Below are 143418 nucleotides of genomic sequence, written 5' to 3'. Positions count from 1 at the left end.
ATTATTTTTGAGAATTTCAGTTTCGCCCTATTCACCCCCCCTCTAGGCGACTTTCAATTGGTATCAGAACCCGATGCTTCATTAGAGCCTAACCGCTCGAAGTGATGTCGGGAGATCACACCAAGAGGGAGATGGAGACCAGCGACAAGCCCACTACGAGTCACGGGAGCACTTCATCGGAAGAGTCCCGCACCAAGAGGAAGGAGAAGAAGAAGGACTCCTCCAAACGGAAGGAGAAAAGATCCTCTTCTTCACACCACAAAGAGAAGAAGGAGAAATCTTCTTCCCACAACTCGCATCGGAAAGGCGACAAGCACAAGAGGATGAGGAAGGTGGTCTACTACGAGACCGACACTTCATCAACATCGACCTCCGACTCCGATGCGCCATTCGTAACTTCTAAGCGCCAAGAGCGCAAGAAGTTTAGTAAGATTCCCTTACACTATCCTCGTACATCTAGACATACTCCATTACTTTCCGTTCCATTAGGCAAACCGCCAACCTTTGATGGAGAAGATTATGCTAGGTGGAGTGATTTAATGAAATTTCATCTAACCTCACTCCACAAAAGTATATGGAATGTTGTTGAGTTTGGAACACAGGTACTTTCCATAGGGGATGAGGATTATGATACGGACGAAGTGGCCCAAATCAAGCACTTCAACTCTCAAGCCACAACCATACTCCTCGCCTCTCTAAGTAAGGAGGAATACAACAAGGTGCAAGGGTTGAAGAATGCCAAGGAGATTTGGGACCTACTCAAGACCGCGCACGAGGGTGATGAACTCACCAAGATCACCAAGCGGGAAACGATCGAGGGGGAGCTCGGTCGCTTCCGTCTTCGCCAAGGGGAGGAGCCACAAGATATGTACAACCGGCTCAAAACCTTGGTGAACCAAGTGCGCAACCTCGGGAGCAAGAAATGGGATGACCACGAGGTGGTTAAGATTATTTTAAGATCACTTATTTTCCTTAACCCTACTCAAGTACAATTAATTCGTGGTAATCCAAGATATACACTAATGACTCCCGAGGAAGTAATCGGGAATTTTGTGAGCTTTGAATGTATGATTAAAGGCTCAAAGAAGATCAACGAGCTTGATGAACCCTCCACGTCCGAAGCACAACCGGTGGCGTTTAAGGCGACGGAGGAGAAAAAGGAGGAGTCTACACCGAGTAGACAACCAATTGACGCCTCCAAGCTCGACAACGAGGAGATGGCTTTAATCATCAAAAGCTTTCGCCAAATCCTCAAGCAACGGAAGGGGAAGGACTACAAACCCCGCTCCAAGAAAGTGTGCTACAAATGTGGTAAGCCCGGTCATTTTATTGCAAAATGTCCCATATCTAGTGACAGTGACAGGGGCGACGACAAGAAGGGAAAGAGGAGAGAAAAGAAGAGGTACTACAAGAAGAAGGGCGGCGATGCCCATGTTTGCCGGGAGTGGGACTCCGACGAGAGCTCCACCGAGTCCTCCTCCGACGAGGACGCCACCAACATCGCCGTCACCAAGGGACTTCTCTTCCCCAACGTCGGCCACAAGTGCCTCATGGCAAAGGACGGCAAAAGGAAGAAGGTTAAATCTAAATCCTCCACTAAATATGAGTCCTCTAGTGATGATAATGCTAGTGATGAGGAAAATAATTTGCGTACCCTTTTTGCCGACCTAAACATGCAACAAAAGGAAAAATTAAATGAGTTGATTAGTGCTATTCATGAGAAGGATGATCTCTTGGACTCTCAAGAGGACTTCCTTATTAAGGAAAACAAAAAGCATGTTAAGGTTAAAAATGCTTATGCTCTACAAGTTGAAAAATGTGAAAAATTGTCTAGTGAGCTAAGCACTTGCCATGAGACCATAGACAACCTTAGAAATGAAAATGCTAAATTAATTGCTAAGGTTGATTCCCATGTTTGTATTGATTCAATTTCCAATCCTTGAAATGATAATGTTGATTTGCTTGCCAGGATTGATGAATTGAATATTTCTCTTGATAGCCTTAGGATTGAAAATGAAAAGTTAATTGCTAAGGCTAAAGATTTTGATGTTTGCAATACTACTATTTCCGACCTTAGAACTAAGAATGATATGTTGCATGCTAAGGTTGTAGAATTAAAATCTTGCAAACCCTCTACATCTACCGTTGAGCACACTTCTATTTGTACTAGATGTAGAGATGTTGATATCAATGGTATTCATGATCACATGGCTTTAATTAAACAACAAAATGATCATATAGCAATACTAGATGCTAAAATTGCCGAGCATAACTTAGAAAATGAAAAGTTTAAATTTGCTAGAAGTATGCTCTATAATGGGAGACGCCCTGGCATCAAGGATGGCATTGGCTTCCAAAGGGGAGACAATGTCAAACTTAACGCCCCTCCTAAAAATTTGTCTAACTTTGTTAAGGGCAAGGCTCCCATGCCTCAGGATAACGAGGGTTACATTTTGTACCCTGTCGGTTATCCCGAGAGCAAAATTAGGAGAACTCATTCTAGGAAGTCTCACTCTGGCCCTAATCATGCTTTTATGTATAAGGGTGAGACATCTAGCTCTAGGCAACCAACCCGTGCCAAGTTGCCTAAGAAAAAAACTCCTAATGCATCAAATGATCATAGCATTTCATTTAGGACTTTTGATGCATCTTATGTTTTGACTAACAAATCTGGCAAGGTAGTTGCCAAGTTTGTTGGGGGTAAACACAAGGGCTCCAAGACTTGTGTTTGGGTACCCAAAGTTCTTGTTTCTAATGCCAAAGGACCCAAAACCATTTGGGTACCTAAAGTCAAGAACTAAAATTGTTTTGTAGGTTTATGCATCCGGGGGCTCAAGTTGGATACTCGACAGCGGGTGCACAAACCACATGACAGGGGAGAAGAAGATGTTCTCCTCATATGAGAAAAACCAAGATCCCCAACGAGCTATCACATTCGGGGATGGAAATCAAGGTTTGGTCAAAGGATTGGGTAAAATTGCTATATCACCTGACCATACTATTTCAAATGTTTTTCTTGTTGATTCACTGGATTACAATTTGCTTTCCGTATCCCAATTATGTCAAATGGGCTACAACTGTCTATTTACTGATGTAGGTGTCACTGTCTTTAGAAGAAGTGATGATTCAATAGCTTTTAAGGGAGTGTTAGAGGGTCAGCTATACTTGGTAGATTTTGATAGAGCTGAACTCGACACTTGCTTAATTGCTAAGACTAACATGGGTTGGCTCTGGCACCGCCGACTAGCCCACGTTGGGATGAAGAATCTTCATAAGCTTCTAAAGGGAGAACACGTTTTAGGACTAACAAATGTTCATTTTGAGAAAGACAGGATTTGTAGCGCATGCCAAGCCGGGAAGCAAGTTGGCACTCACCATCCACACAAGAACATCATGACAAGTGACAGGCCACTGGAGCTCCTTCACATGGATTTATTCGGCCCGATCGCTTACATAAGCATCGGCGGGAGTAAGTACTGTCTAGTTATTGTGGATGATTATTCTCGCTTCACTTGGGTGTTCTTTTTGCAGGAAAAATCTCATACCCAAGAGACCTTAAAGGGATTCTTGAGACGAGCTCAAAATGAGTTCGGCTTAAGGATCAAGAAAATTAGAAGCGACAACGGGACGGAGTTCAAGAACTCACAAATAGAAAGCTTCCTTGAGGAGGAGGGCATCAAGCATGAGTTCTCTTCTCCCTACACCCCACAACAAAATGGTGTAGTGGAGAGGAAGAATCGAACTCTTTTGGACATGGCAAGAACCATGCTTGATGAGTACAAGACTCCGGATCGGTTTTGGGCCGAGGCGGTCAACACCGCCTGCTACGCCATCAACCGGTTATATCTACACCAAATCCTCAAGAAAACATCCTATGAACTCCTAACCGGTAAAAAGCCCAACATTTCATATTTTAGAGTTTTTGGTAGCAAATGTTTTATTCTTGTTAAAGAGGTAGAAAATCTAAATTTGCTCCTAAAACTGTAGAAGGCTTTTTACTAGGATATGATTCAAACACAAGGGCATATAGAGTCTTTAACAAGTCCTCAGGACTAGTTGAAGTTTCTTGTGACGTTGTGTTTGATGAGACTAACGGCTCTCAAGTAGAGCATGTTGATCTTGATGAGATAGGTGAAGAACAGGCTCCGTGCATCGCGCTAAGGAACATGTCCATTGGGGATGTGTGTCCTAAGGAATCCGAAGAGCCTCCACATACACAAGATCAACCATCCTCCTCCACGCAAGCATCTCCACCAACTCAAAATGAGGTCGAGGCTCAAGTTGATGAAGGAGAAGATCAAAGAGATGAGCCACCTCAAGATGACGACAATGATCAAGGGGGAGATGCAAATGATCAAGACAAGGAGGATGAACAACCAAGGCCGCCACATCCAAGAGTCCACCAAGCAATACAACGAGATCACCCCATCGACACCATCCTCGGCGACATACATAAGGGGGTAACCACTTGATCTCGTGTTGCACATTTTTGTGAGCATTACTCTTTTGTTTCCTCTATTGAGCCACACAGGGTAGAGGAAGCACTCCAAGATTCGGATTGGGTGATGGCGATGCAAGAGGAGCTCAACAACTTCACTAGGAATGAGGTATGGCATTTAGTTCCACGTCCTAACCAAAATGTTGTAGGAACCAAGTGGGTATTCCGCAACAAGCAAGATGAGCATGGTGTGGTGACAAGGAACAAAGCTCGACTCGTGGCCAAGGGGTATTCACAAGTCGAAGGTTTGGATTTTGGTGAAACCTATGCACCCGTAGCTAGGCTTGAGTCAATTCGTATATTATTGGCCTATGCTACTTACCATGGCTTCAAGCTTTATCAAATGGACGTGAAGAGTGCCTTCCTCAATGGACCAATCAAGGAGGAGGTCTATGTTGAGCAACCTCCCGGCTTTGAAGACAGTGAGTACCCTAACCATGTCTATAGGCTTTCTAAGGCGCTTTATGGGCTCAAGCAAGCCCCAAGAGCATGGTATGAATGCCTTAGAGATTTCCTTATTGCTAATGGCTTCAAAGTCGGCAAGGCCGATCCTACTTTATTCACTAAAACTCTTGACAATGATTTGTTTGTATGCCAAATTTATGTTGATGATATTATATTTGGGTCTACTAACGAATCTACATGTGAAGAATTTAGTAGGATCATGACACAGAAATTCAAGATGTTCATGATGGGGGAGTTGAAGTATTTTCTAGGATTCCAAGTCAAGCAACTCCAAGAGGGCACCTTCATTTGCCAAACGAAGTACACTCAAGACATTCTAACCAAGTTTGGAATGAAGGATGCCAAGCCCATCAAGACACCCATGGGAACAAATGGGCATCTCGACCTCGACACGGGAGGTAAATCCGTCGATCAAAAGGTATACTGGTCGATGATTGGTTCATTGCTTTATTTATGTGCATCTCGACCGAACATTATGCTTTCTGTATGCATGTGTGCAAGATTCCAAGCCGACCCTAAGGAATCACACCTTACGGCCGTAAAACGAATCTTGAGATATTTGGCTTACACTCCTAAGTTTGGGCTTTGGTACCCTCGGGGATCCACATTTGATTTGATTGGTTATTCGGATGCCGATTGGGCGGGGTGCAAAATTAATAGAAAGAGCACATCGGGGACTTGCCAGTTCTTGGGAAGGTCCTTGGTGTCTTGGGCTTCAAAGAAGCAAAATTCGGTCGCTCTTTCTACCGCCGAAGCCGAGTATATTGCCGCAGGCCATTGTTGCGCGCAATTGCTTTGGATGAGGCAAACCCTGCGGGACTATGGTTACAAATTAACCAAAGTTCCTCTTCTATGTGATAATGAGAGTGCAATCCGCATCGCGGATAATCCCGTCGAGCACAGCCGCACCAAACACATAGCCATTCGGTATCATTTTCTAAGGGATCACCAACAAAAGGGGGATATCGAGATTTCATACATTAACACTAAAGATCAATTAGCCGATATCTTTACCAAGCCTCTTGATGAACAAACTTTTACCAAACTTAGGCATGAGCTCAATATTCTTGATTCTAGAAACTTCTTTTGCTAACTTACACACATAGCTCTTAAATATACCTTTGATCATGTCTCTTTTATATATGCTATGACTAATGTGTTTTCAAGTGTATTTCAAACCAAGTCATAGGTATATTGAAAGGGAATTGGAGTCTTCGGTGAAGACAAAGGCTTCCACTCCACTCTACTACTCATCCTTCGCCGTCGCTCCGCTTCACTCTCCATCTTTGGTATAATCTTCACTTATATGTTTTATTTGCCAAAGGGGAGAAAGTAGCTAGAAAGGGCTTATATCTCACTCAAAGTATCCGTTTTTGGCGATTCATGCCAAAGGGGGAGAAAGTATGAGCCCAAAGCAAAAGGACCGCACCACCACCCCCTAATTTTTAAAATTAATGATTTTCAATTGGTAAATTTCAAATTGGTATCTCTTTGTGTTCTAAAGGGGGAGCAAGTAGTATTTTCAAAACTTGATATCCTAAAACCCTCTTGAACACTAAGAGGAGAATTTATTGAGGGGGAGTTTTGTTTAGTCAAAGGAAAAGCATTTGAAAAAAGGGGAGAAAATTTCAAAACTTGAAAATGCTTAGCAAAATCTTATTCATTTACCTTTGACTATTTGCAAAAGGACTTTGAAAAGGATTTACAAAAAGAATTTGCAAAAACAAAACATGTGGTGCAAGCGTGGTCCAAAATGTTAATAATAAAGAAACAATCCATGCATATCTAGTAAGTAACATTTATTGGCTCAATTCCAAGCAACCTTTGCACTTACATTATGCAAACTAGTTCAATTATGCACTTTTATATTTGCTTTGGTTTGTGTTGGCATCAATCACCAAAAAGGGGGAGATTGAAAGGGATTAGGCTTACACCTAGTCCCTAATTAATTTTGGTGGTTGAATTGCCCAACACAAATAAATGGACTAACTAGTTTGCTCTAGTGTATAAGTTATACAGGTGCCAAAGGTTCACACTTAGCCAATAAAAAGACCAAGTATTGGGTTCGACAAAAGAGCAAAGGGACAACCGAAGGCACCTCTGGTCTGGCGCACCGGACTGTTGAGAGCACCTAGAGGGGGGGGGGTGAATAGGTGATCCTATGAAAACTTAAACTTATAGCCACAAAAACTTGTTAAGTGTTAGCACAATAATTGCCAAGTGACTAGAGAGGAGTCACAACAAAACACAATACCACAAGAGATCAAACACAGCGATGACACAGTGGTTTATCCCGTGGTTCGGCCAAGACCAACGCTTGCCTACTCCACGTTGTGGCGTCCCAACGGACGAGGGTTGCAATCAACCCCTCTCAAGCGGTCCAAAGACCAACTTGAATACCACGGTGTTTTGCTTTGCCTTTCAATATCCCGGTTGCGAGGAATCTCCACAACTTGGAGCCTCTCGCCCTTACACTTAAGATTCACAAAGAAATACGAAGTAAGGGAGAACTAGCAACGCACACAAGACTCAAAATCAGAGCAACACCACTCACACAAGTCGCAACAAGAGCTCGCAACACGACTCAATGAGTTCACAACTCAACAAGAGCTCTAGATGCTATCACAATGAACCAAATGCGTGGAATCGATGTCTTGGTGCTTAGGGATGTTGTAGGAATGCTTGGTGTACTCCTCCATGCGCCTAGGGGTCCCTTTTATAGCCCCAAGGCAGCTAGGAGCCGTTGAGAACAAATCCAGAAGGCCATCCTTGCCTTCTGTCGTCGGGCGCACCGGACAGTCTGGTGCACACCGGACACTATCCGGTGCCCGATTTCCTTCCTTAAACAACGCAGTCGACCGTTGGAGATCTGGGAGCCGTTGGCGCACCGGACATGTCCGGTGCACACCGGACAGTCCGGTGCCCCCTTCCGACCGTTGGCTTGGCCACGTGTCGCGCGCAGAATCCGCGGCCGACCGTTGGCCCGGCCGACCGTTGGCTCACCGGACAGTCCGGTGCACACCGGACAGTCCGGTGCACACCGGACAGTCCGGTGAATTTTAGCCGTACACCGTCAGCAAATTCCCGAGAGCGGCCTCTTCGGTCGAGGCAGCCTGGCGCATCGGACACTGTCCGGTGCACCACCGGACAGTCCGGTGCCCCAGACCGAAGCAGCCTTCTGGCTGTACACAGCCAACTTTTTCTTTTCTTTTTCCTCCTGTTTCCAATACTTAGACAAGTATATTAGTACACAAAACCAATGTACTAAGACTTAGAAACATACCTTTGCTCTAGATTTGCACTTTGTTCATCCATGGGCATTGATTCACATTTAAGCACTTGAGTTGGCACTCAATCACCAAAATACTTAGAAATGGCCCAAGGGCACATTTCCCTTTCAATCTCCCCCTTTTTGGTGATTTATGCCAACACAACATAAAGGAACTAGAACAAGTGCAATATCACTTCAAATAAAAACTCAAATTTATTTTGATTCAATTTGGCATATATGGATCATCCTTTGCCACCACTTGGTTTGTTTTTACAAATCAAACTCAAAATCCTATCTCTAAGTCAAATCCACTTGTAGAGATATAAAGAGAGGTTTTCCAAAGAATTTTGATTCAAGAATCCAAAAACTCCCCCTTTTTCCCACAATCAACACTTCTCCCCACAAAAAGCCAACTTTTGACAAGAGAGACAATAAAAGAGTTTTGTCAAAACAAAAAGCTTTATTCTACTATTTTCAAAATCTCTCAAGTGGCAGCTGATCCATTTATCGCTTTGGCCTTTATTTTCTCCCCCTTTGGCATCAAGCACCAAAACGGGATCACTCTTGGCCCTATAACCCCATTGCCTCACCAAAGTCTTCAATTAAGATCAAATGGCAATAAGAGTTCATGAGATGAACTTGGAATAAGTTACCCTCTCATCGGAGTGCAGTGGAAGTCTTTCATGGTCCAAGTCCACCTTTTCCCTTTCAATCCTTCTTTGAGACTAAATCATCAAACTCAAGCTCATGGTTAGTCTCAAAGGGTCAAGTTGTAACACATCTCCCCCTAAACATGTGCATCACTTTGCAACGGACTTGTGAGGTCCAGGGAGTGTTTGTACAAATTGAGCATCATAATAAGCAACAAAATGCAGAAAGGAACATGATCAAAAGCATAAATACAAGTATGCTACAATTCAATCCAAGTTCCGCGAATCTAAGACATTTAGCTCACTACGCAACCTGCAAAAGGTCTTCTCATCTAGAGGCTTAGTGAAGATATCGGCTAGCTGGTTCTCGGTGCTAACATGAAACACTTCGATATCTCCCTTTTGCTGGTGGTCTCTCAAAAAGTGATGCCGAATGTCTATGTGCTTTGTGCGGCTGTGTTCAACAGGATTCTCCGCCATGCGGATAGCACTCTCATTATCACATAGGAGTGGGACTTTGCTCAGATTGTAGCCAAAGTCCCGGAGGGTTTGCCTCATCCAAAGCAGTTGCGCGCAACACTGTCCTGCGGCAACGTACTCGGCCTCAGCGGTGGATAGGGCAACGGAAGTTTGTTTCTTAGAGTTCCATGACACCAGGGACCTTCCTAAGAATTGGCACGTCCCCGATGTACTCTTCCTATCGACCTTACATCCAGCATAATCGGAGTCTGAGTATCCAACCAAGTCAAAGGTAGACCCCTTTGGATACCAGAGCCCGAAGCAAGGTGTAGCAACCAAATATCTAAGAATTCGCTTCACCGCCACTAAGTGACACTCCTTAGGATCGGATTGGAATCTAGCACACATGCATACGCTAAGCATAATATCCGGTCTACTAGCACATAAATAAAGTAAAGACCCTATCATTGACCGGTATGCTTTTTGATCAACGGACTTACCTCCTTTGTTGAGGTCGGTGTGTCCGTCGGTCCCCATCGGAGTCTTTGCGGGCTTGGCGTCCTTCATCCCAAACCGCTTCAGCAAGTCTTGCGTGTACTTTGTTTGGGAGATAAAGGTGCCGTCCTTGAGTTGCTTCACTTGAAACCCAAGGAAGTAGTTCAACTCGCCCATCATCGACATCTCGAATTTCTGCGTCATCACCCTGCTAAACTCTTCACAAGACTTTTGGTTAGTCGAACCAAATATTATGTCATCGACATAAATTTGGCACACAAACAAATCACCATCACATGTCTTAGTGAACAGAGTTGGATCGGCTTTCCCAACCTTGAAAGCATTAGCAAGTAAAAAGTCTCTAAGGCATTCATACCATGCTCTTGGGGCTTGCTTAAGTCCATAGAGCGCCTTAGAGAGCTTACACACGTGGTCGGGATACCGTTCATCCTCGAAGCCAGGGGGTTGCTCCACGTACACCTCCTCCTTGATTGGCCCGTTGAGGAAGGCGCTCTTCACATCCATTTGGAACAGCCTGAAAGAATGGTGAGCGGCATATGCTAGCAAGATACGAATTGATTCTAGCCTAGCCACAGGAGCAAAAGTCTCCTCAAAGTCCAAACCTGCGACTTGGGCATAACCTTTTGCCACAAGTCGAGCCTTGTTTCTCGTCACCACCCCATGCTCGTCCTGTTTGTTGCAGAACACCCACTTGGTTCCCACAACATTTTGCTTGGGACGAGGCACCAGTGTCCAAACTTCATTGCGCTTGAAGTTGTTGAGCTCCTCCTGCATGGCCAACACCCAGTCCGGATCTAGCAAGGCCTCTTCTACCCTGAAAGGCTCAATAGAAGAGACAAAGGAGTAATGCTCACAAAAATTAACTAATCGAGATCGAGTAGTTACTCCCTTGCTAATATCACCCAGAATTTGGTCGACGGGATGATCCCTTTGAATCATCGCTCGAACTTGGGTTGGAGGTGCCGGTTGTGCTTCTTCCTCCATCACATGATCATCTTGTGCTCCCCCTTGATCACACTCCTCTTGATGAACCTGTTCATCGTTTTGAGTTGGGGGATGCACCATTGATGAGGAAGAAGGTTGTTCTTGCTCTAATAGTTCCTGTGGTCGCACATCACCAATCGCCATGGTGCGCATAGCGGCCGTTGGAACGTCTTCTTCATCTACATCATCACAATCAACAATTTGCTCTCTTGGAGAGCCATTAGTCTCATCAAATACAACGTCGCTAGATACTTCAACCAAACCCGATGATTTGTTGAAGACTCTATACGCCTTTGTATTTGAGTCATAACCTAACAAAAACCCTTCTACAGCTTTGGGAGCAAACTTAGAATTTCTACCCTTCTTTACTAGAATGTAGCACTTGCTCCCAAATACACGAAAGTAAGATACATTGGGTTTGTTACCGGTTAGCAGCTCATATGAAGTCTTCTTGAGGAGGCGATGAAGGTAGACCCTGTTGATGGCGTGGCAAGCCGTGTTCACGGCTTCCGACCAAAAACGCTCGGGGGTCTTGAATTCTCCAAGCATAGTCCTCGCCATGTCTATTAGCGTCCTGTTCTTCCTCTCTACCACACCATTTTGCTGTGGTGTGTAGGGAGCGGACAACTCGTGCTTGATCCCTTCCTCCTCAAGAAACTCCTCCACTTGAAGGTTCTTGAACTCGGACCCGTTGTCGCTCCTTATCTTCTTCACCTTGAGCTCAAACTCATTTTGAGCTCTCCTGAGGAAGCGCTTGAGGGTCCCTTGGGTTTCAGACTTATCTTCCTCCTATGCTCAGATAGGCGACAGGTCCGAAGAGGTCCATATGCAGCAGCTCCAGGGGTCTTGAAGTGGTCATCACATTCTTGCTGTGATGCGCTCCTCCCACCTGTTTACCTGCTTGACAAGCTGCACAAGGTCTATCTTTTTCGAATTGAACGTTAGTCAAACCTATCACGTGTTCTCCCTTTAGAAGCTTGTGAAGGTTCTTCATCCCTACATGTGCTAAGCGGCGATGCCACAGCCAGCCCATGCTAGTCTTAGCTATTAAGCATGCATCTAGACCGGCCTCCTCTTTTGCAAAATCAACTAAGTAGAGCTTGCCGTCTAATACACCCTTAAAAGCTAGTGAACCATCACTTCTTCTAAAGACAGACACATCTACATTTGTAAATAGACAGTTATATCCCATATGACATAATTGACTAACAGATAGCAAATTATATCCAAGACTCTCCACTAAAAACACATTAGAGATAGAATGCTCATTGGAGATTGCAATTTTACCTAGCCCTTTTACCTTGCCTTGATTCCCATCACCGAATATAATTGAATCTTGGGAATCCTTATTCTTGACGTAGGAGGTGAACATCTTCTTCTCCCCCGTCATATGGTTTGTGCATCCGCTGTCGATAATCCAGCTTGAACCCCCGGATGCATAAACCTGCAAGGCAAATTTAGGCTTGGGACTTAGGTACCCAACTCTTGTTGGGTCCTACAAGGTTAGTCACAATTGTCTTAGGGACCCAAATGCAAGTTTTATCACCCTTGCATTTTGCCCCTAACTTCCTAGCAATTACCTTTCTATCCTTTCTACAGATTGCAAAGGAAGCATTCAAAGCATGATATATTGTAGAAGACTCATTAACTTTCCTTGGAATATTAACAACATTTCTCCTAGGCATATTATGAACAACATTCCTTCTACCAACATTTTTATCATGCACATATGTAGAACTAGAGGCAAACATAGCATGAGAAAAATCATCGTAAGCATTATAACTCCTATAAGCATTTCTAGTTTGTCTCCTATCATTATACAAAAAGGCATGATTCTTTTTAGCACTAGTATCCATAGGGGCCTTCCCTTTCTCCTTAGCGGGAATGGGAGCCTTATGGCTTGTTAAGTTCTTGGCTTCCCTTTTGAAGCCAAGTCCATCCTTAATTGAGGGATGTCTACCAATCGTATAGGCATCCCTTGCAAATTTTAATTTATCAAATTCGCTTTTGCTAGTATTAAGTTGGGCATTAAGACTAGCCACTTCATCATTCAAATTAGAAATTGAGACTAGGTGTTCACTACAAGTATCAACATCGAAATCTTTACACCTAGTGCAAATCTCAACATGTTCTACACAAGAATTTTTACTAGCTACTTCTAGTTTAGCATTTAAGTCATCATTAGCACTCTTTAAAGTAGTAATGGTTTCATGGCAAGAAGATAATTCACTAGAAAGCACTTCATTCCTTTTAACTTCTAAAACATAAAAATTTTGTGCACTAACAAATTTATCATGCTCATCATACAACAAATCCTCTTGCTTTTCTAAAAGCCTATCCTTTTCATTCAAGGCATCAATTAATTCATTGATTTTATCAATTTTATTTCTATCCAATCCCTTGAACAAACTAGAGTAATCTATTTCATCATCACTAGACTCATCATCACTAGAAGAATCATAAGTGACATCATTACGAGTGATTACCTTCTTCTCTCTTGCCATGAGGCAAGTGTGACGCTCGTTGGGGAAGAGGGATGACTTGTTGAATGCAGTGGTGGCGAGTTCCTCATTGTTGGAGTCAGACGAGGAGCAGTCCGAGTCCCACTCCTTGCCAAGATGAACCTCGCCCTTTGCCTTCTTATAATTCTTCTTCTTTTCCCTCTTGTTCCCTTGGTCCTGATCACTATCATTGTCGGGACAGTTAGCAATAAAATGACCAAGCTTACCGCATTTGAAGCACGAACGCTTCCCCTTGGCTTTGGTCTTGCTTGGCTGTCCCTTGCGACCTTTAAGCGCCGTCTTGAATCTTTTGATGATGAGGGCCATCTCTTCATCATTAAGTCCGGCTGCCTCAATTTGTGACACCCTGCTAGGTAGCGCCTCCTTGCTTCTTGTTGCCTTGAGAGCAAGGGGTTGAGGCTCGTTGATTGGTCCATTCAAGGCGTCGTCCACGTATCTTGCCTTCTTGATCATCATCCTCCCGCTTACGAATTTTCCGAGTACCTCCTCGGGCGTCATCTTCGTGTACCTGGGATTCTCACGAATATTGTTCACGAGATGAGGATCAAGAACGGTAAATGACCTTAGCATTAGGCGGACGACGTCGTGATCCATCCATCGCGTGCTTCCGTAGCTCCTTATTTTGTTGATAAGGATCTTGAGCCGATTGTATGTTTGCGTCGGCTCCTCGCCCCTTATCATTGCGAATCGTCCGAGCTCGCCCTCCACCAACTCCATCTTGGTGAGTAAGGTGACATCATTCCCCTCGTGAGAGATCTTGAGGGTGTCCCAAATCTGCTTGGCATTGTCCAAGCCGCTCACCTTGTGATACTCGTCCCTGCACAAAGAGGCTAGCAACACAGTAGTAGCTTGTGCATTTTTATGGATCTGTTCATTAATAAACGAAGGACTATCCGAGCTATCAAATTTCATTCCACTTTCCACAATCTCCCAAATGCTTGGATGGAGAGAAAATAGGTGTGTACGCATTTTGTGACTCCAAAATCCGTAGTCCTCTCCATCAAAGTGAGGAGGCTTGCCAAGTGGAATGGGGAGCAAATGAGCATTTGAGCTGTGCGGAATGCGCGAATAATCAAAAGAAAAGTTTGAGTTAACCGTCTTTTGTTTGTCGTAGTCGTCGCCCTTGTGGGAAGAAGTAGACTCGTCGCTGTCGTAGTAGACGATCTCCTTGATACGTCTTGTCTTCTTCTTCTTCCCATCTTTACGTCTGTGGCCCGAGCCAGAGTCGTTGGATTTGTCATCTTTTGGCTCGTTGACGAAGGACTCCTTTTCCTTGTCGTTGATCACGATTCCCTTCCCCTTAGGATCCATCTCTTCGGGCGGTTAGTCCCTTTCTTGAAGAGAACGGCTCTGATACCAATTGAGAGCACCTAGAGGGGGGGGGGGTGAATAGGTGATCCTGTGAAAACTTAAACTTATAGCCACAAAAACTTGTTAAGTGTTAGCATAATAATTGCCAAGTGACTAGAGAGGAGTCACAACAAAACACAATACCACAAGAGATCAAACACAGCGATGACACAGTGGTTTATCCCGTGGTTCGGCCAAGACCAACGCTTGCCTACTCCACGTTGTGGCGTCCCAACGGACGAGGGTTGCAATCAACCCCTCTCAAGCGATCCAAAGACCAACTTGAATACCACGGTGTTTTGCTTTGCCTTTCAATATCCCGGTTGCGAGGAATCTCCACAACTTGGAGCCTCTCGCCCTTACACTTAAGATTCACAAAGAAATACGAAGTAAGGGAGAACTAGCAACGCACACAAGACTCAAAATCAGAGCAACACCACTCACACAAGTCGCAACAAGAGCTCGCAACACGACTCAATGAGTTCACAACTCAACAAGAGCTCTAGATGCTATCACAATGAACCAAATGCGTGGAATCGATGTCTTGGTGCTTAGGGATGTTGTAGGAATGCTTGGTGTACTCCTCCATGCGCCTAGGGGTCCCTTTTATAGCCCCAAGGCAGCTAGGAGCCGTTGAGAACAAATCCAGAAGGCCATCCTTGCCTTCTGTCGTCGGGCGCACCGGACAGTCCGGTGCACACCGGACACTGTCCGGTGCCCGATTTCCTTCCTTAAACAGCGCAGTCGACCGTTGGAGATCTGGGAGCCGTTGGCGCACCGGACATGTCCGGTGCACACCGGACAGTCCGGTGCCCCCTTCCGACCGTTGGCTTGGCCACGTGTCGCGCGCAGAATCCGCGGCCGACCGTTGGCTCACCGGACAGTCCAGTGCACACCGGACAGTCCGGTGAATTTTAGCCGTACACCGTCAGCAAATTCCCGAGAGCGGCCTCTTCGGTCGAGGCAGCCTGGCGCACCGGACACTGTCCGGTGCACCACCGGACACTGTCCGGTGCACCACCGGACAGTCCGGTGCCCCAGACCGAAGCAGCCTTCTGGCTGTACACAGCCAACTTTTTCTTTTCTTTTTCCTCCTGTTTCCAATACTTAGACAAGTATATTAGTACACAAAACCAATGTACTAAGACTTAAAACATACCTTTGCTCTAGATTTGCACTTTGTTCATCCATGGGCATTGATTCACATTTAAGCACTTGAGTTGGCACTCAATCACCAAAATACTTAGAAATGGCCCAAGGGCACATTTCCCTTTCAACTGTCCGGTGCACCAGAGGAATCCAACTCAAACTCGTCACCTTCGGGAAATTCCAGAGGCAACTCCACTATAATTCACCGGACTGTCCGGTGTACACCGGACAATGTCCGGTGCTCCAAGGAAGAGCGGCCTCAGGAACTCGCCAGCCTCGGGAATTCATTTCGGCTGCTCCGCTATAATTCACCGGACATGTCCGGTGTGCACCGGACTGTCCGGTGTAACAGCGGGGCAACGGCTACTTCCGGCGCCAACGGCTACCTGCAGTGCATTTATTGCGCGCCAGCGCGCGCAGAGGTCAGGCACGCCCATGCTGGCGCACCGGACACTCTACAGTACATGTCCGGTGCGCCACCGGACATCCAGGCGGGCCCAGAAGTCAGAGCTCCAATGGTCGGAACCCAACGGCTTTGGTGACGTGGCTGTCGCACCGGACATGTTCGGTGTGCACCGGACTGTCCGGTGCACCATTCGACAGACAGCCTCACCAAACGGCTAGTTTGGTGGTTGGGGCTATAAATACCCCCAACCACCCCACATTCAAGTCATCCAAGTTTTCCCACTTCAACTACTTACAAGAGCTCTAGCATTCAATTCTAGACACACCAAAGTGATCAAATCCTCTCCAAACTCCACACAAAGCCCTAGTGATTAGAGAGAGAGATTTGCTTGTGTTCTTTCGAGCTCTTGCGCTTGGATTGCTTTCTTTCTTCTTTGGTTCTTCATTGCGATCAAACTCACTTGTAATTGAGGCAAGAGACACCAATCTTGTGGTGGTCCTTGTGGGAACTTTGTGTTCCAAGTGATTGAGAAGAGAAAGCTCACTCGGTCCGAGGGACCATTTGAGAGAGGGTAAGGGTTGAAAGAGACCCGGCCTTTGTGGCCTCCTCAATGGGGAGTAGGTTTGAGAGAACCGAACCTCGGTAAAACAAATCCGTGCGTCTCACTTCATTATCCGCTTGCGATTTGTTTTGCACCCTCTCTCGCGGACTCTATTATATTTCTAACGCTAACCCGGCTTGTAGTTGTGATTATTTTTGAGAATTTCAGTTTCGCCCTATTCACCCCCCCCCTCTAGGCGACTTTCAGTACCTACAACATTTTGATTAGGACGTGGAACCAAATGTCATACCTCATTCCTCGTGAAGTTGTTGAGCTCCTCTTGCATTGCCACCACCCAATCCGGATCTCTTAGTGCATCCTCTATCCTGTATGGCTCAATAGAGGACACAAAAGAGTAATGTTCACAAAAATGTGCAACTCGAGATCTAGTGGTTACCCCCTTATGAATGTCACCAAGAATGGTGTTGACGTGGTGATCTCTTTGAATTGTTTGGTGGACTCTTGGGTGTGGCAGTCTTTGATCCCTAATTTCTGGTTCATCTTTCTTGTCTTCATTATCATCATCTCCCCCTTGATAAATGTCCTCCTCTTGAGGTGGCTCATCGTCTTGATCTTCATCCTCTTCTTCTTGAGCCTTGTCCTGATCCTAAGTTGGTGGGGATGCTTGCATGGAAGATGATGGTTGATCTTGTGCTTGTGGAGGCTCTTCGGATTCTTTTGGACACACATACACAATGGACATGTTCCTTAGCGCGATGCACAGAGCCTCTTTATCATCTAGTTCATCAAGATCAACTTACTCTACTTGGGAGCCATTAGTTTCATCAAACACAATGTCACAAGAAACTTCAACTAGTCCAGTGGATTTGTTGAAGACTCTATATGCCCTTGTGTTTGAGTCATAACCTAGTAAAAATCCTTCTACTGCTTTAGGAGCAAATTTAGAACTTCTACCTCTGTTAATAAGAATAAAGCATTTGCTCCCAAAGACTCTAAAATAAGAAACATTGGGCTTTTTATCAGTAAGGAGTTCATACGATGTTTTCTTGAGGATTTGGTGAAGATATAACCGGTTGATGGAGTAGCAGGCGGTGTTAATCGTCTCCGCCCAAAACCTGTCCGGAGTCTTGTACTCATCAAGCATGGTTCTTGCCATGTCCAATAGAGTTCTATTCTTACTCTCCACTACACCATTTTGTTGAGGTGTGTAGGGAGAAGAAAACTCATGCTTGATACCCTCCTCCTCAAGAAATCCTTCGATTTGAGAGTTCTTGAACTCCTTTCCATTATCACTTCTAATCTTTTTTATTCTCAATTCGAACTCATTTTGAGCCTGTCTTAAGAATCTCTTTTAGAGTCTCTTAGGTTTGAGATTTTTCCTGCAAAAAGAATACCCAAGTGAAGCGACAATAATCATCCACAATAACTAGACAGTACTTACTCCCGCTGATGCTTATGTAAGCGATCGGACTGAATAGATCTATGTGGAGTAGCTCAAGCGTCCTATCAGTCGTCATATGTTCTTGTCTAGATGATGGACTCCAACTTGCTTCCCTGCTTGGCATGCGCTATAACTTCTGTCTTTCTCAAAATGAACATTGGTTAGTCCAAAAATGTGTTCTCCCTTCAGAAGTTTGTGAAGATTCTTCATCCCAACATGGGCAAGTCGGCGATGCCAGAGCCAGCCCATATTAGTCTTAGCAATTAAGCAAGTGTCTAGTTCAGCTTTGTTATCATTAAAGTCAACTAAATATAGCTGACCATCTAACACTCCCTTAAATGCTATGATCATCACTTCTTCTAAAGACAGTAACACCTACATTGGTAAAAAGACAATTGTAGCCCATTTTGCATAAATGAGAAACAGAAAGCAAATTGTAATCTAAAGAATCTACGAGAAAAACATCGAAAATTGAATGGTCAGGAGATATAGCAATTTTACCCAAACCTTTGACCAAACCTTGATTTTCATCCCCGAATGTAATAGCTCTTTGGGGATCTTCATTTTTCTCGTATGAGGAGAACATCCTTTTCTCCCCTGTCATGTGGTTTGTGCACCCGCTATCGATTATCCAATTTGAACCACCAGATGCATAAACCTACAAAACAAATTTAGGCCTTGTTCTTAGGTATCCAAACGGTTTTGGGTCCTTTGACATTAGAAACAAGCACCTTGGGTACCCAAATATAATTATTTGGACTCCTATGTTTGCCCCCAACATATTTAACAACTACTTTGCCTGATTTGTTAGTTAGCACATAGGAAGCATCAAAAGTTTTAGATGAAATATTATGCTCATTTGATGCATTAGGAATTTTCTTCTTAGGCATTTTTACATGAGTGGTATGCCTAGAACTAGAAGCCTCATTTTTATACATAAAAGCATGATGAAAAACATTGTGAGGCTTTCTAGCATGAATCCTCCTAATTTTATGCTCATGATAGTTTGCAGGATATAAAATGTAGCCTTTTCTATCCTGAACCATGGGAGCCTTGCCCTTAACAAAAGTAGACAATTTCTTGGGGGCTTTAAGCTTGACATTGCTATGGCTCCCTTGTTAGAAGCCAATGCCATCCTTAATGTCAGGACGTCTCCCATTATATAGCATGCTTCTAGCAAATTTAAACTTTTCATTTTCTAGCTCATGCTCGGCAATTTTAGCATTTAATTTAGCTATGTAATCATTTTGTTCTTTAATTATAGCAATGTGATCATCAATAGCTTCAACATTAATATCTCTACATCTAGTACAAATAGTAACATGCTCAACAGAAGATGTAGAGGGTTTGCAAACATTTAATTCATCAATCTTAGCATTTAAACTAGCATTCTTATTTCTAAGACATGAAATTGAATCATTGCACATGCTAAGCTCCCTAGACAAATTTCACATTTTTCTACTTCTAGAGCATAAGCATTTTTCAATTTAACAAATTTTTTGTTTTCCTTAACGAGCAAGTCCTCTTGGCATTCCAAGAGATCATCCTTCTCGTTAATGGTTTCTATTAATTCATTTAATTTTTTCTTTTGGTCCATGTTAAGGTTGGCAAAGAGAGAAATTAAATCATCTTCATTATCACTAGGGCTACCCTCATCATCGGATGTGGTGTATTTAGGGGTGGATCTAGAGTGTACCTTCTTCTTTTTGCCGTCCTTAGCCATGAGACACTTGTGGTCGACGTTGGGGAAGAGAAGTCCCTTGTTGACGGTGATGTTGGCGGCGTCCTCGTCGGAGGAGGAGCCGGTACAGCTCTCGTCGAAGTCCCATTCCCGCCCCATGTGCGCCTCGCCACCCTTCTTCTTGTAGTACTTCTTATTTTCCATTTTCTTCTTCCCTTTCTTGTCTTCGTCCATGTCACTTTCACTAGAATATGAACATTTAGCTATAAAGTGACCGGACTTACCACACCAGTAGCACACCCTTTTGGAGCAGGGCTTGTAGTCCTTCCCCCTCCTTTGCTTGAGAATTTGGCGAAAGCTCTTAATGATGAGAGACATTTCCTCATTGTCGAGCTTGGAGGCATCGATTGGAAGCCTACTTGGTGTAGACTCCTTCTTTTCTTCTGTTGCTTTGAATGCAACGGGTTGCACCTCGGGTGTTGAGGTGGCACCTTGCTCCAAGTTGACAATGTGTTTGGAGTCTTTGATCATAAGTTCAAAGCTCACATACTTGTTAATCACCTCCTCGGGAGACATCTGTTTATATCTAAGATCCCCACGTATTAATTGTACTTAAGTAGGATTAAAAAAATGAGGGATCTTAGAATAACCTTGACCATTTCATGGTCATCCCATTTGGTGCTCCCGAGGTTGTGCACTTGGTTGACCATCGTCTTGAGCCAATTGTACATGGCTTGCGGCTCTTCTCCTTTGTTGAGGACGAATCGACCGAGTTCTCCCTCGATCATCTCCAGCTTGGTGATCTCGGTCACCTCGTCCCCTTCATGCGCCGTTTTGATGACGTCCCAAATTTCTTTGGCATTCTTTAACCCTTGCACCTTGTTATACTCCTCTCTACATAAAGAGGCAAGGAGTATAGAAGTTGCTTGGGAGTTAAAGTGCCTAATTTGGACGGCCTCGTCTGAGTCATAGTCCTCGTCGCCCACTTGTGGTGCCTGTCGTTTGGGAGCAAACTCAAATCAATACTAGCAAGAAAACATTAGAGAGAGGAAAAAGGGAAAACAAACCAAATGGAAATCAACATAAGTGAACATGGTAATTTGTTTTACCGAGGTTCGGTTCCAAAGAACCTAGTCCCCGTTGAGGATGCCACAAAGGTCGGGTCTATTTCAACCATTTCCCTCTTTCAAACGGTCACTTAGACCGGATGAGCCTTTTCTTTAATCACACGGGTCACTAAGACCCCGCAAGGACCACCACACACTTAGGTGTCTCTTGCTAGCTTTACAAAGCACTTAAGAATTAGAATGAGAAAGGAAGAAGGCAATCCAAGCAACAAGAGCGCAAATGAACACAAATGATCCTCTCTCAAGTCTCTAAGCACTAGAGTTGATTTTGGAAACTTGGAGTGGATTAAATGCTTTGAATGTGTCTTTGAGTGGTTGGCTTTGCTCTTGTAATGAATGGGAAGTTCAGAATACTTGGATGTTTTGAATGGAGGTGGTTGGGGGGTATTTATAGCCTCCAATCACTTCCTAGTCGTTGACTGACTTTGCTGGCGATGGGCACACCGGACAGTCCGGTGGCGCATCGGACAACCACTGTTCACTGTCCGGTGCGCGCCACGTTAGCGCGCCCGTTGGGGTTTGGAGCGATTTGACCGTTGGAGTCGTTGTCCTGTACCTGCACCAGACAGTCCGGTGCCACACCGGACATGTCCGGTGACCTCTGACTTCTACGGTCTGACTTTTGTGCGACACTGTTCATCACTGTTCCTTTTTGTAGTCGACCGTTGGCGCGTAGTGACCGTTGCTCCGTTGGCTCACCGGACATGTTCGATAAATTATAGCAGAGCACGCCTAGCGAATTCCCGAGAGTGGCTAGTTCTTTTGCACCTGGGCCTGGTGCACCGGACTGTGTCCGGTGCGCCACTTGGCAGCACACTCTTATGTCTTGCTCCAAATTTTGTTTGTATCCTCAACTGAATTTCTTTCTTGGTTTGTGTTGAACCTTATGCACCTGAGATAAATAACATCTAGCCAAACTAGTTAGTCCACGTGGTTTGTGTTGGACGTCAACCACCATAATCGATTATAGGAAATGATTTAAGTCCATTTCCTTTTCACATAGTATTTTGCTAGGATTGTTAGATTTAATATGTACATGGCTCATATTCATTTAATTATATCAAATTAATTCTAGGTACATATTAAATGTATTTGGGGGACCTTAGGGTACTTTAGGGGCCCTTTGGATGTCCGAGGCCCGCGAAGGCTATCCAAAGTTGTCGAGGTTGTCATGGTGTACAGTGGTATTGCCCATGATCGTATTGAATGGGTGGGCTTATTTTACCACTTGGAACGATTAATGGAGAAGTTAATGGCTAGATCAATAAAGGTGTAATGAATCTACAACATACGAAATAATGGACATGCATTATGGTGATTATTCAATCTTTTAATATTGCTACAACTGATTTTACATCTAGCTATCATGGTACGAGCAAAAGAGAGTAAACAATAGCACAAGTCGCCTCTCACTTCTTAGTTGAGTTGCATCTAAATTTCTTGGTCCCAATCCAGCAATCCTCGATGTGCACGAAGTGTTGGGCGAGCATGGCCTTAGAACCACTGTCTGTGCCAACGATACCTACTTGGATAAGAGGGCAATCATCCTTTTGGGAGCATCTTGGTGACTGCTTGTTGATTGTCTCTTCTTCCTAATGTTGTCTCGGATCATCTTGTTCATCATCATCTTGGTGGACGATTGAGAGATGACATTGCAAATGTTTACCTGCATCGACTGTAATCCACTATTTCGAGCAACACACGATACCAACTTGTGCGAATGGAGCCACCTGTGCCTTGAGTATGAGTCACTTTGATGGGTCTAATTCATAATCTAAATCTGGTAGATTATTTCGATTATAGTTGGTATGGTTTGCATATGCGTTTTAGCTACTATTAGAACATTTTCAACAACTCCCAAGTAGTACACCTAAAAACTTAATTAGGCTACAGGATGGATGGGGCGTTCAAGCTGTTGGTGGCGCAAGCCACGGGTATCAGAATCTTGGAAAAGAGGGGTCTAGGTAGACTATTTTGGGGACAAAAGAAAGAACTGTTGGATTTGAGTATTTTTATTAGGCCTTTAGGCTTCTGGAAAGAGCCTAATATAGAAATACTAGTCTAATACTCGTACGTTGCGATAGTATCCAACCATATTTGATGATATTAATTAGGTAACCAAGCGATACTTGAGAGTCTTAATGTCCCTCCACATAAAAGTACCTATAATAAATTAATTTAATGTCAAAGTGAACATATTGTTCATATACCAGATATTGAACTGGTGAAACAAATATTACACTTGATCTTAGCCAAAAGACCAAAAAATGAGTTGAAAAGAAGCCCCTATACTCGAATTAAATTATAGCCAATGTTTTGGCTTAGGACTTGGGAGCGATAAGATGGTGTAGATCTGATGCCCTAACCAAAATTATCATTGAGATTCCATAGGTAACACATGCAAATTTATATATGCTGAAGGCTGAACAATTTTCTCCAAGTTTAGCAAGATATATGGTGTGTTTGGTTTGGCTTTCGCCCCCCTAAAAGCCAAAAGCCAAACCAAAGGGATGGATGTAGGAAGCAGCTTTTCCTAAAAGTCGACTTTCTCGCAGTGCAAAACTGAAAGCACCCCTGGACCTGCTTTTAGTGGCTTTCAGATGGAACTGTGAAAATATATATCGAAGAACTTTTAACGACTTTTAGTGGTTTCCACCAAACGATTTTTAGCTTTTTAATAGCTCACAGCCCACAACAGCTTTTTACATAGCTCACAACCCACAACAGCTTTTTTCACAGCCACAGCCCAACCAAACAGACCCATAGAAAAGTACAAGTATGCCAACAAGATCATTCCTAAAATACCAAATACAACTGAAAGTTGCCTAGAGGGGGGTGAATAGGCAAGTGGAAGCTTTTTCAACAAAAACTAGAAACGAACTGGGTAAAACCTGTTCAGCCAGTTTGCACGAGCTCAACTAAAGAATGAGATATAAACTGAATTGATCTCAAAATTCACCTAGTTAACTTTGGAAATGAGATGTTCTAGTTGATCCATAGGGTTCAAAGTAGTAGATCTGAGAAGGGCACTTCTCAAAATCCAAACACCAAAAAGATATAAACAAATCTTCCACGGAATGGTGAGAGAACGAAGAACACGAACAAACACAATGAGCAAGAACACAAGAGACACAAGATTTATCCCGAGGTTCGATCACACCACAAAAGGTGCCCTACTTCCTCGTTGAGGCGCCCACAAAGAGCCGGGTCTCTTTCAACCCTAATCCTCCCTTCGCCGACCACAAAGGTCAAGCCCACACGATAATCTTTGCTCAAACGAGCGGGTAATACAAACTTTCTTGTGGTCTTCCACAAGATTTGGAGACTCACAAGAGACACCTAGTTGTCTAGGAGCTAGAACCTCCAAGAGTAATGAATCCACAAAGAACTCGATGTAGTACCAAAGCTCAAATGAAGAAGAGCAAGAGAGATTTCGAGATGAAGCACAAAAAACACAGCTCTCAAACTCACTCAAAGATTTCTCTCCAAAGATTTGAAATTGGAGAGGCAAGAGATGTGTGTGAGAGAGAGAGTGGGAGGTGTTCTTCAAGTTAGAAATGGGGTTTGGGTCGTGCTCTGGTGTGGGGAGAGAGGTAGGAGTGAGTATATATAGGTGGGGCTTCAAAACTAGTCGTTGAACTGATTTTGGCTGTGGAGGCCCGGTTGAACTACCCCTAGGGCTGGTTCAACCGCCTGGGGCAGGTTGACAGTTAGTCTGCCAGTCAAACTGGCAGACTGCAGGTCAGACTGCAAAAACAGGTCCTGACACCGGTTGAACCGCCTCTAGGGCCGGTTCAACTGCCTGGTGGTCAGACTGGCAGTCAGTCTGCCAGTCAGGAGGTCAGACCGGTCAGGTGACCCTGACACCGGTTGAACCGCCCCTAGGACCGGTTCAACCGGTTTTGACCAGTGAGGTCTAGGGAAAAAACCAGGTTGAACTTTCCCTGGACCCCAGTTGAACCTCTCTAGACCCCGGTTGAACTTGCCTGGACCCCGGTTGAACCTCTCTGGACCACGATTGAACTTGCCCTAGACCCCAGTTGAACCTACCAGGACCCAGGTTGAACTTGCCTGGACCCCAGTCGAAGTTGAAGTTCAACTGGAGTTGAGAAAGTGAGAGCACCTAGAGGGGGAGGTGAATAGGTGATCCTGCAATATCAAACACTAAATAGCCACAAACTTGATTATATAAAAGTTAGTGTGAGTTAATCAAGTTGCTATGAAGCGATCTCTTGCGAACAAAACAATCACAAAAGAGCAACACAAGAGACACGTGATTTTTATCCCGTGGTTTGGCCAAGTAACACTTGCCTACTTCCACATTGTGGCGTCCCAATTGGACGAGGGTTGCACTCAACCCCTTTCAAGTAATCCAATGATCAACTTGAATACCACGGTCTTTTCTCTTTTGAGTATTCTTCCCGTTTGCAAGGAATCTCCGCAAGTTGGAGCCTCTCGCGCTTACAATATAGATCACAAAGAAAGCACGAGAGTAAGGATGGGAGAGCAACACACGCAAGACCCAAATCCGCAGCACACCCACGCACACAAGTCAAGACTTGAGCTCGAAACACAGCACAGAGAGTTTGCAACTCAAACGGAGCTCAAATCACTAACACAATCAATCAAATACGTGGAGACGGAGTCTGGGAGTCTTAGAATGCTTAGAGAAGGCTTGGTGTATGTCGATGTTTTGGGTCCGACCGCACACCCGAGGTTGCCCCTCAAGGTGTTTTTAGGAGCAGGACGGTGTCGACGACTGTAGCAAAATGGTTCGTGCCAGATGCACGAGGGACAATGGACAATGTTTACAGGTTTGGGCCGCTTAGAGATGCGTAACACCCTACGTCCTGGTGAGTATGCTTGGTGAATGAGGTTACAGGAGAGCTCTCTGAATTGAGAATGCAGAGAGTTCGAGTGGGTGGCTAAGTAATAGGGTCGATCGTTCTGAAGGGGTGCCCCCTAGGCCTTATATATTCGACCGTGGGGCAATACATGTGGATATGATAACAACGTGTAGCTAAAAGATAGTGAACTGTTTGAGTTTACCTCCCTGTAGTTCTGCCGACTTATCCTCGCATGGCTCCGTTGCATGGGGGCTCCAGCGCAGGAAAGTCGGATCTCTGTTGTGGTTGCTCGCTCAGCGTTGTGGGCTGTCTGGGTTTGCACTAATCCGGCCCTATGTCGATCTGCTTTGCTGGTTGTCCTTTCCCAGGCCCACGAAAGAATGACCTTACGATTTATTGGGCCCTTGGGCCTTTCGTGAGGTCTTTTACTCTTTTAGTGGACCTGGGGGATATCTATCCCCCACAAGCCCCCGATCTTTGGGTTAATTTAGAGGTAATCAGCCCAAAGATCCCAGGTCCAGCTTACGGGTGATTTGAAGAAAACGACTTCTTACTGTCTCCTCCTGCTTTGATCACTCGTAAACCGAAGCTTTGTTTCGTGCTTGTGCCTTAGAGGTCGGCATTTCAATTTTTTGGACCCTGAACTTCATTGGGTGCACCAGAGGTGCACCCAATGGGTGTAGCCCCCGAGCTTCGAGTAGATTTTAGAAAATAATATACTCGAAGGTCTTCACCAGAAATTATTTCTATTTGTACTCCTGCGTTCTGGTTGAGGGCCAGCCTTGTCTTTAACCTTGTCCCATGCCTTAGAAGTCGGCACTATCTTGGCTTGGAATGATAATCCATGGGGTGCACCTCCGGTGCACCCAATGGGTGTAGCCCCCGACCTTCAAGTGGATTTTTGAGGATAATCCATTCGAAGGTCTTCCTTTTGTGTCTTTTTGCTGAAGATTATCCTTTCTGTTTGTAAAAATTGGCATGAAGTTATCCGCATTATGCTTTGGAAGTCAGCATTATGTCATCAATATTATGCTTCAGAGGTCAGCATGTATTTTGTCCTTTGCAGCCGAGTTCGCAATCCATCCATATCTTGCTGGGTAGTGTAATTTATTTGCTCTGTGACTGATTGGACATTTGATGGACGTTCTCTGTCTAGTCTTCACGTCGCTTCTATCGGCCGTATTTTGTACTTCGCTGGCTATATTTGGCTTTCCTCTGATCCTTGCTGATATCTCATTTTTGTCTTGAGGTATTCATTGCGTGCCCTGCACAGATGTGATCGTTCTAAAAAATATACTGATAATTCCTGGGCGTCCCCCCCAATGGGTGTGGGCAAGGGACGGCTTGGTACGCTGAGTATTTTTAGCCGGCTGCTTCTGAGTAGTAATGCGATGTGACGGTTGGTGTAATCATATCTTCCGTGCTGTTGACTGAAGTCCCAATGGGTGTTGTGTTGCGTGAAACGGCGTCAGCCGCCTGATGTGTCTTCAGACGGGTTGGAGTGCTTATTGAATGCTTTGCGACTATTCAGTGACCGCGGTTGGAGGTGAGCGGTTGCCTTCTCCTTCTATAAATAATGTCGTCGTCTCTCCGGCTTTTTCACATCTCCTGTTGTTCTCTGTTGCTTGCCTTTCTTCTCTCCCTTTTGCTTCCACCATGGGCAAGAACAACAAGCGCAAGCGTGAACCAACTCCTCCATCGGAGGAGTTTGGTGACTCGGAGTACTCAGAGGAGGAGTTCTCCTCTGAGTCTGAGGGGTCTCCGGCTCCCATACCCTTGCGTGAGTCGTCTGACGACTCAGACGACTCCCAGGGGCTTGCGGCGGAGGTCTGGACGTACATCCGGGCCGTCGAGCGCTCCGGGCTCGAGGGCTCGGATGAGTCGGAGTACTCCTCGGATGAGGAGGACTCAGACGGCGACGGCGAGGACGAGGATGACGACGACGACGACGACGAAGGCGGTGGCGGCGGTGACGGTGACGGCGGCGGCAGGGGCGGCGGTAGCGGCAGCAAGGGCGGTGACGGCGGTGGCAGCAGGGGCGGCGGCAGCGGTGGCGGCAGCAGCAGAGGCAGCACCAGGGGCGGCAGCGGCGGCGGCAGCAACAGGGCCAGTGGCTAGATGCCACTGACCTTTTAGATATTAGTATAGTATAGTTAGAATAATGTAGTAGTAATTACTAGTGTAGAGTAGTATAGTGTAGTGTAGTAGTAGTAGCAGTAATGTAATGTAATGTAGTAGTAGTAATAGGGAAGTATCAACTCATAAAGAGTTGATTTGTAAGCATGATATCTTCTCTTTAATGAAGTAATGGTGTTGGTTTCTCTGTGGTGATTATCCTGCTCATTTGTGAAGCTGATTTCCTTGGAGTTTGCACGTAAATAACTCTGGCATCGCTTTGACGCTTTTAGAGGTAGCCGCCGAGTGACTGATCACGACGTCGGAGTTTTAGAGTCAACTGCCAAGCGACTTGAGGGCGACGTCAGCATTTTAGAGGTAATGCCGAGCGACTTGACACGATGTCAGAGTTTTAGAGTCAACTGCCAAGCGACTTGAGGGCGATGTCAGCATTTTAGAGGTAATGCCGGGCGACTGAACACGATATCAGCGTTTTAGAGGCAACGCCGAGTGACTAGAGGGCGACGTCAGCATTTTAGAGGTAATGCTGAGTGACTTGACACGATGTCGGAGTTTTAGAGTCAACTGCCAAGCGTCTTGAGGGCGACGTCAGTATTTTAGAGGTAATGCCGAGCGATTGAACACGATATCAGCGTTTTAGAGGCAACGCCGAGTGATTAGAGGGCAACGTCGGCGTTTTAGAGGTAACGCCGAGCGACTGAACATGATATCAGCGTTTTAGAGGTACTGCCGAGTGACTGGAAGGCGACGTCAGCGTTTTAGAGGTAACGCCGAGCGACTTGACACGATGTCGGAGTTTTAGAGTCAACTGCCAAGCGACTTGAGGGCGACGTCAGCATTTTAGAGGTAATGCCGAGCGACTGAACACGATATCAGCGTTTTAGAGGCAACGCCGAGTGACTAGAGGGCAACGTCGGTGTTTTAGAGGTAACGCCGAGCGACTGAACACGATATCAGCATTTTAGAGGTAACGTCGAGTGACTGGAAGGCGACGTCAGCGTTTTAGAGGTAACGCCGAGCGACTGAACACGATGTCAGCGTTTTAGAGGTAACGCCGAGTGATAGCAGGCTGCATGGGCCACTTTGAGGATGATAGCTGAGTGATGAGGTGGCGTACGGGTGTTCTGGAAATAACTACCGGGTGATCACGTGGCACGCCAGTGTTTTGGAAATAACCGCCGGGTGCTGACTGGGCACTTTTTGAAACGGTATCTGGCTCGAGAATATCCCATAAGTGCTGCGCTTTTAGCCGCCTCTGCTTTTCGTGCCCTAGTTCTTGCTTTCTCGCTTCCGAATCCTCTCTGCAATTCGCCTCCCACTCTGCTCGCCGGTAGAATCGAGATGGCGCCCAAGAGGAAAGCCTCGAGTTCGTCTGCTGTGGTGATTCCTCCAATCGACCCCAACAGCCAACTGCCTTTCGCAGGTAACCACATGTCCGCCTTTCGCGGGTAACCACATGTCCGTCATCTCTGAGCCCGAGCTCCTCCATCTCGTGTCCATCGGGGTTCTTCCTCCGCGAGAGCTCTGCTCTTGGCGGATTTGCCATGGGGTTACTGTCCCAACTGAGGATACCCATGAGTCCGTTGTTTATGCTCCTTTCCTTCTCCACGGTCTTAGCCTTCCCATTTCTCCTTTTTTCCGCGGCCTCCTTGATTTCTACCATCTCAACTTGACCCATCTGAATCCCAATTCTATCCTGCAAATCTCCATTTTCGTTCATTTATGTGAGGCCTTTCTTGGCGTGCTGCCGCATTTCGGTCTGTGGAAGTACTTGTATCACTGTCGCCCTGGGATGGCCGGGGGACAACATCAATTGGTTGGGGGTGCCAGCTTGGAGATGCGCCGCGGGAGGAAGACTGAGTATCTCGAGATCCCTCTCAAAGACAGTATCAAGGGATGGCGCTTGGAGTGGTTCATAGTTGAGAATTACGGGAATTCTCTCCCCTCCCGGTCGGGAAGACAGCCGGATGTTCGCACCCCAAGCTGGACCGAGTCTCCCACAGATCAGGAGGTAGCTGAGGCAGGTGCGTTGTTAGCTGAGGTTGGATTGCTGAAAGAGAGGGGTCTGACTGCTGAAGCTGTGGTTGCTGATTTTGTCTTCAAGAATATTCAGCCATTGAAAGACAGGGCATACCCAGCTTATCTGTATCGAGGGCTAGCCGACTCAACTCGGGTTACCAACAGAAGAATTCCATCTGCCGACTTGGTGAGCCGACTTGAGATGATCCTTAGGGGCAAAGTGTCAAATGTTGGTGCTCCAGTGGCATACTCGGCCTGGAACCTACCTCCTCCCAAAGCCTTTACCCTTTTTGTGTCGAATCCGCCTGTCACTGATGGCAGTTTGGGCCTTAGAGTGCGACCCTCTGCTGAAGAAGTTAGTGCCTTGGTTGCCTCGCTTGGGGAGATTCCTGATGATGAACGGCAGGTCCATTTTGAGGTGCCCCTGAACCCTAGTGATGCAGAGATAAGCGCTATGCTTGATTTGCTGGCTGAGGATTCTTCCGACGCTGCTCCCGCTAGGGCGTTGGTAGTGGCACCCCTCCCAGAGGCTGATACAACTTTGGATACTCAGAAGCCTGTCAGTACTCGCCCGAGGCGCCCCTGCCGAGCAAGTCAACCTGATCCTTCTGCTGATGAGCAGAAAAAGAAAAAGAGACGCCTTCGGCGAGTATCCAGTTTGGATCGGGATGTTGGTACCTCGGTTCCTGCTGCTGAAGAAATGCCTGTGACTGAATTTGCTGATGTTGATCCCAATGGGTGTACCCAATCCGCTGTTGATCCCAATGTGGGTGCTCCTTCTGTTGCTGATCCCAATGGGTGTGCTGCTTGTGTTGCCAATGTGGACGATGAGGAGAAGGAAGATGAAGTTCCTTTGACTCGGAAAAATAGTCGACAGTTCATCGTCAGCGGTGAAAGTAGTGGAGTTCCCTCTCCTTCTTTGTCTGCTCTCATTGGCCTGCAAGAACTGTCCCTGGCCAATTTTGATCAGGCTCTTGAGGATATGGTTCCAGAGGATTTGTTATCGGAGCCAGTGGATGATGGTGTGACGGAAGTTTGTGTTGATGTGCCAGATGCTGGGTTGAGGTCATCCCGTGCCTCGTCGACCTTGGAGTGCGATCTCGAGGGTCGGGAGACTGAATTGGATCGTTCTGGTCCCATGGAAGTAGCTGAGGGCCCATCAGCCTTAGAGGTGGCTACCGCAGAGAACCTGGACCCCCAGGGTGGTGTTGACACATGCCCAGCCCCCGAGGATGTTGCCGGGGATGACTTGGTTCGGGTGGGAAGTGTAAGCCACTGCCCAGCCCCCGAGGGTGCTGCCGGGGATGATCCGGCTCAAGTGGGCAGTGCAGACTATGACCCAGCCCCCGAGGGTGCCCGAGCGGGGTCTCCCTCCTGTACTTCCATGGACGTTCATGCGGGATCGCCTTCTCACTCTGGCTGTATGGTGGTAGCTCAAACCTTGGACCAGGAGGTCGCTTTAGAGGGCAACGTCCCCGCTGACCGAGTGTTGGGCTCTGTTGATGGCGCCAAGTTGATTCCTGCTGATTCGTTGCAAGCTGCTTCGGGTAGTGGCCTTACGCCCGGTTATCAATTGATCTCTCCTGATTTGGGGATCCCTTCGTTCTTTTCCAACCTCCAGGTACTGTGATGTATTTTAGCTTGGTTTTTACATTGCACATGCTGCTGTCATTACGCTTATCTGTTCTCCTCATCAGGCTTTGGTGGACGGAATGGCTAGCCAGCTGAGGTTACAGGGTGCTTCTATCCCAGGAGTAGCTTCGTCGCTGGCATGTTGGAATCCAGTGTCACTTCAGCATCGTGTCTCTGAATTGGAGGCGACCAATGCTGGTTAGTGCTTTTCTTGCTTCTCTTTGTCTTCACTGTAGACTGCTTTACATTCTGACCCCTCCTTGTTTGATTGTCTTTTGCTAGGTATGACTCGGCAGATTTCCACTCTTGAGGAAAAACATTCCCGAGATCAGGCTGAATTGGCCCAGCGGTGCGCTGACTTCGAGGAAAAGTACTCTCAAAGTCAGACCGAACTAACTTAGGTCTCTGCTGCCTTAGATGATGCCAATGCACTGAGTTCTTCTCTTCACGCTCAGCTCAATTCTGAAAAGGTGATTCATGAAGCTGTGCTTTTCCTTGTTGTGCTCTTATTACTTGCTTGGTTTTTGAGGTAGTTGTCTTTTGTTTGCAGGAAGAAAAACGTATCCTTGCTGCTTCTCGTGACAGTCTTGACAGATTGTACCGTGATTCTAGCAACTCGTTGACTATCCTGGAGAGGAGTCATCGCTTCACCATGGAAGAGTTGGACAACCAACGCTGTAAGCTGCAGGAATCCGCAAATGAAGTGACCCAGCTCAAGCAGTTGATATCAGCGAAGGACACTACTATCAAAGAACTCCGAGCTTCCAAGAAATCCATCGCTCAAGAGTTAGAAACTGCTCGGTTGGCTGCCAAGGTCGCCGAAGAAACTTCTGTTACTCTCAGAGCCCAGTGCGATAGAGCCATGGACAAGGCTATTCGGGCGGGGCGAATCTTGATGAGGAGACCCGGCGTGGTTGTTCCCGAAGATATAAGGGCTGATGTGAGTGCTGCCCCTGATTCTTCGAGTCGTCCTTCCTCATCGATTGCTCCTAAGAAAAATATCACAAAATAGAGAAACATTTTGCGTGCTTTGAGCGCGCGGTTAGCATGGTCAGACATTTGTTAGAGGACGTCATTTCAGTACTTAAACGACATTGTTGTTCTCATATTGTTTCAGAATTCATCAGCTCATAAATTTGCAGTAGCAAAACGATGCGCGATGGTTTTGAAATTTGTTTGCGGGATATAGAAGTCATCCTTATATGCGTAATTATCATCACATCAGATCGCCTTAAGTCGCTGCTGACTTAAGTCGATCGCTTTTGTTAATAGGGCGTAGTGGTCACCCTGAACTGCGTAGGCGTGAGCATGTTGCACCGCCTTAAGTCGTTGCTGACTTAAGCCGATTGCTCCGTTAGCAGGGCATAGTGGTCACCCCGAGTTAAGTAAGCGTGAGCATGTTGCACCGCCTTAAGTCGTTGCCGACTTAAGCCGATTGCTTCGTTAGCAGGGCATAGTGGTCACCCCGAGTTAAGTAAGCGTGAGCATGTTGCACCGCCTTAAGTCGTTGCCGACTTAAGCCGATTGCTCCGTTAGCAGGGCATAGTGGTCACCCCAAGTTAAGTAAGCGTGAGCATGTTGCACCGCCTTAAGTCATTACCGACTTAAGCCGATTGCTCTGTTAGCAGGGCATAGTGGTCACCCTGAGTTAAGTAAGCGTGAGCATGTTGCACCGCCTTAAGTCGTTGCCGACTTAAGCCGATTGCTCCGTTAGCAGGGCATAGTGGTCACCCCGAGTTAAGTAAGCGTGAGCATGTTGCACCGCCTTAAGTCGTTGCCGACTTAAGCCGATTGCTCCGTTAGCAGGGCATAGTGGTCACCCCGAGTTAAGTAAGCGCGCCAGCTGTCGGTGTTTTGGGTCCGACCGCACACCCGGGTTGTACCGCCAGTTGAGGCTATTGCCGACTCAGTTCTGGTGGCCTGGCTCCGAGCTGGGATGCCATGATCCCTGTCGTACTCCTCCCAGCGGCGGATCTCGTTCTCATGCCGCCGTTCACGTGAAGCGTTGATGGAGCTTCGCGCGTCTCGGCGACTGTTGATGGCGTGTCGTAGATCGTTCGGCGGGTGAGCGAGTGGTAGAAGATGGTTGGCCGCCTGGGTGAACAGTCGTCGGTAGCCCTCGGCGTCGGGAGTCCGAGGGAGTCCATCAGCTATCCGAGCTAGTACTCCTCCGACTTCGCTCGGCGTGTTCATGGCTCGGGCGAAGTCGGGGTTCAGGTTGCGCCCGAAGAATGGATTCTCCCGGCGTTGCCTCGCGTCTTGCTCGGCTTGTTCCTGAGCCCGGCGGCGATCATGTCGTCGGGAGTTCCTTCGTTCTCTCAAGACGCGTTCCTCCAGAGTTTCTCCTATCTCCGAGACCTCGTCTCACGAGACAGGCTGCTCCGGATCCCGTTCTCCGGCCGCGTGATGTCGTCGAATGTTCCTGCGCCGGTTCCTCCGTCGGCGGGATTCTCGTTGAGGCGGTTCCTCTCCGGGTGCAGTTGGCTCGTCGTCGGAGATGATGGGCGACTCCACTCTCCCGATGAAGAGGACGTCGGGGTAGAATGGTGCTGTTGTCATGGCGACCTTCTTTCCGTTCTCCTTTGAGGGCGGAGGAACGGAAAGAACAACTTGCTTCCCCTTGGTCTCCTTCTTCCTCGCGATCTGTGTCCATTCTTTTGTCGGGGAAGTAGACAGTGGAACTCTCCGGGTCAGCGGGTCCTCGACCCCTGACTTTTCGAAGACGATCTTTTCCCGGAGAGCTGAGGTTGCGCTTCTCTGACATTTTCGGAGTTTGTTGGAGGAGACTTCTTTTCCGGCGGATCCGCAATGCGGTGTAGAGTTCCCTCTTCATCTGCCACGGATGAGATTGCTCCGAAGCAGAATACGGATCCGGGATGAAGGGTGATCTTACTGCGGAAGGTGACGACCATTGAGCTAGCTTGGATCGTCGACACACCCCCTACCTGGCGCGCCAGCTGTCGGTGTTTTGGGTCCGACCGCACACCCGGGGTTGCCCCTCAAGGTGTTTTTAGGAGCAGGACGGTGTCGACGACTGTAGCAAAATGGTTCGTGCCAGATGCACGAGGGACAATGGACAATGTTTACAGGTTCGGGCCGCTTAGAGATGCGTAACACCCTACATCCTGTTGAGTATGCTTGGTGAATGAGGTTACAGGAGAGCTCTCTAAATTGAGAATGCAGAGAGTTCGAGTGGGTGGCTAAGTAATAGGGTCGATCGTTCTGAAGGGGTGCCCCCTAGGCCTTATATACTCGACCGTGGGGCAATACATGTGGATATGATAACAACGTGTAGCTAAAAGATAGTGAACTGTTTGAGTTTACCTCTCTGTAGTTCTGCCGACTTATCCTTGCATGGCTCCGTTGCATGGGGGCTCCAGCGCAGGAAAGTCGGATCTCTGTTGTGGTTGCTCGCTCAGCGTTGTGGGCTGTCCGGGTTTGCACTAATCCGGTCCTATGTCGATCTGCTTTGCTGGTTGTCCTTTCCCAGGCCCACGAAAGAATGACCTTACGATTTATTGGGCCCTTGGGCCTTTCGTGAGGTCTTTTACTCTTTTAGTGGACCCGGGGATATCTATCCTCCACAGTGTACTGCTCCATGTGCCTAGGGGTCCCTTTTATAGCCCCAAGGCAGCTAAGAGCCGTTGGAGATCAATTTGGTAGGCAATTCCTGCCTTCTGTCGAGTGGTGCACCGGACAGTCCGGTGAACCACCGGACAGCCACTGTAGCAGTCCGGTGCTCGATTTCCTTCCATATCGGGCACAACCGACCATTGGTCCTTCGGGCTCGTTAGCGTACTGGACACTGTCCGGTGCACACCGGACAGTCCGGTGTGCCCAACCGACCGTTGGTGCGGACCACGTTTCGCCCGTTCATCGCGCGGACGACCGTTGGCCGCTGGAGCCGTTGACTCACCAGATAGTCCGGTGCACCACCGGACAGTCTGGTAAATTATAACCACGTCGCCTTTTCTTTTCCCTAGAGCGATGAGTTCATCGCCGATGACTTGGACGCGTGCGCAGATGACTCACCGGACAGTCCGGTGCACCACCAGAAAGTCCAGTGATTTATAGCCGCGTCGCTCTGCCATTTCCCGAGAGCAGTTGGTTCACCGTTGACCAGCCTAGGGCAACGAACATTGTCCGGTGTACCACCGGATTGTCCGGTGTGCCAGGTCCGAGCTGGTTTTGGTTGTACACAGCCAACTCTTTTCCAACATCTTTCTTCTTTTCTTGGCACTATTTATAGCACTTAGATAACCATGTTAGTATTCAAAACAATTCACTAAGTCTAGAAACATACCTTGTTCTTTGATTTGCACTTCTCACTCATTTAGCACATAAGAACTTAATTAATATGTGTTGGACATCTAATCACCAAAATACTTATAGAATTGGCCCAATGGCACATTTCCCTTTCAATCTCCCCCTTTTTGGTGATTTATGCCAACACATCAAAAAGCAATAAAAAAGTGCAACATCAATGCAAATGAAGACCAAATTCTTTTTACTTAAGATTTGGCATATTTGGATCACTCTTTGCCACCACTTGGTTTGTTTTTGCAAATTACATTCTTTTTCCTATCTCTAAGTCAAACACACTTGTTTGGGCAAATATAGAGATATTGCAAGAGTAAAATTGATCAAGTGTCAAAAACTCCCCCTTTTTCCTATAATCAATATTCTCCCCCATAAGAGACCAAATTTTGCAATAAGAGTCATTTGTGCAAAATACAAATTCTAACTCTACTATTTTTGAAATTCACAAGTGGTTGGCTGATCCAGTTGCTTTGGCCCTTAATTTCTCCCCCTTTAGCATTAAGCACCAAAATAGGAAAACTTTTGGCCCTTCAACCCCATTGCCTCACCAAAATGTCAATTAAGAGCAAAAAGACAATGAGAGCATTAGTATGAACTTGGAATTAAATACACTAATACCGGAGTGCAGTGGAAGTCTTTTCATCGTCCAAGTTCATTTTCCCTTTCAATGGTCCTTCGAGGCTACTTCAAGTGTACTCAAGCAAACAAGTTAGTCTCAAAGGAGTCAAGTTGTAGCACATCTCCCCCTAAACATGTGCATCATTTGCATACGGACTTGTGAGGTCCGGGGATGACTTGTACAACTTGAGCATCACAAACAAACAATAATTGATTTAGATGCTCAAAGTAACATGATCAAAGACATAGAACACATGTATGCTATATATCAATCCAAGTTACGGGAATCTAAGACATTTAGCTCACTACGCAACCTGCAAAACCTTTTCTCATCTAAAGGCTTAATGAAGATATCGGCTAGCTGGTTCTCGGTGCTAATGTGGTACACATCGATATCTCCCTTTTGCTGGTGGTCTCTCACGAAGTGATGCCGGATGTCTATGTGCTTAGTGAGACTGTGTTCAACAGGATTATCCGCCAAGCGGATTGCACTCTCATTGTCACATAGGAGTGGGATTTTGCTCAGATTGTAGCCAAAGTCCTGAAGGGTTTGCCTCATCTAAAGCAGTTGCGCGCAACACTGTCCTACGGCAACGTACTCGGCCTCAGCAGTGGATAGGGCAACAGATGTTTGTTTCTTGGAACTCTAGGGCACCATGGACCTTCCTAGAAATTGGCAAATCCCTGATGTGCTCTTCCTATCAACCTTACACCCGGCATAGTCGGAGTCTGAGTATCCAATCAAGTCAAAGGTAGACCCCTTTGGATACCAGATCCCGAAGCAAGGCATAGAAACTAAATACCTAAGAGTTCGCTTAACGGCCACAAGGTGACATTCCTTGGGGTCGGATTGAAATCTAGCACACATGCATACACTAAGCATAATGTCCGGTCTACTAGCACAAAGATAAAGTAATGAACCTATCATTGACTGGTATGCCTTTTGATCAACGGGCTTACCTCCTTTGTTGAGGTCGAGATGTCCGTCAGTTCCCATCGGTGTCTTCGCGGGCTTAGCGTCCTTCATCCCAAACCTCTTGAGAAGATCTTGAGTGTACTTCATTTGGGAGATGAAGGTGTCATCCTTGAGTTGCTTCACTTGGAATCCAAGGAAGTAGGTCAACTTGCCCATCATTGACATCTCGAACTTTTGCATCATCACCCTGCTAAACTCCTCACAAGACTTTTGGTTAGTAGAACCAAATATTATGTCATCGACATAAATTTGGCAAACAAAAAGGTCACCATCACAAGTCTTTGTAAAAAAAGTGGGATCAGCTTTCCCAACCTTGAAAGCATTAGCAATTAAGAAATCTCTAAGGCATTCATACCATGCTCTAGAGGCTTGCTTAAGTCCATAGAGCGCCTTAGAGAGCTTATATACATGGTCGGGATACCTGTCATCCTCAAAACCAAGGGTTGTTCCACGTGTACCTCCTCCTTGATTGGCCCATTGAGGAAGGTGCTCTTCACGTCCATTTGGAACAGCCTAAAGGAATGGTGAGTAGCATAGGCTAATAATACCCTAATTGACTCTAGCCAAGCTACAGGAACAAAAGTCTCCTCAAAATCCAAACCTGCAACTTGGGCATAACCTTTTGCCATAAGTCGAGCCTTGTTTCTTGTCACCACTCCGTGCTCATCTTGCTTGTTACAGAACACCCACTTGGTTCCCACAACGTTTTGCTTTGGACGCGGCACCAGGCTCTAGACTTCATTCCTTTTGAAGTTGTTGAGCTCTTCTGTATGGCCAACACCCAGTCCGGATCCTGCAAGGCCTCTTCTACCCTAAAAGGTTCAATAGAAGAGACAAATGAGTAATGCTCACAAAAATTAGCTAATCGCGAGCGCGTAGTTACTCCCTTGCTAATGTCACCCAGAATCTGATCGACGGGGTGATGTCTTTGGATCGTCGCTCGGACTTGAGTTGGAGGGACTTGTGGTGCTTCTTTCTCCATAACCTGTTCTTCTTGTGCTCCCCCTTGATCTTGCCCTTCTTCTTGAGGTACCTGTTCATCGTCTTGAGTTGGGGGAAGCACTAGTGTCGAGGAAGAAGGCTGATCTTGTTCCTGTAGTTCCTGTGGTCGCACATCTCCTATCGCCATCGTGCGCATTGCGGCCGTCGAAACTTCATCTTCATCTATATCATCAAGATCAACTTGCTCTCTTGGAGAGCCATTAGTCTCATCAAATACAATGTCGCTAGAGACTTCAACTAATCCCGATGATTTGTTGAAGATCCTATACGCCTTTGTATTTGAGTCATATCCTAGTAAGAAACCTTCTACTGCCTTGGGAGCAAATTTTGAATGTCTACCTTTCTTCACCAGAATGTAACATTTGCTCCCAAATACACGAAAGTAAGAGATATTTGGTTTGTTACCAGTTAGTAGTTCGTAAAAAGTCTTCTTGAGGAGACGGTGCAGGTAGATCCGGTTTATGGCGTGGCAAGCTGTGTTCACAGCTTCCGACCAAAACTGCTCAGGCGTCCTATACTCTCCAAGCATCATTCTTGCCATGTCGATTAGTGTCCTGTTCTTCCTCTCTACAACACCATTTTATTGTGGTGTGTAGGGAGCGGAGAACCCGTGCTTGATGCCTTCCTCCTCAAGAAACTCTTCAACTTGTAGATTTTTGAACTCGGACCCATTGTCGCTTCTTATCTTCTTCACTTTTAGCTCAAAATCATTTTGAGCTCTCCTTAAGAAGCGCTTTAGAGTCCCTTGGGTTTCTGACTTATCCTATAAAAAGAATACCCAAGTGAAGCGGGAAAAATCATCAATAATTACAAGACCATACTTCCTCCGATGCTGAGGTAGGCAACGGGTCTGAAGAGATCCATGTGAAGAAGCTCCAATGGTCTTGATGTCGTCATCACATTCTTGTTGTGATGAGTGCTTCCTACCTATTTCCCTGCCTGACATGCTGCATAAGGTTTGTCTTTTCAAAACAGACATCGGTTAGTCCTAACACGTGATCTCCCTTTAGAAGCTTATGAAGGTTCTTCATCCCAACATGTGCTAGACGACGATGCCACAACCAGCCCATATTAGTCTTAGCGATTAGGCATGCATCTAGATTGGCATTCTCTTTTGAAAAATCAACTAAGTAGAGCTTGCCGTCTAATACACCCTTAAAAGCTAATGAACCATCACTTCTTCTAAAGACAGATACATCAACATTTGTAAACAAACAATTGTAACCCATGTGACACAATTGACTCACAGACAGAAGGTTGTACCCGAGTGACTCTACTAAAAATACATTTGATATTGAGTGCTCGTCAGTGATGGCTATCTTGCCCAAACCTTTGACCTTGCCTTGGTTCCCATCTCCAAAGATGATCGTATCCTGGGAATCCTTGTTCTTGACGAAGGAGGTGAACATCTTCTTCTCCCCCGTCATGTGGTTCGTGCATCCGCTGTCGATAATCCAGCTTGAGCCCCCAGATGCATAAACCTGCAATTAATTTAAGCCTGGGTTTTAGGTACCCAACTCTTGTTGGATCCTACAAGGTTAGTCACAACAATTTTTGGAACTCATATGCAAGTTTTGTCTCCCTTGCATTTGAGTCCCAACTTCCTAGCAACTACTTTTGCATTCTTACATAAAAGTACAAAGGAAGTATTGCAAGTATGGAAAGGTAGTAGGACCATTGAAAGCTCTCCTATGCGCATGAGACACAGCATGATTATGCCTAGGCCTATTTCTACCATAAGCGTACGTAGAGCTAGAAGCACCCATAGCATGATAACCAGGTAAAACAGCATGATCATAGCATCTATCATTAAGAGCATGCCTAGTAAATTTCCTATCATACATATAGGCATGGTTCTTTTGAGAACTACTAGCCATAGGGGCCTTCCCTTTCTCCCTGTTGAGAACAGGAGTCTTTTGGCTTGTTAAGTTCTTGGTTTCCTTTCGAAAACCAAGTCCATCCTTAATTGAGGGGTGTCTACCAACAGTGCAGGCATCCCTAGCAAATTTTAGTTTATTATAATCAACTTTGCAAGTCTTAAGTTGAGCATTAAGACTTGCCACCTCGTTGTTTAATTTAGCAATGGAAGTAAGATGTTCATCACAGGCATCAACATCAAAGTCCTTACATCTATTGCAAATGATGACATGCTCTACACATGAACTAGTTTCATTAACTTTCTCTAGCTTAGCATTTAACTCATCATTTAAATTCTTTAAGCTAGATATAGATTCATGACAGGTAGACACTTTAGAAGATAGCAGTTCATTCTTCTTAATTTCTAAAGCAAGGGATTTTTGAACACTAACAGATTAATCATGTTCCTCATACAAAATGTCCTCTCGCTTTTCTAGAAGTCTATCCTTTTCATTAAGAGCATCAATTAGTTCATTTATTTTGTCTACTTTAGCTCTATCTAGTCCTTTAAATAAATCAGTGTAATCTACTTCATCATTAGATGATTCCTCATCGCTAGAAGAAGAGTACTTGGGGTATCTCGAATACGTACTTTCTTCTCCTTGTCGTATGGCGTTCGTTGGGGAAGAGCGAAGATTTGTTGAAGGCCGAGGCAGCCAGTCCTTTATCATCGGAGTCGGATGAAGAGTAGTCAGAATCCCATTCCTTTCCTAGGTGTGCCTCGCCCTTCGCCTTCCTGTAGTTTTTCTTCTTCGCCCTCTTCCCGTGCTTTTCTTATCCCTGGTCATTATCATTATCGGGGCATTGAGCTATGAAATGACCAGTCTTACCGCATTTGAAGCAGGAGCGCTTTCCCCTTGTTTTATTCTTGTTGGGGTACTCCTTGTGTCCTTTTAGCGTGATCTTGAAGCGCTTAATGATAAGCGCCATTTCATCTTCATTGAGCCCAGCAGCCTCCACTTGTGCTACCTTGCTTGGTAGTGCCTCCTTGCTGCTAGTTGCTTTGAGAGCAACGGGCTGCGGCTCGTAGATGGGCAGTGGACCATTTAGCGCATCGTCCACGTATCGCGCCTCCTTCACCATCATGCGCTCGCTCACAAATTTTCCGAGGATTTCCTCGGGCATCATCATGGTGTACCTGGGGTTTTCACGAATAAGGTTCACAAGATGAGGGTCAATTACTGTAAATGACCTAAGCATGAGTCGGACGACGTCATGATCCGTCCATGTTGTGCTTCCATAACTTCGGATTTTGTTGACCAGTGTTTTGAGCCTGTTGTAGGTCTGTGTTGGCTCCTCTCCCCTGATCATCGCGAACCTCCCCAGCTCGCCTTCCACTAGTTCCATCTTGGTGATCATGGTGGCGTCGTTACCCTCATGTGATATGTTGAGGGTATCCCAGATTTGCTTAGCATTGTCCAAGCCACTCACTTTATTGTACTCATCCCTGCAAAGTGACGCTAGCAAGACAGTAGTAGATTGGGCATTTTTATGAATTTGTTCATTTATAGAAACAGGATTATCCGTACTATCAAAATGGATCCCATTTTCCACAATTTCCCAAATGCTAGGATGGAGAGAAAATAAGTCACTACGCATTTTATGGCTCCAAAATGAGTAATCCTCTCCATCAAAGTGTGGGGGTTTTCCAAGAGGAATAGAAAGTAAATGGGTATTTGAGTTATACGGAATACAGGAATAATCAAAGGAGTAGTTTTGATTAAGCGTCTTTTTCTTGGACGAGGAGTCGTCGTCGTCCCTTGGTGAAGAAGATGAGGCATCGCAGTCATAGTAGATGATCTTCTTGATGCGTCTCTTCTTCTTCTCGTCCCTCTTCTTGTGACTTGAGCCTGAGTCAATGGGCTTGTCATATCTTGGCTCGTTGAAGAGGAACTCCTTCTCCTTGTCGTTGACCACCATCCCCTTACCCTTAGGATCCATCTCTTCGGGAGGTTAGTCCCTTAAATGAAGAGTACGCTCCGATACCAATTGAGAGCACCTAGAGGGGGTGAATAGGTGATCCTGCAATATCAAACACTAAATAGCCACAAACTTGATTATATAAAAGTTAGTGCAAGTTAATCAAGTTGCTATGAAGCGATCTCTTGCGAACAAAACAATCACAAAAGAGCAACACAAGAGACACGCGATTTTTATCTCGTGGTTCGGCCTACTTCCACGTTGTGGCGTCCCAATTGGACGAGGGTTGCACTCAACCCCTTTCATGTAGTCCAATGATCAACATGAATACCACGGTCTTTTCTCTTTTGAGTATTCTTCCCGTTTGCGAGGAATCTCCACAAGTTGGAGCCTCTCGCCCTTACAATATAGATCACAAAGAAAGCACGAGAGTAAGGATGGGAGAGCAACACACGCAAGACCCAAATCTGCAGTACACGCATGCACACAAGTCAAGACTTGAGCTCAAAACACATCACAGAGAGTTTGCCACTCAAACGGAGCTCAAATCACTAACACAATCGATCAAATGCGTGGAGACGAAGTCTGAGAGTCTTAGAATGCTTAGAGAAGGTGTGGCAGAACCTCCCAAGTTATTGGGCCCACATGCACATGTCCTTGTCTCAAAGACCTCAGACAGCTATGCATGTGCACCAGATAACTTAACAGGATCCGTCCGATTGCCCAAGGACATCGGATAAACCACTTACAACCAGAACCGCGAGATGAAGTAAACACAAATCACACACACAACATTTTTTCAGCGGAAATCTTAGTACCAAATTTTACAGGTTACAAAAGTTTTACATTATTTTATCGGAGTGATTACACGAGTATAAGTTTGAAATAAATGCTAGCTCAAGGGATCATCCTCAATAAGAAAATAAAGACGGGGTATACTTATATAAGAAGGCCGAGCCCACCGGCACTTAACACCATCACAGCAGCACAAAGTTATATCTTGAAAAACAACAGGGAATAAAACCCTGAGTATGGAATTACTCAGCAAGACTTACCCGACTAAAGAAAAAACTCTCAAGGATATGCTGGATTTGGGAATCAAGGAGAGACTTTAGCAAGAATCAACTTAGATACTTTTGCAGAAATAGCTTACTAAAGTGAGTCCTTACTTTCAATTTTTAACGCCAGATTAAATATTAATAGACTCTGTTTGCATCTGGTCTAATTTCACCATCTCATCAATACAACATCATTTTTATTCATAATGTTCACATCCTGACTTAGGTTGTAGGTCGGAGATCAAGTCTCCACTCTCCGGGGATATAACGGCGATCCGAATCGATTTACTCAGCTGAGGATCTCTAACCACACGACATATGTTTCTCATAAACCTTGCATGTCTACCATTCCCACGGATCCTCCACTGCATGAACAGGTCCGCGCCACCCGAGAGCACACCACCCTTTTTAGGCGGTCCTTTGCCAGGAGGGTACGTGCCACTCTCGCCATCTCTCCACTCCCAGTGCGCGATTGTCTTTTCATGTATGGAATAGCCGGGTTCAAGCTTACCCTGTCCCATTTCTAGGGCATGTGGCTAGTTAAGATAGTCCTTTATCAACAGGCCTACATACGCATCCAATCCTTAATTAACCTGGACGGAACATCACCTGTTCCTAGCCCAAGTTCCGATTTAAGTACTTCCATCCTTAGGATTGTTTATGTTCCTAGGATGAAAAGAGCATCACAGGGAACTTTGCAGTAAGATCCCACCACGCTCTCAATGAAAATATTCTTGCAGGTAGAAGCCATCTTTCCTCAGGATAATCCCTGAGCTAGGCCTTAAAGCAAAAGACAACCTCTATCCACAAGATCTGAGCAGGGCTAAGCATTTTTGTAAATCAGATTTTGATACTTCATCAGAAGTATCTATAAAGGTATGGATATCAAGGAAGGCAATGCATCAAAGGGTTCCAAGCAACTCCTATAAACCTAATGCACATTTCACTAGACTTAAAGTGTGTAAAAATAATTTAAAAACACAAGGAAGGGGTTGCATGCACCGGGGCTTGCCTGGGATAAACACTACGTTAGTGTTTGTTAGACGACGATCACTTGACGACCATCCTTTGTCCCGATACTTGCTTCATCTGTCCATCTCCAGTTCCGTTCATCAGCACCATCTTGTGGTCGACTCAGTTATGGTTCTCCGCATCGCGTGGTTAATTCTCGTACCTGAATGAAATGCATTATGCACATGAATGCATATAGACCGGAATATTTCAAACCTAAATAGTACTACGCGATAGCGAATTAAACACCTAGCGGCGAGGCGTTGTACAATTTTATACCAAAAACACTAGTTATTAATATACGATTGCGTGTAATAATTACGCTTCTCGAACCTAACGCAAACATCACGAACAACAAACTATACACATGAAATACAATTAGCCTAATCACAACTTATCAATTAATTAATTAAATTCTAAACTTATCCCTTACTTTATAAATTATACTACATCTTTATAAGTGATTAAAATATTTCATCAACACACAGGCCTACTAATATTCTGCTCGGTACACTAATTCCGCTAATTGGCCGGAATAGCAAAATAACTCGCTATAACTGAACCTGGCTCGATAATCGCAAGAACTGCGAAGTCGACGAGGGTTTCGTGACTTACGCAATTTATCGAGCACCTTAATGAGCATCGCACTAGCACATTAATTTATTCATCGATCGAACTATTCTGAATAATTTATCAGCTTACCATTTCCACAGCTGACACGAATTCGCGAGATCGGTAGCGATTTTCCGATCTAGGCAATTTGTCGAGCGCTTGGGGAATATCGCGCTGCTAGCTTCGTCTTCATCCGATTTTTGGGATTTCTTGATGACGCATGAAACGATGACGAGATCGTGTTTGGAGCGAGCTGGTGAGGTGGGGGGTCGAACAAAGGATGATGGGTTCGACGACTTGACGGTAAACGCGAGCACGCACGAAACCCGATGGACGACGAACACGCAGAGAAGGACGTCGACCAGCGCAGTTTCGCGCGCACGGCTGCCAGAAAAACATGGAGCGGCCCGCGGCCAACCATGGCGAGCTGGAGCAGAAGGGAGATGGAACACGTGGTGCGCAGAAAGGAAGGAACGCCGGCGAGCAGAGAAGCTGGGTGCCGAACACCGGATCCGAGCTGAAACTAAGCGACGACGGCCGACGCTAGAGACAAGTTCGCCCGGAACATGGGCCAGGGCGAGCGCCAGGGCCGAGAGCTGGAGCGAGCGCTGAAGAGAGAGCGCATGGCCAGCCAACCACAGGGAGCTTGCAGAGGCGCTCGTCGGCTTGATGGGGTCGAGCAGGTAGACGCTGACGACTGTCAGCCCAAGCGGTGGAGCTACTGGGAGGTGGGCAACGGTGGCTCCAAGCACCACAGAACAACAGATAGCAGATGAGAAGAACCGAGCTCTGGTAGATGCTGAGAATGGCAAGCGGCAAGGAGATGAAAGATCTCCAGTTAAGCGGCAGCAGGAGATGAGGATGACCACGTGGGAGGATAAGAGCATAACACGGAGAAGATTAGTACGTAGTAAAGAATGGTTGGAGGGAATTGAGTTTTCCAGAACCGAGCACTTGTAGCAATGGAAATATAATTTTTCTTTTTTTATATATATCTAAAGATTATCTCTTCTCTTCTACTATTTGAATTTTTAACGCACAAATATTCTAGTTTTGATCTTCTAGACACAGACACAACTCTATTAGAATTTATACTATAATAATTTTGAATAATTTGCATTCGCCCATTCCATACGTATTATTTGTTTTCCTTTAACAACAACACATTAGTACATGTTTTTGGATCCTAATTTTCTTAGCGATGTATACGGGATTGACACGCTATACGGCTACACCTTTCAGTCTAATGATTTAGCGAACTAAATCATTCACCAATTACTTATTGTTAGTACTAATTACAGTGGTTTGCTTTGCTTCGGACAGGATGCAAATAGACCGAATTAGACGAATTTTGGCGTCGGTATTTAGTCGGCGCTTAACTCGTCTAACCTGATAATCTCATCCACTAATTAAGCACCTGATTACTCTGCCGAAGACAACACACTGGAAACAAGACGCCCAATTATTACTCTTACGCTCGCCAAAACAGCGTGCTGGAGGATAAATTGGGTCATAACCTCGCGCAAGATTTCGCGCGATTCGAATTATTTTACCTCGAACATTTTAGTCGTTGAGTTCAAATTAATTTGTTCGGGATAAAAATCGTCCAAGTGGTTCGAGCTTTCGAATTCGTATTCGCGCGAGCGATGAATTTTAAATAATCACCGGACGCACCAATTTTCGGAACGACTATGTTCCGAACAACACGAAAATTTCGGAAGAGCCCGGACAAATAAAAATAAAAACGATGTCGTGCTCGCGACAAATGAAACAAATGCGATATTAAAATCGCGATAGGCGAAAATAATTAGTGTCAGTATTATTCACTGATATCACGTGCTTAAATTCGTACTCGTTGTCGAGCGGAATATAAACACCTGGGGTGTTACAGAAGGCTTGGTGTACTGCTCCATACGCCTAGAGGTCCCTTTTATAGCCCCAAGGCAGCTAGGAGCCGTTGGAGATCAATTTGGTAGGCAATTTTTGCCTTCTGTCGAGTGGTGCACCGGACAGTCCAGTACACCACCGGACATCCACTGTAGCAGTCTGGTGCTCGATTTCCTTCCATACCGGGCACAGCCGACCGTTGGTCCTTCGGGCTTGTTGGCACAACGGACACTGTCCGGTACACACCGGACAGTCCGGTGTGCCCAACCGACCGTTGGCGCGGACCACATGTCGCCCGTTCATCGCGCGGACGACCGTTGGCCACTGGAGCCGTTGACTCATCGGACAGTCCGGTGCACCATCGGACAGTTCGGTGAATTATATCCATGTCACCTTTTCTTTTCCCGAGAGCGACGAGTTCATCGCCGATGACTTGGACGTGTGCGCAGATGACTCACCGGACAATCCGGTGCACCACCGGATAGTCCGGTGATTTATAGCCGCGTCGCTCTGCCGTTTCCCGAGAGCAGTCGGTTCACCGTTGACCAGCCTGGGGCACTGGACACTGTCCAGTGCACCATCGGACAATCTGGTGTGCTAGGCCCGAGCTGGTTTTGGTTGTACACAGCCAACTCTTTTTCAACGTCTTTCTTCTTTTCTTGGCACTGTTTCTAGCACTTAGATAAACATGTTAGTATTCAAAACAATTCACTAAGTCTAGAAACATACCTTGTTCTTTGATTTGCACTTCTCACTCATTTAGCACATAAGAACTTAATTAATATGTGTTGGACATCTAATCACCAAAATACTTATACAATTGGCCCAATGGCACATTTCCCTTTTAGAAAGCTCAACACAGCTGAAGTTCAGCTCAGCTGCAGCTAAAGAAGCGTTCAGCTAAAAAGCTCAGCTGCTTTTCAACAAGAACACTCTAGGTTTCTCAAGCCTAACCACGGTCAACCATAGAATTTTAAAGAGATTTTTGGTTTTCAAAAAATAGCTTTTGAATATAGAGGCTTGAGCTTTGGCAAACACTAACCTTCTTTTTGGATCCCCCTTGATAGTACGACGGTTCCTATACTCAAGTTAAGTAAAATATAATTAAGTAAACTCCTTGAGTAATTGGTGTCTCATGTGTGATTTCTCCATGGTGTTGCTTCATAAGGATCACAAACATCTTTGTCTCACCTTTTGAAGCAAACACAACTCAAACCCTGTGACTTGTACCATATCACCATATATGAGTTCAAATCATGGCTTCAAGTCACCTTACTGATGCATCAACATGTTATAACTCTTCATAGCTGATTAGTTCATCGACTTAGTGCAAGTACTCTCTTCTTCACCTTAGCCATGGTACCTCGGTCTACAAGCCGTCGCTTGGCCTTCACCTTCGCTTAGTTCCTCGAAGCCCTTTCCTTGCTATCTTCACCCTCTCAAGCCATTCTTGAGTCACATATTTTTGAGCATCCATTAAGAGAATCATTTCTTTAATATTGTGAACCTTGCTTGAATGTCTTCTAGATATAACTGTTAAGATTAATTAAGCTCCAGTTTGATTCTCATAGGAGCATATATGGACTGATAGTAATATGGTCAAGCCAATTCACGATTCCTCATGTCTTATTCACTTTGGCTTGACCAATCCTCTTAATCACTTCATCCTCTATTCTGATCATATGTATGTAGTGATTTCTCAGGTCTTGTCCATATATTCAAACCAATATAGAGATCATATTATATCCATTTGCATTGTCTCACTGGTTATTTAACCTTGTGTTGAACCTTTGTTCACTGTCATTATACACTATTCAAGTATGTTCGTCATACTGAATTTCCTGTTCAACACTTAGCAAACTTGTTAGTCTTTTAAATGTGTTGTCATCCAAATCACCAAAACTCACAAAAGGGATGAATGCACTTTCAACAACAAGTTTATCCTTTAACGCTTAACATGATTACTAAAATACATACTTGCTCTTGCCTTTAGAGTACCATATCAAACAATAAAAACATTTTCCGCTTTTACAAAGCCTTATACTCATTTCCAATTGCATAGTTGGTTTCACTTAAAATTCAATGTGAAATGAATTCGGCGTGAACAAAACATTTTCATAGTTATGCTCTAGCAATGTTCCACAGTTAAATGGCTAGAAATCTGTATAAGACTTCGCCACATTTGGTGATGTGTGGAATGCAAATACTACACCCAATGTTGAAGGAGCGGAGCTCGCGTCGGAGCGGAAGACGAGTGAGCTAGGAGACGGGCTCTCGGTCCCTAGGGGCGACGAGGAGGTTTAGAGTTGGCTGGACTCGACGCAACTTTTATCACCTAGTGAGCATCCTTATCCGGAGGCGGGCGCCCTAATCCTCCTGACCGGTGGCAGTGCAACAGCGGAAGAAGCGGGCGGAGGTTGTTGTGAAATGGACGGGGTTTGTTGCTAGAGCGACAGCGGTGAGAACGCTGATGTGCAAATAAATAGGATAAGATGGGATATGATTTGGGACCGCAGGTTGATTTTGAAGAAATACAAGGGTTTCTTTGTAAAAATTGATGCGGGACGAACGTTGAAACTAGTGCTTTTATATAGTAGAGATTGAGAGAACAAACATTAAGAGTTGTTAGAGATGCTCTTGCAAGTAACATTATTATATAGGACTACATACATATCTTCATAGCTTTATTATGTTAGTTTGAGACTTAATTAAACATAAAAGTACATAAATGCTTAGTAAATGAGTTGTTCGCTTCGGATTAAAGTTAGATGTTCGAAATGTTGTAATCGCAATGCATAAAGACAATTATTGTAGAAACAATTTTGGATTAAAGCCAACGAAAGAGGCTAAAAATGTAAGGGCGTCCAATTGTGGCCACAACATATATCTATTCTGCTTGAAGTTCATGCTGGAGGCGTGTGGCCGTTGGGTGGGGGTATGATTGGTGTGGATTCTGCAATGGAGTTACGGAACTGAAAGAAAGCGTGGTTCGTCTCCGCGCCAAAAGCAGGCGTTACCCGATGCGCGTGTGCCACGGAGTAGGTACATGTGTCCGTTGTAACTGATTCCTGGACTTGAATGGAGTTCATCGGGATTGTTACCTAGCTCGCTCGTCTTTTCTCCGCCCGAATATGGACTATGGTGCCAAGGGTTGCACTCGATTCGAATCGAAAAAAAGATAGTACAAGACAGCCATTATATTCAGGCTAGCTTCAACTCAAGAATCATGGTTGCATTTTGGTTCCATTCCAGTTCCAGGTGTTGAACGCTCACGAAGCCCGGCCCAACGACTGAACCGGTAATTAAAACAAAACGGCCCAAGAAGGAAGCTGACGTTTCGGCTCCTTGTGGTTGGGGAGTCTGACACCTCCAAACTAGTCGCGATCATGAATGAACGAACACAGGCCAACTGCCGCTAAAATCTACTGCATTATTATTGCCATGGACTCGCTGCCCCCTCGAGTCGGCCGTGCTTGATGTCACGACTCCTACCCTTCCGAAACTGCCAAACCGTACTATATGAATGTACGTGCGTGCTACAAGTTGAAGCACCCAATTCTATATATGCAATTATTGTGTAGTATAAAACTATAGATCAGCCTCTCTCTCATGAGCCCGTAGCAGCTAATCTTATATAAAAAAGCTGCCTCTTGATCAAGACCGTTTCTCTAGGTTCACTAAACGTCTTGCCTCTTGTCTCTACGTGTACATATACACACAAATACTATAGTTGATATTTTAACTTTTAACATTTTATTTGACTATTTTTCTTATTCAACTTTCTATATAAATGTTGTTTATTTTGTTATGGGTTATTTTACCATTAAAGATATTTAATAATAACATATCCATTATATTATTCACTTTAAAAAATAATCTATATCCACAAGTCAAAACGCGTCAACCATTTTAGCTACAGAGCGACTATATATTCATCCCACTGCCCCACACCACCTTCTCAAGCTTGATTTCACGCCTCTATAGTCTTGCCAAGCGCCCAAGTCCTGTGTTTGCCGCGTGCCCATGGTGGAGAAGGAGCTCACGGGCACGGCCATGGCGGAGAGAGGGAGGAAGCCGGGGCTCATCACGAAGACGCTGGGCCGGTGCCGCAGCGGCGCGCGGAGGAGCAGGCCGGCGCCGGAGGGGTGCTTCACGGTGTGCGTCGGCGCGGGGCGGCAGCGCTTCGTGGTGCGGACGGAGTGCGTGAACCACCCGCTGTTCCGGGCGCTGCTGGAGGAGGCCGAGGAGGCGTTCGGGTACGCGGCGGCCGGCCCGCTCGCGCTGCCGTGCGACGCCGACGCCTTCGTGCGGGTGCTGGAGCAGATCGAGGACGCTGGCCGGGCCGCGGCCGTGGCGAGGTGCGGCCTTGTCCGGGGCCACTCCGCGTACCGACTGCTCGTCCCCGCACGCCCTCTCCTCGTCGGCCGGTCATAGCCCGGGAGATCAGGTGACGACGGTGCTCTTGATCTCACCCCGATTTGCACCTCCAAGATTAGTCGTGTGTGTCTACTGAATAGTGAATACTCGTGTGTGCAAACCATGTATACACCACCACAGCTGGTTGGTGCACCGTAGTAATGGATGAGTTCTTTTTGTCGAGCACTTGAGCATATATTTTTATTGTCAGACAGACAGAATGTCATTGTGCTTTAGGAGTGTATGTATATTTGCCCTCACAGGTCACCGCTCACATGATGTAATTACAGTTTTCCCTTTTCTAGGATCAAGAATATAGCTCCTATAATCAGTTATTACTGATAATTTCGTTTGGACGAAGGATTTGTTCACCATAAAGAACATACTGAACATTCCAATAGCCTAGAGATTCAGTGGTTCGGCTTTCTAATTTGCTACCAGGTTTTACAAGTAGAAATGCTACGTCCTACAGAGCAAGCCTACAGTGTTGTTACCAATTTATCAAATCAAAGGATTATGCCACATCAGAAGGAGCCAATATTAAACATTGCGTCACTTTGAGTTTATTTTTGAGATATTTAAATAGAGAGAAAATACGTTCTTAGTTTTCCGACAAAGGAAAATTAGAATGGCCGGCAGAAGACCTCCTAGCATTCGGGCATGGGCGCATGGCTGGTTGGGCTTCACGTCCAAAGAGGCAAAGACCACTATCAAAAAAAGAGGCAAAGACCAAGGGCCAAGCTAAGGGCTTTCGAGGTAGGTTTTTCAAACCGTCGAAACACGCCTAGTGACTCAGCAGTTTCATCATCCACAACACGTATTGTTTTATTTATAGAAGAGAGAAAAAAAATACATGGTTAGTCCATTAACCTGTCAGCCTCTGTCGCATTTGGTCTATCAGTTTTGAAATTGCATTTTCTGGGCTTGTTTTCACTTATTTTATGCTACCAACATCCACAGTGAACTCCTTTTGAGTAAAATACCCCCCCCCCCCCCTAAACACTGCACCAAATTCAAAAAAGCATAATTAGCATTCATCAAAAAACAAAAAACCTTATAAAAAACAATGCTCACTGATAATGACGTCTTTCTCAAGCAGGGACAAAGCCAGAATCCGAAGACAGAGGGGGCAGGCTTAGCCTCCAAGCGACCAAACCAGCAAGGACACAATATAGAAATGGCAATGGAACCAACCACAATGCATATATTGATATATAATCTTCATTACAAAACAGTATAATAAAACAACATCTATTTTGTCAAACAAAATAAAATTACATCTCAGTTATTTTGAATTTAGCTCTACGTGTATTAGCTAGAACATAGGCCTTGATAATATCATCAGAACTAATCATTGCCGCTAATTCCCTTTCAATATAAACGACCAGATAATCCCGTAAATAGGCATCTCCCATTTTGCTTCGAAGACGTGTCTTCACAAATTTCATAGCTGCAAAGGCTCTCTCTGTGGTCGCAGTTGACACAGGAAGAGTCAAGAGTAATCTCAATAATTTATCTACCATCTGATAAGAAGAATCTTTATCCAGCTTAACTAACCCACTTGTTAAATCAGCCAAATATGATAAACCCTTTAGTTCTGGATGGTTGCAATCATCAAGTTGAAAACGCGACAATTGGCACTCTAATTGCATTCTTTTTTGATTTGAGAAATCTGCATGATAATATTTTTCCACTAGAGAGCATACCTTTTCTATGTCAAAAGAGCTAAGTATTGGATTCAAGGAAGCACAAAGTGATAAAAGGTCTATTGCTTGGCCACCAAATCGAGCTTCTATCTCATTTAGTTGTTGATCAATTGCAACATTAAACACATCAAATTTATAATGATGAAAAACGGTGGTGTTATCATTCTTATTTCGAGATTTGGTCACATCAACAAACCTACAAATGTGATAAAATACAAATAAGATCAATTCATATGATATGAATAATAATTGTGCAATAATTTAGCCAAAGGAAACATACTTGTGATTCCGCCCAGGTGCGACAGCCAGGTGCCCAGGTGCTCGCTGCCAGAGAATGAGAAGTGGAAGACGATGCGGCATCCGAGCGTCGTGCGTTGATGGAAAAAATTAAGGGTTTCAGACTACAAAATAATAAACTGACGGCAAGATAATGGGCTATGGGATACATTATTGGTCTAACTTGGTTGGGCCGTTGGGGGATACCAGGCCCAACCCGGCCCCCTGGTGTCTTCGCCACTGTACTCAAGGTGTCCAGTCCAGAAATTCGACCACCAGCATTGACATAAATAGTGCTCTCGTCAAAATTGGTAGCCATAAAGATGGTGTCCTTGTGTTTCAACTTTTTCTGAAGAGGTTTTGAGTGTGGTACCTAAATTTTAGACTGTCCATAGCAGACGTGTAAAATAAGAGATTTATAAGTTAGATTTATAATGTTTATATGGTAAAATTTAAAATAAAAAAATAAGATAGAGATATGATTGGATAGCTGCTGGAGAGCCTTAGCAATATGACTGTTGGCATGTTCAACCTCTACACAAACCTTGACAAAATTTATCACTTTCCTGTGAAGCCAAGCCATCGCCCTCTAGCATATGACACCGACATCTAAACGATGGTCATGGAGAAACTATAGGCATTAAAATTGTAGATGTGAAAAAAGCATTATCAACTGCAATTGTAACTCAGGAGACATGTATACCTACACCAAGGCAGGATAATAATATGCAGATATGGACTTTGATACAGCATTGCTTCATTCATTGTCTTTCGAAAAATACATTTCTTTTAAATCATTACCCATCGGCTTTTGGAACACTTGGACCGCCAATAGCGTCAACTTAAAATCAGAGTAGACGCTCCTTGCCTCATTTTTAATATCGAATCCAGGAGTCAAAAAGGTTGGATACTTGGAGACGCATTGTTCTGTTGGCTGTAGCTCCATCCAATAAGGTGAAGGAAGACTATGTAAAAGAGCTTTTCGTAACAACGCAGGGCATAATTCGGCTTGTGATTACCTCAGCAGGCAGATCTTGCAAAACGTTTTCTGAAGAGAAAACATTCAGGGCTCTTTTGTTATGGCTCTTTAGATGGCTCATCGTGGAACACTAACAAACGATAAAAAAACGGCTTCTCGTCGAGAGCCCTCGAGGAACTAGGACCGTTTTTGTGTTGGAAGCCGGAGCATAAAAAATGTGGCTTCTATCGGTTCTTTCTTCATTCCTCTAATACAGGAAATAAATTTAAGAGAAACCGTTTTGCCAAACGAATTATAAAATGCTCCGACTCTTATAGAGAATTCAAAGAACCATAGAAGCTAGAGTTGGAATTGTTTTCTGATGAACCGGAGCCTTGCCAAAGGAGCCTCAGAAACAGGATAATTTGAACGACATAACATGCACAATGAAACAATATTGCTTCTAAGTTACAACTCTAATGGAGTGAAAATACATAACTGTCTATCTGTCTATGGACCTTTTTTTTTCGGCGAACTACCCGTTGATGTAGTAATTGAACCACAAAGTCATAGATAAGCCTGAAGCAGACACGGCTAACTTGAGGCTACAAGTACAGTTTTGCAGACAAGTAGACAACACTCGGTGGATTTTTGACAAACACAAATAGCGGCTCCGTTCAATACATAATTGAATATATTCAACGGTGAAATTTAAGTAAATGAAGTTTTGCGGCTTCAAGCATTGGGCAGGGGTGTTTGCAACTATTCAGAAAGCCAAAAAAGAGAGGGAGTAAAAAAACCTTCAAATGAATGTGGTAGGAAACAGCTCTAGCAACCTGCCAACATTTTGAGGCACAAACTAATAACCGCCTAAGGCTTTGATCGGTTGCGATGGATCAAAGGGGATTAAGAGAATTAAATCCCTTTTTATTCAATTTTGAATAGAATGAGATTTAATTCCTCTCAGGACTTATTCGGTTAGGTGGATTAAAAGAGATTGGACGAGATTTAATCCTCTCAATCTATCTCTAACCGAACGAGTCATCAATGACACAATGAACAAGTCATAAATATCAATCACCTGTACTCGAAAGAACACGTCGATTCTACTCATGAAGTATGAGCTGATCGTGATTTCATTTAGATTTAGGTCTCCGTCTCCAGTTTTCGAACGCTCACTAGAAGAAACAGAGGGTAACCTTCACCCAAACAAATGGGCTCAAACCTGCGAGGGATTCAACTGAGAAGTGCTAAGGAAATGGGTTCAAATAGAAACCATCAATACGACAAACGGCCCAAATACCTTTCTCTCGTGGCGGCCCAAGTGGCATCGCCTAAACCCTAATCCCGGAACCGGACGGCTGAGAACGCTCCGCTTGCTTCTCCACCTTGCATCCGACGGCCAGGGTGCGTCCACCTCGGCGTGAGCCATCCTTTATAGAACCACCTCTCGGCTTCCAAGCGCCACTCGCCGCCTCCTCCCCACTGCCTCGTGTGGCCGTCGTCTCCCGTTCGGAACGCCAAGCCCCCCCTCCGGCGAAATGGTGCGTGCGATCTCGCCGCCGATCTTCCTTTTTTTGCTTTGGATTTCCCGCTATTCCAATCTCTTCTTGGTATTTATTTTCAATATTGTTTCGTGGATCTTGGTTGGCACGTGCTTATGTTCCTCTAGTTTTCAGATGTAAACTTGCTGAAAATCTGTGTATGGTTCATGTAACTTGCTAAGATAAGAGTTCGACTTACAAATCTGCAGGCCCCCAAGCGAGGTGGCAGGGCGCCGGTGCCGGCCAAGAAGAAGACGGTATAAATTGTGCTTTCCCGTGGTCTTCCTCGATATGTGTGCGGCGCTATGGTGGGAATGCGTAGTCTGACTGTTGGGTTTGTCTGGGTGCAGGATAAAGTGACGAACCCTCTATTCGAGAAGAGGCCGAAGCAGTTCGGCATCGGCGGCGCGTTGCCGCCCAAGAAGGACCTGCACCGGTTCGTCAAGTGGCCCAAGGTCGTGCGTATCCAGCGGCAGCGCCGCATCCTCAAGCAGCGCCTCAAGGTACCACCGGCGCTCAACCAGTTCACCCGCACCCTCGACAAGAACCTCGGTATGAACACCACTCACTCGTTTACTTAAGAGTGCTAGGTTGCTAATAAACAGTAAAATCATCACCTTCTTGATTTGATGCGGAAATCTGTGCTATTCTAGTTGCACAGTAGGTTAACAACGAACTGTATTGATGCATACAATTATGCATAAGTTCCAGTTACTATTGTCTTTCATTATTTTGGTCATATCGCATTATGCTTACCATTTAGGCACTTGCATATTTGGGTTACCTTAATTAGGGCAATAGGCTTTTCAAGGGTCCATTAGAGTGGGGCCTTTCATCAGTGTGTGCCTGAACCTTTTCATCTAGTCTTACATTGTGACATAAAAATGGCTAGTAGCATGTCTAATCATGCCTCTGATATTCACTTTTAAACACGATCAAACATCATCCTGCTAAACTTAGTGAACATGCATTTACTGATAGACAATAAGACAAATATGTTACCAATTTACCATGTTATCTGTCAGGGGCTTTGATAGATACTGAATGCACTCATGTGTTCTCGTTTAAGTTAACTGGCTGCTATGCTTGAACTATGCCACTACTGGAATTATGCCTTATTTCTGTTCTTTCGCCTTGTCTCTTTTCTTTCTATAACGTTATAACCTACCTATTCATTTTTCAGAATGTATATTATGGTGTTGCAAATCTCTGACTTGAAATGTTTGCAGCTACGAACCTGTTTAAGATGCTTCTCAAGTACCGGCCTGAAGACAAGGCTGCCAAGAAGGAGAGGCTTCTGAAGAGGGCCCAAGCTGAGAATGAAGGAAAAACTGTTGAGTCGAAGAAACCAATTGTTGTGAAGTATGGCCTTAACCATGTGACTTACCTCATTGAGCAGGTATGATTTCAGCACTTCTCTGTTTCTCTTTTGCTTGGTATAGTCAAGGTGCACAATACTTCTGTTGCAACTAGCAATGATATTGACTGAATGTTTGAATTTGTGCAGAACAAGGCTCAGCTTGTTGTCATCGCTCACGACGTGGATCCGATCGAACTTGTTGTGTGGCTTCCAGCCCTGTGCAGGAAGATGGAGGTCCCTTACTGCATTGTTAAAGGAAAGGCTCGCCTTGGATCGGTATGTTACATCTGTGCTGTTGAGAAAGCTAAATCTATGAGTTATTTGAAATGATAAGGCTCACTCAATGGGTTAATCATATGCAGATTGTTCACAAGAAGAATGCATCAGTCTTGTGTCTTACCACTGTCAAGAACGAGGATAAGCTTGAGTTCAGCAAGATTTTGGAGGCTATTAAGGTGTGAAAATATGACATATATTGCAATATTCTTGATACCCTGTAGTCATGCATTCCCTGACGAGTTTATTCTGAATGCACCCTGCAGGCAAACTTCAACGACAAGTTCGATGAGGTCAGGAAGAAGTGGGGAGGTGGCATCATGGGATCCAAGTCGCAGGCCAAGACCAAGGCCCGGGAAAAGCTGCTCGCCAAGGAGGCTGCGCAGCGGATGACCTAGATTGTCTACTGCTGTGTCTGCCCTGTAGTTTAACGGGGAAGAACTGATGAACTCGTATTGTGGTTTTCCGAATCTAGTTTCATATGTTTCTGTCCACCAGACCATGTTTAGAAGCTTTGCAAGACAGAGTTTACAGTGTTTATGTGATGCCTCAGATCCATGCAGCTTTGCTTCTAATTGCCTAAGAGCAACCTCAAAAGTATTTCATGAAAAAATGCCCTTCTACAGCTTTTTAAATTTAGAATTTTAAATGTTGCCATCTTTTGTGACTGTTTGCGAGCGAATGGTTTTTAAATGAGGATTTAGAAAGTGGGTTTATGCTCTAAGCAGTGGTTGGATGTTTTTCCTTTTCTGAAGATGTGGCATCCCGCAATCGAGCTGTTATGCTGGTGATAGTGTTCCTAATTTCCCACGGAATTGCCACTGCCTCTGTAAAACATTTTGTTTTGTCGATAAACTGGTTCTTTTTTTTTATCGCTGTGTATTATGTTAACACCGGGAACGGACGATGTTGGAGGCTGCTAGAGTCTTTATGTACTACATCAGAATATCAGATATTGTCAGTACTTATCGTAACACGTTCTTTACCGTTAATCTATACCTTTCGCGTAGCTAAACTAAAATTTCTTTTACAGACTTTTAGTTGATATAAAACACAACGTTTTATTGAAATTCAAATACATTTGATTACATAATTAAAGGTAATAAAATTATATAATTGATAACAACAATTAATTTTTTATAACTCAAACTTAATAATAAAATTACGTAATTCATAAATAATTACATAACTTAAACAAAAAACAAAAATGAATACTTCACTAATTTATATAGATTTTTTATTTTTAGACTTCAAATGGTTAAAAACACCGGACTAACGTGACACACGTTGGCCAATTAGAACATCTCACGTCACTAAAGTCGACCATTAACTACTGTTGTCGGTGTCCACCAATTTATCTAGTCTAGTGTAGTGGTCGTTATTGGTAGTGGTCGGTATTGGTCGTACAAACACTCCAACATAGTCGGTAGCCTCACCGACCGATCAACCGATTCCGGTTGAAACTGATGTAGTTGATTGTACACGTACTGCCTGGTTTTCACTAATTTATATAGATTGTTCACAAGAAGAATGCATCACGTCACTAAGATGGTTAGGACGGGCTGTTAATGTGGCATCTCCAAATTGGTTGAAATCATTTTATTTGTCTATATTTTAAAATATAATTTTTTTAAATCCTCCCTAAATTCACCCCATAAATAGAGGAGAGTTCTTTGGTTCATTCACATACCTCACCCAGTGTTTCAAAAGCCATCTCCTCCATTTATAACCTTTCACTCCCTCTTTTGGTGTGGATCCGGGTTGTTCGCTTAGCTGTAATCCAAAACGGCTTATACTGTTTCTACAATGTTTTATCTCTATGAATTGCAAAACAGCAGTCCGAACAATTGTCTTTAATCCGAAATGAACATGCGCTATATGTTCATAGGCTTGCTCAACAAGCAATCTCGCAACGTCCCAGAACCCCCCTGTCAGTGTGGGACATATTTTCTTTGATGGTCATTCCTCTATCCATCGTCGATGAGAAGACGTTCCTGCTTGTTCCCTCACAATGACTCAACGACCATTTCTGTCGACGTTTCGAGACCGGGGGTCCCTCAGGCGACGAGTGAGTGCCGCGTGCCCCAGCCCAGATGAGTCGAGCGCGTGGGCGAGCACAAAGGGGGGAGAGAGCGAGGCGGCCGGAGTCCGGCGTGAGAGAGGTGGGAATCCCGCGGCCTTCGTGTTCGTCCCGCGCCCAGGTCGGGTGTGCTTGCAGTAGGGGGTTACAAGCGTCCACGCGGGAGAGGGAAGCGAGCGGCCCCAAGAGAGCGCTTGTCCCGTCCTCGTCCCCGCGCGGCCAACCCTCTCTAAGAGGGCCCTGGTCCTTCCTTTTATAGGCGTAAGGAGAGGATCCAGGTGTACAACGGGGGTGTAGCAGAGTGCTACGTGTCTAGCGGGGGAGAGCTGACGCCCTAAGTACATGCCAATGTGGCAGCCGGAGAGATCTTGGTACCCTGCTGGTGTGATGTCGTGGCCGTCGGAGGAGCGACGGTGCCTGGCGGAGGGACAACTGTTGGAGCGGTCGAGTCCTTGCTGACGTCCACCTGCTTCCGTAAGAGAGCTAGGAGCCACCGTCGTCACAGAGCGTGCGGGGCGCCATCATTGCCTATCTGGTGGAGCCGGCCAGATAGGACACCAGTCTTGTTCCCTGCGGCCCGAGTCAGCTTGGGGTAGGGTGATGATGGCGCTTCCCGTTGACGTGGCTGGCCTGCGCCCTAGGCTGGGCGATGTGGAGGCTCCTCCGAAGCCGAGGTCGAGTCTGTCTTCCATGGCCGAGGCCGAGTCCGAGCCCCTGGGTCGGGCGAGGCGGAGGTCGTCGGCAGAGGCCAGGGCGGAGTCCGAGCCCTGGGGTCGGGCGGAGCGAAGTTCGTCGTCTTCTGGGGCTGAGCCCGAGTCCGAGCCCTGGGTCGGGCGGAGCAGAGTTCGCCGTCTTCCGGGTCTTAGCCCGAGTCCGAGCCCTGGGTCGGGCGGAGCGGAGTTCGCCGTCTTCCGGGTCTTAGCCCGAGTCCGAGCCCTGGGTCGGGCGGAGCGGAGTTCGCCGTCTTCCGGGTCTTAGCCCGAGTCCGAGCCCTGGGTCGGGCGGAGCGGAGTTCGCCGTCTTCCGGGACTTAGCCCGAGTCCGAGCCCTAGGTCGGGCGGAGCGGAGTTCGCCGTCTTCCGGGACTTAGCCCGAGTCCGAGCCCTGGGTCGGGCGGAGCGGAGCTTCCTATGGTGCCTTTGGCAAGGCCTGACTGCCTGTCAGTCTCACTCTGTCGAGTGGCACTGTGGTCGGAGTGGCGCAGGCGGCGCTGTCCTTCTGTAAGACCGGTCAGTGGAGCGGCGAAGTGACGACGGTCACTTCGGCTCTGCCGGAGGGCGCGCGTCAGGATAAAGATGTCAGGCCACCTTTGCATTAAATGCTCCTGCGATTCGGTCGGTCGGTGCGGCGATTTAGTCAGGGTTGCTTCTTAGCGAAGGCAGGGCCTCGGGCGAGCTGGAGATGTGTCTGCCGTTGGAGGGGGGCCTCGGGCGAGACGGAAACCCTCTGGGGTCGGCTGCCCTTGTCCGAGGCTAGGCTCGGGCGAGGCGTGATCGAGTCGCTCGAATGGACTGATCCCTGACTTAATCGCACCCATCAGGCCTTTGCAGCTTTATGCTGATGGGGGTTACCAGCTGAGAATTAGGAGTCTTGAGGGTACCCCTAATTATGGTCCCCGACAGTAGCCCCCGAGCCTCGAAGGGAGTGTTAACACTCGCTTGGAGGCTTTCGTCGCACTTTTTTGCAAGGGGACCAGCCTTTCTTGGTTGCATTTTGTTCCGGTGGGTGCGCGCGAGCGCACCCGCCGGGTGTAGCCCCCGAGGCCTCGGAGGAGTGGTTTCACTCCTTCGAGGTCTTAATGCCTTGCGTAACGCTTCAGCTGGTCTGGTTGTTCCCTCATGCGAACTGGCCGTAGCCCAGGTGTACGGTCGGGGCCCAAGTTCTCGGGCTGGTATGTTGACGCTGTCAACGGTTTGGCCGGAGCCGGGTTTGCGAGAGCAGCCCCCGAGCCTCTGCACAGGGCGAGAGGGCGATCAGGGACAGACTCGGCTTTTTTACATACGCCCCTACGTCGCCTTTCCGCAAGGAGGAGGGGGGGAAAGCGCCATGTTACCCTCGATGGGCACTGAACATGGTGTCTCCGGTGAGCTGCAAGTGGGTAATCCGAGTGGACGTCCGTGCCCCGTTCGTTAGGGGTCGGCTAGGGGCCCAGAGGCACGCCCAAAAGTACCTGCGGGTGATCTGCCGGACCCGGTCCCCTGGCGACGGGGTCCGAGGGCTCGATGCCTCCCTCCGATGGGATTCCGTTACAAGATCGCTCCCGCTGGTCTCGGAAATGTCCTAGGGTACCTCGGGAGCGCAGCCCGAGCCTCGGTTATGTATGGAACGTACCCCTGGTCATCCCTCGCTCGGTGTCTGAGGCGACTGTGAACCCTTCGGGGGCCAGCCTTCGAACCCCTGATCAGTAATGGGCGCGGAGCCCGGGTAGCCTGAGGCGGCCGTGGAACCCTTCGGGGGGCCGGCCTTCGAACCTCTGACCAGTAGTGGGTGTAGGGCCCACGCGATCTGAGGCGGCTGTTGAACCCTTCGGGGGGCCAGCCTTCGAACCTCTGATCAGTAAGGAGGCTCGGAGCCTGGTTCCTTCACGGGGAAGGATCCTTTTCGGGGTATCCCCCTTTCCCGGTCCCTGTTGCAAGAGATAGAGAAAGAGGAAAAAAACGAAAAGGATACGGAATCGAAACGACGCGGCGTACCTTTTTTGGCGCGGTTATTTCGGCGAAGGCGAAGCGTCGCCCGCTTCTCCTGCCAGAAGCGCCGCCTGTCCTGCCGCGGAGTTAATGCGACGGGGCGAGTGGTTGGCGGGGCGGCCGTTGCGCGTGCGCGAGCCGCTCGAGGAACGGATCACGGGCGCGTCGTCTTCACGCCGTGAGAGGGGGTTCTCTTGCTGCGCCCGGATGGGATGTGAGCCTGGCTGACGACGTGACCGCTGCTCCCGCCCGCCTGCCACCGCCATTACTGCCGGCCCACTTTTGGCCGTGTTTGACCGCCGCGTCAGGCTGGCGCCGCTGGGTCGTGCGCTGGGTTGCCTCGAGTCGCGGTACTGGTTCCGCAATCGAGGAGGCGCGGTGGTGGCGCAAGTGGCGGTGCAGTTGCTTGCATGCAGCATCCGGCGCGCCGGTTGCGTGACGCGTGGGCCTGGGCCTCCACGCTGGCGTGTCGGGGGTCGGAGAAGCGCGTCCACTTGGCGCGGTTGCATGCCGCCTGCATGGCTGCCCGCCTCTTTCGCCCGTTGGTTTGGGCAAAAGTGGAGGGTCACTTGTAACCGCTGGGCAGTTGTGTGCACCACGCGCGGTGGTTTGGCTTCTTCTGCTCTGAGCCGGTTTGCATGACATGTGGGATCCAGCCCCCGCGCCGCAGGGGAGGACCTTGGAGCGTGTTGGAGAAGACTCAGCCCGTGACGGTTGGAGGCACAAGCAGGGAGAGTGGCCTTTAAAAGGAGGGCGATCCCTTTCGGAAGGCGACCATGTCTTCTCCCTTCCTTATGCATCGCGTCTTTCCACCTTCCAAGCCCCCGGATGGGGGATGCCCGCCGTCTTTTCGCCTTATCGTTGGAGGAACGCAACTCCGTGGGAGTTGGTACCTTTCAGCCATCGTTCGGCTTCAAGGATTTTCATCATGTAGCCCGGCTGCACCCCTCCGCCGGCGGTCACCCAAGATGGTGACCTCCAGCTTGATGGTGGGGGAAAGCGAGCCGGGCTGCGGCCTCTGCCCCTCCCTCGGCCTCAAGGATTTTCGTCATCCAGGCCAAGATGGAGGATGAGGCGAGTCGGAGTCGGCCCCTGCGTGGGCGGCGGCCCGCCCCTTCACTCAGTGGTCGGAGGGAAGGGGCGGTTGTCGTCCGTGGCGCTGGCAGCTGCACCGTGCCTGGCTCTCGGAGCGAGTGGCTTCGGAGCCGCTTGCGGCGCCGGCGTCTGCCATGGCAGCTGGAAGAGGTTCTTCCGCCGGCGAGATAGCCAAGGCCGGCCACGGACTGACCTCCAACTCTACGGCCTTCTGCCCGTCCTTGCCTCACAAGTTTTGGCATGGGCGGGGGCCTCCTGGCAGCAGCATCCGCCCTGAGGTCAGTGCTGCCGCTGTTCGGCCCCCCGGGGCAGAAGTCGTCGTCGTCGCCGCTGCTGGAGCAGGTGACGGCGCGCCGTTCGTCGGTCTTCTGTTGCTCCGCAGGCCCACCCCAATCGAGTGGGGTTGTTCGTACCTGCGGAGGGGGAACCGGAGTTCCGTTTGTAATGGCACTTCGAATGCCAGTGTTTTGTTCATTATGGCTTTCGGGGCCTGAACATGTATGTAATTTTGGCACGGAGCCGTGTTTTTTCCTCATTTTCGAGCACTAAGACTCGCCTGTTGATTATCTGAACCGCTTCACCAAGCATGAGTCGCCCCGTGTCAAGGTGACGAGTGAGGTATCCGTATCCCGGAGGCGTAGGAGTCCCTCGGCTCGGTCGGCCTTGTTGTCTGAGGCTCCTCTAGCTTAGTTAAAGGGACCCCTTGGCCGCTCTTCGACGAGCCGAGGCCAGGGGTAGCGGTATCAGCATGAACAGAGGCGGAGTTGGCTCGAAAATGAAACCTGGTTGGCCGGAGCCTAGCTGGGTTGTCCGTCAGCGGGATCGACGCCGGAGTCGATCAGCCGAGGCCTTGGGTCGGGCTGGCGCCCTTGGAAGATGATTGGCCGAGGCCTCAGGGGTAACCGGCCGAGCCGCCTGCTCGGGCCGGATTCCCGGAGAAGTCCCTGGCAGCGATTGCCCGGGCGTGATGATGACGTCGTCCTCCAGAGCGGAGATCCTCAGACCGCGTCGCCGTCCGAGGTTAGGTCGGATCTCGCCGAAGGTGTCGTCGATGCCGAGGGTGCTGCTGCCCCCTTCCAGCGCCAAGACCCGAGCCTGCAGGATCAGAGTGTCTTGTAGCGTGTGCCTTCTGCGGCCGTCGAGGCCAGAATACACACCCTCGCTGTGTTGTAAAGCTGCGTCTCCTTTCCTCTTGTTTCTAGTATCTGGACTTTTTTGTCGGTAACATGGATGTTTGTGCGGGCGAGAGTTGCTTCTCGCGGAAGGTGACGAGTGAGGTATCCGTATCCCGGAGGCGTAGGAGTCCCTCGGCTCGGTCGGGCTTGCCGCTTACGCACACCTTTACCCGTCCATGAGGCCCTGTCACCGACTCAGTCGAGAAGGCTCGAAGGATCGCTTCGGCAGAAGAGCTTCCGAACGTAAAGACTTGTTCGGTCCGTGGAGTCACTTTATCCGAACGCGAGTTACTTCTCGCAGAAGGTGATGAGTGAGGTATCCGTATCCCGGAGGCGTAGGAGTCCCTCGGCTCGGTCAGCCTTGGCTGCTTACGTGTACTCCGTCGTTTTCAGGATCCACTTTTCGAAGTAGTCAAAAAGCACGAAAGATATTCTAGCAGAAGAGATCTTTTTTTTTCGAGGAAAATTTCAACGCAGAGGGGGTTCCCCCCCTTTTAGCCCCCGAGGGAGGGTCGGGCTTTGCCGAGGCGAGGCCGACCCTACCTTGATGACTAAACTTTGCGTGGGTGCGAGGTATATGAATAACTTGAAAACATCTTAAGGGTAGAAGCGACGTAGCTGTTGGATGTTCCAAGCGTTGCCGTAGACCTCGCCTTGGCTGTTGGCCAGCTTGTACGTTCCGGGCTTCAGAACTTTGGCGATGACGAATGGCCCCTCCCAGGGGGGCGTGAGCTTGTGCCTCCCTCGGACGTCTTGCCGCAGTCGAAGCACCAGGTCGCCCACCTGGAGGTCTCGGGGCCGGACCCCTCGGGCGTGGTAGCGTCGCAGGGACTGCTGGTACCGCGCCGAGTGTAGTAAGGCCTTGTCCCGAGCCTCTTCCAGCTGGTCCAGCGAGTCTTCTCGGCTAGCTTGGTTGCTTTGATCGTCGTAGGCCCTCATCCTCGGGGAGCCGTATTCTAGGTCAGTGGGCAAGACGGCCTCGACCCTGTAGACCAGGAAAAACGGCGTGAAACCCGTGGCTCGGCTCGGCGTTGTCCTCAGGCTCCAGACCACCGAGGGGAGTTCCTTCATCCACCGCTTGCCGAACTTGTTGAGATCGTTGTAGATCCGAGGCTTGAGCCCTTGTAGAATCATGCCGTTGGCACGCTCTACTTTCCCATTCGACATGGGATGAGCCACGGCAGCCCAGTCCACCCGGATGTGGTGATCCTTGCAGAAATCCAAGAATTTTCTGCCTGTGAACTGGGTACCGTTGTCGGTGATGATGGAGTTCGGGACCCCGAAGCGATGGATGATGTTGGTGAAGAACGCCACCGCCTGCTCGGACCTGATGCTGTTCAGAGGTTGGACCTCGACCCACTTGGAGAATTTGTCGATGGTGACCAGCAGGTGCGTGTAGCCCCCAGGCGCCTTCTGCAAGGGGCCGACGAGGTCCAGACCCCATACAGCAAAGGGCCAGGTGATGGGTATCGTCTGCAGAGCCTGAGCAGGCAGGTGGGTCTGCTTCGCATAGAATTGACACCCTTCGCAGGTGCGGACAATTCTAGTGGCGTCCGTGAAAGTTGCCTAGAGGGGGGGTGAATAGGCAAGTTAAAACTTTTTCAACAAAAACTAGAAGCAAACTGGGTAAAACTGAATTGATCTCAAAATTCACCCAGTTAACTTTGGAAATGAGATGTTCTAAATGATCCACAGGGTTCAAAGTAGTAGATCTGAGAAGGGCACTTCTCAAAATCCACACACCAAAAAGATATAAACAATCTTCCACGGAATGGTGAGAGAACGAAGAACACTAACAAACACAATGAGCAAGAACACAAGATACACAAGATTTATCCCGAGGTTCGGTCACACCACAAAAGGTGCCCTACTTCCTCGTTGAGGCGCCCACAAAGAGCCGGGTCTCTTTCAACCCTAATCCTCCCTTTGCCGACCACAAAGGTCAAGCCCACACAATAATCTTTGCTCAAACGAGCGGGTAATACAAACTTTCTTATGGTCTACCACAAGATTTGGAGACTCACAAGAGACACCTAGTCGTCTAGGAGCTAGGAGCTCCAAGAGTAATGAATCCACAAAGAACTCGATGTAGTACCAAAGCTCGGATGAAGAAGAAGAGCAAGAGAGATTTAGAGATGAAGCACAAAACCGCAGCTCTCAAGCTCACTCAAAGATTTCTCTCCAAAGATTTGAAATGGGAGAGGCAAGAGATGTGTGTGAGAGAGAGGGAGGTGTTTCTTGGGTTAGAAATGGAGTTCAAATCGTGCTGACTGCTGTGGGGAGAGAGGTAGGAGGTAGTATATATAGGTGGAGCTCAAAACTAGCCGTTGGGCAGATTTTTCTGACTGGCAGACTGACGCGCAGACTGACCGCAGACTGGTCAAAGTTGACCAAAACCGGTTGAACCGCCCAGGGGGGCGGTTGAACCGCCCCTGACAGCTCCTGGCGACCTGTTTGCCAGTCTGACTGGCAGACTGCAGATCAGAGGTCAGAGGGGTCAGAGACCAGCTGAACTGCCCCTCAGGACCAGTTCAACCGGTCTTGACCAGTGAGTTTAGGAGAGAAAACCCCAGCTCAACTGCCCGGAGGCAAGTTCAGCTGGTGTATGGTCAAAGAGGTTCACAGCTGAAGTTGAGTTCAGCTGGAGTTGAGAAAGCTCAACTCAGCTGAAAAGCTCAGGTGCAGCTGAAGAAGCTCAACTCAGCTGAAGTCAAGTTCAGCTGGAAAGCTCAGCTGCAGTTGAAGAAGTTCAGCTGCTTTTCAGCAAGAACACTCTAGGTTTCTCAACCCTAACCACGGTCAACCATAGAACGTTAAAGAGATTTTTGCTTTTCAAAAATAGCTTTTGAATAGAGAGGTTTGAGCTTTGGCAAACACCAACCTTCTTTTTGGATCCCCCTTTATAGTACGACGATTCCTATACTCAAGTTAAATAAAATATAATGAAGTAAACTCCTTGAGTCATTGGTGTCTCTTGTGTGATTTCTCCATGGCATTGCTTCATAAGGATCACAAACATCTTTGTCTCACCTTTTGAAGCAAACTCAAATCAAACCCTGTGACTTGTACCATATCACCTTATATGAGTTCAAATCATGGCTTCAAGTCACCTTACTGATGCATCAACATGTTATAACTCTTCATAGCTGATTAGTTCATCGACTTAGTGCAAGTACTCTCTTCTTCACCTTAGCCATGGTACCTCGGTCTACAAGTCGTCGCTTGGCCTTCACCTTCGCTTAGTTCCTTGAAGCCCTTTCCTTGCTATCTTCACCCTATCAAGCCATTCTTGAGTCACATCATATTGATCAACCATTGAGAGAATCATTTCTTCAATATTGTGAACCTTGCTTGAATGTCTTCTAGATATAACCGTTAAGATCAATCAAGCTCTAGTTTGATTCTCATAGAAGCATATATGGACTGATAGTAATATGGTCAAGCCAATTCACGATTCCTCATATCTTATTCTCTTTGGCTTGACCAATCCTTTAAATCACTTTGTCCTCTATTCTGGTCATATGTATGTAGTGATTTCTCAGGTCTTGTCCATATATTCAAACCAATATAGAGATCATATTATATCCATTTGCATTGTCTCATTGGTTATATAACCTCGTGTTGAACCTTTGTTCACTGATCATTATACACTATTCAAGTATGTTCATCATACTAAATTTCCTGTTCAACACTTAGCAAACTCGTTAGACCTTTAAATGTGTTGTTATCCAAATCACCAAAACTCACAAAAGGGATGAATGCACTTTCAGTCCGCCACCGCCGTTGGCCAGTAGAAGCCTTGCCGGAAAGCATTCCCGACAAGGGCTCGAGGCGCTGCGTGATGGCCGCAAGCCCCCGAGTGTATCTCTTGGAGGAGTTCCTGACCTTTGGCGACGGAGATGCATCGCTGGAGGATGCCTGAGGGACTGCGGTGGTAGAGCTCCTTCTCATCGCCCAGCAAGACGAATGACTTGGCGCGTCGTGCCACCCGCCGAGCCTCAGCTCGGTCGAGGGGTAGCTCTCCTTGGCGGAGATATTGCAGGTACGGGGTCTGCCAATTTCGATCAGGCGTGGCCCCGCTCCGCTCCTCCTCGATGCACAGTGCCTCGCCCTCGGAGGCCGAGGGTACCTCGGGCTGAACCGAGGGCGCCTCGGGCCGAGCCGAGGGTGCCCCGGGCTGGACCAAGGGCGCCTCGGGCTGGACCGAGGGCGCCTCGGGCTCGGGCGAGTCGTCGATCTTGACGGAGGGCTGATGCAGATCCCGGGAGAAGACGTCCGGGGGAACCGTTGTTCGCCCCGAGGCTATTTTTGCCAGCTCGTCCGCAGTCTCGTTGTAGCGCCGAGCGATGTGGTTGAGCTCGAGCCCGTAGAACTTGTCTTCCAGGCGCCGAACCTCATCGCAGTAGGCCTCCATCTTCGGGTCGCGGTAGTGGGAGTTCTTCATGACTTGGTCGATGACGAGCTGCGAGTCACCGCGAGCGTCGAGGCGTCGGACCCCTAGCTCGATGGCGATCCGCAACCCGTTGACCAGAGCCTCGTACTCAGCCACATTGTTGGACGCCGGGAAATGGAGGCGTAGCACGTAGCGTAGGTGCTTCCCGAGGGGCGAGATGAAGAGGAGGCCCGCGCCGGCTCCCGTCTTCATCAGCGACCCGTCGAAAAACATGGTCCAGAGCTCCGGTTGGATCGGAGCCGTCGGTAGCTGGGTGTCGACCCATTCGGCTACGAAGTCCGCCAAGACCTGGGACTTGATGGCCTTCCGAGGGGCGAACGAGATTGTCTCGCCCATGATTTCCACTACCCACTTTGCGATCCTGCCTGAGGCCTCTCGGCACTTGATGATCTCCCCCAGGGGGAAGGATGACACCACAGTTACCGGATGAGACTCGAAGTAGTGTCGCAACTTCCGCCTCGTCAGGATCACAGCATACAGCAGCTTCTGAACTTGTGGGTAGCGGATCTTGGTTTCGGACAGTACCTCGCTGACGAAGTAGACTGGCCTCTGAACGGGCAATGCATGCCCCTCTTCTTGCCTCTCGACCACAATCGCGGCGCTAACCACCTGGGTGGTCGCGGCGACATAGACCAAGAGGGCTTCTCCGTCAGCTGGAGGCACCAAGATAGGCGCCTTTGTGAGGAGCGCCTTCAGGTTCCCGAGAGCTTCCTCGGCCTCAGGGGTCCAAGCGAAGCACTCGGCCTTCCTTAAGAGGCGGTACAGAGGCAGACCTCTTTCGCCGAGGCATGAGATGAAGCGGCTCAGGGCCGCGAGACATCCCATGACCCTCTGTACGCCTTTTAAGTCCTTGATGGGTCCCATAATGGTGATGGCTGCGATCTTCTCCGGGTTGGCTTCGATGCCCCGCTCGGAGACGATGAACCCCAAGAGCATGCCCCGGGGCACTCCGAAGACACACTTCTCGGGATTGAGCTTGACGCCTTTCGCCTTGAGACATCGGAATGTCACTTCAAGGTCAGAAAGGAGGTCGGAGGCCTTCCTCGTCTTGACTACGATGTCATCGACGTAGGCCTCGACCGTGCGGCCAATGTGTTCGCCGAACACATGGTTCATGCACCGCTGGTACGTCGCACCCGCATTCCTCAAGCCGAACGGCATGGTGACATATCAGTACATGCCGAAGGGTGTGATGAAAGAAGTCGCGAGCTGGTCGGACTCTTTCATCCTGATTTGATGATACCCTGAGTAGGCATCGAGGAAAGACAGGGTTTTGCACCCAGCAGTGGAATCCACGATTTGATCGATGTGAGGCAGAGGGTAGGGAACCTTCGGACATGCTTTGTTGAGACCAGTGTAGTCTACACACATCCGTCATTTTCCCCCTTTCTTTCTCACAAGCACAGGGTTGGCAAGCCATTCGGGATGGAATACCTCTTTGATGAACCCTGCCGCCATTAGCTTGTGGATCTCCTCGCCTATCGCTCTGCGCTTCTCCTCGTCGAATCGGCGCAGAGGCTGCTTGACGGGTCGGGCTCCGGCCCGAATATCCAGCGAGTGCTCGGCGACATCCCTCGGTATGCCGGGCATGTCCGAGGGACTCCACGCGAAGACGTCGGCGTTCGCGCGGAGAAAGTCGACGAGCACTGCTTCCTATTTGGGGTCGAGCCCGGAACCGATCTGGATCTGCTTGGAGGTGTCGCCACTGGGGTCAAGGGGGACGGCCTTAACCGTCTCCACTGGCTCGAAGTTGCCGGTATGACGCTTCATGTCTGGCACCTCTTTGGAGAGGCTTTCCAGGTCGGCGATGAGGGCCTCGGACTCGGCGAGGGCCTCGGCGTACTCCACGTCGCATTCGAACGCGTGTTTGTACGTGGGGCCGACGGTGATGACCCCGTTGGGGCCCGGCATCTTGAGCTTCAAGTAGGTGTAGTTGGGGACGGCCATGAACTTCACGTAGCATGGCCTCCCCAGTACCGCGTGGTAGGTTCCTCGGAACCCGACCACCTCGAACGTCAGGGTCTCCCTTCGGAAGTTGGAGGGAGTTCCGAAGCAGACGGGGAGGTCGAGTCGTCCGAGGGGCTGGACGCGCTTCCCGGGAATGATCCCGTGGAAGGGCGCAGCGCCTGCTCGGATGGAGGACAGATCGACGCGCAGGAGCCCGAGGGTCTCGGCGTAGATGATGTTGAGGCTGCTGCCCCCGTCCATAAGGACCTTGGTGAGCCTGACGTCGCCGACGACGGGGTCGACGACGAGCGGGTATTTCCCCGGGCTCGGCACGTGGTCGGGGTGGTCGGCTTGGTCGAAGGTGATGGGCTTGTCGGACCAGTCTAGGTAGACTGGCGCTGCCACCTTCACCGAGCAGACTTCCCGGCGCTCTTGCTTGCGATGCCGAGCCGAGGCATTCGCCGCATGCCCGCCATAGATCATGAAGCAGTCGCGGACCTCGGGGAACTCTCCTGCTTGGTGATCTTCCTTCTTGTCGTCGTCGCGGGCCCTGCCACCCTCCGCGGGTGGCCCGGCCCTGTGGAAGTGGCGCCGAAGCATGACACACTCCTCCAGGGTGTGCTTGACGGGCCCCTGATGATAGGGGCATGGCTCTTTGAGCATCTTGTCGAAGAGGTTGGCACCTCCGGGGGGCTTCCGAGGGTTCTTGTACTCGGCGGCGGCGACAAGGTCCGCGTCGGCGGCGTCGCGTTTCGCTTGCGACTTCTTCTTGCCTTTCTTCTTGGCGCCGCGCGGAGTAGACGCCTCGGGAGCATCTTCCGATGGACAGCCCTGGGCTGCTTGTCCTTTCGGAAGATAGCCTCGACCGCCTCCTGGCCAGAGGCGAACTTGGTGGCGATGTCCATCAGTTCGCTCGCCCTGGTGGGGGTCTTGCGACCCAACTTGCTCACCAGGTCGCGACAGGTGGTGCCGGCAAGGAACGCGCCGATGACATCTGAGTCGGTGATGTTGGGCAGCTCGGTGCACTGCTTCGAGAATCGCCGGATGTAGTCCCGGAGAGACTCTCCCGGCTGCTGCCGGCAGCTTCGGAGGTCCCAGGAATTCCCGGGGCACACGTACGTGCCCTGGAAGTTTCCGGCGAAGGCTTGAACCAAGTCATCCCAGTTGGAGATCTGCCCCGGAGGCAGGTGCTCCAACCAGGCGCGAGCGGTGTCGGAGAGGAACAGGGGGAGGTTGCGGATGATGAGGTTGTCGTCGTCCGTTCCACCCAGTTGGCAGGCCAGGCGGTAGTCCGCGAGCCACAGTTCCGGTCTCGTCTCCCCTGAGTACTTTGTGATAGTAGTCGGGGGTCGGAACCGGGTCGGGAACGGCGCCCGTCGGATGGCCCGGCTGAAGGCCTGCGGACCGGGTGGTTCGGGCGAGGGACTCCGATCCTCCCCGCTATCGTAGCGTCCCCCACGCCTGGGGTGATAGCCTCGGTGCACCCTCTCGTCGAGGTGGGCCCGACGGTCGCGATGATGGTGCTCGTTGCCGAGGCGGCCCGGGGCCGCAGGCGCGGTGTTGCGCGTGCGCCCGATATAGACCGAGGCTTCCCGCATGAATCGGGAAGTCGCGGCATGAGGTTCCGAGGGGTATCCTTGCCTTCGGGAGGCAGTGCTCTCGGCCTGTCGGACCGCGGCGCCTTCCAGGAGATTCTTGAGCTCCCCCTGGATTCGCCGACCCTCGGTGGTCGATGGCTCTGGCATCGCGCGGAGGAGCATCGCTGCTGCAGCCAGGTTCTGACCGACCCCACTGGATGCGGGCGGCGGCCTGACCCTGACGTCATCGGCGACGCGGTGCTGGAGACCCTGGGGCAGGTGACGTATTTCTCCGGCCGGGGGTTGGCCCGCTGAAAGGGAAATGTGCCCTTGGGCCATTACTAAGTATTTTGGTGATTGAGTGTCAACACAAGCGCTTAAATGTGAATCAATGCCCATGGATGAACAAAGTGCAAATCTTCAACAAAGGTATGTTTCTAAGTCTTAGTACATTGGTTTTGTGTACTAATATATTTGTCTAAGTGTTAGAAACAGAAAGAAGAAGAGAAGAGAAGACTTGGCTGTGTACAACCAAGAGGCTGTTTCGGTATGGGGCACCGGACTGTCCGGTGGTGCACCGGACAGTGTCCGGTGCGCCAGGCTGCCTCAGCCGAACAGGCCGCTCTCGGGAATTCGCCGACGGCGTACGGCTAAAATTCACCGGACTGTCTGGTGTGCACCGGACTGTCCGGTGAGCCAACGGTCGACTGGGGCCAACGGTCGGCCGCGGATTCTGCGCGCGACACGTGGCCAAGCCAACGGTCGGAAGGGGGCACCGGACTGTCCGGTGTGCACCGGACATGTCCGGTGCGCCAACGGCTCCCAGATCACCAACGGTCGACTACGCTGTTTAAGGAAGGAAATCGGGCACCGGACAGTGTCCGGTGTGCACCGGACTGTCCGGTGCGCCCGACGACAGAAGGCAAGATCAGCCTTCTAGATTTGCTCTCAACGGCTCCTAGCTGCCTTGGGGCTATAAAAGGGACCCCTAGGCGCATGGAGGAGTACACCAAGCAACCCTTGAGCATTCTTGATCATCCACACTCAGTCTTTGCGCATCCGTTTGTGATTCTAAGTGATTCGAGCTCCGTTCTTGTGAGAAACTGTGAGATAGTCTTTGAGCTTGATTCTTGGCCGTGTGTGTGCGCATTTCGCTGTGGATTTGTGTGTGTTGCTTCCCTCCCTTACTCCGTGCTTCTTTGTGAAATTCAATTGTAAGGGCGAGAGATTCCAAGTTGTGGAGATTCCTCGCAAACGGGAAAAGATCAAAGAAAAGAAGAACACCGTGGTATTCAAGTTGATCATTGGATCACTTGAGAGGAGTTGAGTGCAACTCTCGTCCGTTGGGACGCCACAACGTGGAGTAGGCAAGTGTTGTACTTGGCCGAACCACGGGATAACCACCGTGTCATCTCTGTGATTGATTTCTCGTGATTATTGTGTCTTGGCTCCTCTCTAGCCACTTGGCAATTATTGTGCTAACGATTAACCAAGTTTTTGTGGCTATAAGTGTAAGTTTTACAGGATCACCTATTCACCCCCCTCTAGGTGCTCTCAATTGGTATCAGAGCCGTTCTCTTCAAAGAAAGGGACTAACCGCCCGAAGAGATGGATCCTAAGGGGAAGGGAATCGTGATCAACGACAAGGAAAAGGAGTCCTTCGTCAACGAGCCAAAGGATGACAAGTCCAACGACTCGGGCTCAGGCCATAGACGAAAAGATGGGAAGAAGAAGAAGACAAGGCGCATCAAGGAGATTGTCTACTACGACAGCGACGAATCTTCCTCTTCCCAAAAGGACGACGACAACGACTACAGGAAGACGGTTAATTCAAACTTTTCATTTGATTATTCTCGTATTCCACATAGTTCGAATTCGCATTTGCTTTCCATTCCTCTTGGCAAACCTCCACACTTCGATGGGGAGGACTACGGATTTTGGAGTCACAAAATGCGTAGTCACTTATTCTCTCTCCATCCAAGCATATGGGAGATTATAGAGAATGGAATGAAATTTGATAGCTCGGATAGCCCTATGCTTATAAATGAACAAATCCATAGAAATGCACAAGCTACTACTGTTCTCTTAGCATCTTTGTGCAGGGAAGAATACAATAAGGTGAGCGGCTTGGACAATGCCAAGCAGATATGGGACACCCTCAAAATCTCTCACGAGGGCAACGACGTCACCATGCTCACCAAGATGGAGTTGGTGGAAGGCGAACTTGGGAGATTCGCTATGATAAGGGGAGAGGAGCCAACCCAAACATACAACCGGCTCAAGACCCTTGTCAACAAGATAAGGAGCTATGGAAGCACGCGATGGACGGACCATGACGTCGTCCGCCTAATGCTAAGGTCCTTTACCGTTCTTGATCCTCATTTGGTGAATAATATTCGTGAGAATCCCAGGTACACCAAAATGTCGCCCGAAGAAATTCTTGGAAAATTTGTAAGCGGGCGGATGATGATCAAGGAGGCGAGGTACGTCGATGACGCGTTGAACGGTCCAATCCACGAGCCTCAACCCATTGCTCTCAAGGCATCGAGAAGCAAGGAGGCACTACCAAGCAAGGTGGCGCAAATTGAGGCGGCCGGACTTAATGATGAAGAAATGGCTCTCATCATTAAGCGCTTCAAGACGGCGTTAAGGGGTCGCAAGGAGCATCCCAACAAGACCAAGACGAAGGGGAAGCGCTCATGCTTCAAGTGTGGTAAGATTGGTCACTTTATCGCTAATTGTCCCGATAATGATAGTGACCAGGAAAAGAAGAGTGGGAAATGGGAAAAGAAGAAGAATTACAAGAAGGCAAAGGGCGAGGCTCATATTGGAAAGGAGTGGGATTCGGATTGCTCCTCGTCCGACTCCGACAACGAAGGACTCGCCGCCACCGCCTTCAACAAGTCATCCCTCTTCCCCAACGAGCATCACACGTGCCTCATGGCTAAGGAGAAGAAAGTAAGTACTCGAAACTCTACTTATGCTTCTTCCAGTGAGGATGAGTCTAGTGATGATGAAATAGACTATTCATGCTTATTTAAAGGATTAGATAGATCTAAGATTGACAAAATAAATGAATTGATTGATGCTTTAAATGAGAAGAATAGGCTACTAGAAAAGCAAGAGGATCTCTTGTACGAAGAACATGATAAGTTTGTAGAGGCTCAAAAATCCCTTGCATTAGAAATTAAGAGAAATGAAATGCTTGCTTGTGAGTTGTCTACATGCCATGATTCAATTTCTAAATTAAAGAGCATTAATGATGACTTAAATGCTAAACTAGTAGAAGCACAAAAATCCAACTCTTGTGATGAACATGTTGAAATTTGCACTAGGTGTAAGGATGTTGATATTAATGCTTGTAGCGAACACTTAGTTTCTATTTCAAAATTGAATGATGAATTAGCTAGTCTTAATGCTCAACTTAAGACTAGCAAGAGTAATTTTGATAAACTAAAATTTGCTAGGGATGCCTACACGGTTGGTAGACACCCCTCAATTAAGGATGGGCTTGGCTTCAAGAGGGAAGCCAAGAACTTAACAAGCCATAAGGCTCCCATTCCCGCTAAGGAGAAAGGGAAGGCCCCTATGGCTACTAGTGCTAAAAAGAACCATGCCTTTTTGTATTATGATAGGAAAAACTCTAGAAATGCTTTTAGAAGTTATGGTGCTTTTGATTCACATGCTTATGATTCTTATGCCATGACTGCTTCTAGTTCTTCCTATATGCATGGTAGAAGTAGGAGAAATGCTATTCATCACATGCCTAGAAAGAATACTATTCATACTTCTAGGAAAGTAGTAAATGAACCTTCTACAATTTATTGTGCTTTAAATGCTTCCTTTGCTATTTGTAGAAAGGATAGGAAGATAGTTGCTAGGAAATTAGGGGCAAAATGCAAGGGAGACAAAACTTGCATTTGGGTCCCTAAGGAAATTGTGACTAACCTTGTAGGACCCAACAAAAGTTGGGTACCTAAGTCCCAAGCCTAAATTTGCCTTGCAGGTTTATGCATCCGGGGGGTCAAGCTGGATTATTGACAGCGGATGCACAAACCATATGACGGGGGAGAAGAAGATGTTCACCTCCTACGTCAAGAATAAGGATTCCCAAGATTCAATCATATTCGGTGATGGGAATCAAGGCAAGGTAAAAGGGTTAGGTAAAATTGCAATTTCTAATGAGCACTCTATCTCTAATGTGTTTTTAGTAGAGTCTCTAGGTTATAATTTGCTATCTGTTAGTCAGTTATGCAATATGGGATATAATTGTCTTTTTACAAATGTAGATGTGTCTGTCTTTAGAAGAAGTGATGGTTCACTAGCTTTTAAGGGTGTATTAGACGGCAAACTTTATTTAGTTGATTTTGCAAAAGAAGAGGCCGGTCTAGATGCATGCTTAATAGCTAAGACTAGCATGGGCTGGCTGTGGCATCGCCGCTTGGCACATGTGGGGATGAAGAACCTTCACAAGCTTCTAAAGGGAGAACACGTGATAGGTTTGACTAACGTGCAATTCGAAAAAGATAGACCTTGTGCAGCTTGTCAAGCAGGTAAACAGGTGGGAGGAGCGCATCACAGCAAGAATGTGATGACCACTTCAAGACCCTTGGAGCTGCTGCATATGGACCTCTTCGGACCCGTCGCCTATCTGAGCATAGGGGGAAGTAAGTATGGTCTAGTTATTGTTGATGACTTTTCCCGCTTCACTTGGGTGTTCTTTTTGCAGGATAAGTCTGAAACCCAAGGGACCCTCAAGCGCTTCCTAAGGAGAGCTCAAAATGAGTTTGAGCTCAAGGTGAAGAAGATAAGGAGCAACAACGGGTCCGAGTTCAAGAACCTTCAAGTGAAGGAGTTCCTTGAGGAGGAAGGGATCAAGCACGAGTTCTCCGCTCCCTACACACCACAGCAAAATGGTGTGGTAGAGAGGAAGAACAGGACGCTAATCGACATGGCGAGAACTATGCTTGGAGAGTTCAAGACCCCCGAGCGTTTTTGGTCGGAAGCCGTGAACACGGCTTGCCACGCCATCAACAGGGTCTACCTTCATCGCCTCCTCAAGAAGACGTCATATGAGCTTCTAACCGGTAACAAACCCAATGTATCGTACTTTCGTGTATTTGGGAGCAAGTGCTACATTCTTGTGAAGAAGGGTAGAAATTCAAAATTTGCTCCCAAAGCTGTAGAAGGGTTTTTGTTAGGTTATGACTCAAATACAAAGGCGTATAGAGTTTTCAACAAATCATCGGGTTTGGTTGAAATCTCTAGCGACGTTGTATTTGATGAGACTAATGGCTCTCCAAGAGAGCAAGTTGTTGATTGTGATGATGTAGATGAAGAAGATGTTCCGACGGCCGCTATACGAACCATGGCGATTGGAGAAGTGCGGCCACAGGAACAAGATGAACGAGATCAACATTCTTCCTCAACTATGGTGCATCCCCCAACCGAAGGTGACGAACAGGTACCTCAAGTGGAGGCGCTTGATCAAGGGGGAGCACAAGATGATCATGTGATGGAGGAAGAAGCGCAACCGGCTCCTCCAACCCAAGTTCGAGCGATGATTCAAAGGGATCATCCCGTAGACCAAATTCTGGGTGACATTAGCAAGGGAGTAACTACTCGTTCTCGATTAGTTAATTTTTGTGAGCATTACTCCTTTGTCTCTTCTATTGAGCCTTTCAGGGTAGAGGAGGCCTTGCTAGATCCGGACTGGGTGCTGGCCATGCAGGAGAAGCTCAACAACTTCAAGAGGAATGAAGTTTGGACACTGGTGCCTCGTCCCAAGCAAAATGTTGTGGGAACCAAGTGGGTGTTCCGCAACAAACAGGACGAGCACGGGGTGGTGACGAGAAACAAGGCTCGACTTGTGGCAAAAGGTTATGCCCAAGTCGCAGGTTTAGATTTCGAGGAGACTTTTGCTCCTGTGGCTAGGCTAGAGTCAATTCGAATCTTGCTAGCATATGCCGCTCACCATTCTTTCAGGTTGTACCAAATGGATGTGAAGAGCGCTTTCCTCAACGGGCCAATCAAGGAGGAGGTGTATGTGGAGCAACCACCTGGCTTCGAGGATGAACGGTACCCCGACCACGTGTGTAAGCTCTCTAAGGCGCTCTATGGACTTAAGCAAGCCCCAAGAGCATGGTATGAATGCCTTAGAGACTTTTTAACTGCTAATGCTTTCAAGGTTGGGAAAGCCGATCCAACTCTTTTTACAAAGACATGTGATGGTGATTTGTTTGTGTGCCAAATTTATGTCGATGACATAATATTTGGTTCTACTAACCAAAAGTCTTGTGAAGAGTTTAGCAGGGTGATGACGCAGAAATTCGAGATGTCGATGATGGGCGAGTTGAACTACTTCCTTGGGTTCCAAGTGAAGCAACTCAAGGACGGCACTTTCATCTCCCAAACGAAGTACACGCAAGACCTGCTAAAGAGGTTTGGGATGAAGGACGCTAAGCCCGCAAAGACGCCGATGGGAACCGACGGACACACAGACCTCAACAAAGGAGGTAAGTCCGTTGATCAAAAAGCATACCGGTCAATGATAGGGTCTTTACTTTATTTATGTGCTAGTAGACCGGATATTATGCTTAGCGTATGCATGTGTGCTAGATTTCAATCCGATCCTAAGGAATGTCACTTAGTGGCGGTGAAGCGAATTCTTAGATATTTAGTTGCTACGCCTTGCTTCGGGCTCTGGTATCCAAAGGGGTCTACTTTTGACTTGGTTGGATACTCAGACTCCGACTATGCTGGATGTAAGGTCGATAGGAAGAGTACATCAGGGACGTGCCAATTCTTAGGAAGGTCCCTGGTGTCATGGAACTCTAAGAAACAAACCTCCGTTGCCCTATCCACTGCTGAGGCCGAGTACGTTGCCGCAGGTCAGTGTTGCGCGCAACTACTTTGGATGAGGCAAACCCTCCGGGACTTTGGCTACAATCTGAGCAAAGTCCCACTCCTATGTGACAATGAGAGTGCTATCCGCATGGCGGAAAATCCTGTTGAGCACAGCCGCACAAAGCACATAGACATCCGGCATCACTTTTTGAGAGACCACCAGCAAAAGGGAGATATCGAAGTGTTTCATGTTAGCACCGAGAACCAGCTAGCTGATATCTTTACCAAGCCTCTAGATGAGAAGACCTTTTGCAGGCTGCGTAGTGAGCTAAATGTCTTAGATTCGCGGAACTTGGATTGAACTGTAGCATACGTGTGTTTATGCCTTTGATCATGTTCATTCTGCATTTTGTTGCTTATTGTGGTGCTCAAGTTGTACAAACACTTCCTGGACCTCACAAGTCCGTTGCAAAGTGATGCACATGTTTAGGGGGAGATGTGTTACAACTTGACCCTTTGAGACTAACCATGTGCTTGAGTTTGATGATTTAGTCTCGAAGGAGGATTGAAAGGGAAAAGGTGGACTTGGACCATGAAAGACTTCCACTGCACTCCGATGAGAGGGTAACTAATTCCAAGTTCATCTCATGAAATCTTATTGCCATTTGCTCTTAATTGAAGACTTTGGTGAGGCAAAGGGGTTAAAGAGGCCAAGATTGATCCCGTTTTGGTGCTTGATGCCAAAGGGGGAGAAAATAAAGGCCAAAGTGATAAATGGATCAGCTACCACTTGAGAAATTTTGAAAATAGTAGAATAGAACTTTTGTTTTGTCAAAAGCTTTTATTGTCTTTTATTGTCTCTATTGTCAAAAGTTGGTTTCTTGTGGGGAGAAGTGTTGATTATGGGAAATAGGGGGAGTTTTTGAAATCTTGATCGATCTCTTTTGGAATGACTCTCTTTATGCCTCAACATGTGTGTTTGACATAGAAATAGAGATTTGAGTTTGATTTGCAAAATCAAACCAAGTGGTGGCAAAGGATGATCCATATATGTCCAAATTGAATCAAAACCAATTTGAGTTTTTATTTGAAGTGATTTTGCACTTGTTCTATTTGCTTTATGTTGTGTTGGCATAAATCACCAAAAAGGGGGAGATTGAAAGGGAAATGTGCCCTTGGGCCATTACTAAGTATTTTGGTGATTGAGTGTCAACACAAGCGCTTAAATGTGAATCAATGCCCATGGATGAACAAAGTGCAAATCTTCAACAAAGGTATGTTTCTAAGTCTTAGTACATTGGTTTTGTGTACTAATATATTTGTCTAAGTGTTAGAAACAGAAAGAAGAAGAGAAGAGAAGACTTGGCTGTGTACAGCCAAGAGGCTGTTTCGGTATGGGGCACCGGACTGTCCGGTGGTGCACCGGACAGTGTCCGGTGCGCCAGGCTGCCTCAGCCGAACAGGCCGCTCTCGGGAATTCGCCGACGGCGTACGGCTAAAATTCACCGGACTGTCCGGTGTGCACCGGACTGTCCGGTGAGCCAACGGTCGACTGGGGCCAACGGTCGGCCGCGGATTCTGCGCGCGACACGTGGCCAAGCCAACGGTCGGAAGGGGGCACCGGACTGTCCGGTGTGCACCGGACATGTCCGGTGCGCCAACGGCTCCCAGATCACCAACGGTCGACTGCGCTGTTTAAGGAAGGAAATCGGGCACCGGACAGTGTCCGGTGTGCACCGGACTGTCCGGTGCGCCCGACGACAGAAGGCAAGATCAGCCTTCTAGATTTGCTCTCAACGGCTCCTAGCTGCCTTGGGGCTATAAAAGGGACCCCTAGGCGCATGGAGGAGTACACCAAGCAACCCTTGAGCATTCTTGATCATCCACACTCAGTCTTTGCGCATCCGTTTGTGATTCTAAGTGATTCGAGCTCCGTTCTTGTGAGAAACTGTGAGATAGTCTTTGAGCTTGATTCTTGGCCGTGTGTGTGCGCATTTCGCTGTGGATTTGTGTGTGTTGCTTCCCTCCCTTACTCCGTGCTTCTTTGTGAAATTCAATTGTAAGGGCGAGAGATTCCAAGTTGTGGAGATTCCTCGCAAACGGGAAAAGATCAAAGAAAAGAAGAACACCGTGGTATTCAAGTTGATCATTGGATCACTTGAGAGGAGTTGAGTGCAACTCTCGTCCGTTGGGACGCCACAACGTGGAGTAGGCAAGTGTTGTACTTGGCCGAACCAAGGGATAACCACCGTGTCATCTCTGTGATTGATTTCTCGTGATTATTGTGTCTTGGCTCCTCTCTAGCCACTTGGCAATTATTGTGCTAACGATTAACCAAGTTTTTGTGGCTATAAGTGTAAGTTTTACAGGATCACCTATTCACCCCCCCTCTAGGTGCTCTCACCCGCCCATACCTGCCCGACGTCCCGGCGGATCGGCTCAAGCGCTCCTGCTCCCTCGTCGAGCCTGGCCTGCGCCCCGCGGACTTGCTCGAGCTGTGGGTCGTAACCCCCCGCCGGAACGGGGACCACAGCTAGCTCCCGCGGGATGTCAGCGCGAGGCACCAGCCTAGGGAGATCACCGTCCTCCGGCATGCCGAGATGATTGCCTTCGGAGGGACCCCCTAGCTCGACGTGGAAACATTCGCGGCTTGGGCCGCAGTCCTCGTCGTCGAGGCTGCGGCTACCGTCGGAACAGTCGGAGAGGCAGTAGTCGCATGCGGTCATGAAGTCCCGCATGGCACTGGGGTTGCCAAATCTAGAGAAATCCCAACAGATGTTGGGATCGTCGTCTTCCTCGGACCCAGAGGGCCCGTAGGTCGAGACGTCCGTCAACCGGTCCCAAGGCGACCGCATGCGAAACCCCAGAGGGTTTGAACTCGCCTTTACGAGAGCGCCCGCCAAAGCAAGGTCGCTAGGCGGGTTGAGGCTGAGTCCAAATGACGTAGGATGGGAATCGGTCGGTACCTTTTGGTCGTCAAGCGGCGATGAAGTCACGTCGAGGACTGACTGCACCGTTGCCTCAGGTACGAGGGCGACGTCCTGCAAGCTTTTCGCAAGCGCGCTGGCGTCGTCCACTTGCTCGGGTTTGGCGTGTCGCGGGGAGACGGCGCTCGCCTTCGTCTCAAACGCGAGGTTGACGCCCGACGCGCCCCCCGTTGGGGCGCTAGGGACGTCGACTCGCTCGACAGCCGACGAGGCGCGGCCTCCTGCTTGGCCTTGGTTGTCCCGCCTCCTCCTCCGTTGGCGGGGGAGAGGACGGGGCGAGCTCGAAAGTCGTTCTTCCACCACGCGGGGAAGACGTCGTCGATTCCACCGCCGGAGGGCGGGCTGTCGGCCGCCATTGTCGTTGTCGCGCGGCGGTGGAAGGAGTATCATGTCGTAGCTGCCGTCGAAGGACATGAACTCAAGGCTCCCGAGATAGAGCACCATCCCGGGTTGGAGAGGTTGCTGGAGACTGCCCATCTGGAGCTTGACGGGAAGCTGTTCGTCAACACGCAGCAGGCCCCTACCTGGCGCGCCAACTGTCGGCGTTTCGAGACCGGGGGTCCCTCAGGCCGACGAGTGAGTGCCGCGTGCCCCAGCCCAGATGGGTCGAGCGCGTGGGCGAGCACAAAGGGGGGAGAGAGCGAGGCGGCCGGAGTCCGGCGTGAGAGAGGTGGGAATCCCGCGACCTTCGTGTTCTTCCCGCGCCCAGGTCGGGTGCGCTTGCAGTAGGGGGTTACAAGCGTCCACGCGGGAGAGGGAAGCGAGCGGCCCCAAGAGAGCGCCTGTCCCGTCCTCGTCCCCGCGCGGCCAACCCTCTCTAAGAGGGCCCTGGTCCTTCCTTTTATAGGCGTAAGGAGAGGATCCAGGTGTACAACGGGGGTGTAGCAGAGTGCTACGTGTCTAGCGGGGGAGAGCTGACGCCCTAAGTACATGCCAATGTGGCAGCCAGAGAGATCTTGGCACCCTACTGGTGTGATGTCGTGGCCGTCGGAGGAGCGACGGTGCCTGGCGGAGGGACAGCTGTTGGAGCGGTCGAGTCCTTGCTGACGTCCACCTGCTTCCGTAAGAGAGCTGGGAGCCGCCGTCGTCACAGAGCGTGCGGGGCGCCATCATTGCCTATCTGGCGGAGCCGGCCAGATGGGACACCGGTCTTGTTCCCTGCGGCCCGAGTCAGCTTGGGGGTAGGGTGATGATGGCGCTTCCCGTTGACGTGGCTGGCCTGCGCCCTAGGCTGGGCGATGTGGAGGCTCCTCCGAAGCCGAGGTCGAGTCTGTCTTCCATGGCCGAGGCCGAGTCCGAGCCCCTGGGTCGGGCGAGGCGGAGGTCGTCGGCAGAGGCCAGGGCGGAGTCCGAGCCCTGGGGTCGGGCGGAGCGAAGTTCGTCGTCTTCTGGGGCTGAGCCCGAGTCCGAGCCCTGGGTCGGGCGGAGCAGAGTTCGCCGTCTTCCGGGTCTTAGCCCGAGTCCGAGCCCTGGGTCGGGCGGAGCGGAGTTCGCCGTCTTCTGGGTCTTAGCCCGAGTCCGAGCCCTGGGTCGGGCGGAGCGGAGTTCGCCGTCTTCCGGGTCTTAGCCCGAGTCCGAGCCCTGGGTCGGGCGGAGCGGAGTTCGTCGTCTTCTGGGACTTAGCCCGAGTCCGAGCCCTGGGTCGGGCGGAGCGGAGTTCGCCGTCTTCCGAGACTTAACCCGAGTCCGAGCCCTGGGTCGGGCGGGGCGGAGCTTCCTATGGTGCCTTTGGCAAGGCCTGACTGCCTGTCAGTCTCACTCTGTCGAGTGGCACTGTAGTCGGAGTGGCGCAGGCGGCGCTGTCCTTCTGTCAGACCGGTCAGTGGAGCGGCGAAGTGACGGCGGTCACTTCGGCTCTGCCGGAGGGCGCGCGTCAGGATAAAGATGTCAGGCCACCTTTGCATTAAATGCTCCTGCGATTCGGTCGGTCGGTGCGGCGATTTAGTCAGGGTTGCTTCTTAGCGAAGGCAGGGCCTCGGGCGAGCCGGAGATGTGTCTGCCGTTGGAGGGGGGCCTCGGGCGAGACGGAAACCCTCTGGGGTCGGCTGCCCTTGTCCGAGGCTAGGCTCGGACGAGGCGTGATCGAGTCGCTCGAATGGACTGATCCCTGACTTAATCGCACCCATCAGGCCTTTGCAGCTTTATGCTGATGGGGGTTACCAGCTGAGAATTAGGAGTCTTGAGGGTACCCCTAATTATGGTCCCCGACAATTTCCTTGTTCATATCCTCCTAATTATGGTCCCCGACAATTTCCTTGTTCATATCCTCCTCCATATCCATATAGACCAAATGCTCCTCCTTCTACGACCGACGCTCCTACCACTTAAGCTCCTTCCATCGGCGCTCCTCTATAAACTTTCGTTTATATGTACCCTCCTCCATACTTAAGTAGATGTCTATATTTAAATAGACGATGACAAATCTAGACACATATATAAAATATATACATCAAATATTAAATGAATCAATTTTATTATCTAAAACGAATTTTAATTTAAAATAGAGCGAGTATTAATTAATTTGACTGACAGGAGTTGCGAAAGCTCGAATGATACCAAATCCAAGCAGGTAACGCAACACTGGTTCTGGGGAAAGATTTCGTAATTTTTTATATAGGTAACATAAAAACAGCGGACGGAGGCTGGAGTTGGAGCTGAGAAAGTGAGGAGCCTACTAGAGCCGAGCTCCGAGTTCAAACCAGGCTCGTTCGAGTTCGGCTCGTTGACAGCCCAGCGGCTCAGCCCTATCCCAGTTCCGTCCGTCCGTTCTGACCTCGGCTCGTCGGGCAGCGGCGCCCGGCGCACCACACAGGCTTTCTCCAACTCTCCGCCCTCGCCATGGCCATGACCGTGGCAGCCGCCTGGCTTCCGTCGACCGCCTCTCGCCGGAGAATCTTATCCTCTCCGCTCCCTCCGTTCGCGGCCCCTATCTCCATCCACATGCCACGGCGGGCGCCGCCTCCCAGTCCCATCCATCCAAAGCCGCGCCTCTTCGTCGCCTACGCGCAGCTCGATTTCTCCAGAGGTACCGTACCGCGTGTATTTTACTCTTTTCTTCTTGTTGCGACTTGCGAGGACGACCTGTATGCCGTTATTTTGTTTCCATCTTGCCAGGCGGAGTATTATTCTTGCTAACTGCGTACCAACCTCTGTCTAGAACAATGCAGATATACCTACTAAAATGATAAAATTTGTGGACCTAAAAAAACCAAAACGGGAACGGAGGCTATACTTGCCAAACTATATGCACCATATCTGAAACAAATTATTTATTCAACCTTGCAGCATCACTTGTGTGTCTGTTTCTGCGTCTCGTTACAACTAATCCATAGATTGTGATCGCAAATCGCAAATCTCGAAACCATCGGGGATTCAGGGGGATTACTGGATCTTCTGAAGTCACCACTGCAGATTAATGGACAACAGGGTTGGATGCCTCATGTCAGCAAAAACATTCGTCGGTTTGTTATTCCTAGTTTTTCTGGCACAACAAACACACAATAAGGGCATGTACAACCCCATTAATTGAAAGGTCTTTTGATGGGTGGTTAAGTGCAAAAAAAAAGAGACGACTCTTCAGTCTTCACTATTTTCCATACATAGTCTCTTAACTACATGAATGTTCTAACGACTCAGGGTTGTATGATGTAGTTTTTTAGACGTCTCTTTTACTTGAAAAACCGAGCCAGGGGCTCTTGTTTGTACATGCCGTAATCTGATTCTGATTCGGGTGCAGTACTAAAATTCTGGCTCTCCACTCCTCACCGCTCAGGATGCATTGCTGCTCCTGTGCTCAGCTTTCAGGGTTTAGGACCAAGCATCAAGTATGAGCGGCAAACCGTACTCAGTGCGAATATTGTCTTGCCTACTATACCGAATATTGACTTGCCTAATGACTCATTGTTGATTTTGTCCATGATGCCTTCATGTTAGGTCACTTATATTTCTATGGATGCCTCTGTAGTTTTTTTATTATCCTCCTAGGACTCGGAGCAATATATGCTGGTTTGATTTTCTTAACGCAATGAAATATATGTTCTGTTATTCTCTTAACACTACATATATGATAACAGCTGTTCAAACAGCATGGAGGGTCGGTAACGATGCTGTGGAGGCAGGAAGTAATCTTGTCCCAGTATGTATTCCTTGGCCATTCATATCTCTTAAGCTATCATCCATCATCCTCTTAGCTCTGAAGAAAATGTTTTCTTACTGAAGCTTCGATCTCAAGAAAACATACCGACAACAAGAGACTCTAGTCCTGGTTTTTCTTTAAGATTTGAAATTGGACTGATTATCCCCCTCTTATGTCTGCCAGGGTTCAGTTCCACGACCAATTGCCAGGATAGGTGTTGCCTTTGCTGCTGTGTCAGTCGCCTTTTTCCTTGTCAAATCCATTGTGTCCACTGCATTATTTGTTCTGGTAAGCAGTCACGACATTTGCGGTACGATTCTCCTGCCATTGACGATCAATGCGCTGTGCACAATATTGAATGGCACTTAGTCCTGCAGTAGCTTACTTGACAAATAGCGAATGTACACTGCACTTCCAATAATTGACATATTTACGAGAGCTGAAGACTATCCATTATCCATTCAACATTCCAGTCTTTTATGTTTCAGTTTTGATGGTACTTGATACGATCAAATTGACGGGTCCTGTGGTCGCAGGCAATGATGGGCCTTATATATCTCAGCTTCCTGGCTATGAACCCAAAGGAGGCATCCGGCTCTAGGCTGGATGAAGCAATGGGCAACCCATCGGAGGACCCTGTTGAAGAGGCCCGTAGGATAATGGACAAATACAAGTAATTAACCTGTGCAAAGGTGCTGTACTCTCAGAGGTATGATTTGTCTGTAGAGCTTCCTTGCGTGACGTGAGGGGTGATGGATGGGTGGATCTGATTTTAGCATACTACACTACACTCAGTGTTTTGATATATGTAAATATAGTTGCACGGTTGATGACCAAATGAATTCCGCAAATCAACAAGAGGTTACCAATTTCCGGGTCACAAAAAAAAAAGAGGTTAGCAACAATTTCATTCTTAATATTGTACTACCTCCATTTTTTATTTGACGTGAGATAGTACAAATTTACACTAACAAATGTCTAATAAAAAAATCGGAGGGGGTATGCAGTTATAGTTATTCAAGCTTTATATTTGCCACAAAAACTTACTAAGTCTTATATATACACTCTGTTCGTTCTAAATTATGAGTCGTTGTACCTTCTTTTTAGAGTCAAAACATCTCAAGTAGTTTGATCAAAATTATAGATGATTATTAAGATCCGTGACATCAAATAAGTATAGTATAAAAATATAAAGAATAAAGAATCTTTGATATCATAAATGCTATTATTTTATTATAGAAATTTGGTTAAATTTGTTGCAATGACTTGTCATTTGGTATGTCACGGAGGGAGAAGTTCACATTTATAGTTGTACACTGCATATCAGCCAAGCTCGGTTACAATATCTCTACTATATAAAGCACAATTTATTGTGTATAAAGTGGGGGTTTGAACTTTGATCGTTGGCTTCACATTAGCATCTATCTAACCAACAATAACACATATATTTTAGGTTTTATTAAAATAAAGCTTACTTATATGATATTTATATGATATATATAGAAAACTTAGAATATAGGAGCATTTAACTAGTAAGGTGCATTTCCAACGCCTCCAGTAGTAGTAGTAGTGATTGGGGCTTCAGTTGAGGATTGGTGTATGTCCTTCAACTTTCCTTCAGTGCAGACGGACGGGCCTGTCGAACACCCAGCTGATGCTGACAGATTGGGCCTCTTTTTGGGCGGCACGGTCGTGGGCCAGCTCCTCCATCCTGCGGATCTTGCGCGGCAGCCCGCACACGTAGTCTTGCGCGCGGCGCCCCTCGCCAGACAGCCCCTGGAGCCCCGCCACCCTCCACGTGCGCACGAAGTGCTCCACCATGTCGCCGTAGTCCGCCGCCGTGTACACCCCGGCGCGCTGCGCCACCGCCGAGAAGTGGTCGAAGAGGCTGTCGTCGCGGCCGTCCGTCATTCGCTCGCCGGGCATGGTGACCTTGGCTCGCATGACGGCCGCGAGCGCCCGCACCACTCCGTCGGGGTCGGCCTCGAAGCACCTGGCGACGACCCTGGTGTAGGCGACCTCGTGGCGCTTCTCGTCGCCGGCGATGACCCCGCAGAGCTTGGCGAGACAGGCGTCGCCGTGGAGCGCGGCGCGCCTGGCGGTGCGGGCGTGGGAGACGAAGGTGGCGCGCTCCTGGAAGGCGCCGTAGATGGACGCGTGGTAGGGGCAGGAGGGCTCCGTCATGCTCATGCCGCGGCGGAGGAGGTGGTGCACCGTCCTCTCCACCTGGCGCATGTCCACGCGGCCGCACAGGTAGAGGTAGCGGTTGAGCAGGTCGCCGTGGCGGTTCTCCTCGGCGGTCCAGCCGCGCAGCCAGCGAGCCCAGCCGTGGCCGTCGCGGCCGGTGGCGTCGGTGACGCCTTCCGCCGGGCCGACCCGGTTCCCCATGGTCATGTACGTGGGCAGCCCTTCCTCCGTGATCATGTTGCCCACGAGGCACACGAGGAGCTCGTCGGGCACGCCCGCCGCGCGGGCCTGGAGCTCCGCCACCTGGACCCGCTGCTCCTCTGCGGCGACAGCGAAGGTGGGCAGGAGATCGGCGGGCTGCCATGCCTCGTCCACGGGGGTGAGCAGCGACAGCATCTGGTCCTCCACCCACCCGTCCTCCTCCAGGAACCGCAGAAGGTCCAGGGTCTGCAGCCGCGGCCGCTGCTCGTCGTCATGGCAAGAGGCGGGCGCCGTTGCCGTCGCTGCCGTTAGGGCACGGCCGCGGCCTGGGTGGTGTGCCGACGAAGCAGAGCGCTTCTTGGCCGCCAGCGGCATCGCGCTCGCCGTCCTCTTGCCGCTGCAAAGCTTCATCGGCGGCACGGGTGATGATGCCCACGGCAGTACTGCGACCAGCATCATCTTGAGCCCCGGCACGTCTGTCTAGCTGACTCTTTGCTGCTGCTGCTGCTGATGGTTGCTGGCTGATGCATACAGAATACGACTACGAGGTGGATTGGAGGTGATAAATATCGTGGATCGATCGGATACCGAGAGGGGTGTCCACGTGCCCGGTGCCCCCTCGCTCGCGGGCTAGGAAGAAAATGAGTACGGCTGGTGCTGGCTCAATGAATCGCATGCGCAGTTGTGCACACCGACATATATATCCAGTGAAAGTGAATGCTGGAGTCTCCTCCGTCCCAGCCGGCCATGTGCCTAGATTAGTCATTGGAGTTACGCTCTTTACGCTGGACGAACCGAAAGTGATGGAACGTCGAATTGGATGGAAGCAATAGAGTGATCCGCCGTTAGTACAGTCAGTTAGTGACACACACTAGTACGTGCATACAGTACCGCGTGTTCAATTCGATCACAACAAATACAAGGGCTGAAATTCTTTTGTTCCAGCCAGCTACCACCGAACAGGAGTATATATCCATTCATAAATAGTGATGAGAATATGGGCCGAGCTTTTTGGTCCAGTACGAGCACCACCCAAAAACAAGAGTTCAAAGTATGGCCGACACGAAATAATATGGTGTGGTCTAACAAGGTCCAAAGGCAGGCCTAGACTAGACCTTAAATTCGGGCCCATCGAGTCCCAGCGCGGCACACACATGCATGCGCCGTGGTTGGACCGACATCGCCCAATGAAGCAAAGCCTATATTGTTTAAATTCATTAATTTAGTAAGGTATAGGTTTATTGTGGTTATAATATTTGGACTTTATGTTGTCTATTGTTGCTTATATTGTTTAATATCTTTAATTTAGTAAGTTATGGACTTTGTGTGATTGTAATATTTGGATTTTATGTGGTTCAAATATACAGGTCGAGTTTGGACTAACACGGTCCAACAAAATCACGACATGTTTTGGGACTGGACTAGACCACTAATTCTATACTTCGGGATGACCAATTTTTTAATCTTTTTGGCCTTAGCCTATTTAATTTGATCCAAAGCACGATGGACCCGAGTCAAGCTAGACCGACCCGGCTCAATTCCTAGCACCATTCATAAACATCCTTGCATTATTGCATTGAGTTCACACTTGCATGTGACCGGAATGAATAACGATGGCAGCTAGCTAGACGCATGCCATGTATATACGTAGACGCGCGTTAGGAAGCAGCTTACCATAATCTCATCATCTATTTTCAAACTTTACTCTCTAAATCATATATTTCAAACTTCACTCTAACCAATTAATATAGGTTATATATAGTACAAAATAATATTTTACACGATTATATACCTAATCTGTTGTAGACATCCCTACATGCCGAAAAGCTTGCATGCGTTGCCAGGACAAAAAACACAATATGCATATCCATTTGTATTCATGTGTACTGTTGGTGTAACTCCATGCATGAACATACGTATAACTGCACGCGTACCTGCTGGTAATTTTCAAGTGTCCGTGACTTGATTAAATAACCAGCGGCGCAGTGTACGAAGTAGAGTATTCCCATACACGGATGAATTTCTCATCGAAGCCCATGGCCAAAATTGCGCTGCACTAGCAGGTACGTACAATAGTAGCGAGTTATATTGTGTACTTACTCAAAAAACTGCACTGCTAACTGCTAAGCCAAAATTGCACTCCAAGCTAGGTGATATCTATAGATGTCCAAACGGGCGGCACGACCTGACTTAGCCCAATCATGTTCTAGTCCTGTCCATTTGAGCCCGACATAGATAAATGCGAACCCTTAACCGTGCCGGGCCGTGTCACCCGACGGGCTCCACTCGCTGCATAAGCACAACACTACACAGACCCGACCGTGCTAGGCTGACCCGGAAAGCAAGTCCCATAAAGGAACTCGTGCCAGCCCGAGCATGGCACAAGTTCACACAGATGACAGATCACATATGAGATATGACTATATGAGATATGACAAATTCACACAAATGATGGATCATAAGTTCACAACTACCAACTTCACACATTGCACTGCCCACACATATTAGATATGACAGATCACATATAAAGAGTAGATCTTAAATAAAGGATTAGAGCTATTTGTGCAATGGCCGTCTCATTAACAACCTTTCTAGGTAAAAACTCACTCCTCGTGAGAAAACCCTAGGAAGTAAAAAAAGAGTACAACCCGGCTCTAAATAAATAAGTCCATGTCTTATAAGGTTGTAGATATGTAACAGATACTCAGTCCATATATGAACAGATATTTAGTAAACACCATCTGTTGTAGTACCAGTTCACAAGTATATGAGATCAAAATTATATGCCTTACATAAATGACATATCACAACTACTAGCTTCACACAACCACACATATAAACAGGTATTGAGTAAACAGATAAGTGTAGATATGTAACAGATACTCAGTCTATATATGAACAAATATTTAGTAAACACCATCTGTTGTAGTACCAGTTCACAATTCACAAGTATATGAGATCAAAACTATATGCCTTACACATATGACATATCACAACTAACAGAGATGTGTAAACACCTAACAAGCAAAGCTACCTAAGCAACAATCCACAGAGATGTGTAAACACCTAACACCACAGTTCCTCAGTTCATAGGATTCAAAGTCACCTAAACAACAATCCACAGAGATGTGTAAACAACAGTTCGTAGGATTCAAAATCCTAAACCCTAAACAACAGTTCATAGGAAAATAATCCCAAACCCTAAACAACAGTTCATAGGAATAAAAACCTAAACAAAAGATCAAGGAAGATCAGGATCAAGTTACCTCTGTGCCAAACACGACTTGTCGATGGTGTTATTGGTACATCCAGAGCACATCAAGCAGATCAGGATTCCAAGATTACAAGAAACAACAGTTCATCAGTTCATCACACAACAACCAAACCAGGAGATTAACAGAGGAGAGCAGATGAACACCAGTGAGGAGTAGGTCCATAGCTGATCTGGTTACCTCTATGTTGTACAGGGAGATGGCACCAGTGGCAGTAGTCAGTAGATCTAGAGCACCGGTTTCATCGCCGACTCATCGCTGAGATGGATGGAGCTAACGCGCACTGGTTCCTCACGGATCACACACCTCACTGTCAGAGCAGATCCGGAGCACCAAGCACCAGTTCACAGCCATCGGCGCCGGCACCTTTGAGGTCGAGGTATAGAAGTCAGAGGTGGAGGACTAGAGAAGCCAGAGCAGGGGCCACGAGAACCACACCACTCGAGCACCAGCGCGACCGAGACCGACGAGGCGACGACGACGGAGGCACATTCGACCAGTCGCACGGAGGAAGGGAGCACTGGAATCTTGAGGGATCGAGAGACGACGAGAGGCGAGAATGCGAGAGCCAAGAGCGCAACGGAGAGATCGAGACACAACAAGAGCTACAGTCATTTTTGGCGGCCCCCACTATTTTCGGCGGCCAAGGGAGGGCCGCCGAAAATAACCCTATTTTCGGCGGCCTCTGACACAGCCGCCGAAAATAGGACTATTTTCGGCGGCCTCTAACACAGCCGCCAGAAATAGGGTGTTATTTTCGGCGGCCCTCCCCTGGCCATCGAAAATAGCGTTTTTCAAAACTGTCGGGTCCCTTCTTCTCCATTGTTTCTCTCCTCTCTCTCTCACCCAAACAGAAAACGCCGCCACCACCTACTCCACCGCCCGCGCCCGCCCCTGCGCGCGCCGCCCGCACGCCCTCCGCCACCGCGCCCGCCCCTGCGCCGCCGCCCGCGCGCGCCGCTGCACGCCCCGCGCGCCGTCCGTCGCCCTGCCCGCGCGCACGTTGACGACCGTCCCCTTCACCGTCTGCCGCCCTGCTCGCACGTCACTGACCGTCCCCATGTCGTCCGTCCCCGCGCTGCTCGCCCGCCGGCCTGCCCGCCACTCCACCGCCGTCGTCGAGACGCCGCATCATGAGAAGATAATTTCACTATACCACAACACCAAATTAGTATCTGACGACCGTCACTATAAATAGAGAATTAGCATCAAATTGTTAGTCGGTATACATAGCCACAGATGGTGAGTCGGTATATGTCTAAATTCCAACTGAGTGTTAGTCGTTATATTTATATGTGAATAGTGTCGCGTTGTCAGTCGGCAATTCATACCTATAGCATCGCGCTGTCAGTCTCCATAAAAAAACATGTGCAATTTATCGAGCCTGTTGGCGCGCAAAGCCCAAAACCCTATTACTTCCCGAGCAGCCGCCGCCAAAACAACCAGCCGCCGCGCGCCGCCAACCGCCGTCACCTCCCCAGCTGGCCGGCCGTCACCTCCCCAGCCAACCGCCGTCATCTCCCCAGCCGGCCGGCCGCGCACACTCTCCTCCCCAACGCATCCGCGCACCGTCGGCTCCTCCCCAGCCGGCCGGCCGCGCGCCGTCCCGTCCCCAATCCATCCGCGCGCGCGCCGTCCCGTCCCCAGCCAGCCGCGCGCCCGCAGTCCGCCGTCCCTAGCCAGCCACGCGCGCAGTCCGCCGTCCCCAGTCAGCCGCGCGCGCAGTTCGCCGTCCCCAGCCAGCCGCGCGCGTAGTCCGCCGTCCCCAGCCACGCGCACGCGCAGTCTCCTCCCCAGCCACGCGCGCGCAGTCCGTCGTCCCGTCCCCGGCCCAGCCGCGTGCCCTGCTACGCCAACCGTCGTCCCCTGCCACGCGCCCTGATAGCTTCATCCGCCCAGTCGCGCGCCCTGCTAGAGCCTCCTCCAATAACCGCGTGCCCTGCCAACATCCGTCCCCAGCCGGCGCCCCACTTCTACTGGAGCGAGGCCGACCGCACTGGAACGAGTCAAGCGGAGAAGCGCCGGCGCGGCTACGGTACTGCCGTCCGATCCTAGACAAGTTTTATGTCTTCTTACCTTTTAGTTTAGTAATGCTACTTTGCTACTATGTGATTTAGATCCTAGGATCTAGAAATGGCCACCAAGAAAAAACTATTTGGTTAATGTTGAGTAGTCTTGCTCATGTAAAACTTCAAATTATGCTACAATGTTTAAATGTAAATTAGTGGGGGAAGGAGGGAGTTGTGAGTTGATAACCTGAAATATATTTTTCTATAACTTTGATTGCAGTCACTGATTTCTAAGAAGTAGTCCTAAACCATGGTGGATAAGACATGGATCAATGATGATGCTAGGTACAAATCCATTATAACACAAATATAAATGTGATATCTATAACTTAAATGGAATTTAACCTAAGAATGAAAATGATGATGCATGTAGGCACGACAAGACATATTTACAAGGTGTAAACAGCTTCTTGGCTTTTGCATTTAGAAATTCGGTTGTAGGGAACAATATTTTATGCCCTTGTAGAAAGTGTGTTAACTCGTTTTGGAAAGAGGCAAGTGAAATACGTGAGCACTTAATATGCGATGGGTTTCTAAAAGGGTACACGATATGGAACTTGCATGGGGAGACTAGCTCTGTTGTGAATCATGGAAACTATGATTACAATGAGGTTATGGAGGAACCTAATGAAGATGATGACATTTCTGATTTGCTTAGAGACTTAGCTACTGGTTTAGATGATAGAGGAGATTTTGAGGATACAAGCTCTTTTGTTGACCCCTGTGAGGAGCTAGTTGCTATTCAAAAGTTGGTTGCAGAAAATAACAAAGAGTTATATCCAAACTGCAAGAAATATACACAGCTACGTTTCCTGATTAGATTACTCCACATCAAACTCCTCGGAGGATGGACTGATAGATCTTTTAACTTACTACTTGATTTACTTAATGATGCACTCCCTGAGGGTTCAGCACTCCCGAAATTTTTTTTATGAAGCTAAGAAATTGGTGAAAACCGTAGGAATTGGGTATATAAGTATTCATTCATGCGAAAATGATTGCATTCTCTATTGGAAGGAGAATTTAGATCTGAATTCATGTCCAAAATGTAAGGTTTCACGATGGAAATCAATAAAGAAGAGTCTAGATGGGAAACATGTGTATAAGGTTCCAAAGAAGGTTCTTCGATACTTCCCAATAAAGAAAATGCTCCAAAGGTTATTTTTGACCTCCAAAATAGCAAATCTAACACGATGGCATGCTGAAGGTCGAAAAAAAGATGGTTTACTTAGGCATCCAGCAGATTCACCCCTATGGCAGGACTTTGACAACAAACATTAAGAGTTTGCTGCAGATAGCCATAATATTCGCCTTACATTTGCAACTGATGGATTTAATCCATTTAGGTCCATGAATGTTAGCTATAGTGTTTGGCCTGGTATTTGTATTCCGTACAACTTTCCACCTTCAATGTGCATGAAACAATCAAATTTCACCCTTTCTTTGTTGATTCCTGGTCGAAATGGACCTGGTAGTGACATGGATGTCTATTTTCAACCCCTTGTTGATGATCTGCTAGATATGTTCGTCAATGGAGCTAGAACTTATGATGCTTCAAAGGGTGAATTCTTCAAGTTGCAAGCTGCACTATTATGGACTATTACTGATTTCCAAGGTCTAGGATACACATCTGGATCTGTCACATCTGGTGAAGCAGCATGTCCTGATTGCAACTACCACACTTGTTCACTTAGACTTAGTAATGGCAGCAAGAATTGCTATATGGATCATCGAAGATTCTTGCTTGATGACCATCCATTTAGGTTTGACATTGATAGATTTGGTAAAACTGAGTTTAGGCCAGCACCTACTCCGCTTTATGGAGAACAAATTTTAGAGTGCACTAAAGGTCTTAATCAAACTTTTGGCAAGGATCCATCTAGAAAGAAACCGGCAAACAAGAGACGCAAGAAAGGGGAACCATTACTCATTCTCAAAAGGAGATCTATTTGGTTTCAACTACCATACTGGAAAGATTTATTGCTGAGACATAATTTTGACATCATGCACATAGGGAAAAATGTGAGTGAAAGCTTACTTAATACATTCCTGGGCACAGATGGGAAATCAAAGGATAACTTGAATTCTTGGTTGGACCTTCAGGCCCTAGGTATTAGAAGTGATCTTCACCCTATTGAAGTAGAAGACCAACTTTATTTACCACCAACACCTTACTCAATGAGTCCTGCCGAGATGAAATTATTTTGCCAAGTACTAAAAGGGGTGAAGTTTCCTGATGGTTATGCAGCTGATATACGACATAATGTACATGTCAATGAGAGGAAAATAATTGGACTTAAGAGTCATGAGTGCCACATTATTCTACAACACTAGCTGCCACTTGCTGTTAGAAAAATATTGCCTACAATAGTCAGTGCTGGAGTGATCCGTATATCTAATTTTTTCAAGAAACTTTCTGCACCAGTCATTCGAATAAGTGACATGAAAAGTCTTGAGGCTGATATAGCTGAAACTCTGAGCTTTCTTGAGACTATATTCCTGCCTTCTTTTTTTGATATTATGGTGCACTTGATGGTACATCTTCCCGCTCAAGCAAAAATAGCAGGTCCAGCCCATTTTCGAAGCATGTGGCCGATAGAGAGGTACTTTCATATGCATATTGTAGCATAACGAATAAAAATCATGTACGCTATGCTATAATGTTATCAATGATCCTTTTATTTATGTGCATAGGTATCTAATGAGATTGAAGGGTTCTGTTCATACAAAAAGTCATTGTGAAGGATCAATAATGGAGTGGTCTATGTTTACTGAATGCCTTACAGTTTGTGCTTGCCATTTACATGGCAAGTCTCAATTGAACCATCTAGATGCAAATGATGAAGATTGTAGTACAACTCCTTTCTTCCATAGAATTGGTCGTGGATTGTCTGGAAAATGCATAGTTACTTTAGACCACAAGACATGGCTACAAGCCCACAGATATGTTTTGTTCAACTACTACAATATAGGGCCTTACTTGGAGTAAGTTATCTATATAAGTATATATCTTCTCATCACATGATCACTACCTTTTGCATGTTGAAGTGATAAAATGACCTTTGCAGCAAGCATGCTCACTATCTGTCCTCCATTGGTCTTCAAAATAAACGAGATATCAACCGCATGCAGCATCAATCCTTTCATGAGTGGCTTAGGTTGCATGTAAGTAAGAAATAAACTTAATAGATTTATTTGAGATGGAATTCACATATACTTTAACGGTAGCATTTCAAATTCAGGTGGAAGAAACGTGTGAAGAAGCATCAGACGAGATTAAAATTTTAGCCACCAATGATGGTTGCACACAAGTATAATAGCTATACCATAAATGGATTCAATTTCCACACACACTCCTATGATGAGGGTAGAGCTATTCAAAATAGTGGGGTTGTTGTAGTTGCAGAGTCAACAAGCTTTGACAGGGGTAATAATGATAATGTCATAATAGGAAATAAGACCTATTTTGGTATTATCAATGAAATTGTTAAACTAAACTATAACCATAAAGGTATGGTCGTGCTTTTCAAATGTGATTGGGTTGACAACCGTGTGCAGAACAAGTGGGTGAAAACTGACCAGTTAGGTATCACATCTATCAATTTTAAGCACTTGTTCAATACAGGTGAAAAATTATCAGATGAGCCTTTCATTCTAGCATCACAAGCGGTCCAAGTATACTATGTTCCTGATCCAATTGATATTGAGTGGGCTGCTGTTGTTCAATCTAAAGCAAGAGATGTGTATGACCTGGATAATTTGGAGAACGAGCACATAGATAATGATAATCAGTTTTTTGCCCCACTAGTTGATCTAAATGGCAATGTGACTATTGATATTGTTAATAGGATTGTCCCTGCTGTTAGAAGAGACATAGATGGTTACCTAGTTGATCCTAAAACATCTAAAACAAAATCTGCAAAGTAAGTTCTTTTCTTCATTTCTGCAAAGTAGCTGGTATGTATTGAGTACTTCTTTTCAAGGAGTTGCTAATTTCTTTATTCTCTGTAGAAGAAAAAATGGCAAACGAAAGAAGAAAGCATAACGAAACTATGGTCAACATGTATGAGATGCAGCGACTTGCAACCATTGCAGGCAACAAAAGACGGCTAGATGCTCTTAATATCCCAACTTTGAGTGATATGCAGCAGCACCAGGGTCAACCTAAGAAAAGGATAAAGGTATTTTTTATATGCTCCAGTTTATATATTTAATTTTTATATCCCAAGTTTTATTTATTAAACCGTGATGCAATGTTGCATCAATGATGTCCATCTTTCTCCTAATCAATAAAATGCCCCACTAGTTGATCTATATGCCTTAGAAGTTGCCCTGTCAGGCTGTGAGGTTGAGATCAAACTTAATAAACAAGTTTGGAGTGGTGAGTATGGTATGCCCTTCTATAGAATTGGGAGAAAAAGGGTGGTGAACTTGGCCCTGTATGTTGAACTGAAGAAGTTCAGAACAGTCCAAAATCCCTGAAAATATCTCAACCCACTGGTTTCTCTGGGTAGTTCTGGCGTGCAGCAGATATGGAAAGATTGTGTTGAAAGGGGGGAAGTGCATGACATGAGTTTATCACCCCATGGATGAGTTTGAGGAGGTCTAAAACCTATGTACCCTGCTGGCTGTTTGCCTTGCTGTCACATATGCAGCAAGGGTGAACTTGGCTTTTCCCCTGTTAGCTTGTATGCCTTGCCATGGTTGGTTGAAGCACAAACTGAGTTTCTCTATGCTCCTGTCGACCTCTACCCTGCTCACTGTACCACCCCATTCACCTACCTCCTATCAAACTGAGTCTTTGTGTTCCGGCTGTTTGCTGGGATTATTCACCTACCTCCTGTCAAACCTACCTCCTGTCAAACTGAGTCTTTGTGTTCGGGCTGTTTGCTGAGTCTCACCGTACCACCCCATTCACCTACCTCCTGTCAAACCTATGATGACACACACGCGGATATAAATATGAATGACTAAAAAGAGATCATGTCACCTCCATTCTCCTATGGGAGCTTTATTTGGAAATCATGGTCGCCTAAGAAATATTAAAATTTCCTATAGCAGCCCATAATTGGTGTTGGATTGCTGATAGTCTTGCCCGCAGAGGGCTGCCTCATCCGGATCAGTGTCCTTTATGTGATCAAGAGGAGAAAATTCAATAAAATTTGACGAACTATGTCTTCTCCAGACAAGTTTGGTATTTACTCTTATGCCTATCTGGTCCACACTCCACATGACCTCTCACTGCAAATTGAGGATGAGGTATTCTGTGATTGTTGGCCTCCGATTAATACTTTAATTACAGGACATTGGAAAAGTGGAGTAGAGTCATTGATCTCCTTGGGAGCATGGATGATTTAGCGACATAGAAATGAGTGTTTCTAATGGTGCTGCACCAATTATCCAAGTTGTTCTAAGAAGAAATTTTTAAGGGAGCCTCTGGTGTATGGCTGGTGCAAAAGGTTTGGCAGAAAAACACAACACCCTTTTCTGTTTTTATAGTACGATTTGCCTAGATAATTTCATCCACCCCACATTATCACGGTACCGAAGTTTTGGCTGCAATTAGTAAATGCTTGCCCATATGCATTTCAGCTATTTTGACTTGGTCACTGGAAACGTGTGCCCAGAACCAGAACAGAAAGGCAACCTTGATAACAAAAGCAAGGAAATTCTTGGTGCTAACTTCCTGCTGCTCTGTGAGCAATAATGACCACAAACATCCAGTACTGATTCGAAGATGAAGAAGGAATGGAGGATTATACTTGTATGACACAAAACTGACCTAGAGCAAGAGTCAATTGAAATGAACCTTCTGTAAATTTAGTAGTGACTTGGTTCAACAAGACAACCTGCTAAGCAGAACAAGATAAATATGTTAGCCACATCAAATAGGTAACATACAATCAGAATTAACACCCCTCATACGCATGATGGGTAACTTACTGCCAAGTTATATGTCTTTGCAATCTTCATTAACTTCAATGATAATCCACTTAGCACTCTGGTCCTCAGTGCTAGATCTTCAAAATCTTGTCGAAAGTGGAAAGTAACACTATCAATAATAACTATACGCACCTGTGAAGTAGATAGCCAAATCTCTGTTTTTTACTACCTCAATTTGCCGTATAGATTTTTTACTAGTTAAGCGAAGGGCTGCATGTGACGTACGCGGATGACCCGACGTAGTCTATTCTGAACATCTCCAACAACGCGTCGTTCCATTTCGGCTGTTTTAATGTATAGGTGTGGCGAAGGTTGTGAGCGTAGGAAGGAAACACACACACAAAAAAATTATATGCAGTAGATGATGATGCTACTAGTTAAGCGTCGCTAGATGCACAAGCAGTCAAGCACATTCTCTGCACTTGCCTGAAGCGAAAGAAGCTTCGCCTTCACTTGTTCAGACGAGCTATACACATGGTGGCTGAGTAATCTATTCACTAGTATTTTTTTCTGTCAAACTTTGGATCGGTTCCTGCTTTCCTTTTATTTGACCTCGATTGATCAAGATCTGAGTAACTACTTGTTGACCAACGAATCACAGGCAGCAAGGGTGTCATGTTTTGCACCTGCTGATATGATGAATGAGATTGTGCAAAAGCAGAACTGTTCTGTCATGTGCAGAAGCAGAACTGATGCAATTCATCAAATAGGATTCTGTTCTGTTCTGTTCCAAACGCTCTCGTCCTGGCTTCCTGGCTGATGCAATTCATCAAATAGCAGAACTGATGCAATTCATCAAATAGCAGAATTGTTCTGTCATGTACAGAAGCAGAACTGTTCTGTCACATGCAGCAAGGATTCTGTTCTGTTCCAAACTTCCTGGCTGGTGCCGCAAGCAGAACTAATAGGATTCTGTTCTGTTTTGTTCCAAACTGTTTTGTTCTGTTCTGTTCCAAACTGTTCTGTCACAAGCAGAACTAATTTTAATATGCTTGCCTAGTCCCAATTATAAAGGTTCAATATGAATTCTAATTGGAGCACCTTGTGCTGTGCATAATTTCGGATCAGTTAGGCTAAAAACAAACTTGTTTTTCCCTTGGTAATCCATGGAGACATTGTAGGGCAAATATGTCACATGTTTTTCACAACTTATCTTTCTTCCATTTCTCAAGAAAAAGTACTTACACCATGTTTTATTCTTGTAGAGAACTCACAACACCAGTGGTGCTGCAACTGAAGGTCATAATTTGCGTCCAAGGACACAAAGAAATTTATCTGAGAATGCAAATGAGCAGATTGATGCAAATATTGGTTGTGATTCAATTGGAGATTTTCTGTGTGACAATGATGGTAATTATTCTATTGTTGCATATACTTTTTCACCTTGCTATAGTACAACTAATGTGTTTAAATTAATAGAATCCCATAGTCCACAAAAGAAGAGAAAAGGAAGGGGTATTACAAAATTGGAGGACATATTTGCAAGGGGATCTGAGATGGCAAAAATTAAGATAGAACTGAATGAATTTGGTCAACCTATTGGAAACAATTCAAGGAAGTTTTCTAGTGCTATTGGATGTCATGTGAGAAAGAAGTTGTCAGTTAGCAGTGTTGACTGGAGACTAGTGGATGGTGAGAAGAAGTATGAAGTCTGGACCGACCTAAAGGTATTTGCCCAAGTACATTATTATCATTTCTTAGGTTGAATTTGTTTCTGACCATTAGACCAAGTTGTGATTATCTTTTTTTGGTTGGAAAATCAGAAAATCTTCGATGTAGATGATGCTGCCTTTAACTGGTTTTTAACCACTGCTGGAAGGAAATGGAAGGATTTTAAGTCAACCCTAAAGGCACAATATTTTAATGAGAATTTAACAGAAGAGGACATGAAGAACAAACATAGTGGAAGGGTTAGTGATGAGGATTGGAAGTTTCTTTCTGAATATTGGGTGTCTCCTGAATGTGAAGGAAAGACAAAAAAGCCAAATTTAGTCGTTCAAAGGTTGGGGTACTTCATACATCTGGTAGCAAGAGCTTTGCTCGCTCTGGCCATGAAATGGTATTGAAGCAATTTGACTATTGAATTTACATTATGATTTTTCATTTTCAATTGTTAATATTAAAACAATTTATAGTCTAAGGAACTAGGACGCCCTCCTCGAAGAGATGAACTCTATATCAAAACACATACCAGAAAGAATGGAGTTCCAACAAGACTTGCTGAACCAGTTATTGTAAGTTTTTGTGAACTTGACATTTATTGTAAGGTGTTTTTTGCATCACATTTGCTACTGTTTCCTATAGTGGTAGGTACTGAACCTTTCTCTTTTGCAACTCAATTTGGGTAGAACAAACTTAAAGAATATGTTGAGGCCCATCCAGAGTTGAAGGAAAGAACAATTCAAGAAGGTGATGCTTTTGCTGCTGTTTGTGGAGAGAAAGAGCCAAGAGGACGTGTCCGAGTTTTGGGTCTAGGACCAACTCCCCAAGATATTGGTACCCCGGGCTTGAGAAGTTACACACCCACAAGACTCCAAATGGAAGTCCTAGCCCGCAAAAAGGCTGAATGTGAGAAAGTTGCTCTAGAACAATGCATAGCAGAAATGGAGGAGAAAATGCAGGACCAAAGGATGGCTCATGAAATGAGAGATGTGGAAATCATCTCGCATGATGGTTCTAATACACGACACCATCCGGTAAAGTAGCTGAACATCTTAGAGTCATTTTGAAATCTATGGAATATTTATTACTTATTACCCTCATATTTATTTTAGGACACGAGGTCTGGACAACATATTGATCAAACACATAATATTGCTCAGTTTCATGAAGATGAAGCTTATGTGGAGGATGAAATCTCTGATGAGGGTGAAAACTTGCTTGGCAGCAATCATGTTAGTGTTACTCCTGCAGTACATCCATCTAAAGGCAACCCTATCAATGGTACCCCAACAATGCAGCCCTCTAGCAAGACGACCAGTACAACCCAAGTAGTGCAGCTATCTCAAGGCAACCCTACTAATGCGTCCCTAGCAGTGCAGCCCTGTCAAGGCAACACTAGAGCTATCCCAGCAAGTCTGCCTCTTCACACTGAACTTGTAATTTTTTCATCCATCCTTCAAAGTTTCTAATTCTCATTTGCTAGTGGTTCTGTACATTTATTATATTCTTATAATTTCATTGTTTGCTTCAGATGGGAAAGGATGTGATCTTATATGCCATATTGAGAGATCATCATGTGGCTAAGGGAACAATTATTTCAACTAATCTAAGCTCAGTGCTAGGAGGAGTTGCTCTAGGAAAGCAATATTGTGAGGTTGTTGTGAATGTTGTGCTGAAAAGGGATGCCCTTCTACCTCGCCCATATGGTTATTTGGAGGAGATGGGTGATGCTGATCGGATGTCGATCGCATGGCCGTACAAGAGAGTAATAAGCTATCTCTTTGTTGTTTTTTCATATATGGTGATTGCATATTTTCTAACTAATGGTTTCTATGATTATATAGCTAAAGGTGAGCAAGACATCAAAATCATCCCAGAGTGCTACAGGTATATATATGATTGACATTGTACCACAATTCTATTTTGTGGTATCTACCACTAATTTCAGTAGATATTCTTGGTTATGACTGCTTCTGGCTATGTGGCTGATTTCAGTAGATATTCTTGATTTTAGTAGGTATGTGGCTGCTACTAGTTAGAAGGTGTTTACATCTCCATGATGCTCCTTAAGTTCCCAAATTCAGCAGGAATGTGTCCAGCCACATTATTTTTGCTTAAGTTTCTGCAGGAATTAGAGTAGTGCTCTCTAAAATTCATGCAACTCAATAAGCAGCAGCAAGGTGTTGTGATCATGCAGTTCTGTTGCGTTCAACTATTGTATATTTAGCTTAATCATGGAGCAATGGTGGTATCTATTCTATAGTTTATTTTGGAATGGATTTCTAAGTAGTCTACTAATGATTTGGGTTTTAATTTTGTCAGGAGGGAGGTCCTAGAGGTAGTAAGTCACTTGTTTACTCCATGATGACAATAGCAAGCAGATCGCGGTGGTGCCTATGGATGCTACAACAAGAAATTTGCAAGTGAACTTAAAATTGTGAAACCAACATGTGGTTGTACTAGCTAGTATCTCTGAGCTTTCACAAGCCAAACTTAGTGTTGTTGCTGCTTATTTTGATCTTTATTACAACAAAAGCAAACTTGTGAACTTTATGTATGAATGCAGTACAATTGTTATAGTCATGAATGAAAACATGAGCTATGTCAACATGAGCTATGTATGAATGCAGTACAATTGCTATGTATGAATGCAATACAATTGTTATCTGATGTTGATGATAATTGGAAATTGCTAGTAATATATTTTTTAGGCTCATATAGCCGTAGCGTTTGATTGTTAGTCGGTAAAAATACATATATCGCATCAGACAGTGTGTCGGTATAAGTTCTAATAGCGTTTGATTGTTAGTCGGTAAAAATGCATATATCGCATCAGACAGTGTGTCGGTATAAGTTCTAACAGACTGTCCGTCGGGATAAATATGTTAGTCGGTATATCTTTTTAACGTCTAACCGTTCGTCGGTATAAACATGTTTGTCGCTATACGTTTATGCCGACGCCACTAACAGCGTCAGAAAGTGTTAGTCGGTATAACTCTATAGCGACTGATAGTACGTTGCTATAACGGTTTATACCGACTGTAAGTAAGTCGTTATTGCTAGGTTGTGGTATAGTGTTTTTTTCGTATTTTATTTCTTATTTTCGGCGGTTGTTATTTAATTGCCGCCGAAATTAGTATATTTTTGTAATTGTGTTTGTTGATTTGTGTGTTTGATTAATATTATTGATTAGTGCGTCTGTATATGTGTTATATGTTTAGGGAAGGCATATGTGGTATATGTGGAATGTATTAGTGGTATATGTGTTTGTTGATTAGTGCGTGCGATTAGTATTATTGTTTAGTTCGAGGCATATTGTATATGTGGTATATTTGGTTTAGTAAAGGCATATGTGGTATATGTGGTTCATTCTTATATTGTTTAGTGGCAGCGAGGTTATGTTGCCGAATTTTTTTGGGTCCTGCTAGGTTCATGTGGGTTTAGAACCTATCCTTGTCTATACATGTAGGACCGTTACCCTTGATGAAGTTGAATAATTTTTTCACGATATGGTTCCGTTTAACAGTCTCAGGAATGGCTGACGATCGTGCATGGATGTACAATGGTTGGAGTAGGAATGGACGTCATTCTGATGATTGGGTAGCCAAGACCAAAGATTTTGTGGACCACATATTCTCCTTGTCATTAACCGGCACTGTCAGATGCCCTTGTAGGCGGCACGAAAACAATATATTTCTTAATAAGGAAAGAGTTAGTCTAGATCTTTGTCAGTTTGGATTTATGCCCGGATATGAGGTGTGGGAACATCATGGTGAGGTAGTACCCAACCGGAATGTAGAAGAGGAGGAGAACAATGATTGGCTGGCGATGATGCGATGCATGAGATGCTAGATTCGCTACGTCCAGAATTAAACCTAAGCTCCGAGGATCCTACCACACCAGAGGTTTCTAGATTTTTTAAACTACTAAAAGACTCTGAAGAGCCGTTGCATGAACACACAGATGTGAGTATACTTGCTTTTGTGACTCGGCTCATGGCCATTAAGTCCAAGTACTTTTTCTCGAACAATTGTTACAATGAGATTTTAAAGTTATTAGGAGATGTGCTCCCAAAGCCCAATAAGTTGCCTAAAGACATGTACCATTTAAAGACAATTATCAAAGGTCTCGGTATGGATTATGAGAAGATTGATGTGTGCAAAAATAATTGTATGCTTTTCATGAAGGAGCATGCGGAAGAGAAAAAATGTCTGCAATGTGGACAATTTAGATTTGTGGAAGTTGTTAATGATGAGGGTGAGAAGGTGATGACAGATGTTGCACATAAGCAGCTCCGCTACTTGCCACTAACTCCTCGAGTGAAACAGATGTTTCTATCTAAAAAACCGCTATGCACATGCGATGGCACAAAGAAGGTGTCCGTGATAATGATGACCTAATCGTGCACCCTTCAGATGGGGATGCATGGAAGGCTCTCGACACGTTTGATCCCGACTTTGCAGCTGATCCGAGGAATGTTCGAATCGGCCTCGCGACCGATGGCTTCACACCTTTTGGTCAAATGGCATCATCATACTCATGTTGGCCCGTCTTTGTTATTCCATACAACCTTCCACCTTCTCTTTGTATGAAATATGAATTTATATTTCTTTGCTTAATCATTCTTGGCCCAGACTATCCTGGAAAGAACCTCAATGTCATGTTAAAACCCTTGATTGAAGAGTTAAAGGAGCTTTGGAAAGGTGTTGAAGCATACGATGTTTTTACAAAATAGATATTCAAACTTCGAGTTGCGTATTTGTGGTCGGTGCATGACTTCATGACGTATGCTATTTTTACCGGTTGGAGTACACATGGTAGATTGACATGTCCATATTGCGGTTCAGATACATATTGCTTTCTTCTTGCTCATTTTTTCAATAATATTGGAACTATGACCGAATAGCTAATTTTCTTGTTTTTCAAGATATTCTATGTTTATCGGTGTTATCGATTCGACGGAGTTGCGTTCTCGTGGCGGCTCTTCGTCGCGGGCGGGTTGTGGTAGTAGCAGCCGTAGTCGCCGCTCTGTATCTAGCATGGATGACGCTATGAGGGAGCAGCAAAAAAAGTTTCGTGAAGAGCTGCGGCAACAACAAATGGCATTCCTCAAAGAGCAATCAGAGTACATGGCTGCTTACAACGCACAGGCGCAACAAGCAATGAACGTGTCTTATTTCTTCTCAACACGCTCGATATTGGTTCTATAACTAACATATTATATTTGCAACAGTCTTGGTTTCCACAGCAGGCACAACAACAACCATTTGTTTTCCCTCAATTTCAGCTGCCGATGCCTCAGTGGGGATTACATGCTCCGCCACCTCCACCTCCACCTCAGGTGCTTCAATTTAGTTTAGACTTGTCGTTTGTATCAACCTTTCAAATCTTGACTAAACTTGATTTTGTAGGGATCCGGGGTCATGTGTCACAACACGCCACCACCGGTGATACCAGCACCAGGAGGAGCTTATGCAGGGGAGGAGATACTCCAGGAGAGGTTAGTTTGACAAACAATTTGTTTGAATAGTGGTCATGCATGTAAACACTGCTGTTATTAATGTCTTCTTTTTTCTTTAGAATCCAAACCCGTTACACGACTTCGTCAACGAGTTTTTCGCTTCTGGAGGTAGGGCTGGACATTCGGTTTTTTTCTAAACTTCGGTTCGGTTTTTCGGTTTTAAAAAACTTCGGTTTTTCAAACATTAGAAACCGATCGGTTTTCTAGAAAATGAAAAACCGAGAAGTTCGGTTTCGGTTTTTTACTTCGGTTTTTCGGTAAAAACCGAATACGAAACTTATAATCAAGACAATACATACAACAAGTTTACATGATAAATTACACATAATTTTAAAAAGTAAAAATTATATAGGTACAAATATTTAGATATACATCATACATCACATACAAATAAGTGAATAACAATTTAATTATATCACACAATTAGTTCACATAATCGAATAGTCAAATTTGAGAATTGATAAAGTTTGGTATTCGGTTTTTTCGGTTCGGTATATGGTGAAAACCGATTACGATACCGAAAACCGAACTTCTTGGATACAAAAACCGAAACCGAACCGAACTACCAAAAAAACCGAAATTTCGGTTCGGTTCGGTACGGTTCGGTTCAGTTTTCGGTTTATGGTAAAAATGTGCCCACCCCTATCTGGAGGGAGTGGTCACAACTCCAATGACCCCGATATGTGATGGTGTCAGATTTATGCCAAATTGTGCGTTGTAATGGAATATTTGTGAACCTTATGTTCTATGGACTGTTTGTGCACTCGGATGTTGTAATGAACTCCAACTTTATATTGTGGACTATTTGTGAATTGTGCAATTGTGGTTTTAAATTTTTTGTTATTTTTATTGTGATTATATTATAAATTTGCTGTTATTTTTGTATTTTTCTCAAATTTTTTTCTCTGAAATTAGCTATTTTCGGCGGCCTCAAGGGGCCGCCGAAAATAAAAAAAAATACTATTTTCGGCAGACATTATTTTCGACGGCCTGGTATGGTGGCCGCCGAAAATAAACTGTTTTCGGTGGTTGTTATGGCGACCGCCGAAAATAAGCTATTTTCGGCGGCTGGTCTCTGGCCGCCGAAAATAAAGACTTATTTTCGGCTGATTTTTTCTGGCGGCCAGGAACCGCCGAAAATAAGCCTAAGGCCGCCGAAAATAGCTTATTTTCGGCGGCAATGGCCTTAAAATGACGGTAGGTCCCGTAGTGAGAGCGCAGAGCTGTGAGTGGGTGGAGTGAGCGAGTGGCGTTAGGGTTATACACAGGAGCGAGGGGCGAGCCGTGGATTGAGCCGCTGGCGGCTGGCACCGAGGAGTGGCCGAGTGGCGGTGGGGGTTGCGTTGTTTGCCTGTTTTATTGTGCAGCGGGCCGGTCACAAAGACCCAACTATTATCGAGTCGTGCTCGGGCTGGCCCAGAGCCCGTTGGGCATGGTATGTGCTCTATGCCGGGCTGGGCCCGGACCCTTAGTTGTTCGGGCTGGGCTAGTGTCAGACAAAAAAACGTGCTTCGTGTCGGGCTAACGGACCACATGCTTTCTAGACATCTATAATGATGTCGGTTGCCGTAGGGGTCGGTGGGCGGGTCAGGGCTTAGTTCGATCGAGGGTTGTTGTTGCCCAAGGTTAGGGGTCATCCTTCGATCTTAAACTTTGCTTAGCAGTCATTAGCAGGTTTAATGTCAGATCTATGACAACGTTGCTAAAAAGGTTTACCAGATTTGAGGTTGTCTTATGTTTGGCCTTTTGCTCATAAAGGCGTGTTCGTTTGGTCCGGAATGCACGTATATACAACCGATCAAATCTTATACTACCTTCGTTCACAAATATATGACACCGTTTATTTTTTTTCGAAAACTTTGACCACTCGTCTTATTAAAAATGTAAAATTTTAAGTCAAGCACAAACTACGTTAAGTCATAAAACAAATCATAAAAAATGATAACTCGTTATTTTTTGAGTGATCAAAGTTTTTTTTTAAAAATCAACGGCGTCATATATTTATAAACTGAAGGAGTATAAATTAGTGAAGCGATCTAGATAGGATAGTTCCAGACCACCACATTATAACCATATAATCGAACGGGCTGTTGACGCCTTTTTGGAGCGCCAAACACTCAACAAAAACCGTGGCGGTGCTCTCTGGTCAGGCGCAGACGGTCCGCGGCCAGGGGCCGGACGGTCCGCGACCTGGCACAGGGGCTAGAGTTTCCTGCCTGACGGCCGGACGGTCCGCGCCCTGGGGCCTGACGGCCGGACGGTCCGCGCGTGCACATGGGCAGTGGAAGATCGCCGGCGGCGCCTGGATCTCGCTCCCGAGAGGGACCCCGTCGGGGAGGAGAGATCCTAGGAGTTGTCTAGACTCGGGCAGGCCGACCTAGACTCCTCTAATCCACGTAGAGTCGAAGAGAGGCGAAGAATTTGGGGATCGGAAGGCTAAACTAGAACTAGACTAGAACTACTCCTAGGAAATAAATACGAAATAGAAGTGTTTTGATTCGATTGATTATGATAAATCGGCCATATACCTCTATTTATAGAGGAGGGTGGCTGGACCCTTTACAAACTAATTTCCGAGCTTATCCCAAAATTCTCGCCAACAAACATAGCAAAAAACTCGGAACCCTAATCTGTTCGGCGCTTGCGCGGACCATCCGGCCCACAGGCGCGGACCGTCCGCCGCTCATTTTGGCTCCAAACATATGCCCCCCTGCCTTTTGGTGGAGCTGAGCGAACCAAAAGCAACTAACTCGATGTGATCACATCGGTTTTCTTAAGCATCTTGACACTTACTAGGATGATACGCAGTGGCCTTAGTCCCGATGGTTGACTCAACGGATGTGACCCCTTTAGCTTTGATCGAACTGTTAGTCCCAATACCACCGAGCGCCATACTGGTCCTAACCAATTCGTCACCTTGCTTTCCTAATTTTCTAAGTGTTCTGGCATAGCTTCGTAGTCGACCAGATCTTCTCCTTGCAGGTCGTCTTCCTCCATGGGTGTTGGTACGTCGTTGCAGGTGTCATGGTGTATTGCGGATGAGTCAGCCTCAGTGGTCGGACGGTCCGCGCCCTGTACGGTTGGTCCGGTCTTTATAGCCGGACTGTCTGCCATACCTGCAAAGAGCTGCACAATTGTTGTTTTATTTTCTGTCTTTGTGGCCGTTTGATTTTCCTCAACGGCCTTTGGTCTCCATTTCTTTTGTGGTGGTGGATACTGTGGATGTATGTCATTGAATATTTTTTCCGCCTCCTTCTCCTGATTCTCCTTTGCTCTAAGGCGCTGTAATTTTCTCTTTTGCGATTGTGTCAATCCCGATGGGCATCATCGGGGCATGGAGTATTTTGGATCGGCTGTTTTGTTGATAGTCGTACCCCTTTTTTGTTTGTGTTGGCCGATTCACCAAAAATCATCGACCCTTCGTTATTTTGTTGTACGACGACATCTGTCGTTCCTATTTTAATGACTTCTCCTTTTTTCGTACTGTTGGAGGTTGTAGCTGTATGCCCCTACCAGATTAGTCAGCCTTTGGGGCCAAGTTGTTCGACAATCTTGCTGGGCCTGTGCTCGTGGACCAGATTGAGGGGCTCTCAATCGGTCTTGTACTGGAGATGTCAACCTATTGAATACAGATGTTTGAGGTGCCCCCAAGCGGGGTACTGTGGCATCCCAAATGGATATGGTGGCATGCCCCACATTTGATTTGGGACATATGGTGGAGGTATGTATGTGTATGGATATGGCATAGGTGGATATGGTGGTGGAGGTGTCCATGCAGGTACGTTAGGTCTTAATTGAACATTATGACCTCCCGTCTTTTCCGATTGGTGTGGTGGTCCAATCGGCCTAACCTGCTGTCGCACCTAGGTGGGTAAGCGAGGTCGCTTTGGTGGCCGGTCGCTGGGGCTAACCTTCTTTTTCACATATTTAGACAATAATTGACCAAAGGTTGGGCTGGATTTTACCAACTGTCCAGTTGCCTTGAACGTATTAGTTTTCCACGTACCTATTTCTGGTCGTCGTGGTTTGAAGGTACGTGGTCGCCGCGGCTCTTCGGTGTTGTCGGACTGTCCGCTGGAACGCTCCGGACCGTTCGGTGATGTTACGGACCGTCCGCGCCTGGGCACTGAACCGTCCGTGATGCGTAGTATGGGTTCTCGCGCATATCCCCTTGTCTGCGCTTGCCCCCAGTGCCAGAGTTTGTGATGGTCACTTTCAGTGTCTCTCTTCCATCAGGAGTCTTCTCGGCCACCACTTTCCTGCAAGAGATTTTGTTGTTTTCATCGGCCTCCCGTGAGTTGCCGATGATGACTTCTTTGTCTTTGCCCTTATCGGCTGTGCTGGGCCGAATTAGGACCCTTTTGCCCTTGAAGTCGATCATATTCATTGGAAAGGGCTCCGTGTCCTCCTGAAATTTCAATCGTCCCTCGTTAATGGCCTATTGGATTTGTCGTCAGAATACATTACAATCATTAGTGGCATGGGAAAATAAGTTGTGCCACTTGCCGTATGCGCGACGCTTTAGTTTGTCGGCAGGTGGAACGATATAATCAATTTTAATGTTACCATTTTAGTAATTCATCGAATATCTTATCACATTTGCCAACATTAAATGTAAACTTAATCTCCTCCTGTCGTTTCTTTTGAACTGGCTGCAAGGAGGAGCAAGCCGAAGATTTGGCCTGCTCAGGCCAAACTATTTCGGCAGTGTAAATTTCCTTTGGTTCACCGTCCGAACTACTTTGATTGTGTTCTACTATATGGACAATATGATGAACCGTTTTGACTAGTTCTTTGCTTCGGCTTTCACAAGCCGAAGCTTTCTAATGTAATTGTGCTAGCGTAAAGAACTGGATGCCTTCTAATTTCTCTTTTAGATAATAGCGCAATCCATCAAAAGCTATTCCCGCCAGTTGTTTATCTGTTAAATGAATTTGAAAGCATCGGTTTCTCATATCCCGGAATCTCCGGATGTAATCACTAATCGATTCATCCTTTTCTTGTCGTAGGGCCACTAAGTCTACTAAATCTAGCTCATAATCGCCAGAGAAGAAATGTTCATGAAATTTTTGTTCTAAATCTCCCCACGACAAAATGGAATTAGGAGGGAGCGTGGCATACCATGTGAATGCAGTCCCTGTTAAAGATAATGAAAATAAACGTACATGGAATGCTTCAGTGTCGGCCAATTCTCCTAACTGTGCTAAGAACTGGTCTATGTGCTCATGCGTGCTCTTTTCTTCGTCACCCAAAAACTTTGCGAATGAAAGGGAAATAGGCTTACACCTTTTCCCAAATTGATTTTGGTGGTTGAATTGCCCAACACAAATAATTGGACTAACTAGTTTGCTCTAGTCTATAAGTTTTACAGGTGCCAAAGGTTCACAATAAGCCAATAAAAAGACCAAGAAAGGGTTCAAACAAAGAGAGCAAAAGACATCCCAAATGGCACCCTGGTCTGGCGCACCGGACTGTCCGGTGTGCCACTGGACAGTGTCCGGTGCACCAGGGCACTCGACGCTGAACTCGCTACCTTCGGGAAAATGGGAGGCCGCTCCGCTATAATTCACCGGACTATCCGGTGAAGCACCGGACAGTGTTCGGTGTCACACCGGACTGTCCGGTGTGCCAGCGGAGCAATGGCTACTTCGCGCGCAACGGTCGACTGCAACGCATTTAATGCGCGCCTGCGCGCGCAGAGGACAAAGCACGAGTAGTTGGCGCACCGGACAATCTACAGGACTTGTCCGGTGCACCACCGGACAGCCCAGAGGCCCCACCTGTCAGAGCTCCAACGGTCGAACCCCAACGGCCTGCTGACGTGGCTGGCACACCAGATAGTGTCCGATGGCGCACCAGACTGTCCGATACGCCATGCGACAGCAGTCTTCCAACAGCCACATTTTGGTGGTCGGGGCTATAAATACCCCAACCACCCCACATTCAATTGCATCCAAGTTTTCCACCTTCAACACATTACAAGAGCTATAGCATTCAATTCTAGACACAACCAAAGAGATCAAATCCTCTCCCAAGTCCCGAATCACTCCAAATCAAATAGTGACTAGAGAGAGCGACATTTGTGTTCATTTGAGCTCTTGCGCTTGGTTTGCTTCTTTTCTTTCTCATTCTTCTTGTGATCAAACTCAATTGTAACCGAGGCAAGAGACACCAATTGTGTGGTGGTCCTTGCGGGAACTTTGTGTTCCGTTTGATTGAGAAGAGAAGCTCACTCGGTCTAAGTGACCGTTTGAGAGAGGGAAAGGGTTGAAAGAGACCCGGTCTTTGTGACCACCTCAACGGGGAGTAGGTTTGCAAGAACCGAACCTCGGTAAAACAAATCCTTGTGTCTCACTCCTTATTTGCTTGTGATTTGTTTTTTGCCCTCTCTCTCGGACTCGTTTATATTTCTAACGCTAACCTGGCTTGTAGTTGTGCTTAAGTTTATAAATTTCAGATTCGCCCTATTCACCCCCCCTCTAGGCGACTTTCAATTGGTATCGGAGCCCGGTGCTTCATTAGAGCCTAACCGCTCGAAGTGATGTCGGGAGCATCCGCCAAGAGGGAGATCGGGACCGGCGAGAAGCCCACCACAAGCCATGGGAAGGCTCCATCCAGGGAGTCCGCCAACAAGGTGAAGGGATCCCCTTCACACAACAAGTCGGGTCGGAGCGGTGATAAGAAGAAGAAGATGAGGAAGGTGGTCTACTACGAGATCGACTCTTCGTCGCCATCCACCTCTGGCTCCGACACGCCGTCCGTAACTTCTAAGCGCCAAGAGCGCAAGAAGTTTAGTAAGATTCCCCTACGCTACCCTCGCATTTCCAAACGTACTCCTTTACTTTCCGTCCCATTAGGCAAACCACCTATGTTTGATGGTGAAGATTATAATATGTGGAGTGATAAAATGAGGCATCATCTAACCTCACTCCACAGTAGCATTTGGGATGTTGTTAAGATTGGAGTACAGGTACCATCACCAGGGGAGGAAGACTATGATTTGGACGAGGTCGCCCAAATCCGACACTTCAACTCTCAAGCCACCACTATACTCCTCGCCTCTCTAAGTCGAGAGGAGTATAACAAGGTGCAAGGATTAAAGAGCGCCAAGGAGATTTGGGACGTACTCAAGACCGCGCACGAAGGAGATGAGGTGACCAAAATCACCAAGCGTGAGACGATCGAGGGGGAGCTCGGTCGGTTCCGACTCAACCAAGGCGAGGACCCTCAAGCCATGTGTAGGAAACGGGTGACGCCTAAGAGGGGGGGGGGGGGGTGAATTAGGACTTCTAAAACTTTCGCTAAACTAGGCCACAATTAAATCCTTAGAGCAAAACCTATGCAAATAATCAAAACTAGAATGTGCAAACTCGGTTTTGTCTAAGTGTTGCTATCTCTACCGCAAAGGCTAAGTTTCAATCTACACTAAATAAGTATGACAATAAGATTGAAACTTAAATGCTTAATATAAATGCGGAATGTAAAGAGCTAAGTAGAGAAGCAAACTCTCGTGGATGACGCCGGTATTTTTACCGAGGTATCCGGAACCACGCAAGGTTCCGACTAATCCTCGTTGGTGCCCCTACGCAAAGGGAAGCCCACGCGAGGGCCAAGCACCACGGTCGAGTAACTCCGTAGAGAGCCACGGGCCTTCTCCACGCGCAAGTGGTGCTCCGCTTCCGGCTCCTCTCGGACGCTCCCCGCCGTCTCCACTATCGAGCTTCCGGCCGAAACGTCGCGGGTCTCGTTCCCTCCGGTACACGGTGGCGGCCGTGACACAAACGCGGTTGTCACGGTCTCGCAAGACTCTCGCCCCACTCGGTACAATTACAACGACTCACGCAAGAGCCGTGGGGTTGTGTGGTTTTACAAAACTCACTCAACTAACTAGGATTCACCTAGAGCAAGCGCTAAAGCGGTCTAACTAACCTAAGCACTTCGCAAAGCACCTACGCTAATCACCGAGTGATTCTATTAAGCACTTGGGTGTTTGAGCTCTTGGAAATATGCACTATGTGTCTTGGTATGTTGCTTGGGCTCCCACACGCCACACTTGAGAATGGCCGGTTGGGGTGGTATTTATAGCCTCCACACCCCCAACTAGCCGTTGGACAGAAAGAAGCAGCTTTCTGTCGTCGGGTGCACCGGACAGTCCGGTGCACCACCGGACATCTACTGTGCAGTGTCCGGTGCACGCCACGTCAGCCGACCGTTGGCGCCTGTAGCAGTCGACCGTTGGATCCGACCGTTGCCGTCTGCCCGTTGGCACACCGGACAGTCCGGTGCACACCGGACAGTCCGGTGCTACAGCCAGAGAGCGCCTGCCTGCGGCCTCTCTGCGCTGACTGTCCGGTGCCTCACCGGACAGTCCGGTGCACACCGGACATCAATGTCCGGTGCGCCACCAGGCGCTTGGCTGACAGCCCACTTCTTGGATTTCTTCGCTGATTTCTTCGGGCTTCTTTTGTTCTTGAGTATTGGACTCCTATGCATCTTTTTATGTCTTCTTTTGAGGTGTTGCATCCTCATGGCCTTGGTCCAATTCTCTTCGCATCCTGTGAACTACAAAACACAAACACTAGAAAACTTATTAGCTCACGGATTGTGTTGTTCATCAAACACCAAAACTCAATTAGCCAAAAGGCCCGGGGTTCATTTTCCTTACAATCTCCCCCTTTTTGGTGATTGATGACAACACAACCAAAGCAAGCAAATAATACAAGTATTTGAATGAAAATATGCATTTTACTTGCTAAGATGCATGATTGTCCCCACAATGTGATATTATGGACTTAAGCCTCCCCCTAACTCCATAATTCACTTACTTCCTATTTTTGGACCAAATAACCAAAACCGCTTGAAGAGCCATTTGTAGATATAAAATTTTAAATTTGTGGTGTTTGGTGTTTGATATAGTTTTCATTGCTTTGGTCCCTAAACTTCTCCCCCTTTGGCATCAACCACCGAAAAGGAAGACATTAAAAGCATGTAGGAAGTAAATAAAAGCTTGCCCTCACCAAGAATTGTATCAAAAGATATCACTAGAAGGATATTAAATTAAACTATGTGAATGATACCACTTGAAGGAGTCCTCAAAAGATTACTCCCCCTAAAAGAGTTGTCTCCTTTAGAAAGAGTTTTTCTCCCCCTTTAGAGATGAAGAAACACTCCCCCTGACAGAGATCCTCTACTTAGGAAAAACATGTGAAAATTTGAGGTGCAAGACATGATTTGAAAAGACTAACTTCCCTTATGCATAGGTAACAAAATGTGAGTTAACTTCTTATGCATTTTTAGCAACATGGAAGCATATGATATGAAATATAGTCTAATCAAATATTTGAGAAGACATGTAAATGATACTAAATGTAGGCTCACCAATTGAAGATCAATGGCGAGCTTGAGAGACATGAGAGTTCTTGGAGATTTTGCAGTGGAAGATTGTTGTCTTTCTCCGGGGACTTCATTTTCCTTACAATGAGACTATCACATGAAATAGACTTGAAGAGGTGTTAGTCTCAAGGTGTTAGATTATAGAGTAACCTCCCCCTAAAGGTGTGCATACAAGTTTTGAATACTTGTAGGAGACATGCACTTTGATTTGATATCAAGAGGGGCAAATTATTCATAATCCAAACTTTGGCACATATAAGTTAAATGATACATTTTGTAGAAATCAAAATTTTCAATTGATGCATCATTTACTATGGAGTGATATAAAAGCTATGTGCCGTGCTTAAATAAACATTTTAAGCCATGTAGGTTTGCTTAAGTATATGAATTAAAAACAAGCAAACCTACCATATGATTTACCTAGTATGCATGATTTTGAACAAAAGTTCATAACAAATGTAATACTAGGCAAGAAAGGTAAACTAGATAAAAGATAAATAGATACGCATATCTAAAAACGAGAAATACAATGAAACTAGTTACCTTAGTCATGGGTGGGAAATTTGGGTCCAATATTTTCACTAATCCACTTGGCAATAAACTTGATCCAATATGATGTATCCCATGATATACATCCCAATTTAGCCAAGTCTCCAAATTTCCCGATGACCTTCGATCCACTCACTTCCCTTTCGGGATCCAAACCTTTTTGGTGCTTTTCATGGTTGAAATTATCTCCTTTGGCACCCAGATGCGTTTGGCCCCCTTTCCTTTGTTGGCTTGCTTGTTGGCCTTGATTGCTATCACCTTTCCGTTCTTTTTCTTCTTGATCAAATATGGTGTAGCATCCTTTTTGTTCACCTTTTTGATGTAGGTGTTTGAGATTTTGCTTGATGGCTTTTGCTTGAGCTTTTGTCTTTGTTTATCCCCGGTCATCGCCTTGCATTGGAAAGACTTGTGGCCTTCCTTGTGGCATAGCCTACAAATCACAGTTTCTCCCTCCATAGGCTTGTTCACTCCCGCAGTGGTGTTATCCTGTGGAGGTTGGATTTGTTTGGCTTTGCCTTTCTTGTCATACAAAGCCTTGCCAAGGCGAGCCACTTCTTGCTTTAATTGTTCATTTTCCTTTGCAACCTCATCCGTACATGTTTCTACAACAATATTCTCAACAACGACTTGGTTGCAGGGGTTAGAATCATCAATTAAATCAAAGTAGGAAGTAGAAGCATCTTTCTTAGTTATTTCAGGTATTTCAACTAAGGATGCTGCTGGGGTGCTACCAATGTTTTCTAGCTTAGTAGTTAGCTCATTGTTGTGTATGCTAAGAATTTCCATTTTCTCTAGCAAATTTTCAATAGCTTCTTGAGAGCTAGCTAACTTAGCCTTAAGTTTTTCATTCTTTTTAATAAGGCTATCATCGGTAGCAGTGGATGGAGCACTAGATTCTAATAGCTCAATTTTAGTTGATAACTCACTATTTAAGTTTGCAAAAGTTTCAAATTTCTCTAGCAAACCTTTGTAATCATTTTGAGAGCTAACCAACTTATTTTTCAAAGTTTTAAGTTGAGCTTTTTGCTTAGTGCAAACATCCTGGAAAAATTCTACGGCTTCCGCAAGCTCATCTAGAGAGGGCTTTCCCTCACCTTCATCATCACTACTACTTTCATCACTAGAGGATGGAATGCTTTTGTTACCTCTTGCCATAAGGCATTTGTGTGATGACCGTGATGATCGTGACGAGGACCGATGGCTGCGCGTCCTTGGAGGTTCATCTTCACTTGAAGAATCATCCCAAGTTCTAACACTTGTTAGCGCCTTGCCTTTGCTCCTCTCCTTTTTGGGCTTGGCCATATTTGGACAGTTGTCCCTGAAGTGGCCCTTCTCCCCACATGCGAAGCATCCTCTCTTCCTTTGCTTTTTCCTGTCAATGTTAAAGAGAAGATCCTCGACCTGCAGGGGAACACCCATTAGATTAATCTTGCGGATCATCCTCATTACCTTTCCGACGCGTCGGATAGTTTCTTCGTCCTTGGAGGATGATGTGCATGGTTGATTATCTTCATCATCATCACTTTCTTCTTCTTCCTCTTCTTCACTTGAGGAACTTGGAGTGGGAGCCTTCTTTTTGCCCTTCCTTTCATCACATGCAAAAGCATATGGTCTTGAGGAAGTTGGCTCCTCTCCCCGACTCATTTTTCGCGACATCTCAAAGGCCGCGATTTTCCCAATCACAATGGTCGGGGTCATATTGCTCAAGTCCTCCATGTTGTGAAGGATGGTGATGATACTCCCATATCTTTGTTGTGGTAGCAGGGAGATAATCTTCCTCACAATGTCCGCATCACCTAGCTTATTAATGCCAATAGAATTGAGCTCATTGATAATTAGATTCAATCGAGAATACATGTCTCTAACAAGCTCATCATCTTTCATAGCAAAAGAATTATACTCATTTAAGACTAGGCAATGTTTTTGCTCACGGACATTGGATGTGCCGTCATGGAGCTCATGCAATTTTAGCCAAATCTCATTAGCAGTTTTCAGGGTAAATACTTGATTGAAAATATCCATGCTAAGAGATTCATACAAGCAATTTTTGGCTCTAGCATTTAAATGAATTTCTTTTTCCTCACTCGTGGTGGGTTTCTCGGGATTCTTGAGGGGTTTCATCACGTCACGAGTGACTCTCCAAACACCTAGATCAACGGCCTCTAGGTAACAAGCCATTCTAGCACTATAATATGGGAAGTTAGTGCCGTCGAAGTGTGGTGGCCTATGGGTATCCATCCCTTCCTCTAAAAAGCGTCGGCTCTTTTAGCGGTGAAGCTAAAGCGTTTCAAATGAGCCAAACCGGCTTTGATACCACTTGTAGGAAACGGGTGACGCCTAAGAGGGGGGGGGGGGGGTGAATTAGGACTTCTAAACCTTTCGCTAAACTAGGCCACAATTAAATCCTTAGAGCAAAACCTATGCAAATAATCAAAACTAGAATGTGCAAACTCGGTTTTGTCTAAGTGTTGCTATCTCTACCGCAAAGGCTAAGTTTCAATCTACACTAAATAAGTATGACAATAAGATTGAAACTTAAATGCTTAATATAAATGCGGAATGTAAAGAGCTAAGTAGAGAAGCAAACTCTCGTGGATGACGCCGGTATTTTTACCGAGGTATCCGGAACCACGCAAGGTTCCGACTAATCCTCGTTGGTGCCCCTACGCAAAGGGAAGCCCACGCGAGGGCCAAGCACCACGGTCGAGTAACTCCGTAGAGAGCCACGGGCCTTCTCCACGCGCAAGTGGTGCTCCGCTTCCGGCTCCTCTCGGACGCTCCCCGCCGTCTCCACTATCGAGCTTCCGGCCGAAACGTCGCGGGTCTCGTTCCCTCCGGTACACGGTGGCGGCCGTGACACAAACGCGGTTGTCACGGTCTCGCAAGACTCTCGCCCCACTCGGTACAATTACAACGACTCACGCAAGAGCCGTGGGGTTGTGTGGTTTTACAAAACTCACTCAACTAACTAGGATTCACCTAGAGCAAGCGCTAAAGCGGTCTAACTAACCTAAGCACTTCGCAAAGCACCTACGCTAATCACCGAGTGATTCTATTAAGCACTTGGGTGTTTGAGCTCTTGGAAATATGCACTATGTGTCTTGGTATGTTGCTTGGGCTCCCACACGCCACACTTGAGAATGGCCGGTTGGGGTGGTATTTATAGCCTCCACACCCCCAACTAGCCGTTGGACAGAAAGAAGCAGCTTTCTGTCGTCGGGTGCACCGGACAGTCCGGTGCACCACCGGACATCTACTGTGCAGTGTCCGGTGCACGCCACGTCAGCCGACCGTTGGCGCCTGTAGCAGTCGACCGTTGGATCCGACCGTTGCCGTCTGCCCGTTGGCACACCGGACAGTCCGGTGCTACAGCCAGAGAGCGCCTGCCTGCGGCCTCTCTGCGCTGACTGTCCGGTGCCTCACCGGACAGTCCGGTGCACACCGGACATCAATGTCCGGTGCGCCACCAGGCGCTTGGCTGACAGCCCACTTCTTGGATTTCTTCGCTGATTTCTTCGGGCTTCTTTTGTTCTTGAGTATTGGACTCCTATGCATCTTTTTATGTCTTCTTTTGAGGTGTTGCATCCTCATGGCCTTGGTCCAATTCTCTTCGCATCCTGTGAACTACAAAACACAAACACTAGAAAACTTATTAGCTCACGGATTGTGTTGTTCATCAAACACCAAAACTCAATTAGCCAAAAGGCCCGGGGTTCATTTTCCTTACACCATGTACAACCGCTTGAAGACCTTGGTGAACCAAGTGCGCAACCTCGGGAGCACAAAATGGGATGACCATGAAATGGTCAAGGTTATCCTTAGATCACTTGTTTTTCTTAACCCTACGCAAGTTCAATTAATTCGTGGTAATCCTAAATACACACTAATGTCTCCCGAGGAAGTGATAGGAAATTTTGTGAGCTTTGAGTTGATGATCAAAGGCTCAAAGAAAATCATCGAGCTAGATGGCCCTCCACGCCTGAAGCACAACCGGTCGCATTCAAGGCAACGAAGGAGAAAAAGGAGGAGTCTACATCAAGTAGACAACCCATCGACGCCTCTAAGCTCGACAATGAGGAGATGGCGCTCATCATTAAAAGCTTCCGCCAAATCCTCAAGCAAAGGAGGGGGAAAGATTACAAGCCCCACTCCAAGAAAGTTTGCTACAAGTGTGGTAAGCCCGGTCACTTCATTGCAAAATGTCCACTATCTAGTGACAGTGACAGGAATAACGACAAGAAGGGAAAGAGGAGAGAAAAGAAGAGGTACCACAAGAAGAGGGGCGGCGATGCCCATGTGTGCCGCGAGTGGGACTCCGACGAGAGCTCCTCCGACTCCTCCTCCGACGAGGACGCCGCCAACATCGCCGTCACCAAGGAACTCCTCTTCCCCAACGTCGGCCACAAGTGCCTCATGGCAAAGGACGGCAAAAATAAGAAGGTAAAATCAAAATCCTCCACTAAATATGCATCCTTTTTGCCAACCTAAACATGCAACAAAAGGAAAAACTAAATGAATTAATTAGTGTTATTCATGAGAAGGATGATCTCTTGGACTCTCAAGAGGACTTCCTAATTAAGGAAAATAAGAAGCATGTTAAGGTTAAGAAATTATCTAGAGATAATAATGTTGAATTACTAGAAGTAGAAAAATGTGAAAAATTATCTAGTGAGCTAAGCACGTGCCATGATATTATCACCAACCTTAGAAATGAGAATGCTAGTTTAATTGCTAAGGTTGATTCAAATGTTTGTGATGCTTCAAATCCCAATCTTAGAGATAATAATGTTGAATTACTTGCTAAGATTGAAGAATTAAATGTTTCTCTTGCTAGCCTTAGAAATGATAATGAAAAATTAATTGCTAAGGCTAAAGATTTAGATGTTTGCAATGCTTCCATTTCTGATCTTAGAGACAAGAATGATATTTTACGTGCTAAGATTGTTGAACTTAATTCTTGCAAACCCTCTACATCTACCATTGAGCACGTTACTATTTGTACTAGATGTAGAGACATTAATGTTGATGCTATTCATGATCACCTAGCATTAATTAAGAAACAAAATGATCACATAGCTCAACTTAATGCTAAGATTAATGAGCATGACTTAGAAAATGAAAAATTTAAATTTGCTAGAAGCATGCTCTATAGTGAGAGACGCCCTGGCATCAAGGATGGCATTGGCTTCCAAAAGGGGGACAATGTCAAACTTAATGCCCCTCCTAAAAGATTGTCTAACTTTGTAAAGGGCAAGGCTCCCATGCCTCAGGATAACGAGGGTTACATTTTGTACCCTGCCGGTTATCCCGAGAGCAAAATTAGGAGAATTCACTCTAGAAAGTCTCACTCTGGCCCTAATCATGCTTTTATGTATAAGGGTGAGACATCTAGCTCTAGGCAATCAACCCGTGCTAAATTGCCTAAGAAGAAAACTCCAATTGCATCAAATGATTCTAAAATTTCATTTAAAACTTTTGATGCATCTTATGTTTTAACTAACAAATCCGGCAAGGTAGTTGCCAAGTATGTTGGGGGCAAACACAAGGGGTCAAAGACTTGTGTTTGGGTACCCAAAGTTCTTGTATCTAATGTCAAAGGACCCAAAACCATTTGGGTACCTAAAATCAAGAACTAAATTTGTTTTGTAGGTTTATGCATCCAGGGGCTCAAGTTGGATCATCGATAGCGGGTGCACAAACCACATGACAGGGGAGAAGAAGATGTTCTCCTCCTACGAGAAAAACCAAGATCCTCAACAAGCTATCACATTCGGAGATGGAAATCAAGGTTTGGTCAAAGGATTGGGTAAAATTGCTATATCACCTGACCATTCCATTTCCAATGTTTTTCTTGTAGATTCTTTAGATTACAACTTGCTTTCAGTTTCACAATTATGTAAAATGGGCTACAACTGTCTTTTTACGGATACAGGTGTTACTGTCTTTAGAAGAAGTGATGATTCAATAGCATTTAAGGGAGTGTTAGAGGGTCAGCTAAACTTAGTAGATTTTGACAGAGCTGAACTCGACACTTTCTTAATTGCTAAAACTAACATGGGCTGGCTCTGGCATCGCCGACTAGCACATGTTGGAATGAAGAATCTTCACAAGCTTCTAAAGGGAGAACACATTTTGGGACTAACAGATGTTCATTTTGAGAAAGACAGGATTTGTAGCGCATGCTAGGCAGGGAAGCAAGTTGGTATTCATCATCCACACAAGAACATCATGACGACTGACAGGCCACTCGAGCTCCTACACATGGACCTATTCGGCCCGATAGCTTACATAAGCATCGGCGGGACTAAGTACTGTCTAGTTATTGTGGATGATTATTCTCGCTTCACTTGGGTGTTCTTTTTGCAGGAAAAATCTCATACCCAAGAGACCTTAAAGGGATTCTTGAGACGGGCTCAAAATGAGTTCGGCTTAAGGATCAGAAAGATTAGAAGCAACAACGGGACGGACTTCAAGAACTCACAAATCGAAGGCTTCCTTGAGGAGGAGGGCATCAAGCATGAGTTCTCTTCTCCCTACACGCCACAACAAAATGGTGTAGTGGAGAGGAAGAATCGAACTCTATTGGACATGGCAAGAACCATGCTTGATGAGTACAAGATTTCGGATCGGTTTTGGGCCGAGGCGGTCAACACCGCTTGCTACGCCATCAACCGGTTATATCTACACCGAATCCTCAAAAAGACATCATACGAACTCCTAACCGGTAAAAAGCCAAATGTTTCATATTTTAGAGTCTTTGGTAGCAAATGCTTTATTCTTGTTAAAAGAGGTAGAAAATCTAAATTTCATCCTAAGGTTGTAGAAGGCTTTTTACTAGGATATGATTCAAACACAAGGGCATATAGAGTCTTTAACAAGTCCTCCGGACTAGTTGAAGTTTCTTGTGACATTGTGTTTGATGAGACTAACGGCTCTCAAGTAGAGCAAGTTGATCTTGATGAGATAGGTGATGAAGAGGCTCCGTGCGTCGCACTAAGGAACATGTCCATTGGGGATGTGTGTCCTAAGGAATCCGAAGAGCCACCACATGAACAAGATCAACCATCTTCCTCCACACAAGCATCTCCACCAACTCAAGATGAGGATAAGGCTCAAAATGATTAAGGAGAAGATCAAGAAATTGAGCCCCTCAAGAGGAGAGCAATGATCAAGGGGGAGATGCCCATGATCAAGATGAGGAAGATGAACAAGTTCCAAGACCGCCACACCCAAGAGTCCACAAAGCAATCCAACGAGATCACCCCATGAACACCATCCTCGGCGACATTCAAAAGGGGGTAATTACTCGATCTCGTGTTGCTCATTTTTGTGAACATTACTCGTTTGTTTCCTCTATTGAGCGAAACAAGGTAGAGGAAGCACTTCAAGATTCGGATCGGGTGGTGGCGATGCAAGAGGAGCTCAACAACTTCACTAGGAACGAGGTATGGCATTTAGTTCCACGTCCTAATCAAAATGTTGTAGGAACCAAGTGGGTCTTCCGCAACAAGCAAGATGAGCATGGTGTGGTGACAAGGAACAAAGCTCGACTTGTAGCCAAGGGATACTCACAAGTCAAAGGTTTGGATTTCGGTGAAACCTATGCACCTGTAGCTAGGCTAGAATCAATTCGCATTTTACTTGCCTATGCTACTTACCATGGCTTTAAGCTTTACCAAATGGACGTGAAAAGTGCCTTCCTCAATGGACCAATCAAGGAAGAGGTCTATGTTGAGCAACCTCCCGGCTTTGAAGATAGTGAGTACCCTAATCACGTATATAAACTCTCTAAGGCGCTTTATGGGCTCAAGCAAGCCCCAAGAGCATGGTATGAATTCCTAAGAGATTTTCTTATCACTAATGGCTTCAAAGTCGGAAAGGCCAATCCTACTCTATTCACTAAAACTCTTGACAATGATTTGTTTGTATGCCAAATTTATGTTGATGATATTATATTTGGGTCTACTAACGAATCTACATGTGACGAATTTAGTAGGATCATGACACAGAAATTCGAGATGTCGATGATGGGGGAATTGAAGTACTTCTTACGATTTCAAGTGAAGCAACTCCAAGAGGGCACCTTCATTAGCCAAACGAAGTATATTCAAGACATTCTAAACAAGTGTAGCACCTAAAAATTCTATTTTGGGAAATGACTTCCAATAACAATTTCATTCCTTTATAGAATATATCCTTCTAAACTAAACACATAATGATAACTAAGAATTTGGTATTCAAGGTTTATATCCAAAACTTAAAACTAAAAGGTTGGAGCAACAAATAAAAAGAGAGACTTTCAAACTACTTACTATTTCCCTTATAAACTATACAAATAATACGCCCTTAAAAGAATAGTTGAACTAAAATAATTCATGGGAGATTATGTATTAACTTATCCTAAATGAAGATTATCTTTTCTAAGTGTGAATTCAAAGTAAATGTTTTCTAAGTAAATAAATAAATACCATGTGTATATTTCATTATTGAAGTAGTCATCTAAATAATATATATATATAGAAAGAAGGAATGCATCATGCTAGAATTTGGATGTGCATTTAAAACACAGATTTGAATTCAACTTTGAAAACTAGAATTTTAAAAATGGGGGAAACAGAAAATATAAAAGAGAAATAATTTCCCCCTTACACCTGGGCCGATTTCCTCATCATGGCCCATTTTCCCCTTCCCTGTACGCTAGCCCACGGGGGTCCCCGCGCTCACCAGTAATGCTCGCAGACAGACCGGGCCCGCGCCGCAGCTCTTCCTCGCGCGCTCCGCCCTTGGTCAAAGACCGGTGGGGCCCGCTGGCCGGCCACCCACTCGTTCTGTCCCTATGGATCGCGGGACTACACTGTCGGGTCGTCTTCCCCAACGACCAACGGCCTCCGTGGATTGCGCTCGCGCAGGAGAATCGCACCAATCCTGCCGACGGTCTCGGCCTCCTCTAGCGGACTTATCCCTTCCTCTGGGCTATAAAATCCGGGTGCTCGTGGACCTGGGCGGCCATCAAAGCCACAGAATTACCGTGAGGAAGGGAGCTTTGGAGCGCCGCTTGGTGGGGTTGTCGTCGCGCCGTGCCCGGTACCTCAGAATCGTCCTTGCCTGTCGCTGCGGAGCTTCGATTGGACACGCCAAACGGGTTGGGGCTTCTACCGACTGGGCTTGCGACCTGGGTGCCAGGAATTTCCCACCGGGGTCTCGGCGCCGCCGGGTAGCACCTTGTCGTGGCCAGAGTTCTCGGCCACACCGAACGCTTGGTAAGAACCTCCAACGAATTCGCCTCTTTCCCTGCTACGCTTTGGGCCGACCGTGGCCGTTTTTGGGTTCGGGTGCGCGATATGGGAGTCCTCGGCGGGACCGCCGCCGTGCGAGGTGGGCGCGGCCGTATTCATCCGCCGTGGGGAAGAAGAACGCCGTGGTCCGTTGGATCCGGCGCTGACGATCGAGATTAGAGGATAGGGTAACCTTTGCACAACTAAACTGTGTCCGTAGGATTCATGGCGGGCGGGTTAGATTAGATCGGGGTAGGATCGACCTTCGTCCGTTGATTCTGGATCGGACGATCGGGGCAGATTATCTGTTTTATAACGCGATAATCTAATCTTGCGCGTCGGTTTGTGATCGGACGGTCAGCGTCCGCCCGTACCCCTTCGGTTGTACGGTTTAGCTATTAGACCCCTCTGTTCTATAGTAATCAACCCGCAGTCCGTAGAGTTGTTTTCTGTGTCTCAGGAAAACTTACCCCGAGACCCCTGCGTTTTCCAGAAAATGAGGCCCCGTCCAGAGAGTTATAAAATCAGGTTAATGAATTAGAAAATGAGTTTTTAAGATAAAAACAATTCCTAGAATTTGTATAATTGATAGAAAATTCATATGAACTCCAAATTGATCTATTCTAGTTCCTATAATTTTGTAATATTATTGTTCATCAAATAGTACCACTGTTTTTACAAGAAATACACATTAAAATTTATTTCTCACTTAACCCTATATTGAAAGCATAAAATCTTTGGAAATTCATAACTTAAAATATATAACTCCAAAATTAATGGTTCCTATTCCTATGACTTTATTTTAATAGGTAGATTATTAATATGTATTTTGTTCTTATGTTTGGTGTAATGTTAATTTTTGTCTATATAATGTTTGTTTGTATTGCTACGACTAGAGCAAGGTCACGAGTCACCCGAAGATCATCCTGGTACCTGGAATCTCAAGTCCCAGGCAAGTTGTGCCCTTGATCACTTCTTTTTACCCAGCCATGTTCTGATTAATCATAATGATCTGCATAGGTTAATTTTGATGGGACCCAATAGGTTACCCTAGTTTGATTATCTTTATACCTTGTTACCACTGAACTTTTTGGGTAGTACTTGCTAGTGCTTTATGTGGTTTTGGGTATGAAGATACATTACTCATGATTATACTTTTGTTATTCGTTGTTATTTATCGTTCATGATAAGATCATTATGTTAATTGGAACATGGAGCGACCACCCGGGAAAACAGTGCTACCACAAGGGTATAATGGGACGCCCTTGGCTGATTAATTAGGAAAGCTAGTGGAGGACTACCTTACCCGAAAGGGGCAAGGGCAGTAGGGGAGTGGTCAGTGTAGGGAGGCCCTCGGGATGATTTTGCTGCGATGGCGGTCATGCAAGGGATTCCTGCATTGGAGCTTCCTATAAACTGTAGCGGGTTTTCTGAAGCTAGTGGAACTTTGTAAAGGCCTCGTAGTGTTACCCTGCCTCGCCTCCTCGGTAGAGGTGTATGGGAAGTCACGATCCCTTGGCAGATGGGTAACATGACTTGTGGGTAAAGATGCGCAACCTCTGTAGAGTGTAAAACTGGTATACTAGCCGTGCTCACGGTCATGAGCAGCTCGGACCCTCACATGATTAAATTATGGAACCTAAACTCAATTTGTCATATGCATTGCATCGCAGGTGAGGTTGTTACTTTTGTTCTACTACTTAATTGGGTTTGGTATTTACTTATACTTAGTAATTGCTAATAAAATTTTGACCAACTTTAAAAGCAATGCTCAGCTTCAACCATCTCCTTTGGTAAGCCTTACACTTCACGTGAGCTCCCACCTTTGGCGAGTTCATACACATTATTCCCCACAACTTGTTGAGCTATGAACGTATGTGAGCTCACTCTTGCTGTCTCACACCCCCCCCACAGGTCAAGAACAGGTACCACAGGATGAGGCGCTTGGAGGATGCTGCGGCAAGTTCGTGAGAGGTCTAGGCCGTCGTCTCCCAGTCAACTTTGGGTTGCTGGACCGTTGTCTCCTTATAATGTAATTATTTATTTTTGTATAGAACTCCTATTATATAGTAAAGTTGTGACATTCGATCCTGTGCCATGATTCATCATATGTGTGAGACTTGGTCCCAGCACACCTGGTGATTGTTCGCGCCCGGGCTTTGGACCCCTAAAACCCGGGTGTGACAGAAGTGGTATCAGAGGAATGTTGACTGTAGGACGAAACCTAGATAGAAATGGACAACCATTATCTACTGATTCTTTTCTAAACTTATCTTAATCTTTTCTCCTCTAATTCCGCTTTACTCTGATTATTCTTACCTTTTTCTTTCTAAAGAAAAATGTGGATTTCACACTTTGAAATCCTTAACCTAAAGTGACCTTTAGGAATAGGAGACCTAATCTTAGGAACAAAAGCAAAACTATTTTTGTAGATATTGGTATGCTTGAGTGTTTGTTCTTATGATACTTGTCTGATTTGGATCTTTGATTGAGTGGGATGAGTTGTGGAGTAATATCCACAATTACACCTGTATATGCATATAGGAAAAAAATGCTTATAAAAGTAACTAGACAAATTAGATTATCCCTCATTAAAAAAAATGTATCTAGCTTAATGGATTCATCTCATCTTAAAAGATTCTATCCTACACTCATAGATCAATCTTATCTTGAAAGATTCTTTCCTATCTTAATAGATTCTCTTATCTTAAAAGATACTCTCCTATATTAATAGATCCATCTTATCTCGAAAAAGATCATTCTTACCTTAATAGATCCATCTTATCTCGAAAAAGATTCTACCCTTTCATACTAGATCTAACTAATCTCAAAAGATTATGTCTTATTCGTAGAGACTTGTCTTGTTCTAACAAGCATACTTATCCCAACCACTTGGCTTATATCATAACCTTCTAACGAATATGATCTATTCCCACCTAACAACAAACAAACTTTTAACCGACATCTTGTAGTCTATCTCACCCATATATATCTCTCATCTTGACAGATTCTATCTTACCCTTGGATATTCACCTTGTACGACTGGTTACCCCAATCTGGACATAAAACAAAGATTAAGCCCTACTAAAGAATCTTCAGATTATAACCAGCTACTAACTTATTCATTCCGTTTATTGAATAATTTCCTTTGCAAAACTATTACCATATGCTTCTAACTTTCATGGTCAATACCAGGAAAGGAAAGATTATCACGCAACAGCAAACAGAAATGAATCCTCCAAATCCTCCACCTGTTGAAATCGATCAAGTGGTTGCTGCCCAAAGACTAGTAATACAACAATTAACAGACCTGGTGACCGAGATGCAAAATCAGATAAGACAAGAACGCGAGGAAATACGTCAGGTCCGCCAAGAAATAAGGCAAGCGCGGTTGGAGAGACAACAACAACAACAACCTCCACCACCACCACCAGCTCCACCAAGCTACATAAACATATATATAAATTACTATTATTTGTAAGATCTAGATGTTACTTTAGTTAGTGGATGATATGATATTATTTTAAGAAGGAATAATAAGGTCTAATCGACCCCATGTCTTGCTAATAAAGTATGCATCATGCTGATATTTTGTTTGTGCATATGTGTTGAGATAACATAGTTATACCTTTTTCTTACAAATCTCGAGGACGAGATTTCTTTTAAGGGGGTAGGATTTGTAGCACCTAAAAATTCTATTTTGGGAAATGACTTCCAATAACAATTTCATTCCTTTATAGAATATATCCTTCTAAACTAAACACATAATGATAACTAAGAATTTGGTATTCAAGGTTTATATCCAAAACTTAAAACTAAAAGGTTGGAGCAACAAATAAAAAGAGAGACTTTCAAACTACTTACTATTTCCCTTATAAACTATACAAATAATACGCCCTTAAAAGAATAGTTGAACTAAAATAATTCATGGGAGATTATGTATTAACTTATCCTAAATGAAGATTATCTTTTCTAAGTGTGAATTCAAAGTAAATGTTTTCTAAGTAAATAAATAAATACCATGTGTATATTTCATTATTGAAGTAGTCATCTAAATAATATATATATATATATAGAAAGAAGGAATGCATCATGCTAGAATTTGGATGTGCATTTAAAACACAGATTTGAATTCAACTTTGAAAACTAGAATTTTAAAAATGGGGGAAACAAAAAATATAAAAGAGAAATAATTTCCCCCTTACACCTGGGCCGATTTCCTCATCATGGCCCATTTTCCCCTTCCCTGTACGCTAGCCCACGGGGGTCCCCGCGCTCACCAGTAATGCTCGCCGACAGACCGGGCCCGCGCCGCAGCTCTTCCTCGCACGCTCCGCCCTCGGTCGCAGACCGGTGGGGCCCGCTGGCCGGCCACCCACTCGTTCTGTCCCTATGGATCGCGGGACTACACTGTCGGGTCATCTTCCCCAACGACCAACGACCTCCGTGGATTGCGCTCGCGCAGGAGAATCGCACCAATCCCGCCGACGGTCTCGGCCTCCTCTAGCGCGGACTTATCCCTTCCTCTGGGCTATAAAATCCGGGTGCTCGTGGACCTGGGCGGCCATCGAAGCCACAGAATTACCGTGAGGAAGGGAGCTTTGGAGCGCCGCTTGGTGGGGTTGTCGTCGCGCCGTGCCCGGTACCTCAGAATCGTCCTTGCCTGTCGCTGCGGAGCTTCGATTGGACACGCCAAACGGGTTGGGGCTTCTACCGACTGGGCTTGCGACCTGGGTGCCAGGAATTTCCCACCGGGGTCTCGGCGCCGCCGGGTAGCACCTTGTCGTGGCCAGTGTTCTCGGCCACACCGAACGCTTGGTAAGAACCTCCAACGAATTCGCCTCTTTCCCTGCTACGCTTTGGGCCGACCGTGGTCGTTTTTGGGTTCGGGTGCGCGATATGGGAGTCCTCGGCGGGACCGCCGCCGTGCGAGGTGGGCGCAGCCGTATTCATCCGCCGTGGGGAAGAAGAACGCCGTGGTCCGTTGGATCCGGCGCTGACGATCGAGATTAGAGGATAGGGTAACCTTTGCACAACTAAACCGTGTCCGTAGGATTCATGGCGGGCGGGTTAGATTAGATCGGGGTAGGATCGACCTTCGTCCGTTGATTCTGGATCGGACGATCGGGGCGGATTATCTGTTTTATAACGCGATAATCTAATCTTGCGCGTCGGTTTGTGATCGGACGGTCAGCGTCCGCCCGTACCCCTTCGGTTGTACGGTTTAGCTATTAGACCCCTCTGTTCTATAGTAATCAACCCGCAGTCCGTAGAGTTGTTTTCTGTGTCTCAGGAAAACTTACCCCGAGACCCCTGCGTTTTCCAGAAAATGAGGCCCCGTCCAGAGAGTTATAAAATCAGGTTAATGAATTAGAAAATGAGTTTTTAAGATAAAAACAATTCCTAGAATTTGTATAATTGATAGAAAATTCATATGAACTCCAAATTGATCTATTCTAGTTCCTATAATTTTGTAATATTATTGTTCATCAAATAGTACCACTGTTTTTACAAGAAATACACATTAAAATTTATTTCTCACTTAACCCTATATTGAAAGCATAAAATCTTTGGAAATTCATAACTTAAAATATATAACTCCAAAATTAATGGTTCCTGTTCCTATGACTTTATTTTAATAGGTAGATTATTAATATGTATTTTGTTCTTATGTTTGGTGTAATGTTAATTTTTGTCTATATAATGTTTGTTTGTATTGCTACGACTAGAGCAAGGTCACGAGTCACCCGAAGATCATCCTGGTACCTGGAATCTCAAGTCCCAGGCAAGTTGTGCCCTTGATCACTTCTTTTTACCCAGCCATGTTCTGATTAATCATAATGATCTGCATAGGTTAATTTTGATGGGACCCAATAGGTTACCCTAGTTTGATTATCTTTATACCTTGTTACCACTGAACTTTTTGGGTAGTACTTGCTAGTGCTTTATGTGGTTTTGGGTATGAAGATACATTACTCATGATTATACTTTTGTTATCCGTTGTTATTTATCGTTCATGATAAGATCATTATGTTAATTGGAACATGGAGCGACCACCCGGGAAAACAGTGCTACCACAAGGGTATAATGGGACGCCCTTGGCTGATTAATTAGGAAAGCTAGTGGAGGACTACCTTACCCGAAAGGGGCAAGGGCAGTAGGGGAGTGGTCAGTGTAGGGAGGCCCTCGGGATGATTTTGCTGCGATGGCGATCATGCAAGGGATTCCTGCATTGGAGCTTCCTATAAACTGTAGCGGGTTTTCTGAAGCTAGTGGAACTTTGTAAAGGCCTCGTAGTGTTACCCTGCCTCGCCTCCTCGGTAGAGGTGTATGGGAAGTCGCGATCCCTTGGCAGATGGGTAACATGACTTGTGGGTAAAGATGCGCAACCTTTGCAGAGTGTAAAACTGGTATACTAGCCGTGCTCACGGTCATGAGCAGCTCGGACCCTCACATGATTAAATTATGGAACCTAAACTCAATTTGTCATATGCATTGCATCGCAGGTGAGGTTGTTACTTTTGTTCTACTACTTAATTGGGTTTGGTATTTACTTATACTTAGTAATTGCTAATAAAATTTTGACCAACTTTAAAAGCAATGCTCAGCTTCAACCATCTCCTTTGGTAAGCCTTACACTTCACGTGAGCTCCCACCTTTGGCGAGTTCATACACATTATTCCCCACAACTTGTTGAGCTATGAACGTATGTGAGCTCACTCTTGCTGTCTCACACCCCCCCACAGGTCAAGAACAGGTACCACAGGATGAGGCGCTTGGAGGATGCTGCGGCAAGTTCGTGAGAGGTCTAGGTCGTCGTCTCCCAGTCAACTTTGGGTTGCTGGACCGTTGTCTCCTTATAATGTAATTATTTATTTTTGTATAGAACTCCTATTATATAGTAAAGTTGTGACATTCGATCCTGTGCCATGATTCATCATATGTGTGAGACTTGGTCCCAGCACACCTGGTGATTGTTCGCGCCCGGGCTTTGGACCCCTAAAACCCGGGTGTGACAACAAGTTTGGGATGAAGGATGCCAAGCCCATCAAGACACCCATGGGAACCAATGGGCATCTCGACCTCGACACGGGAGGTAAATCCGTAGATCAAAAGGTATACCGGTCGATGATAGTCTCTTTACTCTATTTATGTGCATCTCGACCGGACATTATGCTTTCCGTATGCATGTGTGCAATATTCCAAGCCGACCCTAAGGAAGCTCACCTTACGGCCGTAAAACGAATCTTGAGATATTTAGTTCATACTCCTAAGTTTGGGCTTTGGTATCCTAGGGGATCCACATTTGATTTAATTGGTTATTCGGATGCTGATTGGGCGGGGTGTAAAATTAATAGAAAGAGCACATCGGGGACTTGCCAGTTCTTGGGAAGGTCTCTGGTGTCTTGGGCTTCAAAGAAACAAAATTTCGTAGCTCTTTCTACCGCCGAAGCTGAGTATATTGCCGCAGGCCATTGTTGCGCGCAATTACTTTGGATGAGGCAAACCCTCAGGGACTACAGTTACAAATTATGTGATAATGAGAGTGCAATCCGCATGGCGGATAATCCTGTTGAACATAGCCGCACTAAACACATAGCCATTCAGTATCATTTTCTTCGGGATCACCAACAAAAGGGAGATATCGAGATTGCATATATTAACACCAAGGAACAATTAGCCGATATCTTTACCAAGCCACTAGATGAACAAACTTTTAACAAACTTAGGCATGAGCTAAATATTCTTGATTATCGGAATTTCTTTTGATGTTTTGCACACATAGCTCATAAATATACCTTTGATCATGTCTCTTTTATATGCTATGACTAATGTGTTTTCAAGTATATCTCAACCCAAGTCATAGATTGAAAGGGAATTGGAGTCTTCGGCGAAGACAAAGGCTTCCAGTCCACTCCATCAAATTACTCATCCTTCGCCGTCGCTCCGAGCCACTCTACAACTTTGGTATAATCTTCACTCATATTTTGTTTGCCAAAGGATGAGAAAATAGTTTCGAGGGCTAATATTTCACTCAAGTATCCGTTTTTGGCGATTCATGCCAAAGGGGGAGAAAGTATTAGCCCAAAGCAAAAGGACCGCACCACCACCAATTTTCAAAATTTGAGTTAAGAAAAGGTTTTGAAATGATGAATTTTTCAATTGGTATCTTATTTTTGATAGAACTTCAAATTGGGTCACCCTCTTCAAAAACTAATATCTAAAACCCTCTTGAATACTAAGATGAGGATTTTATTAAGGGGGAGTTTTGTTAGTCAAAGGAAAAGCATTTGAAACAAGGGGAGAAAATTTCAAATCTTGAAAATGCTTCTCAAAATCTTATTCTTTTACCTTTGACTATTTGCAAAAGGACTTTGAAAAGAATTTACACAAGGATTTGCAAAAACAAAACATGTGGTGCAAGCGAGGTCCAAAATGTTAAAAATATAAAGAAACAATCCATGCATATCTTATGAGAATATATTGGTTTCATTCCAAGCAACCTTTGCACTTACATTTATGCAAATTAGTTCAATTATGCACTTCTATATTTGCTTTGGTTTGTGTTGGCATCAATCACCAAAAAGCGGGAGATTGAAAGGGAAATAGGCTTACACCTTTTCCCAAATTGATTTTGGTGGTTGAATTGCCCAACACAAATAATTGGACTAACTAGTTTGCTCTAGTCTATAAGTTTTACAGGTGCCAAAGGTTCACAATAAGCCAATAAAAATACCAAAAAAGGGTTCAAACAAAGAGAGCAAAAGACATCCCAAATGGCACCCTGGTCTGGCGCACCGGACTTGAAAGCTCTCTTGTGGGTTTTGGTGTTTGGATGACAACCCAATTAAATGACTAACAAGTGTGCTAAGTGTTGAACAGGTGCTTAATGCAAAGTTAACAGGGTTCAACATAAGTGAACAAGTGTGATGGTCCAAAGACTGATTTATCTATAGATAATGAACACTGCTTAAGTGAGACTCGGTGTGCGTAACTCAGAGACAACCGATCAAGCCAAGGATGGAGGCAAGAAGAGCTTCGAGGTACCGAGTGCACGGGAGAAGGTCAAGGAGACCAGGAACCCAAAGCCAGGGGTGAAGAAGAAGACTTGCAAAGTCAAGGTTGATCGAGTTAAGAGTTATGGTGCATCAAGGATCACTACATAAGGACATGACTTACAACCAATGAGGTAACATATACAGTTATGTGGTGTAAGTCATAAGGCTCAAGATCAAGCTCGAGAAATGAACAAGGGAGTTGGAGCTCAGATATGTCAATCTAGATCAAGTCAAGTTGACTTAATGGTTTAGAGTCCAACTTCGACCTCAAACATGCCAAATTGAGTAAAACGATGAAAAAGGTTAAGTATGTAAGGTTTGAGTGTTCAACCATGTTGCATACACCTCTTACTACAAATTTGGTGCTTTGGTTTGCTCTCTAACTCTTTCTGTAGAGAAAGTACCATTCTGAGCTCTGTTGGAGGAGAAACAGAAAAGCTAGGAGAAGAACAAGAAAGATGTAAGTTTCTAGGACTAAATCAATTGGATTATACTCTAAATGTGTTTGTTTAAGTCTCAGGAAAATCCTCCCAAAAGTTGAAGTCAAACGGAGAAAGAACAGAGGAAAAATCACTTAGTGTGTTGTTGGCTGGTGCACAGGACAGTGAATAGTAGCTGTCCGGTGCACAGGACAGTGAATAGTGACCTGTCCGGTGCACAGGGCAGTGAATAGTAGTTGTGTCCGGTGCACAGGACAGTGAATAGTAACTGTGTCCGGTGCACAGGACAGTGAATAGTGACCTGTCCGGTGCACAGGACAGTGAATAGTAGCTGTGTCCGGTGACCTGTCCGGTGCACAGGACAATGAATAGTAACCTGTCCGGTGCACCAACGGCTAGCTGTTCCAGAGAAGGAAACTGTCAATCAGATCCGTTACTGTTCACTGTCCGGTGCGCCACAGGACAGTCCGGTGCACCCGCAACCAGGGAAGGCTGGGAGCTTCCAAATGAAGCTCCAACGGCTCCTAGGCCCTTTGGGGCTATAAAAGGGACCTCTAGGCGCCTCAAACAAGTACACAAGTGCAGCCAACAATTGTATACATCATTTAGATCAATTCTCTCGCTCCCTCTCGTGTATATCTCTCTAGTTTGTGTAGAGGCAAAGCTATAAGCCTTTAGAGAGTGGAGAACTGCTGCTGAGAGCTAGAGCAAAGTCTTGAGCGCATTGTTACTCTGGCGGAGTGCTGTCGAGAAGACTGTAAGCAGCCACGGCGTTGTTGTAACCAATATCAACATAGTGGAAGGCTCTATCTGTCATACTGACAGATCTGAGCAAACGGAGGAAGGAGTTGAAATAGACTCCAAGCCCAGGTGTGGCTAACTCCAACGAGGACTAGGCAAGCATTTCAGGCTTGGCCGAACCTCGGGATAAATCCCTGTGTCTGTGTGCTCTGCTCTGTGCTGTGTGTTGTTTCTCTGTCTTATTTGTTGTTTATACTTGCACTTCAATATTTATATGTGGTATAAGTTGTCTTTGAAGTGCAGGGTATTTTAAGACAGGAACTTCAATTCCTTTACAACCTACTCGAAGGGTCTTTCATTCCACTGCGATCCAGTCTTCGAGTAGAGTAAGAATTTCTAGTTATAAAGTGATAATTATTATTCGCCTATTCACCCCTCTCTAGGCGACATCCAGATCCTGTTCCCGGGCATAGGGAACTTTCAGGACTGTTCGGTGCACCAGGTCACTCGACGCTGAACTCGCTACCTTCGGGAAAATGGGAGGCCGCTCCGCTATAATTCACCGGACTGTCCGGTGAAGCATCAGACAGTATCTGGTGTCACACCGGACTGTCCGGTGTGCCAGCAGAGCAACGGCTACTTCGCGCGCAACGGTCGACTGCAACATATTTAATGCGTGCCTGCACGCGCAGAGGACAAAGCACGCGCAGTTGGCGCACCGGACAGTCTACAGGACTTGTCCGGTGCACCACCGGACAGCCCAGAGGCCCCACCTGTCAGAGCTCCAACGGTCGAACCCCAACGGCCTGCTAACGTGGCTGGCGCACCGGACTTTCCGGTGCGCCATGCGACAGCAGTCTTCCAACGACCACATTTTGGTGGTCGGGGCTATAAATACCTGTCGGGGACCATAATTAGGGGTACCCTCAAGACTCCTAATTCTCAGCTGGTAACCCCCATCAGCACAAAGCTGCAAAGGCCTGATGGGTGCGACTAAGTCAGGGACCGGTCCATTCGACGGACTCGATCACGCCTCGCCCGAGCCCGGCCTCGGGCAAGGGCAGCCGACCCCGGAGGATCTCCGTCTCGCCCGAGGCCCCCCTCCAGCGATGAACATACTTCCGGCTCGCCCGAGGCCCAGTCTTCGCCAAGAAGCAACCCTGGCCGAATCGCCACGCCAACCGAACAAATCACAGAGGCATTTAATGCAAAGGTGGCCTGACACCTTTATCCTGACGCGCGTCCTCCAGTCGACAGAGCCAAAGTGACCGCAGTCACTTCGCCGCTCCACTGACCGGCCTGACAAAAGGACCGCGCCGCCTGTGCCGCTCCGACTGCTACGCCGCTCGACAGAGTGAGGCTGACAGGCAGTCAGGCCCAGCCTCAGGCACCATAGGAAACTCCGCTTCGCCCGACCTAGGGATCGGACTCGGGCTCGGCCCTGGAAGACGGCGAACTCCACTCCGCCCGACCCAGGGCTCGGACTCGGGCTCAGCCCCGAAAGACGGCGAACTCCGCTCCGCTCGACCCAGGGCTTGGACTCGGGCTCAGTCCTGGAAGACAGTGAACTCCGCTCCGCCCGACCCAAGGCTCGGACTCGGGCTCAGTCCCGGAAGCCGGTGAACTCCGCTCCGCCCGACCCAGGGCTCGGACTCGAGCTCAGTCCCAGAAGACGGCGAACTCCGCTCCGCCCGACCCAGGGCTCGGACTCGGGCTCAGCCCCGGAAGACGACGAACTCCGCTTCGCCCGACCCCAGGGCTCGGACTCAGCCCTGGCCTCAGCCGACGGTCTCCGCCTCGCCCGACCCAGGGGCTCAGACTCGACCTCGACCTCGGAGGAGCCTCCACATCACCCAACCTAGGGCATGGACCAGCCACGTCAACAGGGGGCGCCATCATTACCCTACCCCAAGCTAACTCAGGCTACGGGAAACAAGACCGGCGTCCCATCTGGCTCGCTCCGCCAGACAAGCAATGATGGCGCCCCGCACGCTCTATGACGACGACGGCTCTCAGCCCCCTTACGGAAGCAAGAGGATGTCAGCAAGGACTCGACAGCTCCGACAGCTGTCCTTCCGCCAAGCTTCAGCGCTCCTCCGACGGCCACGACAACACACGAACTGGGTGCCAAAACCTCTCCGGCTGCCACGATGGCATGTACTTAGGGCGCTAGCTCTCCTCCGCTAGACACGTTAGCACTCTGCTACATCCCCCAATGTACACCTGGATCCTCTCCTTACGCCTATAAAAGGAAGGACCAGGGCCCTCTTACAGAGGGTTGGCCGCGCGGGGAAGAGGACGGGACAGGCGCTCGCGTGAGGCCGCTTGCTCCCTCCCCCGCGTGGACGCTTGTAACCCCCTACTACAAGTGCACCCGACCTGGGCGTGGGACAAGAACACGAAGGCCGCGGGATTTCACCTCCCTCTCTCGCTCCGGCTGCCCTTTCTTCCCCCCTTCGCGCTCCGTCTCGCGCCGACCCATCTGGGCTGGGGCACGCGGCGACATTTCACTCGTCGGCCCAGGGACCCCCCGGTCTCGAAACGCCGACAATACCCCAACCACCCCACATTCAATTGCATCCAAGTTTTCCACCTTCAACACATTACAAGAGCTATAGCATTCAATTCTAGACACAACCAAAGAGATCAAATCCTCTCCCAAGTCCGGAATCACTCCAAATCAAATAGTGACTAGAGAGAGCGACATTTGTGTTCATTTGAGCTCTTGCGCTTGCATTGCTTCTTTTCTTTCTCATTCTTATTGTGATCAAACCCAATTGTAACCGAGGCAAGAGACACCAATTGTGTGGTGGTCCTTGCGGGAACTTTGTGTTCCGTTTGATTGAGAAGAGAAGCTCACTCGGTCTAATTGACCGTTTGAGAGAGGGAAAGGGTTGAAAGAGATCCGGTCTTTGTGACCACCTCAACGGGGAGTAGGTTTGCAAGAACCGAACCTCGGTAAAACAAATACTTGTGTCTCACTCCTTATTTGCTTGCGATTTGTTTTTCGCCCTCTCTCTCGGACTCGTTTATATTTATAACGATAACCCGACTTGTAGTTGTGTTTAAGTTTATAAATTTCAGATTCGCCCTATTCACCCCCCTCTAGGCGACTTTCAGCGAATTCAGGTATTCTGGTCCTGTCGGGGACCATAATTAGGGGTACCCTCAAGGCTCCTAATTCTCAGCTGGTAACCCCCATCAGCATAAAGCTGCAAAGGCCTGATGGGTGCGATTAGGTCAGGGATCAGTCCATTCGAGCGACTCGATCACGCCTCGCCCGAGCCTAGCCTCGGACAAGGGCAGCCGACCCCGGAGGATTTCCGTCTCGCCCAAGGCCCCCCTCCAACGGCGAACATATTTCCGGCTCGCCCGAGGCCCTGCCTTCGCTAAGAAGCAACCCTGACCAAATCGCCGCACCAACCGACCAAATCGAGCATTTAATGCAAAGGTGGCCTGACACCTTTATCCTGACGCACGCCCCCCAGCCGGTAGAGCCGAAGTGACCGCCGTCACTTCGCCGCTCCACTGACCGATCTGGCAGGAGGACAGCGCCGCCTGCGCCACTCCGACTGCGGTGCCACTTGACAGAGTGAGACTGACAGGCAGTCAGGCCCTGCCGAAGGCATCATAGGAAACTCCGCTCCGCCCGACCCAGGGCTCGGACTCGGGCTAAGTCCCGGAAGACGGCGAACTCCGCTCCGCCCGACCCAGGGCTCGAACACGGGCTAAGTCCCGGAAGACGGCGAACTCCGCTCCGCCCGACCCAGGGCTCGGACTCGGGCTAAGTCCCGGAAGACGGCGAACTCCGCTCCGCCCGACCCAGGGCTCGGACACGGGCTAAGTCCCGGAAGACGGCGAACTCCGCTCCGCCCGACCCAGGGCTCGGACTCGGGCTAAGTCCCGGAAGACGGCGAACTCCGCTCCGCCCGACCCAGGGCTCGGACTCGGGCTCAGCCCCGAAAGACGACGAACTCCGCTCCGCCCGACCCCGGGCTCGGACTTGGGCTCAGCCCTAGAAGACGACGAACTCCGCCTCGCTCGACCCAGGGGCTCGGACTTGACCTCAACCACGGAAGACAGACTCGACCTCGGCCTCGGAGGAGCTTCCACGTCGCCCAACCTAGGGCGTAGACCAGCCACGTCAACAGGAGGCGCCATCATCACCCTACCCCAAGCTGACTCGGGCCGCAGGGAACGAGACCGGCGTCCCATCTGGCTGGCTCCACCGGATAGGCAATGATGGCGCCCCGCGTACCCTGTGACGGCGGCGGCTCTCAGCCCCCTTACGGAAGCAAGAGGACGTCAGCAAGGACTCAACCGCTCCGACAGCTGTCCCTCCGCCGGGATCCATCGCTCCTCCGACGGCCACGACATCACACCAGTTGGGTGCCAAAATCTCTCCGGCTGCCACAACGACATGTACTTAGGGCGCTAGCTCTCCTCCGCTAGACACGTAGCACTCTGCTACACCCCCCATTGTACACCTGGATCCTCTCCTTGCGCCTATAAAAGGAAGGACCAGGGCCCTCTTAGAGAGGGTTGGCCGCGCGGGGACGAGGACGAGACAGGCGCTCGCTTGGGGCCGCTCGCTCCCTCTCCCGCGTGGACGCTTGTAACCCCCTACTGCAAGCGCACCCGACCTGGGCGCGGGACGAACATGAAGGCCGTGGGATTCCCACCTCTCTCACGCCGGTCTCCGGCCGCCTCGCTCTCCCCCCTTCGCGATCGCCCTCGCGCTCGACCCATCTGGGCTGGGGCACGCGGCGACATTCACTCGTCGGCCCAGGGACCCTCGGTCTCGAAACGCCGACAGTTGGCGCGCCAGGTAGGGGCCTGCTGCGTGTTGACGAACAGCTTCCCGTCAAGCTCCAGATGGGCAGTCTCCAGCAACCTCTTCAACCCGGGACGGTGCTCCGTTTCGGGAGTCTTGAGTTCATGTCCCTCGACGGCAGCTACGACATGATACTCCTTCCACCGTCGCGCGACAACGACAATGGCGGCCGACAGCCCGCCCGCCGGCGGCGGAATCGACGACGTCTTCCCCGCGTGGTGGAAGAACAACCTTCGAGCTCATCCTGCCCTTTCCCCCGCCGACGGAGGGGAAGGCAGGGCGACCAAGGCCAAGCAGGAGGCAACGCCTCGTCGGCTGTCGAGCGAGTCGACAGTGCCGGCACCCCAACGAGGGGCGCGCCGGGTATCGACTTCGCGCTTGGGACGAAGACGAGCGCCGTCTCCCCGCGGCACGCCATTCCCGAGCAAGCGGACGACGCCAGCACGCTCGCGGAAAGCTTGCTGGACGTCACCCTCGTACCTAAGACGACGGTGCAGTCAGTCCCCAACATGACTTTATCGCCGCTCGTCGACCAAGAGGTACCGACCGATTCCCATCCCACGTCATTTGGATTCAGCCTCAACCCGCCTAGCGACCTCGCTTTGGCGGGCGCTCTCGTAGAGGCGAGTCCAAACCCTCTGGGGTTTCGCATGCGGTCGCCTCGGGACCGGCTGACGGACGTCTCGACCTACGGGCCCTCTGGGTCCGAGGAAGACGACGAGCCCAGCATCTGTTGGGATTTCTCTGGACTTGGCAACCCCAGTGCCATGCGGGACTTCATGACCGCGTGTGACTACTGCCTCTCCGACTGTTCCGACGGTAGCCGCAGCCTCGGCGACGAGGACTGGGGTCAACAAGATGCTCAAGGAGCCATGCCCCTATCATCAGGGGCCCGTCAAGCACACCCTCGAGGAGTGCGTCATGCTTCGGCGCCACTTCCACAGGGTCGGGCCACCCGCGGAGGGTGGCAGGGCCCGCGACGACGACAAGAAGGAAGATCACCAAGTAGGAGAGTTCCCCGAGGTCCGCGACTGCTTCATGATCTACGGTGGGCCAGCGGCGAATACCTCAGCTCGGCACCGCAAGCAAGAGCGTCGGGAGGTCTGCGCGGTGAAGGTGGCGGCGCCAGTCTACCTAGACTGGTCCGACAAGCCCATCACCTTCGACCAAGCCGACCACCCTGACCACGTGCCGAGCCCGGGGAAATACCCGCTCGTCGTCGACCCCGTCATCGGCGACGTCAGGCTCACCAAGGTCCTTATGGACGGAGGCAGCAACCTCAACATCATCTACGCCAAGACCCTCAGACTCCTGCGTGTTGATCTGTCCTCCGTCCGAGTAGGCGCTGCGCCCTTCCATGGGATCATTCCCGGGAAGCGCGTCCAGCCCCTCGGACAACTCGACCTTCCCGTCTGCTTCGGAACGCCCTCCAACTTCCGAAGGGAGACTCTGACGTTCGAGGTGGTCGGGTTCCGAGGAACCTACCACGCGGTACTGGGAAGGCCATGCTACGCGAAGTTCATGGCCGTCCCCAACTACACCTACCTGAAGCTCAAGATGTCGGGCCCCAACGGGGTCATCACCGTCGGCCCCACGTACAAACACGCGTTCGAATGCGACATGGAGTGCGTGGAGTACGCCGAGGCCCTCGCCGAGTCCGAGGCCCTCATCGCCGACCTGGAAAGCCTCTCTAAGGAGGTGCCAGACGTGAAACATCA

At 47.1% G+C, this 143418-nt stretch overlaps 6 protein-coding genes, 2 long non-coding RNA genes and 1 pseudogene across 10 annotated transcripts; 6 read left to right on the top strand and 3 right to left on the bottom strand.

Annotated features, from left to right (window-relative positions):
* Window positions 1-23211: 23211 nt before the first annotated feature.
* Window positions 23212-23353, bottom strand: LOC111589852 (uncharacterized; annotated as a pseudogene).
* Window positions 23354-51009: 27656 nt separating this feature from the next.
* Window positions 51010-51810, top strand: LOC100284388 (calmodulin binding protein). The gene has a single exon (NM_001157283.1). It carries the CDS (start codon window positions 51060-51062, stop codon window positions 51468-51470), a length of 411 nt encoding a protein of 136 aa, NP_001150755.1. The 5' UTR covers window positions 51010-51059; the 3' UTR covers window positions 51471-51810.
* Window positions 51811-55858: 4048 nt separating this feature from the next.
* Window positions 55859-58134, top strand: LOC100282418 (60S ribosomal protein L7a-1). Its single transcript, NM_001155329.2, has 7 exons — window positions 55859-55936; window positions 56146-56193; window positions 56287-56488; window positions 57166-57335; window positions 57444-57572; window positions 57659-57751; window positions 57839-58134. Exons 1-7 carry the CDS (start codon window positions 55934-55936, stop codon window positions 57968-57970), a joined length of 777 nt encoding a protein of 258 aa, NP_001148801.1. The 5' UTR covers window positions 55859-55933; the 3' UTR covers window positions 57971-58134.
* A 26996-nt stretch (window positions 58135-85130) lies between these two features.
* LOC100277230 (uncharacterized) lies at window positions 85131-87552 on the top strand. Of its 2 annotated transcripts, none has more exons than XM_008653013.4 (4): window positions 85131-85444; window positions 86493-86554; window positions 86738-86864; window positions 87091-87492. In XM_008653013.4, exons 1-4 carry the CDS (start codon window positions 85258-85260, stop codon window positions 87153-87155), a joined length of 441 nt encoding a protein of 146 aa, XP_008651235.1. In that variant the 5' UTR covers window positions 85131-85257; the 3' UTR covers window positions 87156-87492. The 2 variants fall into 2 exon arrangements, with proteins under 2 accessions (XP_008651235.1, NP_001144333.2); NM_001150861.2 differs by having other exon boundaries at window positions 85278-85444; window positions 86738-86842; window positions 87091-87552.
* Window positions 87553-87846: 294 nt separating this feature from the next.
* LOC100284715 (uncharacterized) lies at window positions 87847-89481 on the bottom strand. The gene is given in 1 exon segment (NM_001157610.2): window positions 87847-89481. A coding segment is annotated over 1 exon segment (1245 nt). The 5' UTR covers window positions 89417-89481; the 3' UTR covers window positions 87847-88171.
* Window positions 89482-94512: 5031 nt separating this feature from the next.
* LOC103634218 (uncharacterized) lies at window positions 94513-104304 on the top strand. Of its 2 annotated transcripts, none has more exons than XR_002263890.1 (3): window positions 94513-94568; window positions 103739-103775; window positions 104211-104304. It is a non-coding gene; the product is annotated as an uncharacterized lncRNA (long non-coding RNA). The 2 variants fall into 2 exon arrangements; XR_002263889.2 differs by lacking the exon at window positions 94513-94568 and adding an exon at window positions 103420-103653 and having other exon boundaries at window positions 103733-103775.
* Window positions 99941-100349, bottom strand: LOC109941253 (uncharacterized). The gene is made up of 2 exons (XR_002263888.2): window positions 100227-100349; window positions 99941-100132 (listed from the first exon to the last, which is right to left on the bottom strand). It is a non-coding gene; the product is annotated as an uncharacterized lncRNA (long non-coding RNA).
* Window positions 101652-102460, top strand: LOC109941252 (uncharacterized). The gene is made up of 3 exons (XM_020541809.2): window positions 101652-101893; window positions 101990-102285; window positions 102362-102460. Exons 1-3 carry the CDS (start codon window positions 101723-101725, stop codon window positions 102372-102374), a joined length of 480 nt encoding a protein of 159 aa, XP_020397398.1. The 5' UTR covers window positions 101652-101722; the 3' UTR covers window positions 102375-102460.
* On the top strand, window positions 102581-103364 carry LOC109939346 (uncharacterized). Its single transcript, XM_020541808.2, has 2 exons — window positions 102581-102922; window positions 103001-103364. Exons 1-2 carry the CDS (start codon window positions 102764-102766, stop codon window positions 103355-103357), a joined length of 516 nt encoding a protein of 171 aa, XP_020397397.1. The 5' UTR covers window positions 102581-102763; the 3' UTR covers window positions 103358-103364.
* Window positions 104305-143418: the final 39114 nt, after the last annotated feature.

Source organism: Zea mays, chromosome 7 (genome assembly GCF_902167145.1).
Source record: "Zea mays cultivar B73 chromosome 7, Zm-B73-REFERENCE-NAM-5.0, whole genome shotgun sequence".
NCBI lineage: Eukaryota > Viridiplantae > Streptophyta > Magnoliopsida > Poales > Poaceae > Zea > Zea mays.
Note: the sequence above shows the minus strand (reverse complement) of the source record. Positions and strands in the feature narration are given on the sequence as shown.

What these genes read in the sequence shown, in the direction of transcription:
- LOC109941252 (XM_020541809.2), top strand. Translation starts at nt 101,723, where the DNA reads ATGGCAAAAATTAAGATAGAACTGAATGAATTTGGTCAACCTATTGGA. An exon ending in AAGTCTGGACCGACCTAAAG is followed by an intron (nt 101,894 to 101,989) that starts GTATTTGCCCAA and finishes TTGGAAAATCAG; the next exon opens with AAAATCTTCGATGTAGATGA.
- LOC109939346 (XM_020541808.2), top strand. Translation starts at nt 102,764, where the DNA reads ATGGAAGTCCTAGCCCGCAAAAAGGCTGAATGTGAGAAAGTTGCTCTA. An exon ending in CTAATACACGACACCATCCG is followed by an intron (nt 102,923 to 103,000) that starts GTAAAGTAGCTG and finishes TATTTATTTTAG; the next exon opens with GACACGAGGTCTGGACAACA.
- LOC100284388 (NM_001157283.1), top strand. Translation starts at nt 51,060, where the DNA reads ATGGTGGAGAAGGAGCTCACGGGCACGGCCATGGCGGAGAGAGGGAGG.
- LOC100277230 (XM_008653013.4), top strand. Translation starts at nt 85,258, where the DNA reads ATGGCCATGACCGTGGCAGCCGCCTGGCTTCCGTCGACCGCCTCTCGC. An exon ending in GCAGCTCGATTTCTCCAGAG is followed by an intron (nt 85,445 to 86,492) that starts GTACCGTACCGC and finishes ATATGATAACAG; the next exon opens with CTGTTCAAACAGCATGGAGG. An exon ending in AAGCAGTCACGACATTTGCG is followed by an intron (nt 86,865 to 87,090) that starts GTACGATTCTCC and finishes CTGTGGTCGCAG; the next exon opens with GCAATGATGGGCCTTATATA.
- LOC100282418 (NM_001155329.2), top strand. An exon ending in TGCCGGCCAAGAAGAAGACG is followed by an intron (nt 56,194 to 56,286) that starts GTATAAATTGTG and finishes GTCTGGGTGCAG; the next exon opens with GATAAAGTGACGAACCCTCT. An exon ending in TGACTTACCTCATTGAGCAG is followed by an intron (nt 57,336 to 57,443) that starts GTATGATTTCAG and finishes GAATTTGTGCAG; the next exon opens with AACAAGGCTCAGCTTGTTGT.